The 144,179-nt window shown below is 42.7% G+C and overlaps 2 protein-coding genes across 4 annotated transcripts; one reads left to right on the top strand and one right to left on the bottom strand.

Moving 5' to 3' along the window:
• Positions 1-48,757: 48,757 nt before the first annotated feature.
• On the bottom strand, positions 48,758-88,942 carry CYTH4 (cytohesin 4). Of its 3 annotated transcripts, XM_074226863.1 has the most exons (13): positions 88,699-88,942; positions 78,089-78,171; positions 76,397-76,461; positions 75,447-75,513; positions 73,078-73,196; positions 72,089-72,169; positions 70,101-70,213; positions 69,152-69,300; positions 61,061-61,172; positions 57,964-58,040; positions 56,237-56,308; positions 54,572-54,726; positions 48,758-53,697 (listed from the first exon to the last, which is right to left on the bottom strand). In XM_074226863.1, exons 1-13 carry the CDS (start codon positions 88,715-88,717, stop codon positions 53,625-53,627), a joined length of 1,185 nt encoding a protein of 394 aa, XP_074082964.1. In that variant the 5' UTR covers positions 88,718-88,942; the 3' UTR covers positions 48,758-53,624. The 3 variants fall into 3 exon arrangements, with proteins under 3 accessions (XP_074082964.1, XP_074082965.1, XP_074082966.1); XM_074226864.1 differs by lacking the exon at positions 88,699-88,942 and having other exon boundaries at positions 73,078-73,150; positions 78,089-78,170; XM_074226865.1 differs by lacking the exons at positions 72,089-72,169; positions 73,078-73,196; positions 75,447-75,513; ... (1 more) ...; positions 78,089-78,171; positions 88,699-88,942 and adding an exon at positions 70,540-70,789.
• A 15,939-nt stretch (positions 88,943-104,881) lies between these two features.
• Positions 104,882-140,658, top strand: RAC2 (Rac family small GTPase 2). The gene is made up of 7 exons (XM_074226862.1): positions 104,882-105,010; positions 107,704-107,775; positions 126,182-126,299; positions 128,116-128,178; positions 128,396-128,555; positions 136,880-137,012; positions 138,277-140,658. Exons 1-6 carry the CDS (start codon positions 104,976-104,978, stop codon positions 137,008-137,010), a joined length of 579 nt encoding a protein of 192 aa, XP_074082963.1. The 5' UTR covers positions 104,882-104,975; the 3' UTR covers positions 137,011-137,012; positions 138,277-140,658.
• Positions 140,659-144,179: the final 3,521 nt, after the last annotated feature.

Raw genomic sequence — 144,179 nt, 5'->3', positions numbered from 1 at the left:
AAATAAAGGAGAAAAGAGGAAGAGGAAAAAGTAAAAAAAGGGGAGAAATAGAATAGAAAAAAGAATAGGAGAGATGATGAGAATGGCAGATGGGGAAATTGCCTTCTATGGGGGGTGGGGGGAGGGAAGTAAGATTAAGGGGAAAATTGTAAAACTCAAAATAAATAAAATCTTTAAGTACAAAAAAGAGAAAGATCTGAAAAGCCAGAGAAATCCAATGGCAGGACTAATGACCAAAAATGGTCCACCTCTTGATAGGGAATTGTTGGGTTCAGGGTGAAAAATTATTTGTAAATTTTCATCAGTCACTGCGGGGCTGTTAATGTATAACTATGATTATTAGATTCATGGGCTTGGTCCTTTAGTTTGGATGTTGGGGAGCGGCCTAGATATAAGGCTATCAAAATGAAAAATAAAAGGAAAGAAGGGAAAGAGGGTCACTGAAGCATTCAGACATGCTCAGAAAAAAAAAACGGAACAGAAGGATATAGACAAGAAAGATAACTGAAAAAATAACATATTCCATTTATTATATACTTTAAGAGAAAAGCAAGCTTTATGTAATAAAGACTCAAACTTCCATGCACAACTATTTGTTTCTTCTGGTTTGTAACTTAAAATGCTCACTGTCTTAGAAGTTTGTTAAGTTTATACAAAATGAGACAAGGGAAGAGGAAAGGACACACAGGCATAGGGGAGAGAGGCAGAGACACACAGACAGACACAGATACAGAGAAAAACAGAGACAGAGAGACAGAAAATAGAGGTGAGAAGAGAGGTTTGGGGGAGAGACAAAAATAGAGAGGGGATAGGCAGAGAGAGAGGAAGAGAGGCATGGTGGAGAGGAAGGGAGGGAGACAGAGGAAGAGAGAGAAGAGAGAAGTAGATGAAGAACTCACAGAGAGAGAGAAGGGAGATTACAGTTGAGAGAGAGAGGTGGGGGATAGAGAGAAAGGGAGAGAAAAACAAAGGGGGAGAGTCACACACACAGGAGTGGGGGGGAGAGAGAGAGAGAGAGAGAGAGAGAGAGAGAGAGAGAGAGAGAGAGAGAGAGACAGAGAGACAGAGAGACAGAGAGACAGAGAGACAGAGAGACAGAGAAACAGAGAGACAGAGAGACAGAGACAGAGAGAGAAGCAGGCAGGCAGAGACAGGCCGAAAGGATTTCTGACAGTGGTGTGACTGGGGAGCTTTTTGGCATATGATGCTTTGACTGTCTTTTACTTAATTTCCCGGCTCAGCTCTGTGAGGTCTCCACTGAGATCTGCCTGTTCTTTCCACCCTAACTAAGTGATTCAGCTAACAGCAGGCATCCCTGGAATCTCAGACCCTTTCTAGGGAGTTCCAGTCATGACCAATTGGCTTTAAGTGGTCTTGGACCCTTAGCATAACGCGTTGGCCGCTGCTTCCCTTCCTGGGCTGCTGCAAACCAAATGGGCTGAATGTCCTGCTCTTGAAGGCCAAGGGCTGGCCCTGGGGATGGGCAGCAGCCAGTGACTCTTCTTGCTCTGGGACCTGTGTTTGAGAGGACTTGTCAACCTAGGATTCCAAGATCAAATGTTTCCTGGAACCAGGGCAGGAGTCTTTCCTGATTCGTTGGTCATAGACCCCTCTGGCAATCATTCTGATAAAGCCTCTGGATGGACACCTCAAAAGCATGTTTTTAAATGAATAAAATGTCTTATATTACAAAGGCAATGGATTCTTTTGAAATATAATTATCTAAAAGAAAATTCCATGGTCCTCAGGTTGAGTCCCTAGAGAGGGCCAAGTTTTTATTAAGAGACTTGAGCATGAAAGGTATTTAGATGGAAAGAACACCAGTCTTGGAGTCAGAAGGACTTGAGATCAAGTTCAGCCTCAGCCACTTGATACTTAATAGTTAGCTGTGTGACCTTGGGCAAGTCATTTAACCCCACTGCCTTGGCAAAAAACCCAAACAAACTGAGAGAGAGAGAGAGAGAGAGAGAGAGAGAGAGAGAGAGAGAGAGAGAGAAACATTCATCATTTATTTCCTATGTACTAAGGATACAAAGAAAGTAAAAAACATGGTTCCTGCCCTCCTCAAGGAGTTCCCAGTTTAATGGGGAAACAAATGTGCAAACAAGATGAGGGAAGGTAAGAAGGGGGGTGAAGAAAGGTTTCCCATAGAAAGGGGGGGTTTCTGATGAGACTTAAAAGAAATTAGTGAGGCCAGGAGGGGAAGTTCGGTGGCAGAGAACAAGGGCCATGGAGGAGGCTGGTGACAATGGAGAGAAGTAAATGTTGGGGAAGTAAGGCTGGAAGAAGACTGGAAAGGGAGGGGCCTGCTTTAAAGGGCTCTTCTACTAACTTGGGAGGCTCGATTTCCTTCCTTATAATATAGGGGTTTCCAGTTTTTTCACAGACATACTAACAGTTCTAGGATCCCTCCCAGCCCTGACATCCCCTGTTCTAAGACCCTCCAGCCCTGACATCCCCTGTTCTAAGACCCTCCAGCCCTGACATCCCCTGTTCTAAGACCCTCCAGCCCTGACATCCCCTGTTCTAAGACCCTCCAGCCCTGACTCCCCTGTTCCCTCCAGCCCTGACATCCCCTGTTCTAAGACCCTCCAGCCCTGTTCTAAGACCCTTCCAGCCCTCTGACATCCCCTGTTCTAAGACCCTCCAGCCCTGACATCCCCTGTTCTAAGACCCTCCAGCCCTGACATCCCCTGTTCTAAGACCCTCCAGCCCTGACTCCCCCTGTTCTAAGACCCTCCCAGCCCTGACTCCCCCTGTTCTAAGACCCTCCAGCCCTGACATCCCCTGTTCTAAGACCCTCCAGCCCTGACATCCCCTGTTCTAAGACCCTCCAGCCCTGACTCCCCCTATTGCTCAGGCTCTTGCAGTTTTTATTCTCCACACTCAAAGTGACCTACAAAAGCCCCCTCCTCCCCCATGCCCTGGGTAATGTGATGAAGCATTTCCCCTCACAGCAGCCCCATGAGGTCGATTGCTCAGGCACTATTCTCCCCACTTTACAGAGGAGGAAAGCGCAGCTCGGCACAGTTCGGTGCTTTTCCTATAATCACTCAGTTCGTAGGAATTTCAAGGAGAACTTGAACGCGAGATCGGTGGGCCCTTACACAAAACCCACATAGAGGTAGAGCGTTAGGGAAAACCTCAGCCCACCTGAAACTGAGGGATGTGACTGGCCCAAGGTCATATGGTGATGGGGGGGGGCAATAGAACCCAGATCTCCTAAATGCTGTCCCTCCTCCCCCCACACTATTCCAGGGGCGAACAGTCTGCCCTCTGCTTCTCCCTCCCTTTCCTAGCCGCCAGCATCATGCCTAGCTTCCCCCTGCCATCGCCCCCCTCCCCCCAGCCAGCCACTCTCCAACCCAGTCACGGCTGGGCCCACGTCAGTGAGCCACTGTCTGGCTGCCCAGGAAGGGAGGGAGCACCTGTCTGAGAGACAGAGAAATCCTATTCTTCCCCCACCAGCGGGGCTCCTGAGCTGGCCATTCCTTGCTGGTTGCAGGGTGATTGGGGGGGGGGCTCTGTGGGAGCTAAGGGGGTGGGAGGCCCGGGGTGGGCTCCACGCTCTCCAGCTTGGCTTCTCCCTAGTTGAGCCCCTCCCTGCCCTAGGCTCCCTCTTCCCGTCTCCCCATCTGTTCTCTGCCTATGGGGCTGCAGTGGTACCGGTAATGAAGGCTCACACAGCGCAGTTAATGAGCTTCTCCTGTCACTTGGACCCAGGCCTGGGGCCAGCCTCCCAGAGGCCTCCTCAGCCTGCAGATCCAGAGACTGTAGAGGGAGGCGGGGAGCTGAGACCAGTCGGAATTAGAGAATCAGAGTCTGGAGCCAGGAGGGACCTGGAAGCTCAGCAAGACTACCTCATTCCCAAGCAAGAAGCCCCTCTAGGAGGGGCTTGGTGTCCAGAACCTTCAGCTTTCCCCACAATACTATCATTTCTCCCTGTGGTTCTGCTCTTCATCCCCCCACCCCAGATTTCTGCCTTCCTCTCTCCTTTCCAATGCCTGCCTCTCCTTCAGAGTCCAACCCGTTGACCACCTCCAGGAAACCTTCTAGGACTACTAAATGGAAGCAAATAGACTCTGCCGCTCACCTGCTGGGTGACTTTAGACAAGTCACTTCTCATCTTGGCCCCAGTTTTTGCAATTGCTGGACTAGGCTGCCTCTATGATTCCCTCCAGCTCCCTTTCATTCTGTGATTCCGAGAAGGGTAGCTACCATCTGTTCTATTCATTTAGCTCTAAGTGGGTCCTTAATTAGTAACACTATCACCATATCCAGAGCCCACTAGAAAAAACCAATAGGCATCAGAACCGAGCACTGAGATTTATGTGCAGAGGGGACCGTCTCCACCAAGGGATGCACCAAGGGTAGTGTCTCGAAGGGAAAGATGTGGGTCTTGTCAGGGAAAACTCCTCCCCTCCTCTCTTGCCCCCCTCTCCTTCCCTCTCCTCTCCTCTCCTCTCTTTCTTTTCTCCTCTTCTCTTCTTCTCTTTTCCTTCTTCTTTTGTGGGGTAAGTGGGGTTAAGTGACTTGCCCAAGGTCACATAGCCACTATCAAAGGTCTGAGGCTAGATTCGAATTCAAATCCTCCTGACTTCACCCTACCACCCAGCTGCCCCCATCACCACCACTCTTTTCTTGCTAGATAGGATTGGTCTGTAGTCCTGTAGACATGACAGGATGAACAGTGTTGGTTGGGGGAAGACACACCATGGAGGAGGTGAGATGTAGTTACTGAATTCTAAGGAGTCCCAGTCAGTCTCTTGACATCAAACTGAAGCCGAGGGTTTACTCTGCCATGACGTCAAGATCTTATTCTTGGTTCTGTCCTGTGGCTACTTGGGGAGGCTCCATACGATCAGAGGCTGCATTTGAACCCAGGTCTCCTGCCTCCTAGTAGTGCAGTGGATAGAGCACTAGCCTTGAAGTCAGGAGGATGGGAGTTGGAGTCCAGCCTTAGAAACAGGACAGTTACTAGCTGTGTGACCTTGGACAAGTCACTTAACCCTGATTGCCTCACCTCCGGTCATTCTGATCCATATCTGGCCACTGGACCCAGTTAGTTCTGGAAGAGAACTCGAGGCTGGGGACTTTGCGCAGTGGCCTCCCCCCCACCCAGTCCAATTCATGTGCCTGTAATAGCATCACCTCCCTGATGTCCTGGTCTTCTTTGAGAATGAAGGACAACCATCATTATTACAGTGATCTCTGCTCAATGCCTCCATCAAGCCCTCTGTCTAGGCTGTTGCTAATGACATGTCCAGTCCAGCCCAGCAGATTGGAGCCTCCAGCTTTGGACCTAAGAAAAGAAGTCTTGAAGACCTCTAGGCTAGCCTCTCCTTCTGATCCTTTGGAAAAAAAAATCCCTTTCATGAATCTGAAGGTCAGCTATCTCTTTGGGCTTCCATCAGGGGAATGGAGAGCAGAGACAGGCCTATCGCTAAGCTCAGGGAGCATTTCTCAGCTAGGCTTCAAAGATGATCTTTGGACAATAAGACTGTTACCCTCTAGTGGGAAATCTGACAAGTCAGGAAGGAGATAACCCAGTCAAGGGAAGCCAGCATGATGAGACCACTGGAAGGAGGAGTCCAGGGGAGGGGGTTGAGGAATCTGGTCTTTAAGAATTTCAAAGGCTGCTCTGGGGGTGGGGGATTAGCTTTGTTCTATTTGTCCCCCCCCATCTGCCCAGACAGAACTGGGAGGGGGGAGTTATACATAGAAGGCAGATTTTGGGTCACTACAAGGAAGGACTACCTAGAATTTGGAGGTACCTAACCATGGACCTGGAGGCTCCCTGAAGTAGTGAGCTCCCTGTGTCAGATGCTACAATCTATAATGAATCAATGAAATCATAGATTAATCCTGATCATGAATTGAACTCCTGTTAAGTGTTCCATATTATACTAAGGGTTGCAAAGAGCAAAATGAAACAGATCCTGCCTAAAAGGAGCTAGAGGATAGACTACTGGCCGCACCTTGCACACTTGCTAGCTGTGACCCCCTGCCTCAGTTTTCTCATCTGTAAAATAGGGAGTCATTGTTTGGTCCATTGCAAATGGAAGCTATTACATAAATCTCTGATGGGCTCCTTCTCATTCAAAGATTCTAAAATTCTTTAACCACAGAGCCTGGTGGCTGGAGAGCCCGGGGTCTGGAGGGGAGGAGGGTGAAAACAGGGCAGCAACTTTCATTTAGATAGCATTATTGGGGTTTTCAGAGTGTTCAACTTATTACCACTACTACTCCCATTTTACAGATAAGGAAACAGATTCAAAGAAGTCATAATAAAATGAGCTAGCCAACCTCTAGGTTGACATAGTGCTTTATAAATGTGATTTCATTTTATTCTCACAACTCTTGGTAGAAACTGTTTTATTATCCCTATTTTACAGAAGAGGAAACTGAGGCAAAGGTTAAACGACTAGCCCAGGGCTATATCATTAGTATGGGAGGCAGGATGTGAACTCAGGTATTCTTGACTGCTGTGGGCCACCAAATTGCCTTTAAGTTTATAAGAATTGTTGGCACTTGACTATGGTCACAGAACTAATGAGCAGCAGAACTGAGCCGGAAGGTCTGCTTTTCTAGTCCCGAATCCCCCATCCCATTTCAGTAAGTAGGGGGAGGGAAGGAGATAATTAATAATGAACAAGTCTCCAGAATGGGAAACTCTGGGAGTCTGGCTCTGAGCTTCCTGGGCTTATTCATATTTTGGAATTGTAAGTAGTAGGAGATACCAAGGTATCTCTCAAGAGGGTTTCCCTCTGGAGTTAGCTGGGGCTTCTTCCTTCAGTGACTGCCCTGGGTTCCTGTGATTTATTGCTGTCCTTCATGGGGCCTGGGCCTCATCGATCTCAAGTTTGTAGTAAGTAGTTTTTGTAACAGACTATTAGCTGTCTCAGCCAAGGGTTGCTGTTGCAAACTTCTCTTTGGAGGCAGGCTGGTAAGTAAAACTCATTCCCAGAAGGAACCTTCCCCTCTATTCCCAAGGACAGAGACCAAGGAAAGAATCTCTGACTGCTCGGGGGGTAGCCGCCAATCTAGATTTGAAGTCAGAAAATAGGATTTCCTAAATTTCAGGTCTCCTTGGCAACCTTCACTGCTGCCCCCACCTGTTTTGGAAAAATGATGGGGAGGGAGGGAAGGAAGGGGGAAGGGGGAGAAGAATGGGACAAGGGAAGAAGATGAGGAGAGATATGGGGAAGGAGAAAGATGGAGAATGAGAGATGGAGAGCTAGAGAGATGGACAAAGACTGGAAAACTGACACAGAAGCAGAGACAGAGATAGAGAGAAATAAAGACAGAGACCAAGAAATATAGAGGGAAACAGGGAGAGAGAAAGAGAGAGGAACACAGAGAAAATGACAGAGGCAGAGACAAACAGAGATAGAGCCAGAGAAAAAAAAAGAGAAAGACAGAAAGAAGGAAAGACAGAATCAGAGACCTGCAGAGATCAGAGACAGAGAAAGAAGCAGAGAAAATGACAAGAGATTGAGATGGAAAGACAGAGAAAAAGATGAGAAGAGATAGAGACAAAAAAAGAAAGAGAGACAAATGATAGACACACCCATATACACATACAGGTAGAGACAGAGACAGAGACAGAGACAGACAGAGACAGACAGAGAGGTCCTGGAAGGTTTCTGGGTTCTTTGTTAGTCTCTGTCCTGTTGCAGATGGGTGTATGCAGATGGGACCATGTCTTGCTCATGAAGGACACCTAGAAGACATTAAACTCCATGATCTGTGCAGGGCTACCTAACTCAATAATGATAACCCCTATTTCTCTATGGGTGCATTCCCTTCCATTTAGGTAAGATGAGGCTCATCTGCCCTTCAAAGTGCCTCTGGTAATACCTCCTCCATGAAGTCTTCCAGGAATAACCTCCCCACTCCCTCCAACCTTCCCCCACACCTCTCTGTGAAAACCATCTTTCCCAATTCATTTATTCTTTTGAGGGGGAGGATGGTAGACATTCTTGGAGAATTATCTCCCTCTACTTTATTTTATAGTTCTCCTGCCCCCTTTCTCCATTATGATGTCCTGGAGAAGAAGGACTTTTGCCCTCTGTATTTTTCTAGTCTAGGTATCTAACCTCAGATCCTCATCTGAAAAAGGAGGGCTTTCTAGAAAAAGAAATAGCAAACCTCTCGAGGATCTTTGCTAAGAAAATCTCATGGACAAAGTTCATAGGGCAACATAGAATTGGACGTGACTGAGCAACAGCACAGACTGACCCGGAGGTCTTCTGACTGAGACCCCTCCAACTTGGAGATGCTATGATTGTGTGCAATGCTAAATCTCTTTCCCCTCTGTAGGCCTCAGTTTCCCTTATCCATAAAATTGTAAAGATTGTACTAGCGTTGAGGCTCCCTCCAGCTTCATTCCTGTGCTGGATGTTGCTTGGTCATTTCAGTCTTGTCTGACTCTTTGAGGTTTTCTTGACAGAGTGGTTTGCCGTTTCCTTTAGCTCATTTTACAGATGAGGAAACCAAGGTAATTATGGTGAAGTGACTGGTCCAGGGTTACACAGCTAATAACATCTGGGGTCAGATTTGAACTTATGCACTCTACTCCCCACTGAGCTGCCCCACAATATCCTTTACAAAGGGTTCTCTATCTATCTCCCCTCTCTCTCCTGCCCTCCTCTCCTCTCCCTCTTTCTGTATGCCGCCTCTATTTACCTTTTTGTCTCTGTCTCTGTCTGTATCTCTTTCTGTTTCTCTCTCCATCTCCATCTTTCTGAATCTTTCTGTCCTTGTCTATTTTCCTCAGTAGGCTCCTCTCTCAGTCTCTCTGTTCTCCATGCCCCCCCATTTCTGTCTCCCTATCTCTATCCCTCTCTGTAAGCCTGCCAGTCTCTGCTCCTCCTCCCTTCCTCCCCCTCCCCCCACTGGGTACCCAAGCCCCTGGGTCCCAGTTCCCGGCTCTGCCACCAGGGGCAGCGTTTTACAGAGAATTTGATGGAGATTTATTAGCACATTTTTAGTAGGTTGCATGTTTTTTTAAGCCCCCTAATTGACAGCGAATGGCAGCAATTTGCGCCTAATAATAGAAATTATAAAGTAATGGGATTGTTTAAAATCTATTAGGTTTGCCCCACACCGGCTGGTCGAGCTGATTACGGGGCTCCGGGAGGGCTGGAAAGCGGGGGAGGGACCCTGGGTGCCCCCTTCCCCTCCCCCCCAGGCTGGAGAGGGAATTTATGGAACCAATTTGTGTTGTGGTGGCGGGGAGAGGGAGAGAGAGAAATATGATAAGAGCTGTAATCAAGAAGCACAGGCTTAATTGGGAGCCCTGAGTCTTATCTGCCTCCTTTCAATCATGCTGCCAGCCTGGACGGGCAAGGCAGAGGTGGGTGGTGGAGGAGGAGAGGGAGAAGGAGGCGCCAGGAGGGAGGAGAGGGAGAGGGGCGAGAAGAAAGGGAGAGCCAGCCAGAGAAAGGGACAGGACAGAGAGCCAGAATGGGCCAGAGAGAGTGAGAGAGTGACCAAGAGAGAGAACCAGAGACCGAGAAGGAGACAGCAACAGAGACAGAGATAAAGGTAGAGACAGAATGGGTCAGAGAGAAAGAGTGGAAAAAGAGAGGGAGAGAGAAACAGAGAGAGAGAGAGAGAGAAAAACATATAAGGACAAAGAATGAAGAAACATACAGAGAGAAGAGAGGAAAACAGGGAAGAGAGAAAAAGAAATGGGGGAGAGACAGAGAGAAAAGAGCTATCAGAATGATTCAGCCATTCTCACTCCTGCCCTTCTTCCTTTCAAGTGGAGCTAGTCCTACCATCATTGGTCAATAAAGAGAATCTTAGACCCTCAGAATTACAGAATGATATTGTTACTGAATTGTAAAATGTTAGAATTGGAAGGGTCTTGGAACGTGGAATGTCAGGTCTGAGAGGGGTTTTAGAACAGGGAATGTCAGAGCTAGGGGTTGCGATGGTGATGAGATTGAGACTGTTCTAGTCTAATTCTCTCACTTAAGATTTGGAGAAAATGAGGCTCTGGTCCAACTTGCAGATCCCTTTGCAGCTGAAAAGGTGAGATAGGGGATGGAGTCAGTGGTGGTCTCTCAGCATTTGCATAGCCTTCTATCAGTCTTAGACTCATCTTTATCATCTAGAATTCCAAAATCTCAGAGATGGATAGCACGCCTGCAGGTATCTCATGCAACCCTAATCTGAACTGCCATCTCTTATCAAATGACCATCAAGTCCTCATTAAGCCTCTACTGAAGGCCCTCCAGTGATGGGAAAATCATTCCCTATCAAATGCTCATTTTTCTTTTTTGGACAACTCTATTTTTTTCTTCCCTGAACCCTAATTGATCTCTCTACAACGTCTGACCTAGGTTCTGCCCTCTGGAGCCAAGGAGAATCAGTCTGTTATCCTTTTCACATGACAGCCCACTTATGTACTTGAAGGCAGATATCACACCCCTCTCTCCCTTCAGTTCTCTTCTTGAGGCTAAGCACGGCACCCCTCCCCGACAATTCTTTCCAAGAATTTTTGTAATTTAAAGTTTTTAATTTTCTCACCATCCTCCTTTTCTTTTTTTAGTTTTTGCAAGGCAATGGGGTTAAGTGGCTTGCCCAAGGCCACATGGCTAGGTAATTACGAAATGTCTGAGGTCAGATTTGAACTCAGGTACTCCTGACTCCAAGGCTGGTGCTCCATCCACTGCGCCACCTAGCTGCCCCATCTCACCATCTTTCTTTAGATACACTGCAACCTTTCTAAAAACTTAATTCTTTGCTTGTGTGGTCTGAAAAGGGAAGAAGATAATGGAAATGATAACATTTTCATTCTTGAACCTTGCTTCTATTAATATCACGTAAGAAACCAACAGGTTATTTTTATTATATTCTTGAGTCACTTTAAGCTTGAAACCCATGAAATACCCAGGTCTTTTTGACAAGAACTTTTGATGAGCCAACCTTCCATGTCACAATACTATATTTTCAAGGTTGGATTTTTGAATCCTAGTGGGGAACTTTACATTTATTCCCATTGCAATCCATTTTGTTAGACTTGGTCCATTGTTGCAACCTTTCAAGATTATTTTAGACCCTGAATCCATCATCCAACATTTCAGCTCTCTTTGCAATACCTTGTAGAAAATTGATAATCATCCTAACACTACCTTCATCAGGCTGATGAAAATGTTGAATAGCACAGACCTACAACCACCCTCTCTAGTTGTTATCAAGCTATTAATGGATACTTTTGGGAAGAATTGTACCTAGAGAAGAGTAGTCAAGGCTCTACCATACGATGGGTGACTTAGAGAAAGGAGAGAATACCTTTCTTTGGGATTGTAAAGACGGAGAAATTTATGAGAAATGTAAATATTAGATGGGTTGGGTTGTTAAGCTAACTTCTTCATTTTTTATATGCAGAACCAGGAAGATTAAGTCATTTGCCCAAGGTCCCATAGGTGGGAAGGAACAAGCAGGGGATTTCTCTTCCTGCCTCATCATTAGTGGTGGTGGCTATCACTGGCCTTATCCGTCATTTATTCCTTTTCTTGCCATTCCCTCCATAGTTCTGGTCACGCTGCTCATCTTCTCTTCTGGTAGCAACATCATGCTTCTTCCCCTCAGAGACCATACTCTCATCAGGGTAGCAGTCTCTCGATATCTGAGGTTATATGTCTATTTTCCTCTACCTCAGGCAGCAAGCTAGATGACTACCCTCCCTCCCATTCCCTCCATGCTGCTACTTGCTCCAGGTGACATTTTTACTAGTTATGAATGTGCTCCTTGGGTCCAGTCATTCAATCCTTTCTTAATACTCCTAGTTGTATCATTTTCTGGCCCACTTTTCTTTATCTTGACCCAAGTATAGGATGAATGCTTTACTGGAGTCCAGATATATTCTGTCCAAGGCTTTCCTCTATTCTATTAGTTTGGTAACCCTGTCAAAAAAGGGAAATGAAGTTAGTCTAGCATGACCTGTTCTGGATGAGGCTATATTGGCTTTTTCCAATCTTTTATTCCTTTTCTAAATGCTTACAAACCACCTCTTTCATAATGGCTTCTAGAATTTCTGCCAGGAATCAAAGTCAGCATCACTGACCTAGAGTTTGAAGAATCCATCCTCTTTTTTTATTTTTTAAAAATTGGGATGTGCCCATTTACAATTCTGCAGCACCTCTCCCATTCTCCCACGATTTTACAAAATCTCAGTGACAGCAGCTGCCAGCTCTTTGAATACTCTGGGAGGAACTGTGTCTGGAACCAAGTATCTCAAACTAACTGAGCAAAGGTAGATGCTCTCTTTCCATCTTTTTACATATCTTGAGTTTCAGCTTTTAACTCCCAGCTAATGTTTGTTTTATCTTTACCTCTTCTAGAGATCAAACCTTTTGATAGAGAAAACAAGCAAAAAGAAGACTTGAATCATTCTTTCTTTCTTCTGTCATTCGTTATCATTTTCCTATCCGAGCTGACAGATGGTCCCATTATTTCTCCGATTGTCCTCTTGCCCCTCAGAGTGAGACAGAGATTGAGTTTCTACATGAAATAAGAACACAGGCTAACAGTTTTTGTTTGCTGTGTTTGCTAACAGATATACTAATAAAGTCAGCAATGTATTAGGATGACAGAGAGATGACCTTGACTTCTTTTACTTAACTTTGATTCTTGTTCAATACAACATGGTTGCCAATTGGACAGTGTCTTGGGAGCGAGGTAGGTTTATTCCATCCTCCTAGGATTCTGATGGGTTTATTTCTTTATTTTTTGCTTTGTTTTGACAGGATTTCTTAAAGTGGGCAACGTGGATCCCAAGACTTTTATCAGGTATAAAAAGGAATTTTCCTAACTCTTAGTGATGGCTGCTTGGGACTGTAGACCTCTAATCAGCACAGGACATGGGAGTAACAGCTTAAGATATTCTGAATAGCTTTTTATTGGCTGGCTAAATGTTGTGTTGATACACTAAATTCTCTTGTCAGGGAGAGGCTTTCTGACCATTGCAGCTTTATAGTGGCTGAAATATGAATTAACCTGGCCATAAGTGTTCCTTGGTCTCCCATATTCATTACATATGTTTCCTAGTTAAATATATCCTTTTCATATGTACTTTCCACTTAGTAGTATGTTTATTTATTTATTTATTTTTTACCACTGGTGTGATAATCTATGGGTCACCATACTCCATGGCCACTATGCTTTCCACTTAGTAGTATTTTTTTTACCACTGATATAATGACCTATGGGTCACTATACTCTATGGATGCCTAGGGGAGGGGAAGGAAGTTTGTTTTTCTAAAAAATCTTTTACAAAGGGATATTTACTAATAACATTTATTAAGGCCAGAAGTGCTAAGAACCCCCTCTCAATCAAGAGGAACCCACTTTCCTAAAATAAATATAATTGGTGGGGAGAGGAAGAATGCATTTAATCTCAATGAATTTGCTGCAAAGCATTCACCCCACAAGTGGAAGTCTGAATGTTGCATGGGTGATATAAGTCGCTGTCCTTTCTTCTTGGCTGCCTTTGATCCAGATCCATTGTTATGCTGAGCAAGCAGGGTGCTCAGCATTTCCCTCTTCACTGGGTTCAATTGTCCAGAAAATCTGGCTTGGACTCCAATTCTAAGACCTCTCATGTCTAACTTGTCTGACCTTTCAAAGAACATAAGGTTGTAACCTAGTATTATATGCCCTCACCTAAGAATAGGATAAATAAGATGCAAAGGGGCAAAGAACCGAGGATCATAAGTATGGCTGGCATGTCAACGAGGAGAGGGCGAAGAAGTGTAGCTGATAACAAGAAGGCATTGCTACTACTCAGACTTTTTTAGCGACAGCAGAGCCTTACTCTCTCAGTTGCATTGTGGCTTCAGATTAGAGAGGATCAGGGACCCTTATCCCCGTAGAGGAAGTCAACAACAGCTTACATGCATTATTCGCTGCCAGAAAAAGGAAAAGGGAGACAAGATCTTTTCTTTTCAGTTTACTTATTACCTATTTGATTAAATATCTTTTGTTTCAAAATAATTTATTCTCTGGTTGATTTATAAAAGGAAACATACCAATGGGGGCTTATGGGTTTTGACTTTCATTCAATACTGACTCATAGAGTTTCTTGAATTTGGGGAGGATTTTCTGGGATCCTAAGTATGAGGGGGTGGTCCCAGGTATTATATTCTACGACACTAACAATCTCTTTTGTTGAGCATCACCAGTCACAATTCATTCTGAGCTTTATATCTCTTGACATTTTTCACAGGATTGTGCATTGCTTTTGTAATTCCCCAGCCCCCTCCACAGTAGCACAGTGGAAAGAGAACTAGATTTGGAGTTAAAACACCTGGTTTCATCTCCTAACTTTGATGATTACAACATGTATGACCTTGGACAAATCATTTAATTTTCCCAAGTTTCAATTTCCTCATTCATAAAATGAGGAGGTTGGATGAGGTGATCTTTGACACTCCATCCAGTTCTGCATTTGTGATTCTATGATCCTTAGTAACCCAGTGTTTTCTCCATAATCTCCATTTCCTCTATCCAGAGCTACCCCAGTAACAAAGAATAAAAAAAAAAATGGAAATATGCAGTTCAACAAGACTAATCAATCAAATATGATAGAATGTTTATCCAATGTTCTACATCTCTGGACCTCCATCTTTGAACAGTAGGAAGGTAGGTTCATTTTCTCATTGACGCCAAACTTGGATATTGTTACTACAGTTATTGTAACTACTCAGTCTTGGGATTGGGTTCTTTCCATTTATATTTTTATAATCCGTATGAAAATTATTTTTCCTGGTTCGGCATACTTCATTGTGATTCAAGTTTTTTCCCAGTGTTTCTCTGAAATATTCATATCCAGCATTTATGCTATGATAACCACAATGTTTTAATTGACAATCAGATAAACTTAATTTGTTTCCAGTTCTTTGCTACTATAAAAATGTCAGTATGTATATTTTGATTTATTTTGTCCTTGACTTCCTTGGAATTTTTATTAGCAGTGAGATTTTGGGGTCAAAGTTCCTCTCCCTAATTTTAAAATCTAAGTTGGGGGGGTAGCTAGGGAGCACAGTGGATAGAACACCAGTCTTGGAGTCAGGAGGACCTGAGTTCAAATTTGACCTCGGATACTTCTAACTGTGTGATCTTGGGCAAGTCACTTTAACTCCATTGCCTTGTAAAAAGAAACAAAAAAACCCCCAAATCTAAGTTGGTTGAAATGGTTCTGATATATGGGAAAAATCCCAGAAACATCAATAAATCTTATTTTTAAAAAATTTAGATTTGTCAGTGAGTTTCTTCTATATTTTTAAGGTAATCCCTCATTTTCTATTTCATTAAAATAATGTGGTATTATTTTTTGGTACCAGAATTTTCCTCTTGGAGTCTTCCTATTTCTTTTTCTACTGGTCTTGACTGTAAAAATATAGCTTATTTTAATCCCACCCATCCTTTCTCCACATTCTTTGAAATTTACTTTTATCTTTCCCTTATCTACCCTGTACTCAAAGATGAATTATTCCCTTTCCCTAGTTTCTTCTCACTTCTCCTTTTATCAGCTAGTTACTTCCTTCATCTATGCTCAGAGTTTGGTCAAAAGGAGCATATTTTCATTGTGACTTCCTCTCCTCTTTGAAGAATTAAGTTATCATTAAGTCTAGTCCAGAATTTGTCAGCTACTTAGTTTTTGGCAGAGATAGGAGGTGCCACAGCAGATGTCAGAATTACTGAATTCCCTCATACTACTATGACATAAATTGTACGCCAAGTCTGTGATCAATATTCTGAAGTCATCATCTATTTTCTCCCTCTGGCCAAGTATTCTTTACTATGGCTCCCCCTGCAATAAGGCTTATTTTGCTTTCCATTTATTCTCACCTAAATGCTGACATGAGAATATCTTAATATGCAATGCTACCCTTCTGCCTCTTTAATCTTTTTTGTTGCTTCCATAGCTTTATTCCAGGCTCATGTCCAACTCTGCCTAATCTCTGTGTTGCTTAGGGATAGCAATAAGAATTGGACTTGTGATGTCACTGAGACAGGGAACTTCCAGATATTAAAAAAAAAACCACTCCTATCAATGCAAATTGGTCCCTTTTTACAACTCTCATTTTTCAACATTCCCATACTTTAAGTACTGAGAAAAATTGTGTCCAAGACCATCCCACCAGAATATGGCAGAAGGGAGATCTCAGACTGCGTGCTCCTCATCTCTGATTATGATATACATAAATTAGAATTTGCCTCTTTATTTATTGTTCATCCTTTTTGAATATGTCTAGACTTCCAAAGCTATGGGTCTGTTGCTTCTCTTCTATATTGTCTCCTATGAATTACTGGATGCCTTCACTGGTGTTCTCTTCCTGTGTTGCATCTGTAATTCTGCCATCTGACCCAGTGAAGTGAAATCAAATATCATCTAGTCCAACCTCCTTCTTTCTATTTTTTTAGCAGATGCAGAAATTGAGGCCTGGAGAAGTTAAAGACCTTTTTTTAAATTTGTTTTCAAGGCAATGGGGTTAAGTGGCTTGCCCAAGGCTACATAGCTAGGTAATTATTAAGTGTCCGAGGCTGGATGTGAACTCAGGTCCTCCTGACTCCGAGGCCAGTGCTCTATCCACTATGCCATCTAGCCTCCCAGAAGTTAAAGATCTTATCCAAAGTTATGCCACTTCCCAAATAGATGCCTCTAGAAGACATTATTTTTCACTGCTGTTCATATCAGGTTGATATAAAGCCACAATTTGGTCCCACTTAAGTCCCCTCTTCACCATCATTCCTTGGAGGCTGAGAAATGGCTTCCTCCTCCTAGGTTCAGTTTCTAACTGTCACAACTCAGACTTCCTCTGAATCCAGGGAAGATCTCAGTGCCAGCCTCTCTACACCCTGCAGAGTGACAACTGATAACTAGATAAATGAAGCTACAGTGAAGTGCTAATAGGAGGAGACCAGAGGGAAGCCCATAAACACATAGCACAGGGGCCTTCTGGAGATTTTGACTCCATCTAAATTGTTGCTTCAGGGACCCGAGGATTTCCATCCAAATTGGGAGAGGAAAGCAACAACCCAGATAAAAAGGGGGTAGAAGAGATTCGAAGACAAGTTTTTTCCCTACAGTCTGGGATGTGGGGCAGGAATCTCACCGGCCAGTTGTCGTCCACCTTTTTTCTATGCCCTTCTTAAATCCACCAAGGACCCCAAGGAAGGTCTGAAAACTATACCTCTTGGTTCAATCATCAGTCTAGCCCATTGATTTTTTCTGTGACCCCAGAACCAGCCTGGGTCAAGAGGATGTTAAGTCAAAGAGGCTTTTTCTCCAGTAGGGATGAATTCCAGGTCCTTCCCATATCAGATATTATGATATGAAAAAAGGCACAGGGATTGGGGGATGATGGTCTGGTCCTGTGGGAGTATCAGACCCACACAATTAACCCTTTCTTATGGCTCCTTTTATGTTCCCAGTAGCCTTCAATATGCATTATTTTGGAAAGGTAATGCGGAGGTTGATGGGCTCTAAGATATAGGAACAGGGGAAAGGGAAACATGCCTGGGGTGGGGTGGAAAACCCAAGTATTGTGGGTGGTTGTCTGCTCAGACATTTTCAGCCTTGGCTCTCTCCCCCTCCCCTTTCAAAACGTGGACAGCTCCTGAACATCCAGTTAAGTTTTTTCAAAAGGGCAGGAACTCAAGTTATAAACACGTCCCCAGTACCTTCCAGCAACCTAGGGACTGACAGCTGCCAAGATAGAAACCATGACAGATGTCAAACTTTACCTAGAACAACCTGAAGGGTGGGTTATGGTTGGTCCTTTTCAGCCTCAAAGAGAACCTTGAGACAAGCCCAAGGCCAGAGGACAGTGTGCCCTCTTCTTTGTCCACGCCTCCCCCCATTTTTCCCTCTTCCTCTTCCCTCTTCCCTTTTCCCTCCTCATTCTCCCCCTTTCCTGATATGTCTCCTCTCCTTCCTGAATCGTGCTCTCCTTCCCTTGTAGTCTCTTCTCCTTACCCCTCTTCTCTTTTGGCTCCTTCTCCCCTTTCATTCCTCTTCCCTTCCTTCTCATCCCCCTACAGAGACTTCACCTCTTCTCTTTCACATTCTTTCCTCTCCCTCATCACATCCCTTTGTCACCTTTTCTCTTCCCATTCTTTCCTTTCCTTCCTCCATGCCTTCTCACTCTGTCACTCCTCCAGTTCTCCTGTTTTACGCTCTCCTCTCTTCTACGCCATTCTTCTTTTCCTCCTTTCTTCTCCTCCATCTGCCTCCATATAGTTTCCTCTTTGATTATTTCTTCCCCTTCTCAACTTCCCTTGTCCCACCTACTTCATTTTTTTTACCTCCTCCCTCCCCTTTCTCCACACTCTTTGCCAGGTGCCAATTAGCCACTTGGTCGATTCCCTTCAGTAATTCCTTCTCCCTCTCTCCTCCACCTGGCACTCCCCTCAGCCCCTCCTGCCTCGAGCCTGCTGCCACCACTGCTGGGTCTACTTTGGGAAATACAGATTGTTTTCATGTCAGCGGAAGAAAAACATCCTCTGGAAGGCAGATTTGCAGGGGAAACATAAGCAAATGGGCCATGAACCTCCCCCATCCAGGGAAAATGATGGGCTCTGACATCCACAGTCCAGGATTATCTGCATCTGATTTTGGGGGTTGTTTGTTTTAATTATTTCAATGTCTGTAAGTTTAACTATTCTCATTGCCTGAGTTCATCTCAGCAGGTAATCTGACCCATCCTTAGTGAGAGGAGCCCAGAATTGCTTTTGCTAAGGGCTATTTCCTTCCTTCCTTTCTTCCTTCCTTCCTTCCTTCCTTCCTTCCTTCCTTCCTTCCTTCCTTCCTTCCTTCCTTCTCATAATCCCTCATGGGCAGCTAGATGGCACAGTAAATAGAACACTGACCTGGGAGTCGAGGGGATGGGAGTTTGAATCCCACTTCAAGCATTTAACACTTACTAGCTGTGTGACCTTGGACAAGTCATTTCACCCTGACTGCCTTGCATCCAGGGCCATCTCCAGTCATCCTACTTCCTATCTGGCCATTGGATCCAGAGGACTTTGGAGGAGAAAGTGAAGCTGGTGACTTAACACCCCCCACACACACCACTCTGTCTCTCTCTCTCTCTCTCTCTCTCTCTCTCTCTCTCTCACACACACACACAAACTCAAATTCAATTCATGTGGTATCACCTCCCCTGTTGTCATAGTCTTCTTCAAGAATCAATCAGGGTTAAGTGACTTGCTCAAGGTCACATATGTCTGAAACTGGATTTTGAACTCCTATCCTCCTGACTCCAAGGCCAGTACTCTATCCACTATACCACCTAGCTACTCTCTCAAAATGATTAGTGAAGTTTTTTAAACTGTTAAAGCTATTAAAACATAAGCTCCCAGGGTTGGCTAGGTGGCACAGTGGATAGAGCACTAGCCCTGGAGTCAGGAGTACCTGAGTTCAAATCTGGCCTCAGACACTTAATAATTATCTAGCTGTGTGGCCTTGGGCAAGCCACTTAATCCCATTTGCCTCGAAAAAACCTACCCCCCCCCCCAAATAAGCTCCCTGTGTATATATATGTATATTCATAAATATATACACACATATTATATACTGCTTAAAACTACTCAAAGATTTTTGGGACACGGTGTCTGTATCCATGCATACATACACCTACACATACAAACATATACATCCACAAATATCCATGCATACACACACACCTGACAGCACTAGAGAAGTTCAGCATATTTTACTTTAGAGTCTGGGGATACATGCACTTCCAGGAAGTAGCAGTTCCTGACCTGGGTCCTGAAGGATGGGGAGGACTTTAATAGGCATAGAGGAAAAGGAGAGGGGAATATTCCAGAATGGGTTAGGGGGGACACTGTGAACCAAGGGTCAGAGGTAAGAAACACCAGTCATATTTTAGGAAAGGGCCATTTTCCGAGGCCAGGATTTGTGAAGGGAGATAGTGGGACATATTGATAGAGAGGTAAATGAGGACCAGAATGGGGAGGTCTTTGGAAGCTAGGCTAAAGATCTTGTTCAGTCAGTGGGAATCACTGAGGGTGTTTAAACATGGATCCAAGTTGAGATAGCACCTCTGAAGCACGTGACACGTTATACTTTCCCAAATGCTCTCATAGCACTTTCTCACCATATGTTCTCACACCACACCTCGGAGGTAGGCAAGGTGATCAGTTGGCTCCAATCCGACAGATGGTGAAATGCTGGTAACTCCCATGTCTCAAGCATTTTCAAGTTTTCAGATTATTTTCCTCACAAAAACCCCATGAAGTAGGCAGTGCATATTTTACTAACTCCATTTCCCATTTGAGAAAACAGACTGAGAAGTTAAGTGACTGTCCATGGTCACACATCTAGAAAAATGCTGTCATGGAAACCCCATTCAGTTGACCTGCTTCCAAATTCAGAGCTCTTTTCACAAAACCATGATGTCTTATCCCTTTGAGGCAGGTAGTATAATCATCAGTGTCTACATTTTGACAGATAAGTAAACTGAGGAACAGAAAGGGGATGCACTGATCAGTGAGGCTCAAACCTAACTCTCTAGTATTCAGGATAAATGGAGAAACCAATTACCCAAAGTTTGACAGAGTTGACCGTGGCGGGGGGCTAAGGTTGCACCCTGACTCCCCTGGGTGGAAGACTGCAGCTACTGCAGCCACACTTCCTTGGAGAATCTGGGATGCTTGAGCAGTCAGGGGAGAATGGATCTCATCTAATTCTCCCCCTGCAGGACTGTTGCACTAATGGACATTAAAAGTGTCAGCTTCAAGATGGATGGAGACAGTCCACCTCTCCAGTGCCAAGTGATACTGGAGCTCCCAGCCCTGAGCTCTGAGCCAGCCTCTCTGCCTGACTCCTGCAGCCTCCCACTTTGCTTTCAGCTTCTCAGATGAAGGGAACAGGAATCACCTTCCTTCCATCTGCCCATAGGTCAGAGAGGAGGTGATGGCTGGCAAAGGTAAGGAGAAATACAGGTGGAAGTTGATTGGATGCTTCTTTCATGTCTGGAGTGGAGGGATGCCCTGAAGGAGCATTGGAGGGACTTTGAAGTAGCCTCTGCCTTCCGGGAGATCAGAATCAAAAGGAAAGAACCAGAAGAACAAGGAAGAATTTCCTAAAGATGAAAAGATGGAGTAGAATCCAGGCCTTGGCTCTTCTGGCTTTAGGAAGTGCAAAGGAAGAAAGATTATTGAGTTTGGAATCAAGGGACTGGACAGTCTTCCAGACATGGCTATGAGTTTGTCCATGTGACTTGGAGCAATTTAATCACATTCAAGTCAATTCAACTCAATGACACTTCCCAGCTGTGTGACCTTGAGGAGATCTATACTCTCTCAGATTTCCCCATTTATAAAAGGACACCATTGGGTTAGATAATCATCATGCTCCCTCCAAACTCTAAAAGTCTTAGACTCCTATTATAAATATGAGCTATTGTTAGTTCCATTCCAATTTTATTTCCTCTATGCAAATGACTTCCAAATCTTTATAACCAGCCCTGATCTCTCTCTCCTGAGTTCTAGACTGTTCTATGTTCATCAGAACATAGTTTTAGACTTATTTCTCCTCATTGAAATCTTTCATTTTCAAATGATGGTCTGAGGTCCATGGAGAGTAAGTGACTGGTTCAAGACCTTGTAGGCTTTAAGCAGAAGATTTAAGCTCCAAACCCAGGTCCTCTGATATCACATCCACTCTACCTTGTTTCCACTCTGTCTTGATGGATTTCCCAATATCTTCATCTCCATCATCATCATCATCTCAATTTATCTCAACAAAGTGAGAGTGAAGCATTGAGAAAAGGACCAGAATAAGGAGCCTGGAGCCTGGAGGAACCTGACTTGCCAACCCCCAGTTTTATGATATTGAGCACATAATTGAATTTTTCTGCCCCTCAGTTTTCTCAACTGCAAAATGAAGGGGTGGCAAGATTGTTTCTGCTCTAGATACTCTCAGGCCATAAGCATCCAATGTAGGCATGATGTTGTACGTGGTATAAATGTGACTGATGTTCTCTCCTCTCCAGGGACTTAGGTCAGAATAGAGGGGAAAGTTGAAGTTCAACAGTAATACAATAAATGATAGAGGGAGGAAGGAGGTTAGGGAGAGAGAGACAGAGACAGAGAGACAGAGGGAGAGACAGAGACAGACAGAGACAGACAGAGAGACAGAGGGAGAGAGAAAATGAGAGAGAGAGTTCTGTAATTTCATGAGCTCCCACTAGGTGACACAGAGCAAGGAGTAGATAGAGCTCTGGTCTTGGAGTCAGGAAGACCAAATCTCAGCTCAGCTCAGATTCTTAGGAGCTGCATGGTCTTGGGCAAATCACTTAGCCTCTCCACCTCAGTAGTTTCATTTGTAAAATGGACATAATAACATCTACTTTACAGTCCAGTCCACAAGTGCTTATTAAGTGAGATTCTAGGGATACAAAGAAAGGCAAAACCTTATGCAGGTTAGACTTCCAGGGTTGTGAGGATCGACTGATGGGCTATGCGAAAACTTAAGTGTTCTATAAAGAATGTTGTTGTTAATGATCAGAAGCCAAAGCTGTCTGGGAAGACTTCATGGAATAGCTGATACTTGAGCTTTTAAGAATGGAGATTTGATTCCTCTCAAAGAAAAGTCTCTTTTGACTTGGTTTCCAGGGCTCCTGGCCCACTTCTCTCCACCCCCACTTTTTCCTTCTCATCATGCCTGGAAATTGCTTTGTTTCTCCCAGACCCTCCCTGGGGATCAGAATTGCCTACAGCTGGTCATCCACAGATATTGGGAGTCAGAGATTGTCTCTAGGGCTCTTTGTCCCCCATGAATGCAAATGAGACTTGGTGATGGAGGTGGGGGTCATATTTCCTTTCTGCTCTTGGCAAGATAGTGATCACAAATATCCTAGGACCATGATAACATATTGAGTCAAGTTACAGAAAATTAGTGTCTGCTCCCCTGGGAGGGGGGAAGGTTGCTCTGTTGACTATGGGTCTTTCTAACATTTTCCAAGCAACTGATTATAGGCAGAAAACTAAATTAAAGAGAAGTTTGAACCTATTGGCTCTATTCTGAAAAATACTGAAAGTCTTGGTTTCAGAGAATCCTCTTAATTCCACAATCAGAACTGCCCCCCCCATCTCTCTGTTTCTTTCTGTCTCTGTCTCTCTCTGTCTCTCTCTGTCTCTTTTTCTCTCCTCTCCCTCCCCCAATCATGGAATGATAGTGTCAGAAGAGATGTTAAAGATCTTTTGTTTAGTCCCTCACTTTATTTTAGAGATGGGAAAACTGAGATCTAGAGAGGGGCAGTTTCTCTAGATAATTGACTTCTAACCAAATGGAACTGCTGAATATTCCGCAGACTCATCTCCTGCCTAGTGCATTTGTACAAGCCCACCTGAGCCTGGAATACACTCAATTTGTCAATCAAGAATTATCAGCAAGAATTTGTTAAGTGCTATATTGTTCTAAGTGTTAGGATACAAAGAGTAAAAACAGTCCTGACATGCCTTACATTTTCACTTGGAGCCAAAATAAAATATGTGAAGGTATATTTGTGTATAGAATGAATAAAAGATAATATTGGGAGGGAGGGTACCAAGAGCTGGGGGAGAAAAGATGAGTCATTGGGAAAGGCTTCATGTCCAAGTTTCTTGGTGGGAGTCTTTGAGAAAAATAGAAATTCCAAGAGACTCAAGTAAGAAAGAAGGATTTTTTTCAGGCATGAGGGATGGTATAGTGATGGGAGATGGGGTGTCATACATGTGGAAGAGTGAGCAGGCCAACGTGTCTAGATTCTAGAGACTGGGGAAGGACATGATTTATTAAAAGACTGAAAAGGTTGGAAGGGACTAGATTACAGATAGATTTTTAGTATTAGAAAAGCTTACAGTTAGTTGATCTTAGAGGCTAGCCTGAAGCAGCTAGGCAACTCAATGGATGGACAACTGGGCCTGAGTTCAAATCCAGCCTTAGACATTGGGCAAGTCATTAAACTTCTGTTCACTTTAATTCACTGGGAAAGGAGAGGGAAAACTACTCCATTAGCTTTGCCAAGAAAAGCCTATGGACAGCGCTGATATCCTTTAGTCCATGGGGTCGATAAGAGTTGTCCTGAACAATGACATGAGGCAACCATTAACTCTGCCTTCTGGAATTCTCTTTCTTCAGGTTTCAGTTCAATTAGTCAATCAGCAAACATTAATTAAATACTTCCAGACTGGGATAAAAATGAAGGCCTTTAAGGGACTTAAACGTTAATGGGGCAGAAAACAAAATATATGAGTATGCAGACATACATAGATGTGTAATATACACATACATATTTATATGGTGATATTGATATGTCATCTGAGACACCTTCTTTCAACTTGAAGTTCTATGATTCTATTGGAGATCCTGGGCTCAGAGTTGCTGGCCAAATGAAGTAGGTGAGCCAGCTAAAGCTGAGGTCCTCTCTTCCTATGAGGGGATGGAGGAAGTGGAAGCCAATGTGCTGCTAATTGGGCCAGAAAAAATTGAACAGACTTGATGGGAATTTTATGGGAAAAGATGTGATCAGAATAGATAAATAGTTCAGAAAGACAACTGATGAAAATACTGGTCATGGACTAAGTCTGAGGATGAAGAGGTTCAAGGGCATTGGGGCTACCCAAACCAGAGAGTCAAAGGCAGAAAGGCAACAGCTGCTGTCATGAGCCCCTAAGGAGGGTTCCCGTTTCTCCTCTTAAATCTTGCAGGCAACAGGAAAAAAAGTAAGGTTAGATCAGTGTTACCCCATTGTACTGCAGTGGTAGAACCATCTACATGGGAAGGAGGGAAAACATAAGAGCCTTGTGAGGCAGGGCATTCAGTTCATCTGGATGGCTTCCCCTTTGTATCCATGACCCCAGGGACATCCTTGTGCATGGGCTGGACTCTAAGCTATTTGAGATTCTAAGCACTGATGATCCCGAGGAATTTGATAATGAGCATTTGCTCTCATAGAGTCAGTCTTGGTTCAAACTTTGATACCTTCTGAGAATTTTCCTATTCTCATTAGGGTGTCTGTGTCAGAGGTCAAGAAACACTGAGGGTGGAGTAGGGATGGAGTTACGGGGGATGATTTTCACACTCCACATACTATGATGGGAAATGGCACAGAAATGGGAATCAGGAAGCAACAGAAATTCAAGGAACATAATGTAAACCTCAGATCTGGTGTGGTAGTGGCTGGCTAGCTATGACCCCATCTTCCTCAGTTGTAGTCTGGCAGTTAGAGGTCTAGCTCTCAGTAATAAGAAATTATTTGTAATTTAACAACAACAACAAACTGGATATTGAACCATAAAACAAGATGATTGTGTTTGTCCTTCGTTCTCCGAGAAGGTCATGCCATCAGGGAGGTAATACTGTGAACTGGATATGAGTGAGGGAAGGCTGTGCTAAATCACTAGCCTCACTTTCTCCTCCAGGTTCATCTGGGTCCATATATGAATCAGAGTGGCTGGAGATGGCCCTGGGTTCGAGGCAATCAGAGTTAAGTGATTTGCCCAAGGTCATACACTAAGTGTCTGAGACTGAATTTTAACTCGGGTCCTCTTGACTTCAAGGCCACACTCTACCCATCATACCATCTAATAAATGATACTAACACTGACATATCTCAGTAAAAGTAATTCACAGAGTACATAGGGTACTTTGTTCTGGGGTTTGTGATATACCAAAGGGTGAAGGTGGGGAAGATAGGAGGGTGATGATCCAGAGTCTAATCAATTTTGTTCAATAATATACATGCCAGTCTTAGCATGAAAAGGATGATGAAGTCAGTCTGCTAGAGGAGAAAGGCCATGAACCCTGATATCAGGAAAGACATGAGTTCAAATCATATCCCAGTTATCTGTGGCCATGATCAAGTAAGTTAACCTCTCTGAGTCTCACTTTACTCGTCTTTGGAATGGGTGAATAATATAAATAATACCTGTGTCCCTCCGTTGTTGTGAAGTAAATCAAAGTAAACTTTGAATGTCAGATGAAATTGGTATTAAAATATTTACCTTTGGCTAATGGAAACCCTGCTGGGGAATTCCTAGGGCGTACTGATCGATAGAGTAGATCTAGCTGAGCCAAGTTTGGGGTGGGGGTATGGGAGACACTAGGCACTGGACCATCCCTATGGAGCCCTGTTCTTCTCCCACAGAGCAGCTCCTGGGGCTCTGCCAAGAACTGGATGGTCCGTGATTGGAGGGCTGGTTGCTATAGCAACCAGCAGATTGCAGGGACTCAAGGGAAGTCAGCAGTGTGAAACTCTGGGGGCACAAGTGAGAAAACAGAAGTGGGTGAAAGGTCATTACTGAGCCCCTGGATCTTTAAGGCAAGCTTGGGTGACATCGGTCCCAAGGCTTTCCTTCCCTTTGGGGGGGGGGTCTTATTTGCCTTCGGTCTCTCAGCTCCTTTATTCAGCTTATCCCCATGGAATGGTGAAACTTCAAATTAGACCCAAGTCTTTATCAATCTTTCTGGACTCTATGGGGACAAAATCTGCCCTTACTCTTGGGCTGCCACTTAGTAGCTGTGTGTAACTCTGACTGTGTGTCCATTCTTCTCTCAGCCTCAGCTTCCCCATCTGGGAAATGGGTGTCCTTATAATGGTGCTGCATACCTTATGGGATTTACTTTTAGACAAAATGCTTTGCAAACCTTAAAAGCACTTACAGAAACACTGGGAATTTTGCTGGTGGGGTGCCTGTCCATCACTTCCAAAGACATCCCATCCCACTTTTTGCTAAGAAGATGTTTGCTTATTATAAATCTAAATCCTTTCTTTTGAACCTTCTCTTTGCTCCTAATGGTATCCTTAGAGGTCAAGGAGAACAAAATACCCCCTCCAGTACTTACACTTGTATAATCTTGGACAAGAGCTCTGTATCCTTATCTATAAATGAGGGACTGGCTAAGGATTGAACTAAATGGCATGTGAAGTCTATATAAAGCAATATTCTGTTGAATGCTCCCTTAGATCAAATGAAATATCTCTTCCTTTGACAAATCTTGAAATATTCAAAATTACTTAAAATACTTAAAATACTCACATTCCCTTCAGTTTTCTTTTCCTCAGTCTAAACATTTCCAGTTTCCTTAACTGACCCTTCATCTAGCTTGTTACCCAGTCTTTTTGCCATTTGGGCCACTCTCTTCTTTTTTTTTTTAGAAAGATTTTATTTATTTTGAGCTTTACAATTTCCCCCCCATCTCAATTCCCTCCCCCACACCCCACAGAAGGCAGTCTGTTAGTCTTTACATTGTTTCCATGGTATACATTGATCTCAGCTGACTATGATGAGAAAGAAATCATATCCTTAAGGATGAAAAATAAAGCATAAGAGATAGCAAAATTACATAATAAGATAATGGTTTTTTTCCCTAGATTTAAGGTCTTTGGTCTTTGTTCAAACTCCGCAGTTCTTTCTCTGGATACAGATGGTATTCTCCACTGAAGACAGCCCCAAATTGTCCCTGAATGTTGCACTGATGGAATGAGCAAGTCCATCAAGGTTGATCATCGCTCCCATGTTGCTGTTAGGGTGTACAATGATTTTCTGCTTCTGCTCATCTCACTCAGCATCAGTTCATGCAAATCCCTCCAGGCTTCCCTGAATTCCCATCCCTCTTGGTTTCTAATAGAACCATAGTGTTCCATGACATACATATACCACAGTTTGCTAAGCCATTCCCCAGTTGAAGGTCTTCCACTTAATTTCCAATTCTTTGCCACCACAAACAGGGCTGCTAGGAATATTTTTGTACAAGTGATGTTTTTACCCCTTTTCATGATCTCTTCAGGGTATAGACCCAGTAGTGGTATTGCTGGATCAAAGGGGATGCCCATTTTTGTTGCCCTTTGGGTGTAATTCCAAATTGCTCTCCAGAAAGGTTGGATGAGTTCATGGTTCCATCAACAATGTATTTGGGCCACTCTCTTCTTGACACCATTCAGCTTGTCAATATATCCTTACTAAAATGTGGCACCAAACTGAACACAATTCTCCTGATATGATATGGCTAGGGCAGAGGACAGTGGTGCTATCATCTCCTGGGTTCTAGAAATTCTGCAGTCTAAACTCATATGAGGTGTTTGGAAGCCATGTTTCCAACATGGACTTCTATTGAGTTTCTTGTTTACTAAAACTTCTAGACCCTAGAAAAAGCCCTAGCCCTTGTCTAGCCTTATCTTTCCTATCTTGTACCTCTAAAATTGATTGTTTTTGTTTTTTTCAAGATAATGGGGGTTAAATGACTTGCCCAAAGTCACACAGCTAGGCAATTATTAAATGTCTGAGGTCAGGTCCTCCTGACTCCAGGGCCAGTGCTCTATCCACTGTAGCACCTACTTGCCCCTGAAATTGATTTTTTGAATCCAAGTAGAGGACTTTACATTTATTTATTTTGTTGTTCAAACTCCACTTCTTAGATTTGGCCCAATGTTCTAGATTGTTTAGATCTTTTTTTTTTTTGTCTTGGCTCTGTTACCCATGTTTACTTCCTCTTCCAATTCATGTCATCTGAAAATTTGATAAGTATATTTTTACCTATATAATGAGTAATAATAATTGATGAATAAAGGACCAAGAAGAGATCTCTGTTGCATTCTGCTAGAGACCTTCCTCCATGTTAACATTGGCATTTCTACTTTTTATATCCAATCAGTGGCCAAAACAACAACAAAAAAAGTTAACTGCACTATCAGAGAGTAGAGAGTTAGTTTTTGAGGTTGGAGACTGTCTCATTTTTGTCTTTTATTCCCAGTGCTTAGCACATGATAAGTGCTTAATAGATGCTACTTCAATTAAAATATGTCATCTGTAAATGCTCTGTGGTTTCCATATATTAAGGCACAGTGTTTTTTCATCAAGAAAAAAACTGGTTGGGCATGTATGGGTTGTGCTGAAAACTCCTTCCCAGAAGGAAGCAACCTAGTTTAGTAGATTTGGCATTGAACTGGGACACAGAGAACCTGGGATTTTATCCTTGTTCAGATACCATCTCTGATGCAGTGGGTGGGTAGTGGAAAGAATATGAAGGCTTGGTTTCAAATCCTGGCTGTCACTTTGCATCATGATCAAGTCTCTCCCCCTTTCTGGGTTTCAGTTACTCCACTGGAAAATGAGAAGCTTGAATTACATGGCTTCTAGGTACACTTTTAGCACTGGTACTATAATTCTATGAACTTAAGAATGACCTTGGGCAGGATCCTTTGTTGACCATACATAAGAGAGAGGAAAATTTGGCTTCCAAGGAGCGAACAACCCTGTGTTGAAAATAGGGAACCTGGAAGTGTTAAGTATTATTATTCTCAGATTGACTTTTTTTAGAGGTCATTTTCCTAAAATTATGATTTTGGGAGGAGAATTCTGAGTCTTTTCAAGGGGTTACCCTTGTTGTCTGGCCAACGTCCTTGCAGTGGGGGTGCCCTTGGCCTGTGGGATCATTTGACTAGAATTGTAATTTCTCCTTAGGTAGACAGTCCTGTTTTCCCCAGTGATTCACCTTTCAATGTTAAGTCATAGCTATTTAAGATCATGAGGATTCATCATAATTACCCACAAAATGCTCACCTGGGACATCTGGGATTGGTTATCAAGGTAAGGTCAGGGTGCATGACATCTTTTCAGCCAAGCCTTCTCCTCTCCCTTTTCTTGGCCCCAGGAGAGGATGAGGCAATGAGGGCTGAGAGAAGACTCGGGAGAGGAGAGAGGGAAGGCACGCTGGCTTAATCAGAATAAATATTCACTTGTCTGATTAGACTTAATTACAGTAGAGCTTTCCCTTTTCTCAACTGAAGTTGGGGGGGAGGAAAGTTTAAAGGGGGACCCAGAGGTGAGGGAGGCCAGGAGAATCATAAGCTTACAGATCTTGAAAAAAATCTCAAAAGCCATCTAGTCCAATCTCTTCTCATCAGGAAACTCGTCTCAAGCAGGTAAAGCCCAAGGTCATATAGGTGTAAATTATAGAAACATAGATCTAGAGAGGAAATGGACCTCAGAAGTCAGCAAGTCTTATCCCTCTATTTTACAAATGAAGAAATTGAGATCTGGGAAGGACTTGCCTAGGTCATGTAGAGAAGAAATATCACATGAAGGCTTTTAAGCCACTTTCTCTGATTCCCTTGTGATTTGCTATGTCCTCATGTGAGAAGAGCATCTAAATGCATCCTTGTTCTCCAAGATCCTCCCTCAGTCCTCATGAACTCAAAGCAAGACATCTCTATTTCATAGACAGATATCTCTATTTCAGAAGGTTTTAGGAGAGCTGCCCTCAGGGAAAATTGCTTAGGCTGGATGTTTTGCTAGCCATTTGCTAGTCTTCCTGGACTCTTGCTCTGGATACGTCTTCCCCCATCAAATGTCATCCTGATGCTATCCTTCTCCCGTCTATTCCCCTCACAACACCCAGAAAATTCCTTGTGTCCATCCAAAGTCCTTCTCACTGAGTCAAGTTCTCCATCAGTGTGACAACTGTGGGATCAGATCAACTAATCTGTTCAAATGAGAGAGGGCTCAAAGACATATATAACTAAGATATGCTCCTCCCTAGACAGGTGGCATAAAATACCTGGAGGATTGATGGATTGGGAATCAGAGGCCCTGAGTTTGAATTCCAACTCTGACACTGACTAGCTCTAAGACCTTGGATAAGTTTTTCATCTCCCTGGTATTTGGCCAAGATGGTCTCTGAGGTGGGACAGCTAGATGGCTAGAGCACTGGCCCTGAAGTCAGGAGGACCTGAGTTCAAATTTGACTTCAAGACATTTAATACATAGTTAACTGTTTGGCCTTGGGCAAGTCATTTAACCCATTGGCTTGCAAAAAAAAAACCAAAAAAAAAAGTTGATAGTTTCAGAAGTCCTTTAAGCTCTAGCTTTTTGAGCCTATGAAATCATACTCCTGGAGACAATGCCTGTTTTAAAACCTGCCCTTTCCAATCTTTCATATCTTCAATCAACTGCAATACTCTGGATGTGATCTGAAGATGGCAGAGTATAGTGTGACTACTACCTTCTTATTCCTGGCACTGTGCCTCTCTTAAGACTGTCCAAGTTTCTATTAATTTTTTTTTGATTGCCACATTAATGTGCTGACTCATACTGAGCTTGTAGTCTGCTACAACTTCCAAATCTTTGTCAGTCAGCAAGACAACCATCTATTAGGCACTTACTGTATTCCAGTCACTATTTTCTGGAGATACAAAAAAGGTAAAAAAGAAAACGTGGTCCCTTTCCTTCAGGAGTTCACATTATAGTGGTCAGAAAAAGGACTCCCTCATTTTGGATTTATGAAGTTGACTTTTTGAACCCTTGGTTAATCTTTACATTTATGCTGATTGAATTTCAGCTCATCAGATCTAGTTCATGACTTAAAGCTATCTAGATTCATCAATTTCCCTTTCCAGAATTTTACCATCTGCAAATTTGACAAGAATTCTATTTATACATTTATCCAAATCATTAATAAGCAGTTTAAACAGCATTGAACCAACCACAGATCCCTGAGGCACTTCACTGGAGACATGCCAAATTGATTTGGAATTATTAATGCCTATTTTCGGGATGAAGCTATTTAAAATAATGCTGAATCCATTAATGTACTGTCATCTAGTTAGATATCTCCATAATTTTTATAATAATATGAGATATAGGTAAACTATATCTGTAGCAGTCTCCTGATTTAACAGTTTAAAACTGGTAGAAAGGAGATAAAGAAAAAAAAATTAAAAAAAGAAAGGAGATAAAGTTAATTTGGGAAGATTTTATCTTGCTTAGCCATGTTGGTTACTTATAATTACCTCCTTCTTTTCCAGATGTTCACTTGACACCTCTTTTATGATTAGGACTAGAATTCAGAATTTCAGATCAAACTCCCTAAGCTAGTATCAGTTCTAATTTTTGGCCTCTCTCTTCCATCTAAAGCCATCCCCATCCCTAACTCCTGACCCTACAAGTCCTCATTCTCCATGATCCTTCAGATATCACTGACATTGATTTGATCATCCCAGTGAGCACTTCTTTTCTCAGTCCTCATCCTATATTTTTTGGCAAGGCAATGGAGTTAAGTGACTTGCCCAAGTTCACACAGCTAAGTAATTAGTAAGTATCTGGTATCTGTGGCTGGATTTGAACTCAGTCTCTCTCTATCTCTATCTCTCCTGCATCACCAATTTCTTATTGAACTTTTCAAAATGGATGTGTGAGAGTCTTATTAGATCCCAAACTGAACTTATTATTTCCTGTACCAATCCTAATCCTGTCCTCTTTCAAACTTCCCTATTTTTCACATAGGAATCACTATCCTTTGGGTTTCCTAGCTTTCCAACCTAGGTACTTTCTCTTTCATCTCTCTCTCTCTCTCTCTCTCTCTCTCTCTCTCTCCCACTCAACTCCTCCTCTTCACTCACATGGCCACCACTTCAGTTCATGCCCTCATTGCTCCTGCCCTAAATTATTGCAGTAGCCTCCTATTTGATGTCCTGCCTCAGTTTTCTTTCCTTTGTGCTGTAAGCACAGTGTTTTTCCGTTAAGAGTAGATCTTACCATGTCACTCCCCTACTCAATCAACACCAGTAGATCTCTATTACCTCTAGTATGAAACATAAACTCCTCTGTTTAGCTTTGAAAGCCCTTCACAGCCTGGCCCCAACCCACATGTCCAGCCTCGTTGGAAATGATTTTCCCACCCCCACTCTTCAATCTAACCTAATTGATTTTCTGTCAGTTCCTCATTCATGATACTCCATCTACCATCTATGTGGTTTTTCTTGACTATCTCTGATGCCTGCACGACTTCCCCTCCCTCCCCTACCTTAGTGAATCCCTTTCTTCCTTCAAAATATAGCTCAAATCTCATTTTCTATCTACCTGAAACCTTCCTTGATCCCCGTGACTGCTACTCACCCAAAATGTCTTGTATCTTGTATACTTTGTATTTATATATATCCATAAATTTATGTAAATGTCCGTAATTTTATGTATACACCTAGACATCTATAGTAAGTAAAGACAAGATAGTTTGAGAGGAAGGCATTAGTTGTCACAAAGATCAGGAAAGGTTTCCGGTAGCTAGAAGGTGATGCTTGAGCTGTGTGTTTATTTATGTATGTATTGTATTTATTCTCTTTTTATTTATTCTATCTGTGCTTATAAATATACTTGTCTTCCCTTTAAAATGTAAGATCCTAGCAAATAAGAAATCTTTCATTCTTTGTCTTTGTAGTCTCAGAACTTAGCATGGAACCTAGAATATACCAGACCCTTCATAAATGCTTGCTAATGGATTAATTGGCTACTTTCACTACTGGAGTTTGTACTTAATTTGTTACCAGTGTCTTAAATTCATACTGGATAACTAAGGGAATTATTACCTTTTCAGAGGTATCCCAAGTCTGTTGGTAATTTTTGTTCTGAGTAGCTGTGTGGTGCAGTGGATAGAGTGCTGGTACTGGAGTCAGGAGGACTCAACCTGGAGTTCAAATTGCTCTCAGACTCTTAATTTTTAGCTATGTGTCCCTGGGCAAGTCAAATAACTCTTCTGTCTCAGTTTCCTCATCTGGAAAATGAGCTGGAGAAGGAAATGGTAAACCACTTCAGTATCTTTGCCAAGAAAACCTCAAATAGGAACATGAAGAGTCAGACATGACTCAACAACAATTTTTATTCAGTACACTAGTCATTCTCCTTGGACGAAGATAAAATAAACAAAATAAAAACTAAATGTCTCCAAGCAGTGGTTCTCCTTTTTTTTTGAATCAAGTCTCTCTCAATATAACTAAAACAAACAAAAAAAACCCCAAGTCCAAACCTCTCTTTGTTGGCTGTAACTATCTTTCCTTGCCAATCTTAGCTCATTGTGAGCTTTAAGAATTCCTCTTAGTGGTTTTCTAGGGCTCTTCCATATTTTTTATATTCCTCTTTTGTTACTTGTCCTTAATTCTATCTTCTGAACTTAGATTAAAATAAAACCCCACCTCAAGTGATGAGTATCCTGTGTATCCACATCTGTCTCTGGACAGCTTGATTCTCCTCATTGAAATTGAAATTGTTTCTTTTGGGGTCTTTAGAATTTCATTCTTGAAAGTTTTCCTAGTGAGGGAACAAACTCAAAGTGCAATTTGAGATCTCTTCATTAGGACATGGTTGACATGGTGACTTGCTTTCCTTGCTTGTGCATATTTAATATAAGATTTTTTTCTTTCTGTTTAGTGGTAGAGGGAGAATTAAGAGAGAAAGGGTAGTAGGTGATAGGCTTACCAAAATGAAAAAGAGAAGGAAAAAAGCAAGTCGAGAAGGTCATTGAAGCACTATAAAAATAGACAGAAGGGAACCAGAGGAACATCAGTAGGAAATAGACAAACAGAGCCACTTTGAAATGATGTTAAATTTGTTGTATTTCTTGGAAATAGAAACAAGTTCCATATGAGGTACAGATTTGAGTTGTGTATTCAATCTTCTCTTTATGTTCTGCCTTTTACATGGAAAATTCATATTATTTGATGTTTGCTAAGTTTGGAATAAAAAATTAAAAACAAAGTTTCCCATCATTCCTGGAACTGACTTACCCTGTGTAATTTTAGACCAAGATATCCTATGTATTCTTTCTCTTCACACTTTGAAATCTGCTCTCCTCACATCTAGGGTGCATACGATTCCATACCCAGTTTTTCTCTCCTCTACCACAATCTCTAAGGGGAGTGGTCACTTCCTTTTGTAATTAGTATCATTTACTCCCCAGTCTCTATTTCTCCCCAGTATCCAGTCCAGTAGAGTCAGATCCAGAATAGAATTTCCCATTAGTCTTTCCGTTTTTGAAGGTTCAGATGATCACTCAGGCAAATCACAAAGCAATTTGAGGTTCTGTTTTGGAACAGGATTGCTTCCAGGAGAAATGCAGATTACCATATCACTGTAATATCATGCTTCTTTCCCCAACTCTTCCAGCTTTTCTTTCTGTCCAGGTGATCTGTACTGTGCTCTGAAAACAAAACTGCTTTTGTTTCTCCCTCTATTGATTTTCCTTCACATGTTCTATGCCAGGTTTCTCTCCCTTGGTTCCTGGATGTACCTACATGAGTTGGCCTGTTTTCCAAATTTGAAGATAAAGCAAGGCTGGGAGGAAGAACAAACACACTGAATGGCAGAATCGAGATCCAGAAAGATCCTTACAGGATAGAACATTGTATTGAATCTGATGAGGATGAAACTCAATAGGGACTAATATAAAGTCTTACTCTTGGGTCCAAAAAATCAACATCACAAGTTTGAGATGCATTTAAACAGTTTAATTTTACAAGAGCTTTATGGCATTGTCTCATACCCATTATAAAATGAACAGCTACTTTTATGTCTTCCTAAGAAAAGCTGCCTATGATAAGACTATCATTCTATTGATTAAATACTAAGATAAATGTTTTATAAACTCATTATGTTACATAGAAAATGAGATAAATGCTTTATAAACCTATTATATTACTTAGATAATAAGATAAATGCTTTATAAACCCATTATATTGCATAGATAATAAGATACATATTTTATAAACCCATTATATCACATAGATAATAAGATAAATGCTTTATAAACCCAAAGTCCCACATAAAAGAGTTCTTGTGAATTGATGATAGAATATTTATCAAGAAACTGAATAGTTAACAAGGGTTACCTTTCCCTATTCCTCATGCTAAACTAAAATAACAGATATTAGAACCAGAAGGGCACTTAGTTGACTCCCCTCATTTGATAGAAAGGATAAACAGATCCAGAGAAGGGAAATGGATTTCTCAGAGTTCAATGAAATGAAACTGGGCCTTTATCCCAGGTCTCCTGACTCTTGATCTAGTGTTTTTCCTTTGAATTACCAGCAACGGTCACCTTCCCCTCCCATCCCCAACCATTCTCCCACCCCTTGATGTCCTTTGAGAGTTTGATTTAGGGAACAGAGAAAGAAGGTGCAAATGAGAAAGTCTGTGGAGGGCTCATTGATGTCTGCCATAGCTTCCCTTCCTCCCCAGCGATGAACAGAACAGTTTCCATTCATTTCCTGCAGTGGGAAAGGCATGAATTGAAATTTGCAGGATCAGATCAGATTGCAGCATATTTCTGTCAGACTGCATGATGGTCCCATCAAAGGGTGGCTGCTCATTGATGACTCACACTGGGAGGTATGGCCCTGCAATGCTGTGGACTGGCCAGTCTATCACCTCAGTCTGTGGTTTCCAATCAGAGAATGGACTAAGGCTGTAGACCCTGCTTTGCAAGAGGATGAGACCCCCTTGAGGGGTTACTCAGCTTCATCCAATAAGGTTACTTGATGTGTAAAGATACCGCTTCTCCATCTTTTCGTCCCCCTCTTTGAGTTCTCTCCCTGTCTCTCTGTCTGTCTCTCTGTCTCTGTGTCTGTGTCCATCTCCCAGTCTCTCCGTTTCCGTTTCTCTGTCTCTCTTTGTCTCTGTCTCTGTCTGTCTCTCTGTCCCCTCCCCAGTATTTTTGTTTCTTTTTTCTTTTTCAAGCATCGACAATCTCTGTGCCCGACTTCTCGACATTTCAGTGTTTGTCTCTATTTCAAACCCTCAAACCTGTTCTCAGTCTCTTGGATTCAGGGCAGCACAGTTGAAGGGGACCTTTTCCAGGCCTTTCCTTAACTAGCACTGTGTTCACTTCTCCTCTCTGGACCTCGGTTTCCTCATCTGGAATAAGAATATTGTAATCTTTACACTTCCTACTCCATAGCAATGTTGCAAAGAAAGAACAAGGCTCTACACAAAAATGAACTCTGTTCTTTAGCCTTCCTCACCTTCCTCTTTTCTCTTTTCCCTCTGCCTTGTGGCTCTGTTTCTTGCTCGTTTTCCCACTGTCTCTCTTCTTTGCTTTTTCTCTGTCTCCTTCTGTTTGCCAGTCTGTGCCTCCCTGCCTACTCCTTCTTCCCCAAATGGATCCGGGGCCTGGCCCCTCTCTCAGCTCCATCTTCTTCCATCACAACGGATTTCTCAGAAGCCTTTATGTTCTCCAGGAGAGGCCTCTGGGGTGGCAGGAGAAGCTTGGGCGGAAAAAGGGAGGGAGGTTAGGGGAGAGGAGGAAGAAAACACAAGGAGGGAACAAGGGACCGAAGCGTGGCCAGGGGAGGGGAAAGAAGGGGATGGAAAGGAAAGGGGAAAGGATGGAGGAAAGAGATGGCAGGGAGAAAGAATGAGAGCGAGGGCAAGGCTGGAGAGGAGGCAAAAAGGGAAGGCTACAAGGGAAGAAAGGATGGGGAGGAGGGGCGAGAAACAGGGTTGGAGCTCGAGGAGGGCTTAGCAGAGGGGAGAGGGAGGAAGGGCGGGAGGGGGATCTGGAGTGAAGACAGGGGAGGGAGGGGAAGGCGGGCTGCGGCAGGGAGCGAGCGCTGCAGGCTTCCCGGGGCGGGCAGGCAGCCGCGGCTGCTCCCCCTGCCCTCTTTATGAAGATATATGGCTGTTTATTATGGAGATCAGTCCCCTGTGGTGCGCAGGAGTCCTTGATGGGAGGGATGGGGTGGGGGGGGAGAGACTCGGGAGCCTCCTCCAGTCCTTGGCCTGGCTGCATTTGGGGCCCACGCTGCTGCCCTTGCTGTGTGTGTGTGTGTGTGTGTGTGTGTGTGTGATGTGTGTGGTGTGTGTACGTGCATGTGTATGTGTGTGTGGTGTGTGTGAAGTGTGTGGGTTTGTATGTGTGTGGTTTGTGGATGTGATGTGTGTGTGGTGTATGGTGTGTGGTGGGTAGGTGTGTATGTGGGGGGTATGTATGCGTGTGTGTGTGTGTGTGTGTTGGGGAGGGCGCAGTGTTTGGGTGCAGGGGCGCCCTGGCACGGCGCCCGCCGACGGCTCATCAGTCACGCCCGAGTTCTGAGACTGGGTGCGTCCCCAATGCCTCGGAGCCAGGAGCCTGGAGCCAGCAGCTGGGGGAGTCCAAGCGTCCCCTCTTCCCTCCCCTCTCCGCCCCTCGCCTCACCCCGTCCCCCAACTTCTTGGCCGAGAGTCAGGGGCCCCGGGAGAGGAGGAAGCTGGGTGGGAGGGGGCAGGCAGAGCAGGAGCCCAGGAGTGGGAGAACACCTTGGGGTGGGGAGCTGCATCCGGAAGGATTAGAGTCAGCCTCCTGGAAGCCTCTCAGGGACAGGCGCATTGGGGAGTCTGGAGGATGGAATGGCTTAGAGCTGGCAGTGAGGGCTCATTCTCCACCATTCAGGATTTTCAAGATAAAGGGTGGGCATTGGGCATTGCCAGGTGGCCAACTGTGCCTGACTTGGGACCTAAGAGATCTGATTTGGTCTCTGCTTGGTCTCTATAGGGCCATAGGCCAATTCCTTCTTCCTCTAAGTCTCAGATTATTTACTTCCATATTGGGAACAATAATGATCGGTTTTTTGATTTTGTTCTCGACGGGACCTTGGAAGATTTCTTTCTTATTGACCCAGGCTTTGACCTAGAACATATAGGTAGTTCCAGAGGCAAGACTGAAACTCAAGCATCTAGAGCTGAAAGGGCCGAGTGAGGACCTAGCTAGAGAATTTTCAGGAAAAACCCTAAACTCCCAGGCCCAGGGAGCAGCTGAGCCACTTGCAATTTAGCAGGTAGGTCCCCTGGGTCTCAATCCAACACGGTCTCTCCCACTTCTGAGCCTTCTGTGAGATAATGGATGTGAAAACCTTGTGCAACACAAATGTCAACAGCTATTCTTCACTCTGATGGAGTGGAAAGAATTGTCTTATTGGAGTCAGGGGACTTGGGTTCCAAACTGCTCTGCCCACCTACTAGCTGGGGCATTCCCCAACTCCAGGCTTCAGCACCTTCCTCCACAACAACAAAAAACCTGACATTTGGATAACACTTTGTGGTCTACAAAGAGCCAGATATATTTTAGCCCATTAGGTTTCCATAACAATTTAAGTTATCTAAAAGTATTGTTTTAGAGGCAGCTAGGTGGCACCATAGTGGATGGAGCACTGGGCTTGGAGTCAGGTAGACTCATCTTCCTGAGTTCAAATTTGGCCTCAGATACTTCTGAGCTGGGTGACCCTGGGCAAGTCATGTCCTGGATTTCTTCATATGTAAAAATGAGATGGAGAAGGAAATGGTAAAACCACTTCAGTATCTTTGCCAAGAAAACGCCAAATGGAGTCACGAAGAGTTGGACACGATTGACAACGGGTATTATTTATCTCTGTTTTACAGATACAGACCCAGAGCCTTAGGCAATATCATGGCAAGCCCCAATTCAGATATCAAGGAAGAGATGATGCCCAGCATCAAACTTAGATCTTGTTTCTCTAAATTTAGTACATTTCCCACAGCACTAGAGATACCTACTAAGCTAGATCTCTGGTCTTCCGAGAGAGAGAGAATCAAGTTAAAAATGAAGACTATTTGAAAGTTCGGGACCTGAAACCCTGGTCTGATTCCAAGTCTGGTTTTCTTCTGTGTCCAGTTCTAGAAGGGACCTTAGAGATCACATTTTCTTAGGATCATGTGATCACAGATTAGAGGGAGAAGAAATCTCAAAAAGTTCAACTTTCTCATTTTAGAGAGAAGGAAACTGAGGCTGAGTAATGCTGACGAGCTAAGAATCACAGGTTTAAACCTGAAAGGAACTTCAGGGACCCTCCAGTCTAACCCAAAGCTGAAAAGGAAACCTCAGTAGAATATACTGGAGAAGTAGTCATTCAGTTCTGCCCTCAGAGACCAAGCAACAGTAGACTAATGTCTCTCTGCATGTGAAAGTGCTCCAAATATTAAAGATAATTGTCTTCTGTGCTGAGGATTAAAAATGGCCAATTCTTGATCTCCAAAGGCATGGACTCAAAGTCCTTCACATCATCCTATAGGCCGTCTTGAGTTAATCAATGTCTTTTAAAAATTGGGGTGCTGGGGCAGCTAGGTGATGCAGTGGATAGAGCACCAGCCCTGGAAGTCAGGAGTACTCAAATTCAAATCCAGCCTCAGACACTTAATAATTATTTAGCTGTGTGGCCTTAGGCAAGCCACTTAGCCCCATTGCCTTGCACAAAAACTGGGGTGCTTAGAACTGAACACAATGCTCTGGTTATCATATATTTGATATCATATATCATATATGCCCCTCATGAGCAGACCGAGGCCCAATTAGCTCTCTCTGTCTCTTCTCTTTCTTTGTCTCTGTTTCTTTCTCTGTCTCTCTTTGCCATACCAGGTTGCTGAAATCTTGAACCTACAGTCCACTAAAACCCCAAGGTCTTTTTTTTTTTCAGACAAATTACTGTCTTAGTAAGGTCTCCTCTCTCACCTTTACCTCCCTCTACCTTTCTACTGAGGTTGACTTTTTGAATCCCAACTGAAGACTTTACATTTATCCCTATTGAGTTTCACTTTATTACCTTTGTCCCAATGTTCTGACGTGTTGAGATCTTTAAAAATCCTGACTCTGTCCTTCATTCTGTGATAATCCCTCTCAGTTTTGTGGCATCTTCATATCTGATAAGTATGCTATCTAGCCCTTTGTCCAAGTCAGAGATAAAAATATTGGCAGTCCAGGGCTAAGCTCAGGTCCCTGGGGTGCTCTATTGGAAACCTCCTTTGAAACCCACATCAAACCATTGACAAGTACTCTTTGGGTCTAGCCAATTAAGCAGGTCTGAATTCACTTGCGTGTACATTCTTTTAGACCAAATCTTTCTACCTTTTACAAAAAAAAATAGCACAGAGATGAAGGAATGGAAGCTAAGAAAGGGGAAGGAACATGCCAGCAGGCACATTTTGAATTACTGGCAGAGCTGGTATTCAAGTCCTGTACTCTGGGCCAAAACTGGAGCCAGGAATTTTTAATCAAATCAAACATTTATTACATATTTTATTAAGTATCTTCTATGTGACAGACATCGGGCTATATGCTGGGGATACGGAGACAAAAAAGGAACACTCTCTGTCCTCCATTCTAGGAGGGAGATAACAGGATACTTAAATAGCTGCATCTTGACAAGCTCATTTGGAGGGTGGGCAGCTGGGGGTGGGGGGAGGGTGTGGTCAGGAAAGGTGGCACTTGACCTGAGCTTTAAATAGAGCTAGGGATTCCAAGAGGTAAAGGTGAGAATGGTGTCCCTTCTAGGGATGGGGAGCAAAGGTGTGGAGACCAGCGACAGAGTTTGGGGTTTGGAGGAATAGCAAGGTCAAATTTGCTGGGCTGCAGAGTGTGAAGAGGGGAAGCAGACATAAGAACGGAAAGGTGGGTTGAGACCAGACTGAGAAGAGATTTAAATGCCAAACAGGAGACCTGCTGTACCTGCTCAGAGCATGATGCCCTTCCCAGGTTAAGCTCATCATCTCCAGACTCACCACCAGGTTGCAGCTCACTCCAGTCTGGATGGATCCGCCTCTCCCTTCTGATTGGAGGGCTGTAGGGCAGAGGACCAAACTCCTCCCAATGCCTTCCTTGATAGGGCCAGGCCGGGAGCTGTCCTCACTTCAATCGACTTCAGCAGCTCAGCCCGGGGAGCCCCTGTGGTCCTGGGGCTGGCTCCGCCCTCTACTGCCTGCTGGTCTATGTTGTCTCCCCCTTTAGGTAGAAAGTCTGTTAAGAGCAGGGACTGTCTCCCTGATTTGGGGTGCTTAGGGCAGGGCCTAGCACAGAGTAGGCACTTCATAAATATTTATTGGATTAAATTGGATTGCAAACAGATGAGTTTGTGTTTGATCCTGAGAGACAATGGAGAACCGAGGGAGCTTCTAGGAGATGGGGTGAGGGAAGACATGGGCAGATGTGTGCAGCACATCTGAGACAGAGAGAGAGACAGACAGATAACAGACACATGCCCACACCCATAAACACACCCACATACAGAGACACAGAGAGACAAACAGAGATAAAGACAGAGACAGACATAGAGGAAAAACAGAGAGACTGAGACACAGAAGATAGACACACCCACACACATAGACATTCACACATAGAAAGACACAGAGACAGAAAGACAGAGATAGACAGATATAGAGAAAACAGACCTAGAGACAGACAGAAACACATACATAGACATACAGAAGCAGGGAAATAGTCAGACATTGAGAAAGATGTAATACACACACACACACACACACACACACACACAGAGAGAGAGAGAGAGAGAGAGAGAGAGAGAGAGACTGCAGTGCATTGTCCATCCCTCTGACCCTACCCTTAAATCTGAATGAGTCATTGGCATCCCAAGTTTTTCAGAAATGAGCCTCTGGACACTTAGCTGATTTCACAATGAGCAAACCTGCCCTCAGAATGAAACAGTGATCCCGAGATGGGGCATTCCATCTAGGAGTCACTTCATTCAAGAGGCCCTAGCTGTGTTTCTCCCTGCCTCCGTTAAAGAGCTTCTTGAAGAAGACGACCACTGCCAAGAAGATGAACCAGCATTATTCTCTGACTTTCCAGAAGAGAAACATTGAGGGAGTTGCTTGGACAGAGCATAGACAGTGTGAACTTCAAATGAGCTGTTAAGCAGCCCAACAAAGCAACAAAGCCCAACAAAATGTTCCCTCTTTTGATGTTGTAAGTATCAACTTCTTGGTAGAGAATAATTGGTGTGATAAGTTACTGCTTCATGCTCAAATCTTTGTTAATTAATCTTTTACATTTTAATCATTTCTTTTGTGAGGAAGAAATAAATAGCTTCCCTGCCCAATCTATATTGTACAATGAGCCTACTAGAAAACAGTCACGAATTTGGGGTTATTGCTTCCAATCTCAACTCTGCCACACCTTTGCGGCTGAGGTCAAGTCACTTTCCTTTTCTTGGCTCATTTCCTCTACTGTAACTATAGGGAGTGTGAGTCTCTCAGGTCTCTTCCAGCTCGAAATCTATATTTTTTGGTGCTTTAGGGGATACCCTAGACATGAGTCAAACCCAAGCTTTGTTTGATTTTCTTCATGCTCAGAAAGTAAAGAGCCAGGCTCAATGAGAGAAAACTTTACTAGTCTCTGACAGCTCTAAAACCCAACACCTGGAGGAGCCCACAGATAAGGGACCTCATAGTGGGAGAAGAGAGCCACAGCTCCATGGGTCAGCAAGTCTTTTCTATAAATGGTCTAATAGCCTGTGTGGGATGAATTGAAACTAGAGAGAAGGAAAACTGTTTCAATAACCATGGGGAGGGGGTCTGGAGGATTCCTCTTTAAAATGACTTTCCTAGTGACTAGGGGGGATATTTATATGGAATGGCGGAATGGATAGAGTCATGGATTAGAATCATTATTTGGATCTGAATCCTGGACTGAGATTTATAAGGTGTGTGACCCTAAGCAAATCATTTTGCTTCTCTGGTGCCTCAGTTTCTCCATTTGTAAAGTAAAGAGGTCAAAGGCAATGTTCTCTAAGGTTCTTTCCTTCTCTATAACCATTTTATGTGGGGTAACTGGGTTGTCTATCCATTAAGTTAAGAAAAGAGAAGAAGGGAACCCTGGCTTCTCAATTCTCTCCTAGGTGCAAAACCCATGTCCTAATCTATGTTTAATTTCTTAGAAACAAGTGGGAAACAAAGAGAGTCCCCAGCTATGGGCCTTTCTTCCATTTTTAGGGGAAAAACATTCAGGCTCACTTTGGGAAGCTGAGAGCAAGAAGGTCCATCCATTTTCTCCTTGTAGATTTTCTCCCTCACTCCTGAGCCAAATCACATGCTTTTAGCTTCTTTACTTCCCCCTAATAAATCAATTTCTCTAAGCCTTCTTCCTTATTCCTTTGATTTTTCCCTACTGTGAATCATCAATCTGTGTGTGTATAGAGCCTCTCTGTGATCCTAGGCCTGAGTCATGCCAGACTCAATCCAGAGAGGGTGAGAGGTCCAGCCACTTCTGCCCCTCAGTCCTCTTGGTTGAGATCTCTTAACTTCCCCTGTTCTACCTCTGTCTGTTCCCACCCCAAGGATCATGTTTCAAAATATTCATAGTTAATCTTCATGGCCATATATTTCTCTTCTTTGGGAAAGAGCTCCAAACTGAACTCAGAACACCTGAGTTCAAATCCCAGTTCTGAGAATTTCCCCAGTTAGGCAAATTACTTAACCTTTCTGGGCCACAATTTCTTCATCTGTAAAGTGGGTATATTTTTTAGGGGAAAGGTTAAAACCTATGACTTTTTTTGATTTAGAGAACTATGGAGGAATGTGGGTCCAACTTATAGTTTTGGAGGAACAAGGGGATTAGTGACAAACCCAGGGTCACACAGCCAACAGTTGCCGATCCATTAGGCCAAGTTGTTTCTCCCAATATGGTACTTTGAGGCTTCCAAAGGCCCTTTTTATACACTGTCTCATTTGAACTTCATAACTATCTTGTGGAGTAGGTATATGCTGCTTTCATCATTTGATGCTCTTAGATGCATCTTCTGCTTTCAGTCACATTTGGTGCCAAGCACATCCCTTCTGCCTTTCTATGTCCTATTCAGTGATCCTGGAAAGGATGATTCCTATTCAAAGGAATGAATCTCTAATGGTGAGTTTTTAGATCACAGTGCTAACAGTGGACTTTTTCATTCCTATTGGCATGATATGAAATCCATCGATATAGGCGGAGGTTGACTAAGCACTTAATAAAAGTGCCTCTCACATACAGAAGAACATCACCCGTTATTGTGAATTGATTCCCCAAAAGGTAACCATGAAAGAAAAAATATTATATTAACATTTACTGTGATAGGAACACAGTTTATGCTCACTCCAAAAAAGGCAGAGTGGTACAGTAGGATTTCCTTGTACTTGAAATCATAGCACTCCGGTGGCGCTGTGGAGGACCAGCCGTAGTTGAAGCAGAAATCACCACTATAGTATCCCTTAGAAGGGGTTGCCCAGGCTTCACTTTAAGATCTCTCTCAAGGAGGAAGCCACCACCTTCCGAAAGAGTATAACCTCACTTTGGCGCACATCTTGTTTTGGGGACAATTTTCTTGATATTGATTTAAACTAGGCCTTCCTGCACTTCTCCTCCCCACCCCCTTCTAATTCTTTTCTCCAGGCGGGCAGAATGAATCTAATCCCTTTTCCACACGACAGATTGTAGCAGACCATCTGATTTGCTTCTCTGGGAATTGGATGAATTATTTTATAGCTAGGTTGGTGTTGGATTTGCTTATAATGTATTAATGACCAGATTGCAAAACACAGCAATGACCAGGGTCCATAGGGATATGCAGCCCAGTCCTAGAAAGCCAGAGAGCCAAAAGAGACAGACCATGGCAGCCCAGCCTGGAGCAGCAAACAAATTGGGAGTGGGGATGGGACCCAGAGTACCTGTGACTTGAATCCTGATAAGAGTTGTGGTACTCCAGAGTCAGAAGAGCCTTCAGAATAAAGTGTTAGATCACAGGATGAGAGATTTAGAAGAGAAGGGACATTACAGGCCATTTGGTTTAACCCTTTTGTTTTACAGAGGAAGAGGCTGGCTTAGAGATGGAGTGACATGTCATTGGCCATACAGCTAGTCAGTGGCAGGTGGGATTTGAACCTTGGTCTCTGGGAAGCCAAGTCCAGCATTGTTCACTGCACTAAGCTGCTCCCCCCCCCCCCCCATGCTGGAAGAAATTTTAGAACACAGAATGTTTGAACCAGAAGGGACTAGAGCATGTCGAAGTTGGGAGAGACCTTAGACATACAATGCTAGAACTTTCCAAAGACTTTACAAATAATCTAGTTCAGCCCCTTGATTTTACAGATGGGAAGATTCAACCTCAAGAGGTTAAGCGACTTTCCTGAAAAGCTTGTAAGTGTTGGACTGTGACTCTCAGGTCTCCGTTTTCCAGGACCAGTGCTTCTTCCATCATACCAAACTGCCTCCCAAAACATGGGGTTATAAAGTATCACAGGCCAGGAGATCCCCGGCGAGATAATAAGAGTCAGCCAACAACCATCAATGAGTAAGTCCATCTCTGGATCCATAAAAAACTTGATAGCATTGCTGAATTTCTTTTTAGTAACCTTTGATAGACCCTAGAGAACAAAAGAGGATGGGTGAGGTCAGCAAAAGAGCAGTGAGCCTAATTTCTATCTGGCAAATTTCTTAAATAAATTAGGAAACAATCAATAGATAGTTGCAAACGCAAATGGTGATCACCAGGTGTCAACAGCAAGTCATTATGATGAGCCATTAATCCAAAAAGCATTTATCAAATGTCTTTCAGGGCAGCTAGCTGTTGCCTGATCTGAAGTCAGGAAGGCTTCACTTCCTGTGTTCAAATCTGACCTCAGACACTAACTAGTTCGGGACTCTGGGCAAGTCACTCAAGTCTGTTTCCTCAACTGTCAAATGAGCTAGAGGAGGAAATGGAAAAATACCAGTATCTCTGTCAAAAGAAAAAAAACCCCAAATGGGGTCACAAAAGATCAGATAAAATGAAATGACTAAATAATAACAATAAAGGACTGTTATGTGCCAGGAGATGAGGATATAAAGATTAAAAAAAGAAAAAATACCTTTAATGGCAGGTCAGTTATGTCATGGAATCTTACATTTACAGCTAGAAGGGATCTTAGAAGCTATGTAGTCAGACTCTCTTATCCTAAAGAACTTAGATTCTATCAGTGGAGATAGTATGTATGCATATGAGTATATTCAAAATAAATACAAAATAAACATACGCTGGACAAAGGTAGTTTGGAAAGGAGAATACTAGCAGTTGGGCTTCCCATAGAAGCTAACTATATGCTGAGTCTTGAAGGAACATAGAGGAGAAGGAGGAGAGAGAAGGGGAGAGGAAGAGGGAAAGAGAGAGTGAGTGAGTGCTGGATGGATGGACAGGCAGACAGAGAAGTAACTGGTGCAAGGTCTCGACCAGACCAACATCACTTGATATAGACACAGTACGCTCACATTTTGGTAAGGGATTTGACAAAGACTTCCATACTAGCTTCATGGACAAAATGGAAGGATAGGCATGTGATGACAGGACAGTTATGTCATAACCAGAAGGGATCTTACAGGTCATCTAGTCAAATCTTTTCATTGTTCAGATAAGGATAGTAGGGCCTAGAAAGATTAAGCTGGAGGCTATTCTTTTAAAGATTATCTAATACTGTCCTTTTATTTTACAATGAGAAAATTGAAATTTGAAGAGATTAAGTGACTTGCACAGGGTCATACAGATAATAAGTGCCAAAACCTAGATTTGAATCAGATCTCTTTGACTTAAAATCCAGTTTTTTTCCATGTCATCATTACACCCAGAGGAGGCACAGTAATATGATAGAAAAAACACTGGTTTTACTATAGTTAACATTCCTGTATAGCACCAACTCTGTTCTGAGCACTATGTAAGCACTTTATATTTATTATCTCATTTGAGATAACAAGGAGAAAGTATTATTTACAGATGAGGGAACTGAGATTAAGAGACTTGCCTAGGGTCACACAGTTAGTATCTGTTTGGATTTGGACTCAGGTCTTCCTGAATCTAGGCAGAATGTTCTGAGAGTGAATCCTACTGCTGGTATTTATTAGTTGGGCAACTCATATCACCTCTCTATGCCTCAGTTTCCTCATCTGTAAAATGAAAGTATAAACTCGGACTTCTAGTTCTAGAGCTATTATTCTATGATCCTCAGCCATCTAACTTCTTGGCAATTTATTCCATCTATAAAATGAAGGAATTGAATCAGATGACCTCTGGATCCCTTTCCAGTTCCAAGTACATGAGTCCATGATCCCAAATCACTCTGTAACACAGGGCATCTTTTCCCTCAATTACAAAATGAGGGGATTGGGTCAAATGGCCTGAGTCCCTTTTGCCTCAATTTCTATCCTACTACTACTACTAATAACAAGCTAAAAATGCATGTATTACTTTAATATATTCATTAAATACCTTATAAATATTGACTTGTGATCTCCATGACAGATGGGAATGGTTATCATTATTATTATTATCATTATCATTCCAATTTCTAGATTAGGAAACTGAGGCTGGAAAAGGGTTAAATGACTTGCCCAGAGATGCACAACTAGTAAGTGTCTGAGGAAGTATTTAAGCCCAGGACCAGTATCTGAATTTCAGTCCTAGTGTCCTATCCTTATACTAATAAGTATATGAAATGAAGTTTGAACCCAGGCCTACCTGGCTCCAAGCCAGCTGTCTAACTCGATCATTTCTTATACCAAGCTTCTTTCTACTATATCTCTCAGGCCTCGGTTTCCTCATTTATAAAAATGAAGAGGGTTATAGGATTTCTAAGAGAATCTCTCCCAGCTCTAAATTTTGACGAAACTGTAATCTGAAGTAGAGGTCCCTAGGGGGATCCCCTCCATGGACCTGTCCGTGGTCCTGATCTGTTTAATGTCTTTATCAGAGAGTTGGATGCAGACCTAGTTATCAAATTTGCAGCTGACACAAAGCAGAGAAAGATGAGCTGACATGTCGGATGACAGAATCAGAATGCAGAAAGGTCTAGCAAGCTGTAAAGATGGGCCAAGTCTAACAAGGTCTAATTCAATAGTGAGAAACATAAAGTCTTGCACTTTTGTGACTCCACAAAAACCACGGTGGACCTAGAAAGGGGGAGTGGAGATGGATTGAGCATCCCTTCACATGCCAAAGACCTGAGTGGTTTAATGGACTTCAGGCTCATTGCTAATGTGATCTTAGACTAAATGAAGAGAATAGGGAGGTCACACTCCTGCCATCTTTTATCCAGGTCAGACCATGTCTAGATGACTGTGGTACATTTTGGGAGCTGCATTGTAGCTAGAACTTTGACAGAGTGGAGACAGCTCAGAGGAAGGTTATGAATATGGTGAAGGCAAGGGAGACTAAACCCTTTGAAAGAAATGGGGATGTCTGATTAAAAAAGAAGAGAAAGCTGAGAGCTATCTTCAAGTACCACAAGGGCTGTTACATAAAAGGGTGAAAAGGGATAGGAATTTATATGGTATGAATTGTATATCATCTCATTTGATCCTTATAACAATTCTGTAAGGTAGGTGTTGTCATTAAACCCATTTTCAGTTAAGGCTGAGGCAAATTGCCCAGAGGCATGTGGCTAGGTAGTGTCTGAGGCTGGATTTGAACTCAGGTCTTTCTGACTCCTGGCCAGTGCCATGGTCTACCCTTTCGCCCAGCCCAAGAAGAGGGATTATAATCATTCAGCTGAGATGAGTGGGGTTTAATTTGTTTTTGTTATTTTTTTGTTTAGGTTTTGCAAGGCAATGGGGTTAAGTGGCTTGCCCAAGGCCACACAGCTAGGTCATTATTAAATGTCTGAGACCAAATTTATACTCCTGACTCCAAGGCCAGTACTCTATCCACTGTGCCACCTAGCCACCCCATGAGTGGGGTTTAGAATGGGGAAAAGTTTGACTTGATGAGGATGTCAAACTCTGCATTTGGGTTCTAAAGTAGTCTGCGTTCAAAGTGTCTGTCACTTTTCTATATGATCTGAGGAGGGCTAAGGAAAAAAAAAATCCCCCCTCCACTCAATAAATAAGAGAGTGAGCTCCCTGGTTCTAGTAATGTTCAAGTGGACTACCCCAAGTCCCTGCTCCTATCAGATATGTTACAGAGGTTACACCCTCTAGCTGGGTAGTTGGGGTCCATTATAAGAGTCCTTCCAGCTCCAATAATTTTCGTTTTCTCAGTCTTGTGGTGGTGGAAACCTTCATGGGCCATGTAGACCAACTCCTTCATTTTAGACTGAAGGAAGTTGAGGGCCAGAGAGGGAAAGAAACTTGTCCAAAGTCTCATAGGCACCAAGTAACAGGGTCAGGATTTGAACTCGGGTCTTTTGATCTCCTATCTAGCATTTCCCCATATACTATTCTGTCTTTCTGGCATCTCTCAGTGTTTGTTTTTTTCTTAGGTATTTTCTTGACTTCTTTCCACATGGGCAAGTTTTATCTTCCCCATTATACCTGGACTTTCCAGGGTAGAATTCGTGCTTGGGCAACTCTGATCCTTATATTTGCTTGTGGTTGGAGCCCCCTGCAGGCCAGAGAGAGGATTGTAGGGAAACAGTCAAGGGTTGGGGTAGTCCTGCCTCAGAGAGGTGGTGGAGGGAGGTCAGGGGGAGCCAGCAAAGAAGGATGAGGCCTGGGGGAAGCTCCTTAGCTCCCTGGCTCCTGATGTCCCCAAATCTCAGTCTATCACACCTGTAGGATTCTCCCTGGAGAGGCTGGGGCTTTGGGACCAAGTCTACCAGAAAGAATTGTCAGGGATGATACTTCCAGATGGGAGTGACCTTTGAGCTGAATCCGGTAAACAAAGCCAGACCTGGATCTTTGGAGGACCACCTGCTCGAGACTCCCCCTTCTTCTATGGGCATCAGTTTCTTTGTTGATAAAATATGGCATACAGGATATATCTGCTGATTCAAAGTCAGTGGTGAGCCTAGGGACAGGCAAATCTGGAAAGGCCATGAGATACAGCAAAGGCAGGACAAGAGGCCTTCACCAACCTAGGGCAAGTAGTAAAAGTGTGTCTTCACACCAGAGTACAAACCACCCTCTTCATCTCTCCTGAGAACTGCTGCCCTATACTGAAGTTGTCTCAGAAGGAATAGAACTCTGTAGTCACATTAGCAGCCTGGAGACAGACTTTGTCCCCAACAGAGAAAGGAAGAAGTAGATAATAATATAGACAGATTTGGGAGTCAGGAAGTTCTGGATTCAAATCTCATTCCTGATGAATACTGACTCAATGACTCTGGGTTAGTCACTTAAACCTCTTAATGTCCCAGGAAATTTGAGTAGCATATGAGGGAGGGAGTTTCCTCATCTGGAGCTGCTTTTATAGATGAAGTCACCAATCTAGTTAATTTACTTTCACTCCTTCTCTGCCCTCAATGTATAAAACTGTTAAGTGAGGATGTTTTCAACTTGAGGAAGCCATGGAAGACCTTTTGAGGAGCTGTCATCTGGGTTGGATTTTAGGACTTAAACAGAGGTATAACAAAGATATGGTGATTCGGGCTTTGTCCTAGGGTCTCAGATTTAGAAGGTGCTATTGATACTTGCTGGAGTATATTCCTTCCATGACCCATTTTGATCCCCAAATTTTCTCTACTCCATTAATTCTTTACCAACAGTCCAGTGTTTTGCTTCTGTATTGTCTTTGCTCTACAACCAATCTATGATATGTGTTTCCTGCTGTTTTCTACTGGGGTAATTTCTACTGTAATTCAAAAGGAAAAGAGTGGAAGAGAGGACACCCCAGGGCTAGGGAACCACCTGGGCAAAGACATGGTGCCAGGAGAGTAAATAAGTAAAGGCTAAGTAAGATTTTTTTCCCCTCACTGACGGTGTGACTTTACTTGAGTCACTGCACCAAATGGGTGTTGGTTTTATCATCTATACATGGGAGATATGATACCTTTCCCATTTCATAGTGGATCAAAGAAGACAATTTTTATTTATTTAAAACAATTGATAAATAGCATGTTCTTCCTTTTAATGCTCACCAGTATAAGTAAATGGCAATGATAATACCTTCCTCCACCTGTGGAAGAGGCCCTTGTCATCTTTCTTGAGTTCAGCTGATCTCCTGAAGCAATTTCCTAAAGAGAAGGAGGTCCCAGTCTCCTTTCTTTGGAAAAGTCTCCCAGGAGCTGCCTCCATAAGCTGACTCCCCTGGGAGGGGAGGAAACATTCTTTTGATTACCTTTTGGGGATTTTTATTTTCTCAGATGTCCCTTTTTTATGCTTTGAAAGACCTCGCTATTCCTCTGTGGAATTCCTATTCATCCTTTTTGCCATCTCCTCTGGAACGCCTTCAGCATCACCTGCCCATCTCCACCTGCTACCCACCCCCACCCCCAGGTACATAATGGTCTTTCCCACCTTGACCCTCACATAGCACCTCTTTTAGGGGCTTAGTGAGCATCATATATGATCCTATAAGCACACTTATAGAATCATATTTTTAAAGTTAAAAGGGATCAGAGACCATCTAGTCCAACTCCCTCATTTTTCTCAGGGGGAAACTGAAGGTTCAAGGGGGTTAAGTGATTTTTCAAAGATCACATTGTTAGTACAGCAGTAGTTTCATATGAACCCATATAGGATTTTGGTATCTGTGCATATAGTCCCTTCCATTAGAATGTGAATTATTTGAGTGCAGGGAGGATTGCCAATTTTGCCTTTGTCTCCTCTAGTGCCTGGCTCTGAGCAGGAGTTACTAAATCCTTGGTCAGCTTTAGGCAGTGTTCTCCAATAGTATGAAAACCACCTTGAGAAGAAGAAGAAGAGTTCTATTTCTAACTTTGTACCCACAGAGCCTAACGCATTATTGCCTGGCTAAGAGTAGGTGATTGATTCCAACCTGGGGACTTTGACTCAATCCATGGCTTTTTGCCCTGTGCAATGTTGCCTTTTAAATAGTAATGTAATACTGTGTATTATGGGTTCCTCCCCCCAACACTCCCCCCTCCCAACCTGCCCAATCTCACACTAGACTCTAGACTTCATGAGGATAGGGCCATGTTGTTCTTCCATATCTTCTCCCAACAATTAGTCAACGGCTCCACAGAAGTTAACCCTTTAATCAATGTTAGTTGAACTGAATTATTAGTTGGGCCGACATTTCTGCACTGATTTATAGTTTACAGCTTACAGTTTCCAAAGTGCTTTCTTCATCTACCTCTATGAGGCAGAGGGTGGAGTGTGATTAGTCCTTTTAAAAAATCCCCATTCTGCAAACACTCAGAGGTGGTATATTTTGTCTTCAGTTGATTTTAGTTATGCTGGTTGGAGGTTGGTTGCTCAATTTTTTGTCAGTTTTGGGGGATGAGGGGTTCAGCACCCTATCCTTCATCGTTTTCTTGAGTCTCAGATACACAGGGTAGAACATGAGTATCTGTGCTTACTTCTTGACCTTGATTGCAAGGCCCCCCAAATGGAGGGGAGCCTATAATTTGTGTCCTCAGTCTTTCCATGGCCCCTTCAGTTGCAATGGCAATGGCAATGGCAATGTAGAAATGTTGACACTGATGGGCCTTCAAGATCAAGCCCTGACTTTATGCAGAAGGTTGTGGTCAGAGCCCTACATAGGATTATAGACCTTAAGCTAAAAGAGGCCTCAGAGGGCACTAAGACCATTAACTCATCCGAAGTTACGTGGATAGTAAATATCAGAAATGGAGTTGTAGAAGTCTTCTAACAGCACTGGCTGCCCAATGAGGTGCACCACCTTGGATGCTCTGTCCCAGGTGCCATATCTTTTGGACTCAGAGTCCTGTGGTCATTCCTGGTTGCCCCCAAGAACTCTTGGGGTTTTCAGCCCCTTGCTTGCCCAGCCACACTCCCCTTGTTGCAATAGACTCCCAAAGAAAGGATGGCCTAGAGAATGGGTAGCCTTTCCAATCTCTGCAGGCCAATGTGGATAAGCACTGCTAGGCCAAGATTCTATCATGGTCTTCTTGGTCAATCTCAAAGGAGGTTCAAGGAAGGGAAGACTGACTTGCATCACACTGTAGCATCTTTCCTTGATTCCCCATTCATATCTCCATTTCTGGATTTACTCTTTGCATCTCCAGTGGAGCCTGTGGGAAGGTGGGATGGAGAAGACTGAGATAGGAGAGGGCACTGCACATGATCGGGATGAGGCAGGTAGTTGTTTCCAGGGACTGCTGGAGTCACAAACTTGCAAGCCAATGGTTGCTCATTGCTTGCTGGCAATTTTCTTTTTTCTAGCAGACAGTAGGTCATAAAATGGAACTCGGGTGATGCTGGCACTGGGAAGTGAGAAGAAGAATTAAAAGAGGCACAGAAAATTTAAGTGATTTTCCCAAAGTCTTAAGTGGCAATCAGGTTTCAAACCCATATCTTCTAATTCCAAACTCAGTGCTCCTTCCATTGAACCATATTGTCATTATTTACTTGCTACAGTCATGGCTAACTGTGACTTTATTTGAAGTTTTCTTGGTGGTTTGCCATTTCCTTCTCCAGCTCAATTTACCGTTGAGGAAGCTGAGGCAAACAGGTTCATATAACTAGTAAAAGTGAGGTCAGATTAGAACTCAGGAAGATGAGTCTTCCTGACTTCAGGCCTGGCTCTCCATCCACTTCCCATTGTACCATACTGCCTCCCTAAGTATGACTTTTTTTTTTGGTTTTGTTTTTTGCAAGGCAATGGGGTTAAGTGGCTTGCCCAAGGCCACACAGCTAGGCAATTATTAAGTGCCTGAGGCCAGATTTGATCTCAGGTCCTCCTGACTCCAGGGTGGGTGCTCTATCCACTGAGTTACCTAGTTGTTAAGAATCTGTTGTGGGGACAGCTAGGTGGCAGAGCACAGACTCTGGAGTCAGGAGGACCTGAATTCAAATCCGGCCTCAGACACTTAATAATTTCCTAGCTGTGTGACCTTGGGCAAATCACTTAACCCAATTGCCTTGCAAAAACAAAAACAAAGCAAAAAAAAAAAAGAATTTGTTGTGCTTGAAGGCAGGAAAAGGGCTAGAATGTATCTGTATGGTCTCCCAATTTTAAGGAGGATCTGTAAAGATTGGGCAAATGGAGAGAGGTCAACCTCTGAAGACCCAAGTAGGAGAAACCTGCTCTAGGATCATTTCCTCCACAACCTCAACCCTTCTATCCTCTGACCATACCTGATGGCCTTAATCCACTCATCCCTTTCTTCAGGGCTTGAGGCAGAGATCTTGTAGGATTGATGTTTCCCTTCTACAACCTTCCCATCCCCATCTGTCTTGCAAGCTTTGATCTTCTGGCCTTTGCAGTTGGGATTATAGAGTTCCAGGCAATACTGAAAGGAGAAGGAGAAAAGGTGAGGCCAAGAGAAACCAGGTGGAGATCTTTATCATAGACATTTAGGTTTTTGGCAAGGCAAATGGGGTTAAGTGGCTTGCCCAAGGCCACAAGTGTCTGAGACCGGATTTGAACCCAGGTACTCCTGACTCCAAGGTTGGTGCTTTATCCACTACGCCACCTAGCCGCCCCAATCATAGACATTTAAGATCAGCAAAATTGGAGCATCTCAAGTCTAGGACTGGTTGAACCCTCAGGTCCATTTACACTTGGAGATCTTTAAGAGGAAGCTGGTTAGTCAACCAAAATGGACATGTTTGGCCACTGATGGATTCAATTTAACAAGCATTTATTAGCATCACATCTCTAGAGCTGGAGGAACCCACAGAGGCCAACCTGGAAAACTCCCTCAGTTTACAAAGAAGTCAGTGGAAGTTTAGGGAACTGAAGTGGTTGCTCAAGGTCACCCAAATAGTTAAATATCAGATGCAGAATTTGCTTCTGATCATCATCATCAATCAGGTCATCTGGTTCCAGAATCAGTGATTTTTCACAAGATCTTGTAAATAGTATGTCTGGGGAAAGTACCATGGAAAGGTGGGAAAATCACTGACTAGGGGGTCAGTCACATAAAAGGTACCAACTATTTTTGAAAAGGAGCTAGGGATTCTCAACTTTCCAAGCATTGAAGCCATGGGAAGATATGGAAAATGGAAGTGGAGGGCAATAGTCTAGTTTGAATAAGACTATTCTACCCATCCTCTGGCATTGGGGCCAGCATCCCAACCATGACACTACCAAATCAGATTGCAGAGAATGATATATAAATGATTTTGAATCCTAGGCTGATGCTATTTTCTCTGAGGTCAGGGATTCTTAACCTCTTCAGTGTCATGGATCCTATGGGCAGTCAATGTGATGAAGTCTAGGGACCCTATCAGAATCGTGCTTTTTAAATGCACAAAATAAAATACAAATGAGTACAAAGGAAACCAATTCTACTGAAATACAGTTGTCTTTTTATTTTTTATTCTTACAGCCCAGGCTAAGATGCTCTGGGCTAGATGACCTTTACATTCAAGATTTTCCAGCAAGATTCTAAGAGGAAGTAGAGGCTTTAAGTTTAAACAACTTTTTCAGAAGTTTAGCAGTAAAGCTGGTTGGGGGAGGGATGGGAGGGACAGAAATATTGTTTTTAATAGGTTATTGCAATATTTGTAGAAATATGGGAAAAGAATCATTGGAGAGGGAGGGAGGAACAGAAGAGGGAGAGAGAGGGAGAGGGAGAAAGATTAGAGAAAAATGAGACAGAGGGGATAGCAAGGTCCTGGAGGAAGCTGGAGGCAAGGTTTTGAAGATCAAATTAAAACCAAACCCACAAAATGAAAGAAATAAAGATCAAATGAGAAAGTGAATTTGGGAACGTTTTTAGAAAATTAGAAAAGAATTTATTAAATTATTCGGGTAAATAACCTCTGAGGTTCCTCTTTCAGCACTCCCAAACCTACCGGCTTCTTGGGGTCATCGACCTTTTGGACACAGAGATTCTCGAGTGGGATGATGCCTCGGGGTTCCTTGTCCTGGAAAAGAAAGCAAGAAGTTTTTGCTCAGATTGTGGTACCAGTAATACCAGGGAGGGAAGGAAAGGGTGAGTAGACAGGACCTTGATATTATCCTAAGACATGGTGAAAGGATGGAGGAAACCTGGTCAGGGAGTTTGTGAGCTGAAACGATAGGAGATTCAATCTTTCCCCAACTTCCCTCCCCCCTTCTTTATATAGTGAGTACTGAAAGATTAGTAGGAGGATCATAACCAGAGTTAGAAGGCCTACTTTAGAGGCTATCAAACCCAACCCCATTATTTTACAGATGAAGAAACTGAGACAGAAGTGAAGTGACTTGCCCATGGTCACATAGCTAGTAAGAGAGGTAGGATTTGAATGCAGGTTTTCCTGATGCCAAGTCCAATGCCTTATTCATGTTGCCTCTTAGATGAACAGTAATCATATAAATAGTCCCATGGTTATTGGAAAGGTATGGAATTCTTCTGCTTTATGGTTCCTATTCTCCTTCCTTAGTCCCCATATAGACCCTCATAGATGGGTCTATAGAAGTAGTCTCCCATGATAGCACGGCAACTCATGGAGGGAAGGGACTGTCTAATCTTCTTATCTATATTGTCGAGACCTTGTCTAGAATACAGTAGGTCTTTAATATATGCATTTTAAATATATTGACTGATTTCTTAATTAATTCACTAAAAGACGAGCATGAAAGGGACTTCACATAAACTCTTTAACCCCAATGGAACTCAGTTGAGAGGCATAGTGGAGGTAGTATGCTGACCCTGGAATCATTGAGACTGAGGGTCAATCACACCTATGACATTTACTAGCTGTGTGACCTTGGTCAGGTAATTTCTCCTCTGGTCCTCAGTTTACTTATCTATAAAATGAAGATAATAGGATCTAATACCTACTTAGCAGGACTGTTATGAGAATTAAAAAGAGATAATGTAGTTGAAATACTTTGGAAACTTAAAATATCAGCTAATTTACATCTTCGCTGGCCACGCCATGGGGGTACTAGTGAGTCAGATACACAGTGATGTAAGCTGTAGTTCCCCATCCTTTTGCCTATCTCCTCCATCTTCTAGTCTCTCCTGTATCTTCTATCTGTCTAACTGCTCCTCCATTTTCTTTGTTATATTCACTATCTGTGGATATCCTTCAAGGCTCTGTTCCAGTCTTCCTTTTCTTATTTTTCATTGATTTCATCAGTTTCTATAGGTTCAATTACTATCATCTTATACAGATGATTCTCCGTATCCAGTCTTATCTGGCGATCTTTTGAACCTCTAACTACATATCTCCCCATTTCAATCCATCCTCCACCCAGCTGCCAAAATGATTTTTAAAAAGAATTAAGTCTGACCCAATTTTCACCTCTCTTCCTTCCTCAATGAGCTCCTTCAGGATCAAGCCTAATGCCTTCCATTTGGCATTGAAAGCCTTTCACACTCTGACTCCTTCCTGCCTTTACTTCCTTCTGTGAACTCTGTGTTCCAACCATTTAGACCTCCTTGTAGTGTTTGGATGCCAACATTCCATCTCCCATTTCTAACTGTGCTTCCTCCCCTCTGCCTCTGACTAGAGCGAGGATGCAACTGCCAGTTGCCATCTTGGTCTCGGAAGAGAAGTCTGGGTATGGATTTCATCATTGAGGAAAGGCTTACTGTGGTGAACTCAAAGTAGTAGAGGCAGTTATCCGTCAGGATGAACCAACGGCGTTTCCAAGTCTTTACTCTTCCACCTGAAAGGGAACAAAAGGTAGATGAGATGGTTGGGCAGGCCTGAAGCCTCCTGCTAGGAAGGGAGCCAAGGAACTGCTTTTTTGATAACACTGTCCCCTGACAAAAGACCAAGATCTGAGCATTTGGCATTTGTTTCTGGATTCCAACCCCTACCCAGCAGAAGGGGATGGTTTCCCATCCTCTCGGCACTTTCTGAAAACCCTTATCCATCCCAACACTGAGAAGCGAGGCCCATGACCAATTCTTACTACAAATAGTAGTATTGAAGATGGGCAGCTTGGAGAGACAGGAGAAAGTATCAGAGCAGGGGGAGAGACTGGAGCCTTGTACTAAATACTTGCAGAACACCAGCTATCAGCCTTAATCTGTAGCAGCAGCAGCAGCAACAGCAGCAGCTAAGAGGAGCTTAGGGCCATTTCCAACCTGAGATGGGAGGCTTCTGCAATCTTAGATCTTCCATCTCTTTCCTTTCTCTTCCTTCTTCCTCATCCCTTCCTCTTTTTCCTCAAAGAACTTCCCTTTCCTTTTTTCTTTCCTTTCCTTTTCCCCTTTCTCCATCTCTTTTTACATCTTCCTTCCTTTTCTAATAGCTTGTTTTCCCTCTTTCTCCCTTCCTTGATTTCTCCCATTCCTAGGTTTCAGTTTCCTTTCTCTATCTCTCCTCTCTCTCCTTCTTCCTCCCCCCCCTTGTCCTTTTTATTCTGCCCCAGGGTTCCTTCTTTAACCCCTCTCCCCCTTCTCTCTCTCTCTTCCTCCCCTTCTCTTTCTTCTCCCCTTTTTTCTTCTACTTACTCTCTCCCTCTTGCATCTTTATCTTTTTACTCCTATTCTACCTTTTCCTTTTCTCTTTCATCTTTTTCTCTTTTCTTTATTGTCTATTTCCTATTTCTTTTCTCCTTTTTCTCTCCTTTACTCTTTCTTTCCTCCTCTGCCTCTCCTTTTCTCTCTCTTCTTTTCCCCCTCTCCTCTCTTTTCTTCTTTTTCTCTTCCCATTTTATTTTCTTTCTCCTCTCTCTTTTTCATCTTTGTCTCTCCTGTTTTCTTTTTTCTTCCTCTTTCCCCTCTGTTATCTCATTCCCCTTTTCTTTCTCCTTCCTCTTTTCCCTCTTCCCTTTCCAAACTCTCTTCTTTCTTTCTCCCCTCTTTTCCTCTTCCCCTCTCTTTTCTCACCTTGTCTCCTTCTCCTCTCTCTTCCTTTCTCTTTTCCCTCTTTCATTCCTTTCCTTTTTATTTCTTTTCTCTTTACCACTCCCCCCACCACCTACAGAACTAGCAAAAACAAAACCACATCCCACCTACACAAATAACAGACTGTACCCTCAGCTGCACCATTGTGCATTAGTCTGAAGCTGAGCTCTAGCTTCCCTCCCCCCACCCCATCTCTCTTTTCTTCCCCAGACTTCAGGGCTCTCCTGCTCCAGCCTTCCCTCTCCACCTTCTTCTGAATTCAGAGCATTGCCCAGGGACTATTAAGGAATGAGGTTTGGAGAGACAGCCCACATGGAGCTTCATAAAGTTGGGGTCACCTCTCTGGCCACTGAGGTCAAGGAAGACAGCTCCTTCCCACGCTGTAATGTAACAGCATTAATCTTTTGTAAAGAGCAGCCTTGGTTTCATAAACAAGACCTCAAGTCAACTTTTAAATACAGATTCAAGAGAGATGTCAGTTATAGATCCTAATATATCATGAACCTACTCCTAGGGTTGGGGAATGAAGTCAGGAGCAGGGTGAAGAGTGCTCGAGAGAAGCTCAAGGCAGGGGTAGGGGGGTTGAGGAGAAAAGAGAGGGAGAGTTTCTAAATTTCAATGCCCTGGACCAAAGCTCTAATAGCACCTTATTTATGACTCTACCCGTAGATTCGTAAGGAAACCTTATTTCTTTTCAATTCAACTTTATTCTTTATGAAAATCCTTTCAAACCAGTCAATCACACCTGGGTGAGAATTTAATAAGGCAACTAAGTGGTACCAGGCCTGGAGTCAGGAAGACTTGTGTTCTTATCTGACTTCAGACACTTTCGAGTTGTGTGATCCTGGGTAAGTCACTTAATCTGTATTTACTTTAATTTTCTCAACTCTAAAATGAGCTAGAGAAGGAAATGGAAAATCATTCTAGTATCTCTGCCAAGAAAAGCCTGAGGGGGGGAGGGAGTCATGAAGAGTCAGACACAACTGAAAAATGACTCAATAGCAACAAGAATCAGATTTTTCCACCTTCATCTGTACCACTTCCTTCAGGAGACTTTACTGATTCTTCAGGGCAGCAGTGACTTCAACCTTCAGACCCCAGACAGAATATTCTGTCCCATGATCCCATGTGTCCATTAGCTACTAAGAGTTATTTGCACTGGGATCTTATCCCCTCATCCAAGGCCATCCGTAGGACCACAGATTTTTGGACCTTAGAGATCATTTAGTCCATTCATCACATTTTAGAGATAGGGAAGATTTAGAGATCAGAGAAGCAAGTGATTTGTCCAGGGTCCTAGGGAGAGCAAAAGGGAGGTCAGGCAGGATGGAAACTGAGTCATTAGATTCAGAATAATTACTCTTTCAGCTGTGGTGCCATCTCCTCCATTCCAACCTTGTACCTTCTCCAGGCAGAACACAGAATGCTGGACCCAGCAGATTTGAATTGAGAGCAATTGGAAAACTCCCTCTGACTGTCCCTAGACCAGAGAACCCATCTAGCCTCTTAATTCTAGAGCTGGCAGAATTTTCAGAAGCTAGTTAGGCCAATCTAGTCATTTTATAAGGGAGGAAACTGAAACCCAGAGAGGTAAAGTAAATTGCCTAAGGTCACACAGCAGGTAAGTGTCAGAGGTGGGATTTGAACCCAGGCTTTGAACACCAAAAGTCTTTCCCTTCGAATCACACTGTTTTGGGGTCAGACTTGGGGAGAGGAATCTGTTTCCAGGTATTTTTAGGGTAAAGGGAGGTTCTAAGGTGCCAAGGTCTTTGGAGGAAAGCAACAGGGAGACCCAAAGCAGGGTGGGGTGGGAGGAGGACATTGCTCTCACCCAGTTTGAGGAGCCAGCCTTCCCGGTCTGGATTGAAGAAGGTGTGAGTAAGGTCGTTCCCATCATCCTCGGGGATGGAGAAAGGCTCACTCTTAATGCTGTCAAAGAGATTCTGCTCCGGGAAGACAAGAGAAAGGTAGAGGCTTGATAGGGTTTCAGCTCTAACTGGAGGAGACTAGAAAGAGGACTTGGGCCGCTCTGGAGGGCATGCAGAGATCCCTTGGAAACTTTTGGTTTGCCTACACTTTCAGATACAGACAGCTGAAGGGAATCCTGGATTGGCAGAGCTGGGAGGGGGCCTTAGAACAGGGACGAAGCTTAGAACAAGGGGTGTCAGCTGGGAGGGGTCTTAGAATAAGGAAGGTCAGTCTGGGAGGGACCTTGGGATAGAGATGCCAGAGTTGGGAGAAACATTAGAACAGGGAAGGTCAGCTGAGAGGAGTCTTAGAACAAGAAATGCCAGAGCTGGGAGAGGCATTAGAACAGGGAAGATCAGAACTGGGAAGAAGCTTAGACCAAGGATGTCAGCTGGGAGGGGTCTTAGAACAAGGAAGGCCATTCTGGGAGGGACCTTAGAACAGAGATGTCAGAGCTGGGAGAGATATTAGAACAGGGAAGGTCAGAAGTGGGAGGGACATTAGAATAGGGAATGCTAGAACTGGGAGAGACATTAGAACAGAGAAAGTCAGAAGTGGGTGGAACATTAGGACAGGGAAGGTCAGGTCTCAGAGGGGTCTGAGAGATAGTGTAGCCTAACCTCCCCTTACCCTATCATTTCACACGTGAGGAAACAGACCCGGAGACATGAAGGTCACAATCTGCGGGAAGAGCTGCCATGGAACCCCAGTCTAGACCCCATTCCCCAGTCTCTACACCTCTATTTCCAAGTCTTCCCCTGCCTGGGTTTGTGTAGACAGAAAAGCAATAAAGGACGGGTGTTTTTCTGCTGTTCTCCTGGAGAGATCGATGGTTTTCCAGCTAAGGTGGGTATCGGGGCAGGTGGGGTTCTCCAAGAGGATGAGCTCCCTCAGCTCAGCCCTGATGGGGAGGTGTTGAAAATGAAATCTGGCTTCTGTTTGCAGGATTTCTGACCTTCTCTCAACCCCCCCCCCCCCTTCCTCCCCGACTAGCTAGCTGGAAGCTGCCCTCCCAGAAACAAGTGGGGCCATCCATGCCCAGGTGACTGGCTGCCTGTTTGTCCATGGCTCGGCCTGGGGAAAGCCTGCTCAGTATCTCTAATGTTACATAAATATTTGAAAGGTACCTAACCCTCAGGCTTGCAGGGGTTTTTCCAGAAAGCCACGGGAATACACCAATGCTTCTGTGATCGGTTTATCATGCTTTCCCTTGAACAACAAAAGCCACCTACCTGAGCCTCCAATTTCCTGCATCCCACAAGCAACCTCCTATCTCTCCCCCACCAAAAAAACCTTCTGCCTCCCAGCTCACCTGCCCCAGTTGCCCACCCACTGGCCTTCTGGGCTGTGAGCTTCTCAGTCAGAACATAGACACAGGTGGAGCTGGTGGGCAGGGGCAGAGACTTTTTGGTAAGAAAGAGTTATGGCTTGGGAGGACAGAACCTGGGCACCAGGGAATATCTGCAAATTTAGTGGGAGACCATGGGCTAGTTGGTCTTCTCTGACTCTTGATTCAGAAGCTGCATGAAGGCACTGGTTCCTTATAGCTCTGTCATCCCCTGTTCTAAGGCCCCTCTCAATTCTGAAATCCCCTGATTTAAGGTCCCTCCCAGCTCTGACATCTCTGTTCTAAGGCCCCTCCTATCTCTGAAATTCTATTTTCTGAGCTTTCTACAATAGGTCTGAAATTCAATGATTCTATGATGGGAAATATGGGGGACAGACATTGATATGTCAGGAATCTTCTGGTTCTTCCCCTGACCTCTCATCCCCCCCCCATCTCCCTTTCTATTTAAGAACAAAATTTTTTTTCTTATATTAAGAACTAGATGCAAATTCTTCCGGTGCCCCCTGTAAGTAGTGGAAAGGTCATGAGGAGGAAAAAGGGGAGGATGAAGAGTCATAATGAGTTTCTTGACCAACTTGCTTTCAGTTCCCCATGGAGATGGAAGTGGGTGGGGTATCAGTAAAGGTAGGAGGCAAAAGAGTCCATAGAATGGAAATTCACCAGTGAAGAAGTCAAGAAAGATGAAGAGGAACTATGAGTCCAAGGCTTCTTCAGGTGGCCCATGGAGTCTGGAGACCTGGGTTCTAGGTTTGGTACCACCACCAACTGGCCCTTCCCCTCTTGGGCCATCCATTGCTCTATCTATAAACTTAGAAGAAATAATTTAGATAGCTTCCAGAAGTCCTTGAGTTGTGACATCCCCTATTCTAAGCCCCCTCCCAGCTCTGACATCTCCTGTTCTAAGCCCCCTCCCAGCTCTGATATACCCTGCTCTAAGTCCCCTTGCCATCTTTAACATTCCCTGTTCCAAACCCCCTCCTAGTTCTGATATCCTCTGTTCTAAGTCCTCTCTGAGCTCTGACATTCCCTGATCTAAGGGCCCTTCCGGCTTTGACATCCCCTGTTCTAAGCTCCCTTCTAATTCAAAATCTCAGAATTCTCTAAGTTGCGTCCCTTTTTTCCCTAACACAAAAGGTCACAACTGCAGTGACAACATGGACACGATCCATTCCCTTTCCCTTTACTAACAATTTCCTATGCACCGTCTCACTGGATCTTCTCAATAACTGGTGCTGGCCAGGCAGAGAAGCCATGGCTCAGAAAGGGCTGACAATGCAGAGTTCACTTATAATGATTGGGGGCAGAGGCCATCGTCCAAATTTCCTGACTTCAAGCCTGGAACCTTCAACTACTTTCCCCACAGGGATCCTGAAAACCAGAATATCATCTAATCCTTTCTGGGGCATCGTGGGCTAAGGAGGACAGGGACAAAAGGAACGATACTAGTTACTGTAATTACTCAAGCTAATTAAGTCTATTGGAAGGATTATGCAGGAGAGCTTTGCTTCTCAGTTCTTTCAGTCCGTCCCCCCCCCCCCCACTCTTGGGCAGTCATCCACACCTCTTCCTGCTGCCACAGAATTCTAGAACCTATGGCTTCGATTTATCTGGCTTCTCCCAGGTCTGAAATAATCAGAAATAATCAATCCTCTTCCCACATAAATAGAAGTACAGCTTCTGCTCATACTGTTAGTGACAGAAAGTTCACTACCTCCCAATAGCTCATTCTACTTTGGGATACTTCTGATTGCAAGGAAGTTTTCCTTATAAACAAGCCCAAATTCATGTCTCTGAAGTGTCCCCTGCCTTCTTCTTTGCTCTCATCTGGGACTGTGCAGAATAGATCCAATCCCTTTAATGTGGGATGGGACATCCTATTAAATAATTGGAGGTGTTTATCAGGTCCCTTCCTAAACTTTTGGTTCTATAGGCTAAACACCCTCCAGTTACTCTAACTGAATTGCCTGGAATCTCTTCTGCACTTCCTTTACCATCTTGGACATCATTTTAAACCCCAGGGATCAGAACCTTTTTTTGAGTTGAGCTCCCCTTTGATGGGTTGGTGAATCATATGTAACATCCCAGAATCATGTTATTAAAAGCATAAAAATACACAAAATTATAAGGGAAGCCATTTATATGGAAGTAGACATTAAAATATTGTTTTTAAAAGAAGTTCACTGGGGTGGCTAGGTGGTTCAGTGGATAAAGCACCGGCCCTGGAGTCAGGAATATCTGGGTTCAAATCTGGCCTCAGACACTTAATAATGACCTAGCTGTGTGGCCTTGGGCAAGCCACTTAACCCCATTTGCCTTGCAAAAACCTAAAAAAAAATAAAAATAAAATAAAAGAAGTTTACTGACTTATTTCCAGATGACTGAAACTGGAATTCCTTTGTATTAGTAGTGGGGAGAGGCCTGGTGAGGATAGGGCAGAAGAAGGTTGGAAGAAGTTTGAGCAATGGAAAGGGCTAGTGAGGCTCAATTTGGAATCACAGGACCTTTGAAGATCAGTTCTACCACTGTGTGACCTTAGCCAAGTCATTTGATTTCTGCTGATCTCAATTTCTTCATCTGTAAAAGGAGGGGAAGCAGGGGGGCTAGATTGGCAGTTCTCTCAGTTCTAAAGTAATCATCTTTTCTTCCATTTAATATATTTTATTTTCCCCCAATACATGTTAAAACAATTTTTAAATATTTTAAAAAATGTTGAATTCCAAATTCTATCTCTTTCACTACCCTCCCCCCTCCCTGAGATGGTAAGCTATTGAAGGTTATATACATAGGTGGTGTACAAGTTATCCATAGAGTAGGTCCTTTTTGGTGGCCTTAAGTAAATTAACTTAAGCTAGGTTAAATTTGCTATCTGGAGCCCTGGAATCTCAGGCATATAGACTTCACAGCCTATTAAGTCCAACCTGCACCTGAACAAGAATCATATCTCTGGTGTTCTGAAAAATGACCATCCAGGCTTAGCTCAGAGACCTCTGGGGAAGATCATCTCTCTGCTTCTCCTGGCAGCTCATTCTACTGTTGCATAGCTCGGAGTTAAAAGCTATTTCTTTTGCTAAGTTGAAATCTGTCTTCTGGAAACCTCCACCTATTTTTCTTCTAGTTCAACCCTATGGTGCCAAGCTGCAATTGGTGGGAAGTGAGAAGGGGTCTAAGGAATGCAGTCCTGATCCAGGCTTAAAGAACCCAAAGAAATTGTGTACTCCTTCCCAGATCTGCCCCCTACTGATCCTCAGGCCCCTTTCTCTCCTCAAATCCACAGATTTTTTCTTCCTCTTAGGAAGTTGGAGTTGTATCCAAATAGAATTAAGACCAAACCATCTCTCTCTCTCTGTCTCTCTCTCTCTCTGTCTCTCTCTCTCTCTGTCTCTCTCTCTCTGTCTCTCTCTCTCTCTCTCTGTCTCTCTCTCTCTCTGTCTCTCTCTGTCTCTCTGTCTCTCTGTCTCTTTCTCTCTTTCTCTCTCTCTCTGTCTCTTTCTCTCTCTCTCTCTCTCTCTCTCTCTCTCTCTCTCTCTCTCTCACACACACACACACACACACACACACACACACACACATACAGACAGACACGTCCCCCCTCTAGGACACAGGAAATACAGATCAGATAAGTCCAGATGTGGACAGAGATACAGGTACAAATACAGACCAGATATAGGCACAGATACAGATACAGATAGAGACATAGATACAAATCAGACACAGATACAGGCCAGAGATGCAGAGATTTAAGACTCCATTACCCTGGCAGTAAAGATGGTAAAATCAGAAGCACATAATTAGAAAAGGCAGCAAAAAGAGGTTAGTCTGGTAAGAGGGAAGGAGCCTGGTCTGGGGAAGTACAGTCAGCCCTGGTCATGAACCTCAACTGAACCACTGGCTAGTTGTGAGTCCCTTTATCTAAGCATCTGTTTGCTCATCTGTACAATGGGGAGAGAGGGAGTTGCCTTAGGTCCCAGAGGGGTTTTTGTAAGCCTCAGGGAAAGCTCTCGGATGTCAAGCCCTTGGCAGACCTTGCATTGCAGCAATTGGAATTGTTGTCATTTCCTCGTCAGTAAAATGGCCTGGGAGGCTGAGGATTCAGGTTCGAGCCCTGGCTGAGGGACTGCTGGCTGTGTGACCTTGGCCAAGTTATTTGCTGAGCCTCCCTAGGTGTGTTCCCCGGTACTGGAGGCGTTGGGGTGAGGTATTCTGAGTTCTTCCATTGCCTATCTGTGTGCTCTTTCCTTTTCTGGACCTCCCTTTTCTCACTTACACAATTGTGGGGGTGGGGTGAGGAAGGTGATGATGTTTGTCCTTCCTTCTCACCGAAGACTTTGTCAGCAGAGAGATGACCTCTTGACAAGCACTTAAATTGGATTGGAGTGAAGGGGCGGCTCTGCTAAGTCACCAGCCTCACTGTCTCCTCCAGAGCTTCTCCAGAGTCATCTGGGCCCAGCAGTCAGATATGGACCAGGATAGTAGGGATGGCCCTGGATGCAAGCCAATCAGGGTTCAATGACTTTCCCAGAGACGCACAGTCAGTCAAGTGTCTGAGGGCTGCATTTGAACTCTAGTCCCCTCGACTCCAAGACCAGGGTTCTATCAACTGTGCAACCTAGCTGCCTGGTGAAGGGGGGAGATACTTTTAAAAATCCTGATTCTGATAGAAAGTATTTTAAGCTTCTTGATGGAGGTAAATATTGTTTCCTTCTTTGTCTCCACAGTGACTGGTACCTAGTAGGTGTTTTACAAATGTTTGTTGCTAGAGTGATTGACTCATCCATAAAATGGGAATGTTACTTCCTGTCCTTTTTCACTAGGGGACCCTCTTGAATCTCCATGAAGACAACAGACATGAAAAAGCACTGAAGATTCTCTAATAATGCAGCAGCTATTTATTATTTACAGAAGGCATGATTCTGGGGAAAGCCAGTAAGCAGAGGCTGAGTAAGGCCTTTGGGGATGAATGCTGCTGTGAGCAGAAAAAGGCTCACAGTCCTATCTTTTGGGGGGTCTCTCCAGATGACAAAGCACTTTCTTTTCTGTGATGCCTCAAGGCAAATTGTGTAGGGATTAATAACCCTATTTGGAAGGTGAGGTAACTCAGGATGGGTAAATCTATGGGTAGGCAACCTGGCTGTTCTCGTTTTTCAATCATTTTCAGTGGTGTTTGGCTCTTTGTGACCCCATTTAGGGTTTTCTTGTTAAAGATACTGGAGTGGTTTTCGATTTCCTTCTCCAGCTCATTTTACGGATGAGGAAACTGAGGTTAAATAGAGTAAAATGACTTGCTCAGTGTCATCCAACTAGTAAATGTTTCCATTTCTTCTCCAGCTCATTTCATAGATGAGGAAACTGAGGCAAACTGGATGAAATAACTTGCCCAAGGTCACACAGTTACTAAGTGTCTGAAGTTGGATTTGAGCTCAGGTCTTCCTGACTCCAGGTTTAGCACTCTATCCATGTGGGGAGACAGGGTAGTGCTGAGAAAAGAGTTCTGCAGCAGTGGTCAGAGGATCTGGCCCTTAAATTGTACATCTTTGACCTTGAGCAAATTATTTTCTTCTCTAGGTCTTAGTTTCCTTTTCTGTAAAAGAAGAGGGTTGGATTCTATTCTTGGGGAGGTTCCTTTTAGCTCCACCCTGGGGATTCTGGGCATCCCATTGCCAGATGGAGGCACGGGATCCATTAACCTTGTGTGGATTGTCCTTTATAAAGTCCACAGCAAGTGGTCAACCCAACCCATGTGAAATCAGGTACAGTGGGAAGACAGAGTATTTGGTCCTGCTTGAAGTCAGGAGGCCAGTGGTCTTAGATTTAGAGAAGGGTGGGTTTAAGAATGCTCTGCTCAATTCTTTCATTTTATAGATGTGGAACAGAGGCCCAAAGAGGCTTTCCTAAGGTCACATCGTAGTGTAGTAGAGGACACAATCCAGCTTAGGCCTGCTGACTTCAAACCCAGTGAACTCTCTGGAACCGAGTTGCCTCCCAGAGCCTATTAGAGCCAAACATTCCCTGTCCTAAGGTCTCTCCTAACTGACATTCCGTTTTCTAAGAGTCCTCCCAGCTCTGACATTCCTTGATCCAAGGTCCCTCCCAGCTCTGACATTCTCTGTTCCAAGGTCCCATTCTAGCTCTAAAGCTCCGCTCAATACTGACATTTCATGTTCTAAGGTTCCTCCAAGCTCTGACAATAGATCAGAAAGCATTAGGAAACTTTAAAGCATAATACAAATCTGAATTGTTATATTAGTCCAGAAGTGAATGCAAGGGGTGCATACTGGTTTGCCTTTGGAAAACAGATCAATGATTTCAGTGACTATCCAATTCTTTCTGAAGCCAAGATCATAGAGGCTGAAATTATTAGAGTAAGGCCCTCAAACCTAGGCTTCTTGCTCCCCTTGTTTATGGGCAGAGGTGGGCCCCAACCCCCCTCCATATAGCATCATACTAAAATGCAATCAGGAAATGACTAACAAAATTAATAATAAATATCATGTAACGAAGCGAATATTAACTTGTGGTTCTCTATGTCGATGGGCATTTGAGTTGGACAGCAGAGATGCCTCAATGACCCCAGAAAGCATAAAGCTGGGGGAGGGGGGCAGCCAGTACCTTCAAGAGTTCTTCTGGCAGATCGCCACCATTGTTGATCCCTCTGTTCATGGATACAAATCGTTCGAAGGGGGGTTTGTCCCGGACATTAGGGTTGTGCAAACTGGTGTTGAGCATGATGACGGAGAAGGACAGGACATAGCAAGTGTCTGAGCATGTGGGATGGGAGAGAAAAAGGGTCACTAGCCAGGGAGTGGGGAGGGTTCCACATCTACCCTTTATATCATTCCCTGGTCTAGATTCTTTGGGGCCGTGACTAGAAAAGCTAATTATCCCTTATGTATCCCTACATATACAATTGGTGAGGTAGCTGTATGACCCCAGACAAGTCATTTCCTTCCTCTGAAAAAAGAGAAAAAGAATAGCGGCACTGTCTATATCTTGAAGGGTTGTTTGGGGGGAAATGCTTTGAAAAATTGGAGCTTTGTAAAAGTAATAGCCAGCATTCTTTAGGTTGGCCAGGCATTTTATGTGAATGATCTCCTCTGAGTCTCATGACAAATAGAGAGAATTTCCACACTGGGAAGCCAATGTAGAATAAATGACAATAATGATGATGATGATGATCATGATGATGTATTAACAACAGCTAGCGTTATATAGTATTTTCAGGTTCTCAAACCTCTTAAAATAATAACTCATTTAATAAAAATAACTAACATTTATGTGTCAGACATGCTCTAAGTATTATAATAATTATTTCATTAGATCCTCCCAACAGTCATAGAGTGGTTATTATCCCTGTTTTACAGATGAGGACACTGAGGCAAACAAAAGTTAAGTGATTTGCTTAGGTTCACTAGGTAGTAAGTATCTGAGACTGAATTTGAACCCATGGCTTCTTGTCTCCATGTGCAGCACTCTATCCACCACCACACTTCAGACTGGTGATTGCATCGGTCCCCCCACCCCCAACCCCCATACCCAATAAAGGACAAAATTCTTTTACCTGTAGACTGAAAGACTCCCGGATTGCAGAGACAATACCGTGCCGCAAAGGCCTCCATCATTCGATCTATCTTCTGGGCCTCCCCAGGAAGCCTGAAGCTCCACAAAAATTGTCTAATAGAAACAGAAAGGATCAGGGGCTGGGAGTTCCCAGGGAGACTGAATTTCTAACCCAAAGGAGCTTCTCATTTAGAAGAACCTCTGAAACCTCTGCCCCCTCTCCCTTGGTCTTCAAGGCTAACCTTAAAATCCATCTCCTCCATAGGCTCAGTTCAGCCTCAGTTTCCTTTTCTGTGAAATGGGAAGCTTGGACTTAGGGATTTCTAAAGTTCCTTCCACCTCTGATGTTCTGACTTTCCCTGTCCTAAGATTTCTCTCCCAGCTCTATTCTAAAGGCTCTCCCAACTCTCATTTATGATTTCAACTCTTTCCTAACTTACCCTAGCTCCCAATGGTTCTTTCCTTCTTCTGAATTCCTCCAGCCCTAAGAATGCATCACCCACACAGTTAAGTAGTTCCAGAGGTCAACAAAGCACTGGACCTGGAGTCAGGAAGAACTGAGTTCAAATCCAACCTCAGACATTTACTTGCTGTGTAACCCTGGGCAAATCACTTATCTTCTATCTACCTCAGTTTCCTCTTTTACAAAACAAGTATATAAAAATAAGCAGCAAATCATAGCACTTCCATCCAAAAGTTGTTGAGATAATAAATTACGGCAATGTTTCCACAATGCTTTGCAAACATTAAAGCAATATATTACATGTAATATAAAAATTATGTATGAGTTATTATATGGATTATATATAATTATATATAATATAAAACATATGTATTATATGTAATATAAGAATTATATATGAGTTATTATCAGTGTCAATAAGTGTAAATATTGTCTCCTGAATAAAGCCAACCTAAAGAACGTTGGCTCTCATTTTTATAATGCTCTAATTTTTCAGAGCATTTTTTCCCAAACAACCCTTTAAGACAGATAGCGCAGCTATTCTTTTTCTCTTTTTTTCAGAGGAAGGAAATGACTTGCCTAGGGTCATACAGCTACCTCACCAATTGTTTGTATATATATATATTTTTTGGGGGGGTAGATAAGGGATAATTAGCCTTTCTAGTCATGGCCCCAAAGAATCCAGACAAGGGGATGATACAAAGGGTGGATGTGGACTTATTATGTGGACATATGTGCTATTGTAATTATTGTCAAAAATTATAAATTTTATTTCTGAATAAAGAAAAATGTACGAGCAAACGGTATTATTGTTGTTATTATTATTAATTTATAATAATTATTATTATGGCGAAAAGCAGAAGTTTTGTCATTATTAATAATTTATTATTATTCTAAAAGTAGAAATTTTCTCTCCTGAACAAAGTCTATTCAGAGCAGAGAGGCAGCGGAAAGAGTCTGGATTCGGAAGCTCTAGTTTCTAACACTGGGTGTATGATCTTTGTAAGTCATTTGACCTTTCAGCCTCAGTTTCCTCATGTGTAAAATGAAGGCAGCTGAACTAGATGGCCTCTGAAGTCCCTTTCAGCTCTAGATTGATGAAGCTTTATTTCTTCTCTCTTGAGTCTTCCTCTAAGGTGTGGAGGGTGGAGGGAACTCCATGACCTTGCCTTCTTTGCCAGTGATGGTTGGATCCCTGTTGTTTTTCCTTTGAAAGACCATTCTTTGTGATCCCTCTGGATTGCACAGGGAGCTCTGGTTCTCTAAATTGTCCTATATCGTTAATAACTATTTTCTCTCTCACTTTCCTGTCCAAAACACAAAGCTCTGACCACCAGTCCCCAATATGGGTGGTCTTTCCCTATTAGAATGCAGTCCCCTTGAGGGTAGAAATGGTTTGCTGCTTAGATCTAGATCTCCAGTGCTTAATGTAAACAATGCATCGATGTTTTTCATTTATTCATTCATTCATTCATTCCTTAATTCTTGCCATTTTGCACTCACTCCCATCATCAGTCCTCACTCACCTCAATGCCTGTACTAGATGGAGGTTGGCAAACTCATGTAAGTCCACAAAGGCTTGCAGGATTTTGAGGTTGAATGGATTCCTAGGGAAAGGGTGGAGAAAGAAAGGAGGGATCAGATTCTGCTCTCATTATTCATTCTTCTGTCAATTTATCATGAGTCTTCATCTTGGAATCTTTCTAGAATTTTCTGTAGATAGTAGATCCTTAAATGTTTGGTCAATTAAATTGAACAGAAGTGGAATAGTGACTAATGTACTGGATTTAGAGGCAGGGAATTCAAATTCTGATTTAGACACGTTAACTGTGTGAACTTAAATAAGTCACTTAACCTCCCTTTGCCTGTTTTTCCATCTATAAAATAAGAGATTTGATATTGGTGACTTTCCTTCTGGCTCCAAATGTGATTCCATTATGTATATTCCAAGAGGATGTGAGTTTCTCTAAGACAGACAGAGGCTTTACCATTTTGGCTTTGCATCCTCAGCACCATCTTCAGTATAATACTAAGCATAAGATAAGGGCTCACTAATGTTTCCTGAATGAATGAATGAATGAATGATGAATAATGAATGAAAGAAGCACATGGTCACTTCCTTTCCTGGAAGAATGCAAGGTACAAGGAAATCACTACTTCCAGAGGAAGTTCATTATACCTTGGAATTCATCTTTCCTTGGACCTTCAAAAGTTTCCAATCAGGGCCAAGAGGCCAAAATATAAAATAATAATAATAAAAAGAACCCAGTGTGTCCTTGATATCACCAGAGATTTTCCATGTGATCTTGACCAAGTCACTGCTCTCTACTCTCAGTCTTTCTATCTATGAAATAAATCTCTCCCTTGGAGGACTGGAGAACATGGGAAGTTTAAATGGTTTAAATGGCTATAGTTTTAAAGGGTTATACAATTACTGAAGGTTACAAGTAGGTTTGGCCGTTGCTTTTCCCATTTGGACTAGGGGATGGCCAGTGGAGAAAAGGGGTGTGCTTACCTGTCCCCCAGGTAGTCTCCGATGGCTGTCTTGTTGAGTCCTTCCCCCTTATATAGGAATTGGGCAATTTCTTCTATATTGGGGGAGAGAAGCTTGTGTTCAGTAAGATACTGAATCCCCTAGGAGTGGCAAAGAGAAGACACAGTGAGGAGGGAGTAGTGACCATCCAGCTGTCCAACAACTCCTGACATGAACCAGGAACTGTACCAGAGAGCTACTGAGGGGATGATATATGCAGAAGATGCCATCCTCATTTTTGCAAAGCTCTCAGCCTGAAAAGGAAAATAATACTTTTTTTTTTACTAGAGTACAAGCTTCCTGAAGGTAAACTCTGGCATTTTTCCTCTTTGAAATTCTAGCATCTAGCAGAGAATGTCCAGCAGAGTTGCTTTGGTTTCAGGAAGAAAAGTTAGTTTCACATTGGAAGTTATTTTAAATCCCAATTCTTGAAGTTTAGTAGTTGCTGACCTAGTTGGAACAAGTCGATTCACTTTTCTGTGACTCAGTTTCCTCTTCTGTAAAAATGGGAATAATGATCATTGTACCATATAGTTGCAGTAGTTGGTAAGACATGAGAGCTATTATTTGTCAGTTATTGGTGAAAATACAGGGAGAGGTAGAGTTACCTAGGAATGGCTCAACGATGTTTTATCAAGTGCCTGTTCTGTGTGCTCCTTCAACACACCCTACACCCCATGCTATTACAGAGAGCACAGCTACTATGGGCTGGCCACATGATGAGAATGCCAAACCTACGCTTGCCAAAACTAGGAATGCAGAGAAGGCTGGCTAGCACCTGGCGACCTTGAGGCAGGGGGACAGAGAAACCACAAAATCTATAGAAAGGGCGGAGATTTTCAGTATTCTAATGCTGCTGTGTTGGCCGCCTTCAGACTTGACAGATGTGGGTTGTGGGCTCTTCTTCTTTCCTGACTTGCCTGTCAGGGCCAGGGGAAGCGAGGCCAGAGAGAGGGTAGTGACAGCCCAAGAGGAAAGGAGGTATCTTTCCATTAGGGTGTGCGGGTGTATGTGGGTGGTGTGTATGTGTGTGTGTGTGTGTGTGTGTGTGTGTGTGTGTGTGTGTGAGAGAGAGAGAGAGAGAGAGAGAGAGAGAGAGAGAGAGAGAGTGAGAGCAAGAGCACCTGCACCATAGGTGCCCTTTGGGTCTTGGGCAAGTTATTTCATCTCTCTGGGCCTCAGTTTCCCCACCATCAAATGGGGAGGTTTGACTAGATGACTTCTAAGGTCCTTTCTAGACTAGAATTCAGAAGGTTAGATTTACTACCTATGTAACCTTAGGCATGTCACCTCTCTGGGTCTCAATTAGATTAGATGACTTCTAAAGTCCCTTTCGGCCCTGAATTTAGAATTTTTGTAAGCTGTGAAATGGAGATAATAAGCCTTCCCCTTTCTATTTCATAGGGCTACTCTGAGGATAGACTACTGGAAGCTTTAGAAAGTTCCAGAGGAATGTTTAATGTCTTTCTTACGCCAATTATTGGGTAAATCATCAATGAGGTACAGATCGCAACCTTCTAGGATCTTAGTGGATGGTTCGGGGAGTCGTCTCCTGCCCCCACTGGGGCCAACATCGGGGAAAAGCTGTGCCAACCTTGACTTTATTACTCAGACATGGAGTCCATCTCCTGCCTCTCTTTGTTGTCTCTCCTACCCCTCAGGAGCCCTCCCGTGATGAGGCCATCAAGAGAGGACTTTGGTGAAGGAATAGAAAAATTGTTATTGTTATTGCTATTATCATTTTGAGCAACTGAGGAATTATGGATAGGAAGCTAATTTTGGCTGCCCCAGGGAATTCTCCATGTCTAAAAATCACAACTGATTTACATAGGGCTTAATATGTGCCAGAGATTTTGCTAGACAGTTCACAAGGAGCTCATTTGATCCTTACAGTCACCCTGGGAGGCTGATGCTATTATTATCACCATCTGATAGATGAGAAAATTGAGGCAAAAAGAGATTAAGTGACTTTCTCAGGGCCCCACAGCTGAGGATAGATTTGAACTCAATTCTTGCTGACTCCAATCCCAGCAGAAACTATCCATTTCTGTACTAGCTATCCCAAGATCTCTATCAGTAGAGGGAATTTCCCCACTTGTCCCATGCTGACAAAATCAAAGGACAACCCCATTTCCCCCCCCCCAAAACAGACCCCCCCCCCAAATTTATTGCTTTTGACCTTTCTTTCTGAGAATTTACCTAATCTATTGTTGGATGCTTTTCAAAACTACCTTCTATATCTACCCAGTATAGAAACTCCAATGGGCCTCTAGATGGTGGAGTCTGAATTCTCTCAGGCTCCAAGAACCCTCCTTCTAGGTAGCCCTCAACTCATCCTCTTTAATGCTTACCTTGTTGGGGTCCATGTTGAATTTCTTCTTGCCGATGAATAGTTCTTTCTCCTTCTGGGCCTGGCGACTGGAAGCAAAGCAGGGAACTGTCAGTCTCCCAGCCCATGCTAGGTATCCTTCTCTTTGTAGAATCCCCCTCTGGACCTTTGCCTGTGAGGATACCCTCTCTGTCTTAATCGGATTTTTCCTCTAAAGATGTCAACTTTTCCTTCCTTCCTTCCTTCTTTCCTTCCTTCCTTCCTTCCTTCCTTCCTTCCTTCCTTCCTTCCTTCCTTCCTTCCTTCCTTCCTTCCCTTCCTTCTTCCTTCCTCCCTTCCTTCCTTCCTTCCTTCCTTCCTTCCTTCCTTCCTTCCTTCCTTCCTTCCTTCCTTCCTTCCTTCCTTCCTTCCTTCCTCCCTCCCTCTCTCCTCCCTCCCTCTCTCCTTCCTTCCTTCCTTCCTTCCTTCCTTCTCTCCCTCCCTCTCTCCTCCCTCCCTCTCTCCTTCCTTCCTTCCTCCCTCCTTCCCTCCCTCCCTTCCTTCCTCCCCTTCCCTTCCTCCTTCCTTCCTTCCTTCCTTCCTTCCTTCCTCCCTCCCTCCCTCCCTCCTCCCTCCCTCCCTTCCTTCCTCCCTTCCTTCCTTCCTTCTTCCTTCTGGACAGACAATTGAGCATTTTCTCCTGCTGGGTATGCTTCCTTCCTGGATCCTGGATTAAGATTCTCTGTTGGTCTGAACTGGACCTTGGGATACCAATTTTGGTATGTACTAACACTGGGTCTGTGGTCCCCCTTGGCCCTCATGGCAAGGTGAAGCCACCTTCTTAGCCTCTGCACTGTCACCAGTCCATTACTCTAAACTACCTTTCCCCAAGGAAAACAAAAACCAACTGAACTCCTAACCTATGTGTGGACTATTTTTATAACACACAAACCTCAAAATTCTCCACTATCCTCCCCACCTTCCCTCCCTCACCTCTCCTCTGCATTCTCGAAGCATTCGATCTGGGCAAACACTTCAGCGATTTCTTCCTTGAGTTTCTGCAGGGGAAAGGCAGAGGCAAAGAGGAAAGAATGAAGTCAGACAGTGGTCAGAGAGACAGCTATATCTCTAACTGGGAGGATCAAAGGGTAGCCTGACATTTAATTAGTCCCTCCCAGGGTCCCCAAGAGGCTCCAGTGGAGCTTTGCCCTTTCTGCTTCTTCAGTTTGATTATACTCCACACAAACTTAGATCCAATCATAGTGGGCTATATAGACCATATCTCATATATATATGAAATATACCATATATAGATCATATAGACCATAGACATACTGTGAACATGATACCTAATTTCCCATCTCCATGCCTTTGCTTAGGCTGTCCCTCCTGCCTGGAGTGCCATCTCTTTTCACCTTTGCCTTTTAAAATTTTGCCTTTAAAACTCAGTTCCAAGGGGCAGTTAAGTGGCACAGTGGATGGAACACCAGCCCTGGAGTTAGGAGGACCTGAGTTCAAATCCAGTCTCAGACACTTAATCATTACCTAGCTGTGTGACCTTGGGCAAGTCACTAAAACACCCATTGCTTTGTAACCCCCCCCAAAAAAAACCTCAGTTCTACCACCATTTATTTGATAGTGAAACAACAATAAATCGGTGATAAACTCCCCAGTTGTTCCTGCCTTCTCCGATGTGATATTGTATTCATTTAATATATTCAGCATATTGTTCTATGTCTTCGCGGTCTCTATCTTCCCCTCCCCCTTAAAATATAAACTCCTTGAAAGTGGGTCATTTTTCTTTTGTATTGGAATCCTCAGAGCTTAATATTGTGTTTGGTTTACAGTAAGCATTTAATAAATGTTTACTCATAGGCTTGATTAATGTTTTCCAGGAGATAACAGATAATGAGTTTCCAGGTTATTTTAGTCTTCATCTCTGCAGCATCCCTAAGTGCATTGCAGCCATGGGGTACAGCCTGACCAAAGGTGTGGAGTTGGAAATGTAGGTCAGAATGGCTAGCACGAGAACGTGAGATAACGCCAACTCAAGCAAGACCCTTTCATCATCAGTCCATCAAAGGTTTGAATCTTGTACTTTTAGGAGGAGTTCAGTGACAAAGGAGATTCTCTCCCATTGAGAAGAGACCTGAATTAGGGACACAAGAGAAGAGATCTGCTCCCAAGTTACTCTCAGAGGCACTGGAAAAGAAGGCAAATAGTCTTTCTCCCAATGGGTTCAAAAAGTGAGACCAGGAATAGTTCTGGCTCATTCAGAAATACAGCTACTCCCTGAGAAACAGGTTCAGTCACAATGTGCTGACTCTATGCTATCTTGGATCTAAGAATGGGAGAAGACCTCAGAGACCTCAATCCACACCTAAACTGGAATGCCTACTTGCACCGTCCCTATCAAAAAGTCATCCAACTTCTGCTTGAAAACCTCCATTGATGGGGAGCTCACTACCACCCAGGGAATCCATTATATGGAGACAGCTCAAATTAATAGGAGGATTTTTACTTACAATGAGCTGAAATTTGCCTCTATGATAGTATGAACTGCATTTTTCTTTCCTAAGGTATGAAGCTAGAAGTCTTGATTAAAGCCTCTGTCTGAGGCGATGGGTCACGTCTGGTTGGGCACCACCCAGCTGCTGGCCTCTGGGTAGGGGCAGGCCCACATACCTGAATGTCTTCCAGAAGCTCTTTCCGATGCCACTGTATTGTCTGGAGCTCTTCAGCTTCAATCTTACTCAGTTCTGGTGGGTCTGAAAATGGAAAAATACTGGTGAGTCTTAGGCAGTGGGAAACTAGAGAGGGCTCATGATCTAGAGAGCTGATTGTGAAATTTCTGTGTAAGCATTTATCTAGAAATTGGCAAATCCCACAAATCAGGGCTTGATGTATTGTTTCCTTGATCATCTCTAGATTTGAGAAAGTGATGGAGAGAAAATGATAATGATAATGATAAAAATGATAATAATGTAGATTTAATCTAAATATGACATAGGAGAGTTTAAATATTTGTTAAATATTTACTCATCCAGCCTTGAGTGGATGGATGGATCATAGAATTATAGATCTAGGCCTGGAAGAAATTTCATAGGCCAAATACTTTAATCCCTCACTTTGCAGATGAGGAAACCAAGACCCAGGGAAGGGAAATGACCCGCCCACAGTAACACAGACAGAATCAGAGGTTGGGTTTGAACTTAAATTATGTTTATCTAGATAGACTCCTCAACTTGGAGTCAGGAAGATGTGTTAAATTCTGATACTTACTGACTGTGCAACCATGGGCAAGTCACTAGACTTCTTTCCAATTGTCTTCCCATCTATATAATGGGAATAATACCTCCCGAGGTTTTTGTGAAGACCAAATGAGTTAATGTCCATAAACCATTTTGCAAATTTGAAGAGCTAGAAAAATGTCTGATACTAGAGATCTTGGATCTTTAGAGTTCCTAAAGACCTTAAAGGTCCATGTCTTAGTAAACATGGGTAAACTGACATCCAGAGAGGAGTGAATTATCTGAGATCGCATTTTGACCTTAGGTCTTTGCTCCCAGTTTACAACTCTCTGCCATTGTTCCGTGTTTCAGAGAATTCCTCCACCCCTAGCTTGGGCCTCCTGTTTCCTATCAATAGTTGTGGGGTGGCACCCTTTGTGAAGAGTGGAATATCTTCTTGGACTCTAAGTAAAGTTCCTCTCAGGTGCTTCCCTTAAGATTCTCAGAAGCTATTGTCAAAGCCTATTCTGGCAGATCCTTCTAAAGGGATAAGGCTCTGAGGGAGGGTAGGCCTTGAGTATGAGTTCTCTTGATTCTGTTTTGGTCTCCTAAGAATCCACCTGACTGAGTTCAACTGGGCTCATCACTGGAGAGCTGGCCACTGGCAGAGAAATTATTTTGACCTTAAGAACAAATGAACACAGCTAACTACCAAATGGTGTTCTACAGCAATTAGACAGAAGACATGCAACATTTGAAATATTAAAATCTCATTTACCTCCAGTCTGATAAGAATAATGACTAGAAATGCCAGAGAGGTAGCTTAATGTAATGAACAGAGAGCTAACCTCAAAAATGGAAAGACTTGAATTCAAGTCTTTGACACAGGCTGATTGTATGGCCCAAGGCAAGTCACTTAACCTCTTAGTTCTCAATTCTGACAATTCTCAAAGGCTATGAATTTCAAAGAAGGTGCCATCTTGCTTTGGTAGGGTAAGTTTCTCACCATATGATTAAAATCACAGACATATTCCCAGTTCCTCTCCTAATAATAAAGAATATTATCATGGTGAGGACAAATGCCCATATAGACCACAAAACAACCTGGAGAACTCAATCAAGGAATTGTTGAACTCAATCAAACTTTAACTCAACCCAAAATAGAACAGTATCATGGATCGAACTATTGCCCACAATAGCCAAAAAGTGACATTGTTCATTAAAATTTAAGAACAAGGTTTTTCATAGATATTACTTTGCCAAACATTCATCATCTCCAGGCTATGCGGAATGAAAAGTTTTTAAAATAGATGGACTTAGGAGGTAGATCAAGATTACATGGGAAAATGATAGAATGCAGTTCTGCTGCCCAGTCTTGCTAGGGAAGCTGTCTAGAGGATGCTTTTGGTTACTCAACCTACCCAAGATCAAATGACACCCCAATACTTTAATTCAACTACAAAAAGTTTTTACTCACTTGCGTATTCACCTATAGAACATTAAAGATAAAAGAATGATAACTTGTCTCAGGATCATTTCTATTTGAGTTGTATTTAAAAAACAACAAAAGATTTTAGGATTATAGGATCACAGTTCATGATTGGGAAATGTCCTCCCAGGATCTCTAGTCCGATTCCCTCATTTTAATAAATGATGAAACTGAGACGCTGGTGGTTTAATACATGCCCAAGGTTTTTCATGCAGTAAATTCGAACCCTTACTAAGCTGATTCCAAAGTTAGCGATTCTTCTACCAGAATAAGAAAATAATAACAAAAACACAAATAAATTGACATTTATATGTTATTTTAAGGTTTGCAAAATGCTTCACCTTTATTTTATTTATTTACACCATTAAGAGGTAGGAGTTACTATGTTTTCCCAGAGTCTCAGGGGAAGCATCTGACTGATTGTGGCTCACACTATTGCTAGCAGATTTTTAAAGATGTAATTTTTCCCATTCATGGGAGAGAAGACAATCATGGTAGGACTTTAGGTCCTAACCACCCATCTTTACCCAGAAGAGAGGAAGCTGTCTTCTTGCTGGCGACAATGAAAAACCTAGTTTCAAGACCCATCTCTGACACAGGCTGGCCATGTGACCCTGGAAAGGTTTTGGTAGAGGGATTTTTCTCATAAGAGAATTCTAAGAAATCACAAAGCCAGGCTATAAATCTCATTGTCACCGAGACTTAGTGGAACGTGGCTCATGATAGCCAATAGAAAGAGGTCTTTTATTCAAAAGGGGGGGGGCATATTGGATAAAAGGAGGAGAATATCAAGAAAATATAAACATATAGGGAAATTCATTAGGCATGGGTGGAAGCACTGGAATCATGGGCTCTGAATTCAAGATTTGGAGTTAAGCAATCTGGGTTCAAGTCTTGACTCAACCATCTGTTCCCTGAGGACCTTTGAAAAAGTTAATTCTCTGAGTCTCAATTTCCCCATGTGTAAAACAAGGCAGTTTAAATTGTGTAGCCTCTAAGGTCTCTTTCAGCTCTGGATCTAGGGTCTAATGATCGATCCCATGAGAGGTAGGTGAAACTCCTAGAGGGAAGACCATAACCCATCTTGTGATGAGCATGCTGTAGACCACTTGATCAAAAGGAAAAAATGAAGGATAAGTCTTAGAAGAATGTCAGCTTGGCATGGTGGTATGATAGGGGGTTGATGGAGACTTCAAATCTCCAGGCATTTGTTGGATCTTTCTCCCTATGAACATTAAAGTTCCTTGGTTAGCCTTGATGCTAATTTCATTGTTTAGAAGGTTAAGGAAGTAACAAGTTCAATTATTTTTATAGGCCTTATTTAACCACAGATAGGAACTGGTTGCCTGGGTAGAAATAACAGGAAACTTGCTAGGGAGTGACTTCTCCATTTTGGAGCCTGGTCAGGTAATAAAGGGGAATCTGGGTATGATGTGATACTCGATTTTGGGAAAACAGATTTCCAAGAGTTCAGAGAATGCTGTGGCTTAAAATTTGATGGGGGAAGCTGACCCAAGAGGCTTGGAATGTTCCCAAAGAACAAAATCCTGATGACAAACAGAAATGATCTCAAGGAAGGGAAGGGGGAGCTGTTCAATGAAATGGATGTGGCTACAAAAGGAACTCATCCATCTAACACTATAAAACACACACACACACACACACTCAGAGTTGGTAGTCACTAGGGTAGATTACTGAGGAAAAATACAAAAGAAAGTGACATTTTCCTGGAAAAATAGTTTCTTGAATGGTAACTCTCAGCATCACCTGAAGCTACTGTTGGTGTTTTCCTTGTTAGAATGTAAGCCTCCTGAAGGAAGCACTATCTTCATTTCTATCCCCATGCCTTGCAAAGGATAAGTGATTGTTGAATTGAATGGAATGATGAATGATTATGCAAGAGAAAGGGCATTTTTAAAGCTCTGTGGAGCATAAATAGAAAATCAAAGGAGAAATAGACCTGCTTGAGGGTACACTAGATAATGACAATGTATAACCATGGGGAGAAGATAAAACTACTCAATTCTCAATTTTCTTCTATTGTATCTACCAAAGGGAACAATTTTCAAACTGGTAAAGATAGAGCAAAGATAAATAAAGAGGAAATGAAATTCAAGAAAAGTGAGTTATACTTAGGGAGTTTAAATGCAGACAGACTGATAGTTTAAAGCAGACTTAGAAAACTATAAATTACCATTATCTGTGTTGTATTGAATTTTTATAAAAAATTCTCATAGGTGATTGCTAAACTGCTTTTCATGGCCTTAAAATGTAAGTGATAAATAATAGAGGTGGCCTGTAAACAGGTAAATGTTAGAGTTCTTATCTTAAACGATTGATTATGATAAAGGCAAGTGAGTTTGACTCTAATTCCTGAAAAAATTTAGACACATAATGAAAATAGTGGTGGTGATCACTGAGAGCCAGCACAGATGACAGGTCATGTCAGACTAATCTCATTTCCTTCTATGATCGGAAGGAAGGCAGATGGTACAACTGGACCAATATGAAACTTTTGCTAGGCTACCCTCATGGGCAAGATAGAAAGATGGGAACTAGCAGTGCAGGCAACATGATGCAGTGGGAGAGATACTAATCCTAGGGTCAGGGAAGCCCAATTCAAATTTGAGTTCCAACATCTCCTAGTTGTGTGACCAGGGCTACACTTCAGAGCCTCAGGGTTCTTATACATAATCTCAGTGGGAGTTCCCAATATGAGATGGGTACTATTATCATTCCCCTGTTTTTGTTTTTTTTTTTGCTTTGACCAGACTTGTCATTTCATCCAACTAGGGAGCTTCTGGTTGGGAACTTTCTCTATCAACAATGAGGAGAGGATTAGCACCTTCTTGAAATTTAGATTTTTTTTTTAACTAAAAAAATTTTTTTTAAGGCATTGGGATTGTGACTTGCCCAAGGTCACACAGCTAGGTAATTATTAGGTGTCTGAGGTTGGATTTGAACTCAGGTCCTCCTGACTACAGGGCCAGTGCTCTATCCACTACTCCATCTAGCTGCCCCCAAACTTAGACTTTTAAAGCATTGTTCAGAACTTGAGGGAATTGATGGTTTTACCCAAGGTCACACAGGCATATAGACCCTAAGTGGGTCTTCTGCAGAAGCGTCCAATACCCCCTGAAAAATGACCCAAACCAGATTGAAATGGAACTGGGAAACATTTAGCAAAAAAAAAATACAATACAGCAATAATAATATTAATTTATGGTTGTCTAAGTCAATATGCCCCACAGAGATCTGTTTCTAGATGTCTGACTTCATTGTTTCCATATTTATCCACTCTGACACCATTCCTCTACCTTGAGTGAGAAAACCGAGACTTAGAGGATCATTGACTTCTCCAGGGTCACATAGATTGGGATTTAAACCCCATTCTTCCCAGCTTCAGAACCGGTGATCTCCCTGCAGTGCCACTGATCCTCTTAAAGAATAAAGGGTTATCCAAATTTGGACACATTTGTCTCCTGAGAGACAGTTCAACTTGCTGGAAAGAGCCCTGAGTCTGGTGGGATACAGGCTGGGAAACTCCTGCCTGTGACACTTTATAAAGAGCCCTAGACAGGCTCTTTACCCTGAGCTCTTTTCCTCCTCTGCTAAAGGGAGATGATAATTCCTGCCCAATATGCTTTATGGGGTTCAAGTGAAGGTATAATACCTAGAAGCTCTCTCTATAAATTTGCTATTATTCCACGTAAGAAATCATCACTCAAAATCTAAAAAAAAAATTCAAAACAAGCCTGGGCTTCACTTAGCTCTGAGAAAGGGGAAGAGAGAGAAATCAGAGGGAAAAGGGCGTTATTAGAACTCCTCAAGTTTATATAGTGTTTAACCAGATCCTGGTGACCAGCCAGCCTTGGGAGTTCCTGGATTATTGGCCCTATTTTACAGATAGGAATCTGAGACTCAGAGAAAGCTGCCCAGCCGGTAAATCTCAGTAATATTAGTGGCAATGTTTGACTGGGAACTCCATGGGCTATGCCTAGTGCTTGGTCAATTAGTAGAAATGCTTATTTTGGGGATTTTTTTTACAAGCAATGGGGTTAAGTGACTTGCCCAAGGTCACACAGCTAGGTAATTATTAAGTGTCTGAGGTCGGATTTGAACTCAGGTCCTCCTGACTCCAGGACCAGTGCTCTATTCACTGCACTACCAGCTGCCCCTAGAAATACTTATGACTTGAATGTGATGGTGGATAGAAGTTGGACTTGGGGAGAGGGAGACCTGGGCTTCAAATCTATCTTCTGATGCTTCTCATCTGAACAATTGTAGTCAAGTAATTTTCTCTCTCTGAGCCTCAGTTTCCTCTCCTGGAAAGTGGGGGTGATTGATGTAGGACTGATCTTATTTGCTAAAGTCTTGATCAAGCTTCATGACTCAGTTTCTGTCGCTGTTCATGTCATTGATCTCCATGGACCGCCCCACCCCAGGGATCCTGGAGCTGCAGGCGTCCAGTCCCTGAACTGGTTCCTTTTTTTCCCTTCCTCTTTCCCATCAGTATTTTTAGAAATCATTTGGTGTGCAAGACCAGTTTTCAGGACAGCTGGAGTCATTTCCCCTTTCCCTGCCAGAGCTGTCCGCAACCTCATGGGCGATACCCCTGGGGGGGGGGGGCAGATGTTTCCAGGGTGGGGAGATGCTTTTGCATGAGGGTAGATTGGAAAGTGAAGCAGCTTCTCAGCAAGCAGAGGCAGCTGCTATCTGTGTAGGCCTGACTGGTTTGTGGCTGAACACCACCGGCTCACATCTACCAGTGGCTTCCTCTGCTCCCCTGAGCTGGGTTGCTCAGTGAAGTTCTTTTTCATCAACCACAGCACTGGCCCCCTTCCCAACCAGCACCAGGCTCCTTTTAGGTCATTTCTATACAAATCTCTGTGGTTGGGCTATCTCACTCTGCGGATCCCCTTACCTTCCTGTTGGTGGGGGGAGGGAAACTGAGCCCCCAAAATTCTTGAGAGATGATAAGAAGATCATCCACTGAGACAAATGGAAATAGTGATGGATTTAGAATCCAGACACCTATGCATGAATTCCTTGTCTGGGATTCTCTACCTGTGAGACCTTGGGCAAATCAAATAACCTCTTTGGACCTCAGTTTCCTTGCCATGAAATCAGTATCTGCTCAACATAAGGGGATGAAGACATCCTCAGGCCTCTACTTTAAGAATTATTATAGGATCATAGATTTGGAAGTAGGAGAAATTTTAGAGACCATGTAGTTCAACCCTGATATTTGACAGATGAGGAAACAGAGTCCTGATACCTTGAAGTCCTGGGAAGAAAATGGAAATCTTTATTACAATGTAGAAATTCTATTTCTTCCCTGAAATCTTCTTCCATTTGATGTGTTTGTGGCTTGGAGGTGATCCTGACCTCTCAGATAATGTCTCAGTGGACCCCAAACTCTAGCAGGTCTTACATGGCTAGCAAGGACCTACAGTTGGATTAAGTGAACCAAGACCACCATTTCCACCAGGCAGTCCAAGTTTAACTTCCATAATGAAGTTTCTTATCAAGAAAAAGATGGTGGGAGAGACTGTGTCACTTAGGTCAGTGGCCCCATTTTAATTTCTGGGCCATGAACTGAGCCTGGGCCAAAAAGAGTTGGCCATGACTCAGCCCTGTTAGGGGGATTTCAGGGACAATCTATTCCCCTCTCCAAGCTGACCTATTTGTTTATACAAGGAATGCCTTTGGGATGGGTCAAAGATTTTCATAAGATTTCCAGCTGAGAGGGCCCCTAGGAAAATTTCTGAACCAATCTCTTGTGAGACCTATGGGAAAACAGAGGCTCAGCGGTAGAGGGATTGGCCTATGGTTACACAAAAGTCAAACTCTGAGTTAAATCCAGCTATGGACTAGAATTGAAAGAGACCTCAGAAGCCATCAAATGCTTTATCAACCAACAAGTACCTATTCATTGTTTACTATGAACTCGGCATTGAACTAGCTGCTGGGGATACTAAGGCCAAAAGGAAATCATCCCTGCCCTCCAACTGCTTATATTCTAATGGGGGAATAATAGGTTAAAATGGAAATATCTGTATTATTATATAAATATGTATATATGATAAATACAAGATAATTTAGGGGAGAAGAAGGTACTAGTGGTCTAGGTCAACCCTTCATTTTATTTTATTTTTAGGATTTTTTTGCAAGGCAATGGGGTTAAGTGGTTTGCCCAAGGCCACACAGCTCGGTAAATTATTAAGTGTCTGGAGGTCGGATTTGAGCTCAGGTCCTCCTCACTCCAGGGCTGGTGCTCTATCCACTGCACCACCTAGCTGCCCCACCTTCATTTTATAAATGAGAATCAATCTATAAAATGAGGCCTAAAGTTCAAGCGGAATCCAGAACTGAGGAGGAAATAAGTGACCAGTTTAGTTTTTCTAGCTTCTTATCCAGTACCCTTAAACACTGAGCCGGACTTCCTCTTTCTATCCTCAATAAAGAATAAGCCTCATCCTGCTGGGGGGAAAGGAGCACAGTGATTTGTACTAATGCACTAATGCACTAATATCAGAAATTTTGCTACCAGCAAGTGATAAGAGTGGGCCAAAGTCAGTTTGGGGATTAGGAAATCATTTCATATAGGTGGCTCAGTAGGCAGAGCCCTGGACCTGAAGTCAGGAAGATCTGAGTTCAAATGTAACTTCAGAAACTTACTAGCTGTGTGACCCTGGACAAGTCACTTTACCTCTATCTGCTTTAATCTACTGGAGAAGGAAATGGCCAATCCTCCAATATTTTGGCAGAGAAATCCCCATAATGGAGTCATGAAGAAGAGTCAGACATGACTGCATGACTGAACAACAATCTATTTGTCGATGGGTGTATATAAATATAAAGACACCCACACTGTCTCTTGTGAGAGAATATAAACTCCTTGAAGGAACTGTTTCACTTTCATCTTCATACAGTGCTTAGTACATATTAGAGATTTAAGAAATGCTTTTGGATCGCTTGATTTGGGAGTCAGTAAGCATTTATGAAGCTTCTTCTCTATACTAGTCACAACCCTAGGCTCAAAGAAAGGTAAAACCCAGCTCCTATCCTCAGCAAACTCATATTTGATTGAGACTCTCTGGCTGTGATTGTTTCCATTGTATAGATGAAAAAACTGCAACTCAAAAGAGTTAATGGACAAACAGCTTTTGAGAAAATGTACTAAACTCTGGGAATTAAAAAGAAAGGCAAAAATGAGCCCTGCCTCCAAGGAGCTTACATTCTGTTGGGAGAAACAACATGCAAAGACAAGATACACACACATATACACACCCCCTCCACTTCCACAGGCCAGAGGAAGTGCCTTTTTCCTATGCTCAAAAACTCAGAAAAACCTGGTCAATGAAGCTGGCTGGGAGAGGAAAGAGAGGGGCAAACCTGGATATTTATTCCAATCCACAGCTTTAGGGTGGGTCTGCTGCCTTGACCCCTACCAAAGCATCATTTTGTGAAGATCAAAAGATGCTGGGACTGGGAGTCTAGGCAGTTCACAAATAATTCATAACTTGCTTCTTGAAAGTGATAAGATGATTTCCAGACTCTCCCTGTTTCCCAATTCCCTACCACCCTTTCTCCGTAAGACAAAGAGATTCTGGGAAATGCTCAAGGAAAAGAGACAACCTTTGTGATCCAGATCACTCACTGATTTCCTTTTCTAAACCAGATTAAACGATGCCTCCTAGGTCTGATCTTACCTGTTCTAAAAACCCTTCCAACTTTGACATTCCTTGTTCTAAGACTCTTCCCACCTCAGAGATTCCTGGTTCTAAGACCTCTCCCAGTTCTGACATTTGCTGTCCTAGGGTTCCCCTTCCAGCTCTGACATCCCTTGTTCCAAGACCCTTCCCAGTTCTGATATTTCAGGTTCTGGTGTCCCAGCTAATTCTGATATTGTCTGTTCTAACTTCTCTCTAATTCTCACTTCCATGCTATCATGCTTCAAATGAACTGTGACAAGTATCTTACACACATTAAGAACCTAATAAATGTTTTAAAATACATACATGAAAGAATTTCCCTTTTCCCTTTTCCTGCCCTCACAGTGATGACTTCTAGGTAGACTTAAACAGGAATCCCATCTATAATATCCCTCACACATAGTACTTCTGTCTCCCCTTGAACACCCCCAGGAATTGGAAGCTCACTCCATTGCCCTTTGGCACAGTTCTGAATTTTAGGAAGTTTTTTTTCTTACATCAGCCTGCAATCTGCCTCTTTCCTCATTGTTCTCAATTCTTTCTTTTGGGGCCATGCTGATGATGAAATGTCCAAAGATAGAGGAGAGAGAAATAAAATGGACCATTTTTCACAGAGAAAGGCTCCCCTTGTCTACCCAGCTCTAGGGTGGAGTGGCACATTCTTCTCTCTTTTCTAAGATTAAGATTTAGGTATTTTAGTGACAAGGAAACTGAGTCTCAGAGAGAAATGATTTGCCCAAGTCCACAGAGCTCAACTCTCTCCTTTACTTTCTTCCCTCCCTTCAAATTTTCTATTTATCTCTTTTCTAGGATGACTATGCCCACTCTTCAGGACCTGCCCCACCCTAGGAGACTTACCTGGATGATAGAAATTCATGCTGAGCCCCCAGAGAGGAGGACAAAGCCCACTCCTGCCTCTTTCTGCCTCCTCCTGTACCTCTGCTTGTCTTGGCCGTCCCTGTCCGATGTGATAGTAGCCTCTATGCCTCTGACACAGGGGATGTGTCACTCTGGGTGGAACTCTCTTGTCTCCTTGGGGCTCCAACCCCTCCCCTTCACATAGCTAGAGAGGAAGTCCTCAGACTCTGGGCTTTACTGTATAGTTTCTAACTCTGACACTTCCTAAAAACTGGCCCCCAAGAAGCCCCCAAGATCCCTGGAGACTTTGCATTTGGGGCCAATAGAGAGAAAGAAGACAGGAAGGGAGGAGACACACTCAGGAGAAGAAAATCAAAGGCGGCTGCTCTGCCCATGAACGATAACGGCAAAGAAGTCTAAGAGTTAAGAGACTCTAAGTCCACTTTCAGCTCAGACACGCCAGATTCTAGGGGAACTCTCCTAGCTCTGATATACCTTGTCCTGAGGCCCCACCTCATTTCTACATTCGACATTTAAAGGCTTTCTAAGCTGCAGCATTCTATGTCACAATTTCCCTCCTAGGTTTAATATTTGATCATTTTATTGTATGTTATCAGGTCCTCTGAGTTCTGAGAATTTCTGATAAAAAGGAAAAGAAGGGGGCAGCTAGGTGGCACAGTGGGGGTGGCTAGGTGGCACAGTGGATAGAGCACCGACCCTGGAGTGAGGAATAGCTGAGTTCCAATCCAGCCTCAGACACTTAATAATTACCTAGCTGTGTGGTCTTGGGCAAGTCACTTAACCCCATTGCCTTACAACAACTAAAAAAAAAAAGAAGATGGGAAGACAATTAGGGGAAGATGAGGAAAGTGAGAATTTGGGTGGAGAGACAAGCAGACAGGGAACCAAGGAATTACAGATTGGAGGGGAACACCAATCCTGAAGGCTGGTGGTAGGAAGTGTAGTGAAGAATGGAACCAATATAATGGGAGCAAAGGTAGGGTCATGGGGACGGTGCTTATGATGAACATGATGTATGAGTTGTGTGAAGGACAACATGTAATTAGAAAAAAGAAGGGACTCCTAGTCCTGTAGCCACCAAAATAATCTTTACAGAGTGCTGGTCCAACCATGGTCCTATAGCACTCTCACTGGGATTTTCCTATAGCTTAATTAATATTTATGGATTGAGTCCCTAGAGAGTAAACCCTATTAACATTCAGGGTTTTAGAATTACTCTAAGTAGGTGGTTTCATAACTCATAAGCCCCCAGTGGTGTATTTTACATTAATAATCAGCCAGTATATATACTTAGTTCAGGGCAAAAGCATTGTCTAAGATGATGTAAAACCTCCTCTCCTTAATCGTGGGATACACTCTGCTATATACATTTATGTGTGTGTGTGTGTGTGTGTGTGTGTGTGTGTGTGTGTGTGTGTGTGTGTCTGTACCATGTCCATAGGAAGAGAGGATTCAAACTCTGAGTACAATGATAGTAAAACACAACATAAATAGGACATGTGTGCGGCAAAAGCAACTAACAGCCTTTGGTGTTGTGGAATTTGGGAGTTCTTTCTCTCTTAGAGATGCCTTCATATAGCTACACTTGAATAGAATCTCTTCTAGCCTCTTTGTTCCGCTGGGTTACCAAGGTCTGCTCCTCTTCACAGCCAATTGTCCCGTCCTTGAAGTAGCTTCCTCCCTCTAGTGACTGCCGTTCTGTATCTGTATCAGTTCCTGCTCGTCCAATTTGATCTTGAATTCCCTCAAATCGACAACTCTCCAATGGCTAGCAAGATGTTTCTTAATCTATTGCTAAACTTCTTAGTTGGTGGGGGGCGAAGGATATAGCAATTTTCTCCCCCTTTTTTCCCCTCCAGAGCTCTGGACTCGGAGTCAGAAAAATCTGAATTCAAATCCAGTTTCAGATACTTCCAACTATATGATCCTGACAATTCATTTAACCTCTTTTAGATTGTTTTCTTGATTTATTTTTTGTTTTTGTTTATATTTTTTTGCAATGCAATGGGGTTAAGTGACTTGCCCAAGGTCACACAGCCAGGTATTTATTAAGTGTCTAAGGCCAGATTTGAACTCAGGTCCTCCTGACTCCAGGGCCAGTGCTCTATCCACTGCACCACCTAACCACCCCTAGATTGTTTTCTTGAAATTTTATTTTATTTTTCCAGTTACATGCAATGGTAGTTTTTCGACATTCATTCATTTGCAAATTTATGAGTCCCACATCTTTCTACACTTTCTTCCTTCTCCCTTCCTCATGGTAGTGGACATATACTGTTTTCTTATATATAAAATGAGGACAGTAATACCGTCTAGCACCCAAATGAGATAAGGATCAAATGAGAGAATCTACATACATAAAGATTGGGATATAAAAAGAGCTTAGCATAGTATCAAAATATAGTAAGTATTCAACAAATGTGTGTTCCCTTCTCAGAAACATCCCTTGCAAAGTAATCTGTAGTCTAAACTATCTTCAGATCTATTTCTTCCTTTGGACTTAGCCATGCAAAATTTTCCAAGGGTATTTGCTAATTAAAAATTGTTTTTACTAATTCCATCGGGGAAAAGTGCTCATGCATCCTACAAGGGACAGGGTCAAGACACACATTTAACACTAAGTTTTATAATTTGTCATTAAACTCTGGATTTCTGAGTTTGAAGGCTGATCAAAGATCAACTCCCCTACCTCACTCCTTTATCTCAATGGCTCTCCATTGCCTCTAAGTCAAAACACAACTCTTCACCCTTTTGTTTAGGGCTTTCTGCAATTTTTATCCAATTTGACTTTCCATCTTTATTCCACTTCTTCATCCTCTCTATTCTCTGGTCAAACTAGAACACTGGCTGTTCTTGAATCTTGTCCTGCCCTCCTTCATATCTATGTTTGTCCCCAGGCAAATTTTCATTCCCAGAAGGCAAGTTTTTTCCTCTTTGGACATCCCCATGCCTTACACGCTGCCCAAATGTGTTGTTAGAAGGGAAGGGTGAAGCAGAGGGTCTCCTAAAAATACAAGGTTGGTATTCCATCCCCTCTACTCCCATGCCCTCCCTGACTGGCCCTGTCACCCATGACATGCTGCATTCTGTCATCTTTTCCGTGCCAAATGGAACCTTGGATCCCAGATCCTTGCTGGGAGCCAGACTCATTGGGGGAGGTGACCAGCTGGGTGTAAATTGCTTTGAAGTACCAGAGGGAGGAATGCTAAGGGGTCTCTGGGTGAAGTGTCTTTGTTCAGGCTCTAAGATGGAGGGGTTTCACCAGAGAAGGATCATGGATTCTGAGAAAGTCTAGTCTACCCCCTCATTTTTACAGATGAGTACCCTGAAAAGCAGACAAGTCAAATAACTTGTCCAAGGTCATGCAACTAGTAAGGATTTGAAGCCAGGTCTTTTGATTCAAAGTCCACAGAAATCGGTCTTCAGTCTATTGACTTCTCCTCACTACCATCTGGTTTGTCACTGATCAGTTCCCTCTTGTGTTCTGAATTTCCTCTTTCTGCCCCTAAATCTCACTATGTTTGTTCTCTATAAGAAAGACAGTTGGCGAGGGTGGGGCACTCATGCCGCTACTCCTTCAGGGGTCCAAAAAGAAAAAGAGATCTTTGGTGACACTACTGGGTTTCAGTCAGAAAAGGGCCTTCTAACCTAGGCAGAGGCAAGAGGAAAATGGGAAATTAAAGAAAGAAGAGGGAGAGAAGAGGAATTCAGCATCCAGGGGAAATGGAGAAATAGTGAAATGGATTCCTTCCAATCTAATCGGCAAGATACTATGGTAGATACTGAGGGTACAATGACCAAAGGAAAAAAGTCTCCGCCTTCAGGGAGTTTACATTCTTTGTGGACCATTTTGTTGAAAATGTATTAAGTTCCTGTTACGTGCAAGCTTTGGGGCTGTTGTTGAGAAATTATATAGTCTGTGACTTCAAAAAAAAATATGCAATTTGGTAATGGAGGAATATGAAATGGAAACAAATACGTATGATGTGAGGTCACAGGAAGTGATTGAACTTTTAATTTCTGGAAGCTTAAATAAGTGGCTTTCCAGAGGGGTATGATCCTCTATCCAAATCCTCTGGGAGAGTCAGCTTATATCCATCCTAAGGTCTCTTATGATCATAAATAGCAGCTTTTTAGTCACATGGTTCAATCATGTCCCAGAAAATAGCCTAAGAGATCACAGAATCTCCAGATCTGATCTCTTCCCAGCTGAAAATGGAAGAAAATCTCCCTTGTGACATCCAGGAGATGTTTGAACACCTCCCATGATGAGGAGTTCCTCACCTCCTAAGGCAGTCAGAAGGGTTGTTTGGATTTGTCTTTTTTCTTATCATTAGGGATTGCAAGCTTTCAGATGGATGCAGTTTTTCTTTTGAGAATCAATTATGTCCTTTGATCCTCTATCTCCTGGGGAATGCCTTTTATTTTTATATACTTCTAAGAATTATATATTTTTGAATAGCTAATATTTACTCAAGAAATTTGATACATAGATTTTCTCCCAATTAACCACTTCCCTTTTTAATTCAAATGCATTAATTTTGTTTGTGCAAAGCATTTTCGGTTTCATGTAATCAGAATTATCCATTTTATCTTTTGTGATTGTCTCGACACCTTGTTTGATTAGGCATACATCTACCCCAGAGATGTAAGAGGTAGAAAATCTGTTTCTCTTCTAATTTTTTTATGCAAAGATCTTTTCTATTCAGGTCAAGTATGAAGTTTGAATTTATTGTGGAATATGGTGTAAGATGTTGGTCTAAGACTGATTTTTGCCAGGCTGCTTTTCATTTTCTCTAGCAGTACTTATCAAATGGAGATTTTTTCCCTCTCTGTAATTTATGTTTGTGGGTTTATCAAGCACTGGGTTATTGAGTTACATTATTTCTGATTCTCCATTTCTCGTCTTCTCCATTGATTTATTTATCTAATTTTTCACCAGTACCAAGAGGTTTGGATGACTGCTACTTTATAATACAGTTTGAAGTCTGGAAGTGCTATCTTGCCTTCATTATACCACTTTTTCATTATTTCCCTTGGCATTCTAGATTTTTTTTTGGTTTCTCCAGATGAATTTTGTTTTTATTTTATTGAATCTATAAAAGATTCCTCTGATAATTTGATTGGGATAACACTATATCTGAAAATTAACTTTGGAAGTTTTCTCATTTTGTTATTTTGATAAGGCCAAGTCATGCTAGCTCTGACATTTTATGATCAAGTAAAACTCCATTTTGCTTGGAAGTGCAAATAGGTAGACTTCTTCCTTCATTATTCTTCAGTAACTGATGCCTATAAACTGAGGCATCAGGAGTTTCTGAATGTTCTGTTTAAAACACATATAGACATTTTATTTGCATATATAAATACAATTTATGTATCTATATGCATACAAATGCATGGGTATATATTATATATGTATATTCTTTGCAGACATTTATTTGAATATATGTAGACATATAAATAAATGTATATATTACATATTTATCTTGCATGTATAAATATAAGGCATCAGGCACAGCTGTCCATTCACCCATCCATTTAGCTATTCATTTATCTATCTAAAATTGTGCTTTTCCTTTTTCTCTGACCCTCCCCACACCATCTTATGATAAGCAGACTTTCCACATAAATATCAGTGTGCAGTTGAGTTTTGCCCTTTTGTTTCCTTGAGAATGGAGGTGAGAGGCAACAGGTCATCTAGCTCTTCCTAGGATGATCCCACACCTTTACAGCAATAAGATCCTTGGCACTCTAGACCTCCCGCACCAAGGGATATAAAGACATTTTCCTGCAAACCCATCTACTCTAACCAGAGGTCACAGACCTTATTGCAACCATTTATACACTAAGTCACAACCACTTTGCAAAAACTGATTAGGTTTTTCTTTTCTTTTTAATCCCTAGCAGAGGCTTCTCCACTCCCCATTGGGGGAGAAACCCAGTTTTAGAGCCCTGCTCAGTGACTAGATAAAGGAAAGGGCTTTTGAGGTTGTGTCTTAAGACCAGGTATGGGGGAGTAAGAGGGAGGGCCATTATCCTCACAGAATAATCATAGCATAGTACATAATGTGCTGCTTAGAATCAGAGAAAACTTGGCTTGAATCTCACTTTGGAGATTTGCTTAGTCTATACGACTCTGAACAAATCTTTAACTACTTTGAAGCTCTGTTTCCTCATCTGTAAAAGAAGAGGAGACTGCTTGACTTCTATGGTGCCTTATGACTCTGGAACAATTCTCTTCTAATAGTGTTGGTCTGCATTGCATATAGCAAGGAACACAACAACCCCCCCCCCCTATGGGGGTTAACCCTCATTACAAAAGGGTTGTTTCTTAGAAGTTCCTTACACCAGTGATCTCCCTGGTCCAGTATAAAGAAAAACCAGGAAATAAGACACATTGACCACAACATTTTCAAGGAGCAAGTAGTTGTTTATATCAAGAAAAGGATTGTGGGGCAGCTGGGTGGTGCAATGGATAGAGCACTGGCCCTGGAGTCAGGAGGACCTGAGTTCAAATCCAGCTCAGACACTTAATAATTACCTAGCTGTGTGGCCTTGGGCAAGTCACTTAACTTCATTCATTTTCCTTGCACAACAAAAAGAAAAGGATTGACATCCTAAAGTTAAAACTCAATGAGAAGAACCAGTTTAGAGGAATACACATCTTTCTTAAATTATGCTTTTGAAATATAAAAGTGGATGACGATAGATTTAGGAAGTATCTGAACCAACACATTTATCAAATTAACAAAACACAGAGTCCCACCATGCTAAGACAACTAAAGAAAAATGAACACTTCCTTGTTGAAAGGAGGAAGAGAAACAGTTAATATTCTCAAACTGCATGATAAACAGTTAAAAAAATTTACAAAAAATATTTCCTGCCCAGATACCACTTCACAGAACAGTTGTAAAGGCTGATGGTAGATAGATGCTATTTGCTTTTTCAAAAATAACTTAGTACAATATTGGTTTACCATCAGATAGAACCTAGGAAATGGCTGAGATCCAACAGTGAAACCAAAGTGCATTCTATTGTCAACATTCAATGAAAAATGGAGATGCCGTTCACAAATCTGGGTCCTATTTGTGATCCATTTACGGCTGTGCCAGATATAGGTACTGAAGGATGATCTGCCTAGGCTATGACCAACTTAGCTTGGCACATGCTTCTAGTCACTATAACATAATGCAAGGCTATATTTTTTTTCAGAGCATAGAACTCTGTACTATGGTTTATATGGAGTTTACCAAAGGTAGCTCATTCCCCTATTATGAGAGGATATACATTTAAAAATCCAGTAGGGGGAGCTGATGCCATCAGAAAGTGCTACTTCCCTCTTTCTAATCTTACACCAGCTACTATACCCTGTCAGCCTCCAAGTTCACAATTTCTATGTTTATTCGCAAGGGAAAGAATATGCAAATTCAGAAATAAGAATATGAGGTCATTCGAAATGAAACTAAAAGAAATTTGCACTATTCCAGACAAGGCAGATCCTAAACTCTCTGATGGCTTCTATCAAGCTCTGAGTTCCTGGGCTTAGCTTGACTCATTATGACTCCCGAAGGGAACAAGAGCCCTTCAAATACAGAATATCAGAAATCAAAAGGTAAAATGGGAGTAATAATTGTGCCTACCCCTCAGAGTTGTTGTGAGGGTCAAATGAGATGATAATGGTAAAGCACCTATTTCTTTCCTCCAGGCTAAACATATAGTCTCTTCCACTGATTCTCATATGAACACAAGGATCGTACTACACTGGTCACCCTCCCTGGGTGTCTAGCTTATCATTGTCCTTTTTTAAAATTAATTTTTATGAAAGATATTATTTGAGTTTTACTCATTGTCCTTTTTGAAAGCCATTTCCCAGAACAAATCACAGCACTCTAAATGAGGGGATCTTAATGTAGAACCTGTAAACTTAAAAGAATATTACAGGGGTGGCTAGGTGGCACAGCGGATAGACCACTGACCCTGGAATCAGGAGTACCTGAGTTCAAATCCAGCCTCAGACACTTAATAATTACCTAGCTGTGTAGCCTTGGGTAAGTCACTTAACCCCAATTTGCCTTGCAAAATCCTAAAAAAAAGAATATTACAACAGTTTCAATAGAATTGTTTTCATTTGTAGGGAAGGAGAAAGGAATAAGTGTTTATTTGAAATAAGGGCATTGTACTAAGTTCTTTATAATTACTCTCATTTGATCCTTACATCACACCAGAGAGGTAGGTACTATTATTTCTTCCATTTTACAGCTGAAGAAAATGAGGCAAACAGAGGTTAAGTGACTTGTCCAATGTCACACAGCAAGGATGTCTGAGTCATATTTTGTAATACATACTTTATTTTTTGCTTTGTAAAACCTGATTCTGAGAAGAGCTAAAGGGCTCCTTTCCATGCAAAAGGTCAAAACCCTCTTCTCTAAATGGAGTCTAACCCAGATAGATAGTCTAACCAGTAGGACTAGTATCTCTTTAGTCACAGACAGGAGATCCTTTCCATGATGGGATGAGGTGACTGCTGTTCTGCCTAGATCACCACTTAATGAATCAACAGGCTCACTCACAAGATGTCAGCAATAGAAATATATAGAAAAAAAAAGATTCCTGTCCTCAAGGAGTTTATAATCTAATGATAAAGAAAAGAGATATAACTATGGAGATATGGAAACATAAACAGAGTAGATAGAAGGTAACCCTAGAGAGGAAATATGAGCAGTTGGCAGGGCCAGGAAAGGTCTCTTCCAGAAGTTGCCACTGCAGTTGAGTCTTGAAAGAAAGTCAAGGATTAAGAGGTGGAAATAAGGAAGGAGGGTACTGCAGGGCTTGGGGAACAGTCAGTTCAAAGGCCTTGTCATGGGAGATGGGATCGTAAAGAGAATAGAGGGGAGGGATGCATAAGAAGATTGGAAGAGAAGGGTTTAAAAGAGTATACATTTAAGCTCAAGGTCATAAGGAACCAATGGAGTTTATAGTGACATAGTCAGATCTATGCTTAGGAAAATCACTTTGATGAGTAAAGGATGGATTAGAGAGTCAAGGAGAGCAATTAGCAGACCCTGGTGATAGTGTAGGAAAGAGGTAACAGTCTGAACTCCCCATGTTCTGTCCTCTTTGATTATTGATTATGTGGGGTGGTGAGATGGTGGCTATGGAGGTGGCGGTAAGAAGGCAGATTGTGTAGAGATAGAAATGACACTGACAAGAGTTTAGAGATGCGGGGCATGTTTGAGTAAGGAGATGAAGATGATTATAACCATGGGAACTGATGAGATCAACACATGAGGAAGGATAGATTGGAAAAAGGAAAGGGCCTAGGATTGGGCACTGGGGGACATAGAATAGAATTCAGCAGGGGGTGGGGTGCTGCAAAGGATTAGCCTTACAGGTAAGAGGAGATCTTAGGTGTGGTGGGCAAAGAGGAGAAGAGATGGGAAGTCAGAGAGTCAGAGGGACAGAAAGAGGGATGGAGGGGGAAGGAGAGGGGGAGAGAGAGAGAGAGAGAGAGAGAGAGAGAGAAACAGAGACAGAGAGACAGAGACAGATAGAGACAGAGAGCAGAGAGAAAGTGAGGTTGGCAGTGTCATCAAAAGCCAGAGAAAATACATCACCCAAGAGGATAGGGTGATGAACAGTGTCAAAGTTGCAGATAGGTACAGAAGGATGAAGATTGAGAAAAGTCAAAAGGGGGGGGGGGGAAGGTTTGTTTTTTATTTAGGTAGAGCGATCTGAAAGTCTGGGTTCAAGTCTCAACCCTGCTATTTATTGTGTTTGTTGTTCAGTCATTCAATCATGTCCAACACTGGGATAAGTATAAGGATTTGGGGGGAGGTGCAAAAAATCCTGGAATGGTTTGCCATTTCCTTCTCCACTGTATCTCTATTTTATCATTAAAGAACTAAGGTAAATAGGGGTTAAGAACCCAGCTAGTTGGTATCTGAGGCCAGATTTGTTGATGCCAAACTACATGCCCCATGATCCTGGTCGAATGACTTCTTCCTGAGTCTTACCTGTAAATGAAAGGGTTGGAGATGACGGCCTTTCCAGTTCTTATCAAGGATCCGTTTACTTCTCAATCAAAGGTCTCAATAGACAAAGGCCATAACTTTAACACCTAAAATCAGGATGTCATTGATTGCCTTTCAGTTACTTGTCAGTTATGTCTGACTCTTCATGACCCTATCTGGACTTTTCTTAGCAAAGATCCTGGAATGGTTTGCCATTTCCTTCTCCAACTCTTTTTGCAGATAATCAAACTGAGGTAAATAGGGTTAAGTGGTTTGTGCAGGATCACTCAGCTGGTAAATGTCTGAGGCGGAATTTTTTTTTGCAAGACGATGGGGTTAAATGACTTGCCCAAGGCCACACAGCTAGGTAATTATTAAGTGTCTGAGGCCAGTTTTGAACTCAGGTCCTCCTGACTCCAGATCCGGTGCTCTAGCCACCCCTGAAGCTGAATTTGAACTCAGGTCCTTCTGACTCTAGGGCCAGTGTGGTATTCATTGTTCTACCTAGCTGTCCCTGGAAAAATATCAGCATGATTCATCCAGGAACCACACTTTAGATTTTCAAAAGACAGTTTCCTAAGACAACCAAGTGGCTCAGTGGATAGAGCAACATCTCTGGAGTCAGGAGAACCTGGGTTCAAATGTGGTCTCAGACACTTAATAATTATCTAGCTGTGTGACCTTGGGCAAGCCACTTAACCCCACTGCTTTGCAAAAAACCCAAAAAGATATTTCCTTCTAGTCTCATTTCAGGTGCCACCTCTTTCAGTCAGACTCCAATTGCCTAATATTTTCTTATCAGAATCTATACTGTATCTATTCATGCTTTTCTCCATTGTTTCTCCCAAGGCATAGCAGTGTATCTAACCTGAGTAAATGTTTATTGAATGGAATCAAATGTGTTCTTCTTTGGGACTATCTGGGACATCCCAGAGGAGGAGGAGGGATGGGCCCAAAGGAATGTGAGATAATAAGCAAATAAGGAAGTGGGGAAAAAAGAGGGGGCTGCTCTCTAGGGTGGGGTTCTCAAGTGGACATGAGAGAAAGAGTAACAGGAACCCAGCTAGGGTAAGGGAGAAGCAAGAGCCTCCCAGAGTGGTGGTGGAGGGTTCACAGACCCTGAAGGAGATGATTCTAGTCTCTAGAATTTGTCTCTATCACCTGCCTTGGTTTTAACCTCCATCCACAACTAAACCTTGAGGATTATTTAGAGTTATTTAGGGCAATGAAGTTAAGTGACTTGCCCAAGGTCACACAGCTAGTGTCTGAGGCTGGATTTAAACTCTTGATCCCTGTCTACTTTGCCAAGAAGCTCTTCTCCTTAATGGAAACCTAACACAAAAGATACCAGATGAATTGGTGGAGGGAGTTTTCAAAGAAAACTTTGAAGACCCCAACCACCCACTCCCTGCCCATCATCTGAGTCTTGTCTACATCTTTCCAAAGGCAATGAATATAGACTGCCCTCTTGTTTAGCCCTCTTCTTCCCTTCTCAGTCACTCTGCCAAGTCCCTGCAGAGGCAGAAAGAGCCAAACAGGACCCAGGACTGATGCATCTTTTTCTTGTCTCCTAGGTTTCCAGAGCTGATGGATTCATCACCAAGTGGGTACCTGGATGGACCTTGGAAGGCAGACACTGTCCATTGCAGGGATTGGATTTGAATTCTTTCTGACTTGTTAGGACCTTCTAGAGAGTAGTCTCTGTTGCCATGGCCTTTGAGAGCTTAGAGCCACCTATGTCACAAGGAGGCATCAGAGGCAGATTTGTGGAAGAAGTTTATGGTTTTTAAATTTTTTTTATTATTTAAGGCAATGGGGTTAAGTGACTTACCCAAGGTCACACAGCTAGGCAATTATTAAGTGTCTGAGGTTGGATTTGAACTCAGGTCCTCCTGACTCCAGGGCCAGTGCTCTATTCACTATGCCACCTAACTGCCCCCCAAATTTATGGTTTTACAAAGCACCAGTGAGAATAGTCAGATCCTCTTCTTTTATCCATCCCACTCCACATCTGCATCACCTCTCAACTGGACTCTTGTAATAACTTCTTTTGTTTTTAAAGTCAAATCTTTTATTTTTATTTTTAACAGTTCTATATTCTAATTTTTCCCTCCCCCAAGAAAGCAAGTAATCAGATGTAGGTTATATATGTACCATCACGTTACCCATAGTTCCACATTAGTCATATTGTGAAAGAAGAATCAGAACAAAAGGGAACAAAATCATGAAAAAAGAAAAAAAAAATTTTAAAAAGTGAAAAATAGTCTACTTTGGTCTGCATTGATACTCCCTAGTTCTTTCTCTGGATGTGGATAGCATTTTCCATCATAAGTTTTCTGGAATTGTCTTTAGTCTCTGTATTGCTGAGAAGAGTCAAGTTAACCATAGCCGATCATCCCATAATATTACTGGTTTTTGAGTACAATGTTCTATTGGTTCTGATCACTTCATTCAGCATTAGTACATGCAAGTATTTCTAAGTTTTTAGTAAATCTGCTTGCTCCTGATTTCTTACAGAACAGTAGCATTCCATTCCATTACAACTTGTCCAACCATTCCCCAACGGATGGACATCTCCTCAATTTCCAATCTTTTCCTTCCAATTTCTACCCAACTCCAATCCGTCCCTCCTGCACTACCTGTTATTTTCCTAACCATACGTCTGATCCTATCAGTCCTCTGGCCAATAAACCTCCAATGGTTCCCTAGTACTTCTAGGATCAAAGCCACATCCCTTCACTTTGGATTTCAAGCCCAACAGAATCAGGTCCTATCCTGCCTTTTTTATTTATTACATTCTTCACACTTTACCCCTCTTCATGATCAATGCTAAATTGGCTTCATCTCCAAGTTTCTTCCCAGCTTCATTTAGGTCCAGTTCTGTTCCTCATTACCCATGTGACCTTGGACAAGTCATTTAACTTCTATAGGAAATGTTTCAAATCACTTAATAATCATAGGATTTTAATCTATTACCTTGATTTTTTTTTAGGTTTTTTTTTTTTTGCAAGGCAATGGGGTTAAGTGGCTTGCCCAAGGCCACACAGCTAGGTAATTATTAAGTTTCTGAGATCGGATTTGAATCCAGGTCCTCCTGACTCCAAGGCCAGTGCTTTATCCACTACACCACCTAGCTGCCCCTACCTTGATTTTTAAAAGGAGAAAAGTGAGTTCAGAGAGATAACTTGTCCGAGGGCACACAGCTAATAAATAACAAGCCCCAGGGTACCAGTAATTCTTCTTTCACAATATGAGTAACATGGAAATATGGGTAACAAAATTGTGTATGTATATATACGTATATATATGTATATATATACGTATATATACGCATATATATATATATATATATATATATATATATATATACACGTATATATACCAGCAGAGTGGAGTGGAGAGTTAGTTTGCTTGGAGACTCCCAGGAGGTATAACAGCAAGACACAAAGGCTCCTTTGTTTCCCTTATTGGGAAAGTCATCTTATCTCTTCTTTGAGGTCCACAATTGTTATTCAGTGGAAAAAACCAAAGCCTTGGACACAGAATTCCCTAGGAACCTAAAGAGAAAAGCAAAATATTTATATCTAGAAAAGACCTCAGAGGTCACCCCCTCACTTTTCAGATAAGAAATGTGGCCACCTCCTCTAGGAAATCTGCCCTGATTCCCTTTGACAATAATGGCCTTGACTCTCAGACCTCCTCTTTCCATTTCCACCTCTGTACCTTTGCTTCTGCTGGTACCCTCATCCGGAATGCCATCCTATTTACTCTACTTTCCATTCCCAGGTCTTTGAAGAAATGCAATATATCTTATCTAAACTTGATAGTTCTGTTAATGTCCCAATAGCACATAGAATACAACAAATAGAAGTGACTTTGCTAGATTGAGTTGGATTGAGCTATTATACCTTATATCCCTGGACCTATTTCCTCAGCTTTTGAGTCTTAAGATTCTATGAAAATGGCCACAGTCTTCTCTAGACCATGGGCCCAGCCAACACTGCTTGGCTGTTCTTCTCTCTCTCTCTCTCTCTCTCTCTCTCTCTCTCTCTCTCTCTCTCTCTTCCTAGCCCTTCCCATGTCTTGTAACCTTTTTAACAAATTTTTATTTTATTTCCACCAAAAAAATAGATTCTATGAAAACCAGGCAGTCAGGGGAAGGGACTCACATTGGCTACTGCTCCTTCCATTTGTCCCTTGCCTCTGTCATTTATGACACATATGACCCTGAGCAATTGATTTCACCCCCATGGCCTGAATTTCCTCATTTGTAAAATGAGGGAGTTGTACATTCATGATCTCTAGAGTATTTTCAAGCTACAGATCCATGAGCCTGGGACTTGAGTTTGAATCTTGGGTGACTCCCCCAACCTCCCTGAGCCTCAGTTTTCACAGATATAACAGGAGAGGGCTGAACCAGTTGACTTCTGAGGGCTCTAGGTCTGTGGTCTATGATCCAATTTGTCCTCAATGTTTTCATCTGTACAATGAAAAACAAGATGAAAGGGTCTCTGAGATTGTTTCCTGCTCTGCATATAATAAATGCTCATTAAACAAATGAGCCACTCTGGTAGCCCAGGTTCAGAACCGTCGCAAGGAACTCTTACCAAGAGGAAACAGAATAACTGGGAAGGGGACCATGAATGCAAGCTAGCACCAGCTACATCTGCATGGGGTGGGGTAGACTCACCTGAATCCCATAGGAGATCAAGGGTGGCTACCACAGTGATTGGCCCTTGCAGGTGGTCCCTTGAGATCATGCACCAACCAGAATACTCCAAGATGAGGGTGGACACAGCAGTTACCAGGAGAAAGCAGCTTACTCCCCTAGATGTCAGCATCCTGAAGCACAGATCCATTTGCCTTGTACTAGTGATGTCTCTGCTGGGTCTCCCATCACTTTGCTCCATCTGCTTAGGAGAGGTTGCCCTGGTATATTGGAAGGAAGCCTGCATTTGGAGTTTGAGTTCTGTGCCTGTTGACTCATCCCTCGCTCTATCTGGGTTTCATCTCCATCTTCTATAAAATGACAGAGTTGGACCAGTTCTGAATTCTTTGGCTGCAAGCCTGATTTGTCTTTTGGTAGAAGGTTAAGGCCCCATTCAAGGGGGAAGGTACTGAAGTACTTGAACCATTGGTCATGTTGTCATAGTGGCAGGGGGCATACAGATCATCCACTTTTACAGATGAGAAAAACCAAAGAACAAGAAAGAGGAAAGAAACTTTTGATATTTCATAAAAACCTAGAATCTCCCAATTGGAAGGACCCTTAGATCTAGGACATTCAGTTAAAACTGTAGCTAAACAGGAATCTCCTCTATCTATCAATTTACAAATATTTATGAAATACCAACAACAGTGCTTGGTGCTGAGGGGGATGAGGGCAAAGAATGAACAACAAATATATAAATAGAACCATTTTAACTAGGATGTGTGTGGGTAAATATTTAACGATCAGCTCTCTGGGATTTGAGGTGGGGTATATGCAGCCTATACTTTCACTTTTAAGCTGCCATATTAATTTTTTCTCTATTACTTTCCTAAATCTTTTCATTCAGCAAAATAATAAATTAAGACAATGATTTGTATAGTATTTGGGGACTTCCCAGCTGTAAAGGCTGACCCCCAAATTTAACAACCGACTTTCCTTTTGATTGGCTCCAGCCCTTTTCTGAATAGAATAAATGGAAAGCCATTAGATTCAAGGTCATTTGTTCATTTTGTAATTTGGGGTGATCCGGAGGGGCTTCCTGCAGAAGATGGGGTCTTAAAGGAGGAGAGGGATTCTCTACAGTGGAGGTAAAGAGCGACCACCTTTCATGGTTGGCAGGATGCTAAATTAAATGAGGATACAGGAGCTAGATGGGTGCCTGCCCCTATAGGATGGATCAGCAGCAGTTCCACCATTTACCATGCCAGGGTCCCCTTCTTTTAAGGTGCTCTGGGGTGCTGGGGCTCCCAGCCACCCAAAGGGGCCCAAACTTCTCTTTTAACCACATGCCCCGCCTCCTTCAAACGGTGGCTCTGGGGGAGGGGGAGGCAGCAGATTGAGTAAGTCAGTTCCCCTTCCGCTTCTCTGCTTCCAAACGACCTGCCAATCTACCAGTCTGTTAATTATTATTTTTGCTCCTTCTCTCTGTGTTTCTCCTTGGGAGGCCGGCTTCTCTCATTCCTTGGCTACCCCGGAGGAGTCCGCCTTCTCCTCTCTCTCTGCGTCAGCGCCTTCCAGGATCCCCAAGAACATGCAGGCTATCAAATGTGTGGTGGTGGGAGATGGGTAGGTAACTTGGTTTGCTGCTGGACCAGGCGGTGGGAGCATCTTCCTGGTGGAGGGAGGGAGGGCAGGTTACCAATGTTTAATTTTTTCTCTAGTTTGAGTTTCTCCTACTTGTCTTGCCAACTTCTTCACCCCCTCCAAGAACATTCTCTGCCTTCTAGAAGCTAGAATCTGATGGGGAGTAGCAGTAAAGTTATATTCTCAGTGGTGGTTGGAAGTCTTCAGTCTGGGCGGTATAGGGAGACAGGCGATAGTATTATGACTGACCATCCTCATCCTACCCCTACCCTAATCTACTGAAGGGATGGGTGGGGTGGGGTTAAGCTTCAGCCCTTAGACTGAGCTCAGCATCATGGGCGTTGGTGCATCCTCCAAGCAACTCAGTCTGATGGTGGAGTCCAGAGGTGGCTTCCCTTCTGATTCTGGAGAAATCTGGTCAGGGGTATGAAGAGATCTCTCTGCCTGGTCCCATCACCAAACTGAGATCTTGGTCTTTCAGAGGGAATGTGAAAGTGGATGGAGTTGGGAGAGGCTCGAGAGGAGGTTGGAGGTCATGTAGACTGAGTCATGAAATCTAAATTTGACTCCAATCACACATAACATAGGACCTGGGGCAGAAGATGTGGGTTCAACTCTTGTCCCTGACCCTTATTAGCTGTGTGGCTTTGGGCAACTTACTCTGAGCTGCTTCTGCAAAATGAAAAGGGTAGATTCTCTGACCTTTGGGGTCCCTTCCAGTACTAAATTCATGGCCCTCTAATATTTCTAGGCCTTAGTTTCCTCATCTGTAATATAAGGGTTAGGTGAGATGATCTCCACGGTCCCTGGCAGTTTTAAATCTATAAACTGTTTCCCTAGGATCTCTGCTACTTGTGACATCTTCAACCTTGACAGGTTCTTGAAATTCTCTGAGTTTGTTTCTTCCTCTGTGAGATAAGGAAGAGGTGGAGAGCACTAGATGGTTTTCATAATTCCTTCAGATTTTAAATCCTCTGACCTTCCATCATCCTTTTCTTGGGATTCTGGCTCCAACTCTTCCTGGTATGACCTTGAATAAGAGGCCCCTGGGCCTCTATTTTCTTTTCTGCAGCATGCCTCCAGGATCTCTTCTACCTCCAAGAGGACCAGGGTGTGACATTTTATATAGGGAAAAAAAATAGAGAGAGCCAAGGGCCAGAAAGACTCCACTGTAGGACAGAGAATGTGGAATGTCAGAATGGGGAAGGCTCTCAGAGCACAGAAGGTCAGAACTGGGGAAGCTGGGAAAGAACCTGGAAAACGGAATGGTGCAATTTAGAATTTGATATGTCAGAGCTAGGAAGGAAAGCTCTAACCCCTTAGTATTACAGGTGAAGAGTAACGTGTTCAAGGTCACCCACCCATATGAACACACACACAGGTGCACACATACACACACACACACACACACACAAATATATGCACACCCCCATACACACTCACACACCTAGACCTTGACCTTGAAGCAGGTCACCCTAGGGCACTTTCCTGAACTGGTTGGGGAGGGTTATGTCTAGCTGAAGGAGACCCAGCCTGGTCCCTGGTTGGCCCCTGGAGGGTTAGTGGTATCATCTACACTGATCCCTTCCCCCTCTTCTCCTCACTCATCTTTTCTGAACTTGTTATTCAGCGGAAGCTGGTGAGCTAAGCCCTCCTCTTATTCAGAATGGGGAGTGGGGAAGAGGAAAGTGGGCCCCAGAGGAGGAGAAACTGAACCAGACAGGGATGAGAAGAAAAGGAAACTTAAAAGTAAATTATTTCCCAGACAGGAAGTCAAGAGGAGGCTGGTCTTTACAGTCTGCACCTGAGCCAGCTGTGCACCCTACTTCTTATAGCTTTGATTCTAAGCACATCACAGAAGTGGGAGGCTTAGACCAAAGGAGGAAAAAAATGGGAGAAACCGAAGGGGGCTGGGAAAGGTGGGCAAAGAAAGATCCTGGGGGTCAGATACTTACTTAACCCAGTCTTTGAATCATAGACCCTTAGACTGTCAGCCCTTGGAAAACAGAATATCAGTGATGGGAGGGACCTGAGAACAGGAAATGTCAGAACTGGGTGGGGGGGGGACACTGAGATCAGAGAGCCTCGGAGCTGGGAGGGACTTTAGAATAGCTGGGAAAGACCTTAGAATATGGAATGTCAGAGCTGAGAGAGATTATCAGTTCCACATCTCATATTTTACATATGGGGACACTGAGGCCCAGAGAAGGGAGGGGACTTGCACATGATTTTACAGTGAACTTGTGGAAGAAGTAAGGCCAAACCCAATACTCCTAACTCTCAAGTATCTTTTCTTGTTTCATTACTTAGAGAGGGAGGAGGAGGACTACTGGGTCCCTCAGAAAGTATGATGGAGGGGCAGCTAGGTGGCACAGTGGATAGACCACTGGCCCTGGAGTCAGGAGAACCTGAGTTCAAATCCAGCCTTAGATACTTAATAATTATCTAGTTGTGTGACCTTGGACAAATGACTTAACCCCATTACCTTGCAAAAAAAACAAAAAAAAAGTATGGTGAGCTTAGAGTTTGTTCCCATGAATAGTCTGATTGGTTCCAGGGGGTTAAGGAGTAGCTAGTCAACAGGCCCTAAAAGGGAGGGCTGCTTCTTCACTGGGGATGGGAAATTCAAAGAAGGGAGCCACTAAAACTTCTCCCCTGTCTCTTCTTCATTTCAGAGCTGTGGGTAAAACCTGCCTCCTCATCAGCTACACCACCAATGCCTTTCCTGGAGAATATATTCCCACTGTGTGAGTACCAAGAGAGGGAGGGGATGATTTGGGAAGGGGCAAGGGGGCAAACTCAAGAGCTCTTTGGGTGGGAAAGAGAATCTTATTCAATCAAGACTGGGTGGTGAAGGTAAAGATATGGCTGTGGAGTCAGGTTCAGATCCTACCTTGTCTACTTACTAGCTATGCAGCCATCATTTCACCACTTTGGACTCAGTTTCCCATCTGAAAAATGAAAATGGTAGACTAGAAAACCTTTAAATACTCTCCTCACTCTGAATAATTGCAGAATCCAAAGGGGTCAAGTCCAGACTCTCATAAATGGGAATCCCCTTTATAACAATATTCTTTGCAAGTAGCCAAACATTCTTCATCTGAATGCCGCCAGTGATGGAGACTTCATTGCTTGTTTCATTTAGTCATTTTTCAGCTATGTCTAACTCTTCATTTCAGTTATGTCCAACTATTTGGAGTTTTCTTGGCAAAGGTACTAGAGTGGTTTGCCATTTTCTCCTCAAGCTCAATTTACAAGTGAGGAAACTGAAGCAGACAAGACAAATGACTTGTCCAGGATCACCAGCTAGTACGTGTTTGAGGCCAGATTTGAACTCAGGAAGACAAGACTTCCTACTTCAGGCTTGGCACTCTATCTACTGCAGTACCACCCAGCGGTCTGTCATGGGCTATTCTACTTTGGGGCAGATATAATCAGTAGAAAGTTTTTTCATCTGTGTATCTGAAATCTGTCTCTTGGCAGATTCTACTTTTGTCCTCTGGGCCCAACAGAACAAAGTTAATTACTATTCTATGTCTTATGGACACTTGAAGTCATGATTTTAAGCTTTATCTTCTCCAGACTAACCACCAGTTCCTTCCATTAATCCTTGTATTGCATGGCTGCCAATTCCTTTGTCAACATGGTGGTTTTACTTTAGATTGGTTCTCCTTGTTCAAGTCCTGTCTAAAAGGTGACTTTTGGTGTAATCTGGCTAGAATAGAAAATGGAAGACCCATTCCCTCTCTTGTCCTAGCCCTTATGTCCTTTTTAGTTCAGGTTAAGATGCTGTTAGCTTTTTGAAGACTCTATTACATTGTTGGTGCTTTTGGAAGACACTGAAGAACACAGCTAGGGAGTATGTCTGAAGCAGACTTCTTACCCGCGTCTTCCTGAAGAGTCTAGGGTTCCATGGTGTGTATTGTCCCCTTCTGACCTGGGATTGTTTCTTTTCAGGGACAATGATAGCCTTCCATATTGCTTCCTGATATTGTAGACACTCTCACAAAGAGGAGTAGGTCCTTCTAGCTTAAAGAGGTGCCCTCTTTAGGAGAGAGATGATCCTTTGTTCAGACGCGAGTGGCAGCTTCTGTCCAGTAAGGTCTCATATATACATAAATGCAACAAAGATCACCGAATCTCAACATTGGAAGAGACTTCAGATATGATCTGGATGGGAAGCTGCATCCAACCTTTTCTTGAATATCATCACAGAAAGGGAGCTCATCACCTCAATAGACAGCCACTTTGGGACAGCTCTGATTGGATGAAAATTCTCCCTTGCTCCCAAGTCCATCTAGTATGGCTAAACATTAGTCCCTTCCCTCTTTTGATCTTTGGATGTCATGGTTTCTCCTTCCTTCCTAGGTCCAGAGAGACCTCTACCACTAGGCAGATACATTGGATATAGCCAGCACATTAGATGTAAAACCAAAAGTTCAAAATCTTGCCTAAGTGACTTACTAGTCATGTGACCTTGGGCAAATTACTCCCCTTCTCTGAGCTTCAATTCCCCATCTGCCAAATGAGATGGTTGGAATAGATCATCCCAGCTCTAACTGTAGCTAAGATCCTTTGGTCTACCAACCTCATTTCTATTTTCTTTGCCTTATGAATAAAAAGAATGTGCCATGTCAATCGATGCAACTTGGTCTTTTCAAATATTCCTTCTGTTCGGGTCCAGCTTTGACCCTTGCTGAGGGATTAGCCAATGTCACATAAAAAGTTGGAAGCAGATCCACAATTCCAAGATGGTCCCTATTGCCTCTCATGGGATTATAGGCTCATAGGTTTAGAGTTGGAAGGGACCTCAGAGGTCATACTATACAACCCCTTGTTTTACTGATGAGGAAACTGAGGTAGGTTAAATGATTTATTTGTTCAAGGTCACACAGACAGCACCAGAAGCAAAATTTTACCCTCAGGTCCTCTGACCCTGGAGCTAAGGATCTTTCTATTATATCAGACTCTGTCCTCCTTATTCCAGCCTCCCCCAAAGTGCCTCTTGGACCAGGGGAATCACCTTACAATTTATCATGGTTGAGAACCATGAAAATTACAGGCAGGCAGATTTAGAATCACTTGAAGGAACAACTTCCTGCCATTTAGAGTTGCCCAGTGAAATATGTTGCTTTGGGAACTCCTCATTTCTGCAGATATTCAAGAAGTAATTTTTTACCATGTCATTTTACTGCCAGTCTGTCAATATAACCCTTGTCATGGATGCTGCTGAGCACATTCCTGCTTGGGAGGGAAGCTGGATTTTCTGACTCCCCAAATCCAGATCTTAAAAACATAGGATGCTAATTTCCTTACCTCATTCAACAGAAATCAAATATTATGTTTGATTGCAGAATCCCTCCCCCCTCATTTTTTTAGCTGGTATTTGAGGGATAAGAGAAAATGGAAGGGTTGGTGAATTTGCTCTATTAATGGATGATGTAGGGCTACTGTAGACACATAAATGCTGTAGACATTTTTCTTTGTTAGAACAGCTTTCAGATGGGCTTGTCATGTGGCTCTTTCGACTTAGCTGCTCTGATCAAGGAACCATTGGCCATTAGAAGAGAGGGTAGGACATTCCACCACTTACTGGCTTAGGGAAAGACCACTGACCCTAAGTTTAAGAGACTTGAGTTCTATGTTTGGAGCCACCTTTTTTTTTTAAAGATTTTATTTATTTTGAGTTTTACAATTTTCTCCCCAATCTTACTTCCCTCCCCACCCACGGAAGGTAATTTTCCAGTCTTTACACTGTTTCCATGGTATACATTGATCCAAATGGAATGTGATGAGAGAGAAATCAGATCCTTAAGGAAGAAACATAAAGTATAAGAGATAGCAATATCAGACAATAAGATGTCAGTTTTTTTTTCTAAATTAAAGGTAATAGTCCTTGGTCTTTGTTCAAACTCCACAGTTCTTTCTCTGGATACAGATGGCATTCTCCATCGCAGACAGCCCCAAATTGTCCCTGATTGTTGCATTGATGATCATCACCTCCACATTGCTGTTAGGGTATACAATGTTTTTCTGGTTCTGCTCCTCTCACTTGGAGTCACCTTTTAACTGGATTTATGATTTTGGGAAAAATTTTCTCTCTTCCTTTGTTTCCTCAGCTGGGAAATCAAAGAGGAGAAATGCATCAACTGAAAGGGATCTTCAGGTTCTAGCATTCTAGGACCCCTGCTTAGGGGCGGTGGGTAGCACCAAGGAATCCATAAACATTTATGAAGTGTCTACTCTGTGTCAGTCACATAGTAGGGATATAAAGATAAAAGTGAAATAGTTCTTGTTTTTAAGGAGTTTTGATTCTATAGGGGAACTAGCACATGTGATTTAAATCTATGTGTAGTGCAGGTGAGGTATATACAAGGTTAATTGGGGGAAGGACAAGGAGGATCAGAAAAACCTTGTCGGAGGTGATCTTTGAGCAGATCTTTGAAGGTATTTAAGTTTTCTAAGAAGCAGCCATGAGGAGGGAGTGCACAACAGGCATGAAGGACAGCCTGGGCAAACACTTGGAGATGGGAGATGGAATATCATATGTGAGGAAAAGCATGAACAGCAGTGTGTCAAAAAGATTAATGTCTCGACAAGGAAGAGATAGAAGGTCTCCCCACTCTGGCTGTTTCAGAATGAAGATTGTCATGGCTCTATGTCTGAGGCCTTAGGGGCCAATGAGAAAGTTCATTTAGGAGGCTCAGGGTTTGCACATTGATGGTACAAAGAGCAGATTAAATGATGAAGAAGAGAACAAAAACCTCTGTGAGGGGTCTGAGTCTGATGGTCACAGAACTCCAGTTCCTCCCCTGGAAAAAGGCAAGCTTAGAATAGCATGGTGGCCACAGCTTCTCTTAGCTCTACATAGAATCTAGGGTTAAAAACTATGTATGACGACCATTTGGAGATTTTTAGATAAGGAATTACATGATAATTTGGCAATTCTGGGAGTTTCCCTCTATGTGATGTGTGTGTGTGTGGGCCCAGTCCAACCCCAATGTTTACAAGGTCAATAATGGGGTGTTAAACAGTGCTTTGGCACGTTTATTTCCAACCAGTCATATGGCTCCTTCTATTTTAGCTGCTCTGATCAAACCTTAGAGGAACAGTTAGCCACCAAAAGAGGAAGATGTTTGGAGAGGGGAAAAAAACCCACACTTACTGTGTGGGTTTATTTACTGACTTGGGGAAGAGCACTGACCGAGGGAGAGGTCAGAGGTGGAAGGGATGTATATGACCACAGCAGCCATGGGTCCTATGGGAAAATCATTAAGGAAAGCGCCAGAAAACCTGAATCACAAAACTGTGGGAGCCTGAGCAAGCCTTGTGGCCTCTCCGAGTTTGCATTTCCTAGCTAATCCAGTCCCAGTCCAGTCTACAATCCGAAGCAGTGCAATCCAGGTCATCCTAGTCTGGCCCAATCCGATTTAATTCATTTCAGAGCAGTCACACAGTTCAATCCCAAACAATCTAAACCTGGTGATAACCCAGTGCTGAGGAGCCTCAGTGATCTTGGGAAAGGCCTATATCTAAAAAGCCAAGGTCTTCCATTATATCCAGGCTAACACTAGTCGTCCTGGTGCTTTATATGAGACCACTGGGCTCAGATGGTTCTGGAAGAGATAGTGAGAATCATATCTTTGCCTAACACTCTCTCACGGTTCTCCAAATTGCCCGCATGTCAGGACATTATTTCATTGATGTCATGGTCTTCTTGGAGAGTGGCGGATAATTTACTTATTTAGTCCATTGCAGTTTAGTCCAATCCATTCCAATCCAAAACCTTGCCCAGCGTCACACAGCTAGTTAAAAATAAAAGAACAAAATAGCAAATGTAAATGAAAATGGAATAGAACAAACCAATGAATGAATGAATGAATGAGAAAACCTCTATTAATCATTTACTCTAGGCCAAGCTTTGACAGTATAAAAGTATTCCTGAGGTCTCTGTGGTACTTGAAGCCCCACACATTCACCATAACACTGCATCCTCATAACAACACTGTGAGATAGATACTACAATTACTCCCATTTATAGATGAATAAACTGAGACCCAGAGATCAGAAATGATTTCACCAGGGTCTCAAAGTTGTTAGCGGCTGACACAGGATATGAACTATGACTGCAAAGCTAGGATCTTTTGCACTCTCCTACACTCCTTTCCTTGACTGTTAAATGGAGATGATTGTACTAATCCTATCTAAGAGTTGAATGAGAAAGAAATCTCTGTAACACTTAACTGAAAATGAGACCTATTAGTGCTATTTAGGGCAGCCCTGAAAGGGAAAAGAAGTCACAAATGGGTGACTGCAGCCTGAAGCTGGGGGCAGGGTGGACAAGGAAGTGGCACCAGTTCCCTTGGTGACAATTCAAGGGAGTTTCCCATGTCTGTATGTACAAGAACTCTGGGTCTTTTTTTTTAATAATATATTTTTAAAAAGAAGCCACCTCCCTCTTCCTTTTTGGCTGCCTAGCATCACTGCTTAAACGCCAACAAACCAGGGGACCCCAGCACTTGGGAGTCAGGAACATCAAGGCCATGTGGCTGGTTATGTCCATTGGAAGACAAGAGGAGACCCCAAGATGGGCTTTTGGGAGAGGAGGAGACTCAGAAAGGGTTCTTTTGGTCAGTTTTTGGGTGCTAAATTTAATTCAAGAAGTTTTGATTAAGGGTTCTCATGTGCAAGGCAATGAGGTTATGAACCCTGAAGCTGCTTCTGGGATGAAGAACAGAGAAGTGACCGGACAGTATTGCAGAGATAGTTGGACAATGACTGGGAACCTTGGGAGAGTGGTTAGAGAAGAAAGGTCCTGCTGACCTTCCAGATGATAAAAACCTCTTTCTTCAGTCACTTTCAGGTTCAAGGAGACTAAATGATTTGGAGCTGGAAGGGACTATAGAGGACATTAATCAAAGCTCCTTAATTTTACAAATGAGGGAAACTGAGACCCAGAGAAGGGAAGTGACTTGCTTAAGGTCACATGGTAGTTAGGGACATATTCTTTACCTAGACCCTCAATCCACCATAGCATCAAGAATTACAGATTATCAGTTAGAAGGGAATATACTGAGTCCAGGGGTTCTTACCCTGAGATCTATTTATAGATAACATGCATTATATATGATAATATTTATGAAATATAAATTATTTTTCTGGATAACGTAATATATTATAGTTACATAAATATTTATATGAATACATTTACTTATATAATGTATATTGTATATTTATATATCTATATTTATTATTTATTAACATATTTATAAATTACGTATTTTGTTAACCATGCTTCATTAAAATGATTTTCTTCATCATCCTATGCAGCTTATTTTAAGCATTTAGCAATATGATCCTGAAAAACGGGCCAAAGGTTTCATCAGAATATTAATGGGGGGTCTGTCAAGGTTAAGAGCCCCTCATCTAATCCCAACCCCTCAGTTTACAACTGAGGAAACTGAGACTCAATCAGAATTGCTTTGTTCAAGGTCACAGAAATGACTTTAGGGTGGCGTGGTCTAAAGACGGATAGGTTTGGGAGGGAAATTGCTGCTAGAAAGAAGACCAGCTTTGGAGTGTAAAGGTCTGCATTTGGATCCTGCCTTTCTCCTGCTATTTGTGATCCTTGAAAAAGTCACTTGCCTTCTCTCAATTGCCTCATCTATAAAATGAAGGAAGTTGGATTTGTTGATCTCAGAGGTTCTTTACAGTTTAAAAGGGATGAACTTATAATTTCAAAGCCCCCGGTCTCCTCTGGCCCCCATTAAGACTATGCCATATGTGAGAGAAATAGCTCTAATAAATGAGGATGACAATGATTCCACCAAGGGCATGTGTGATGTGAAAAGGAGGCTGCCAGAAAGAATGATGGCCCTAGACTCCAAAGACCCCCATTAGCAAAACAGGTCTGATAATTCCTGTGTGCCCTTGGGCAAGGACAAGAAGTAAGTTATGATGGAGAGATCCCTGGACTGGGAATCACATAGTATTCTTCTGTGTGACCCTGGGGGATTTATTTCCCTCTCTGTGTCTCAGTTTCCCAAATTGCAAAATGAGGGCATTAGACTATAGAGATCCCTTCCTGCTCTAAATTATATTGCAGGTCATTGCTTCTTCATGAGCCACAGATAACCTATTCATAAAATGAGTTTTATTTCCTATCTTGCAGGGTCATTTTGGGGAAGTCTACAGTATATTGTAAACTTCTTGAGGGCAGGGACTGTTTTTTTGCCTCTTTTTGTATCCCCGACACTTAGCACAATCCTGACCCAGAGTAAGGACTTCATAAATGCTTATCGATTGCTATGAACTCCAATTCTAATTCAGAGGCCCAGTCTCCTAAGCCCCTAATATGGCCATATATGAGAGGGAGAGCTCTAATAAACGAGGATGACAATGACTCTATCAAGGGCATGTGTGATGTGAAAAGGAGGCTGCCAGGAAGAATGATGGATCCAGAGTCCAAAGACCCACATTAGCAAAACAGGTCTGATAATTCCTTTAGTGAGAAAGCTAGACTGAAAGGACTAGGCTACCAAATGCTACCTTAGTTTCCCTAAGATATAAGATAAAGGGATGGAAGTTTCTAGAAGGGTGTTTGTTCTATATTAAGATTTGATGGAGAGTTATAGATGAGAACCACACAGGAGGAGAACAGAGACTTGGTTGCAGTCAGTCTTGGTGGGATCAATGCCCAGATACAAAATGCATCAAATAATATGTAAAATCAGGGGGCAGCTAGGTTGCACAGTGGATAGAGTACTTGTCCTGGATTCAGGAGAACCTGAGTTCAAACCTGGCCTCAGACATTTAATAATTACCTAGCTGTGTGACCTTGGGCAAATCACTTAACCCTATTGCCTTGCAAAAAACAAAAAAACAAAAAAAAAAGAAAGAAAAAAATACACAAAATCATCAATAATTGTAATAACTATTCACATTTATGTAGTATTTTATGGTTACAATGTGCCTTTGTTATTATTTAGTCATTTCTGACTCTTCATGACCCCATTTGTTGGCAAGGATATTGGAGTGATTTGTCATTTCCTTCTCCAGTTTTTTAACAGATGAGGAAACTGAGCCAAATAGGTTTAGGTGACTTGCTCAAGGTCATACAGCTAGTAAGTATCTGAGGTTGGATTTGAACACGGGTCCTCCTGACTCCAGGGCTAGCTAGCACTTTCTCCTCTATGCCACCCATTATATGCTTTTGTTTTTCTGATTTGATTCTTATTTCAGTACTATGAGATGAGATTTTTTTTGCAAGGCCGTAGAGTTAAATGACTTGCCCAGGGTCACACAGCTAAGTAAGTATTAAATGTCTGAGACCAGATTTGAACTCAGGTCCTCCTGACTCCAGGGTTGATGCTTTATCCACTGTGACATTTAGCTACCCTGGAAACTCCTTCTGTAAATGAAGATCTGACATCAGAGAGTTGCCTGGAGCAATGGGAAGAAGTGACTTGTCCAGGGTCTCACCCTCTATGTGTCTCACCCACAGATACAGGACAAGAACTCAGATCTTCCTGCCTCTGCAACTAACTCTCTAGCCAGGACTCTAGGGTGGAGATTATTATGCCTGTTTCGCAGGTGAGCAAGCTAAAGGCTAGAGAAGTGATTTGATTGGTCCAAGGTCACTCCAGACTACCTGAGTCTTGAGTGGGGGCAAAAAGGACCAATCAAAATTGTGTCGTACAGTGAAAAAAAGCAAGGTCTATAGGTCTAATAGTTGATAGGAAGCTCAAGTCAGATCTTACATCTTGATTATCATTGCTACTTCCTGAAAATGTTTTCTGTTTGTCAATGATGGGGAAGGATGGAGACAGTAGATAATAAGTGATAGGGAGACCACATGATACAGTGGGAAAACCCCACTGGAAGTGGGGGTCAGAGGCCATGAATTCAGATTCTGGCTCTCCCATTTGTTACGTATCCTTGGTGGGTCACTACACCCTCCCTGAACCACTCAACTTCCTCACCTGTTAATGAGGTGGTGATGGAAGTGAGGAAATCCTAAAGAAGCAGTAGCATAGTATAGAGTTGGTTTTGGAGTCAGAAGTTCTGGATTCAAATGTTTTTTTTTCCATCCACTTCTTACATGATCTTGGACAGGTCATTTATTTTTCTCATCCGCAATTATAATGTTCTTCCTTCATAATCAAAGAGGACCATGTCAACATAAAAATGATGACATGACCTGCACATGTTTATTAGATTGAAGGGAGCAAGTCTCTCATCTATAAAATAAGGAGAATAGATAAATTGATCATTGAGGCCCTTTGATCTGAATCTATAATTCTAAGTAATTTTACCTCTTTGGGACTCAGATTCCTCATTTGTAAAATGAGGCAGTTAGATTAGATGACCTCTAAGGTCCCTTCTAGCTCCAGAATTATGATTCCGTTGTGACAGGATGCTAAGGACTTGATGATCCCTAGCTATCTTTGCGTAGTAGGCCAAATCTGTGTATTGTTGCATTTGTCAGTACCACCAATCTTAGAAGGATGTTCCTAAGCCAAGGAGTCTATAATGGTTTGCCCCCAGAATGATAGTAGCTTTGAAATCACTCCATGGGTGCTAAGTCTATTCAAGAAATGGGATATTTTTGTTAAAGAAAAGAAGACATAGGGGAATGTGATCACTGACTTCAAGCATCTAAAGGGTTCTCATGTAATATTAGCCTCGGTTCACTTGGCCCCAGAGGGCAACCCAATTATAGAGAAATAATGGAAAGGAAAAACCTTCACAATTAATTGAATGGGTTCCTTAGGAGACAGTAAGGGCCTTCCCATTGGACATCTCCAAGCAGTGGGAGGGATGGGTACACCCTGATTGCTTTGTAGCAGGGTTCTTGTTCTGGTAAAGGCCACCCTAGCTCTTCTCTGAGGTCCTTTAGCCCTGAGCATTCCTTATGAAAAATACAGTCCATTACCTATGGCAAGGAGCCCTTCCTGAATGTCACAGGTCAAAGGGAGAGGAGAAGGATAAGACAAGTAGCTGATGACAACTGACCTCCAATGCCTAATTAGGAATTTACCAAGAACTGTTTCATTTATTTCATAAATGAGAATCAATGGATCATAGATCCAGATCTAAAAGAGATTTAAGAAGTCATGGAGTCAAACCCTCTTCATTTTTCATATGGGGTATTAGTAGAGGCAAAGTCCGAAGAACCAAGAAGGAGTCTGTCTTCCTTTGGCTTGATTACCTTACCAGACCCCACTCTGAGGAGTGTTTTCAATCTCAGGTGTTCACAGTATTAATTTTAGACCCTTAGGGGACAGATTGGATAGATCAATAGATGGATGTCCCAAGTTGAATCCTGCCTGTTTGATACTGAACAAATCATTTAACTTCTTTTTATCTCAGTTTCCCTATCTGAAAATTGAAGAAAATAGTAGTACCTATTCATTGTTATGCTGTGAGGGTCAAAAATTTGTTGTCATTTGTTATATACTGATTGTAATTTGTTGTGAAGACCAAAAAAATATTATTATATGTTATTTGTTATATTGGGAGGATCAAACATTTGTAAAGCAATTTATAAACCTTAAAGTGTTGTATAGATGCTAGATATGATGATGATGAATTCCAGATTTTTGGAGAGTTTTCTATGGAAGAGGGATTAGCCTAGAGGGTGGAATTAGGAACCATGGAGAATAAATGAATTTAGGCATGTAGTTAGGAAATGATGTTCTAACAACTATAACCTTGAAAAACTGAATTGGGTTTCCTGGACAGATTCTCCATTCCTGAGGTCTTCTCCCAAAGGCTGTTCCCAGGTGGACAAAAGAGATTCTTGTTCAGATTTGTGTTGAATTGGAAGACTTGATCAACCTTCGTTGATAAGGTTGATCTATTAGAGGATCTGAATTCAAATTTTGCTGGTGGTATTCCCTGTGCAACCTTGGGCAAGTCATATCATTTTCTTAGGACTCAGTTTCCTCATCTGCAAAATTAAGGAGTTTAATTAGATGGTCTCTGAGGTCCTTTCCTATTATAGATATAAGATCTGATAATCCCATGAGATCAGGGCCTCAGTTTCTCCATCTGTAAAATGAGGATGTTGGACCAGATGGTCTCTGAGACACCCCTTCCTATTCTAGGTTCGGGAAGATTTCCTTTAGAAGGTGTGATTTTAGTTGGCTCTTTTTTTTTGCAAGGCAATGGGGTTAAGTGGCTTGCCCAAGGCCACACAGCTAGGTAATTATTAAGTATCTAAGGTCGGATTTGAACCCAGGTAATCCTGACTCCAGGGCCGGTGAGTCTAGGAAGGGGATTTTGCTTTGTCAAGGTCTCCCAGCCTGGACCCAGAGAAGTTCTTCCCTGATATATAGCTGAAAAGGGTAAAAACAGCAGCTGACTCAGTCCAGCCTGAATGCCAGGACACTCAGTCAACAGCAATGAAAGGTCTCTACTTGTCATAGGAGCTTCATATGAGCTAGACTTTCCCAGAGCCTCTGAAAGAGGCCCTGGAACCACTGAGGTGGTCTTTGAATGGACCTTGAAAGAATGAAGGGAGTAAAGAAGGGAGGATCTGAGTCACATGTCCAAACAAATCTAGAAACACATTTTGGATTCCATTTTTATAATGATCCCAGCAGATGGGCTGGGACCTTGGACAGTTAGAGCTCTTCTCTTCATGTTTTTATAACCTTGGAAGATGGGTAGAAAAAGTGCTGATTTTGGAAGTGTTTACTTTTTATGGGCTCCCTGACATAGGGTCTAGGCAAGAGGACCGACTCTCTTTTATTTTGTTCATAGAGAGACAGAGACAGACAGAGAGACAGAGAGAGACAAAGAGAGATAGAGACAGAAACAGAGAGAGACAGACAGACAAACACACACACAGACAGATTGAGATAGAAATGTAGAAAAACAGAAGCAGTGAGACAGTGAAAGAATGTGCAGGGGAAATGGAGATATTGAGTCAGAGAGATACAGACAGACAGAGGCAGAGGCAGAGAGCAGTCATCATGAGTTAGAGGAAGTGAGAGACAAAAGAGGAGACAGACAACCTGGCATAGGCAAAGACAGGTATAAGAAAGGAGGGGGGGAGTCAATGAATTTGGGATTTTTTTCTGTAATGGTTCAAAAAAATACAGGAAGGATAGAGGAGAAGGAGGTAGGATCTCAAATCTCCTTCAGCCTCCTATACCTCCCTCTGTTTACCTAATATTCCTCAGTTCCCTCAACCTCTCTGAGCCTCCCTTAGCCTCCCTAAGCCTATTTCAAACTCCCTCAATCTCTCAACCTTCCTCATTTCCCTCAGCCTCCCTTAGATTTCCTTAGACTCTCAGCCTCTCTCACCTCCCTCAGCTTCCCTAAGATTCCTTCAGTCTTCCTTAGCTTTCCTAAGCCTCCCTCACTTCCTCTCACCTTTCTCATCCTCTCTCAATCTCCTTCTTCTGCTACCAACCACATGTATGACCTTAGGCAAGTCACTTCCCCTTCTCTGGATCTCAGTTTCCTCATCTGTAAAATGTAGATTTCCATTAAATGTCTTCTGAATTCTCTCTCAGTTCAAGATCTATGGTCCTATGACCTTGTGACCCAATTCCATCTTGCTGGTTTTGTAAGGCCCACAAAATACCTTCTTTCTGTGAGTCTGGAAATCCAACGCCATTTCCATCTAATCTAATAAACACGTATTAATGCCTTCCTATGAACTGGGGAAACAAATAAAAAAACCAGACAGTCCTTGCCCTCAAGGAGCTCCATTCAATTGGGGAAAATTCAACATGTAGCTAAATATTGGCATGATAATGTGAGGAGGAAGAGGAAACTATTATCTGATTCCTGTGGACCATTGCCACATTTTGAATTTTACCCATGGAGAAGTATTTACATAGTTTCTTCTTCTAACTACATACCCACACAGCCCTGCCATCCTGTGAATGCCCATTTTACTCTTACTAAGAATTTACTGTACCTTTAAGATTTCACTTCACTATTTTCCTGGAAATAGTGTTAGAGGGAGAATCAGAAACCTGGGCTTAAAATTCTGCTTTTGCCAGTTACAAGACCTTTGACAAGTCACTTTACGAATCTAGTCCTCATCTTAAAAATGAAAGAATTAAATTATATGACCCTTAAAGTCCCTAGTAGCTTTATATCCAGGATTTTCTGGTTCCTATTGGCCTTAATTTCCTCATCTGTAAAATGAGAGGGTGGGACACAATGACCTCTGCTGTCTCTTTTAGCTAGATCTATGGAAATCTGTGTGTGTCTACACAGAAACTTTCTGGGCTGAGCTCTTCATTTTGTTGTTTGAGAAAAAGAAACACACACACAGAGGAGAGAGAGAGAGAGAGAGAGAGAGAGAGAGAGAGAGAGAGAGAGAGAGAGAGAGAGAGAGAGAGAGAGGAGTCAGAGAGAGGCAGAGACAGAGACAGAGAACTAGATAGAGCATCAAGAGACAGAGGAAAACAAAAATAGATAAAAGTAGGAACCAATAAACAGAGAAAGAGAGAGGCAGAGACCACTTTGTCTGGACATGGAAGAAGGTGCTTTGAGACAAGACTTGTAGATAAGGTGGCATCAGGCAGTGGAAGACCTTGAATGTTAAACTTGCCGCTATATATTGTGGAGAAGACAGATCTGGTAAGACACAGTGCTTGCCCACAAGAAGCTTATACTCTAGTTGGAAAGGTAAGTCATACATATAAAAGAACTGCTCATTCCACCAGGCCATCTGTGTGAAGGGATCATAGAATAGAAGTTGATGAGGACTTTTAAAGATCATCTAGTCCCAGTGTCTCATTTTACAGGTGAGGAAACTGAGTCCCAGAGAGATGCAGTGATTTGATCCAAGGTCCCACTGATAGTAAAGCAGAGAGATGAATTCAGGTCTTCTAACTCCAAAATTAGAAGGTTTCTTTTTTTCCCCCCTCTGGATTATGATAGGCCTCCCCATGTGGTAAACAAGGGAGTAGGGAGAGATGCTTTCAAAAGTCTCTGCAAATTTGGCAATATCTTTAAGTTGATGAAAGATAAGGAAGGCACCAAAAGAACATAAGGAAGGCATATACTAGGGACTTAATAAATGTGAACTGAATACAAATGAATCACATTGACTTGCATGGCTTTGCAGTTTGGGGCCTCCAATGTCCAAACAGCACAGCTGCCCATGAAATGTGGTAGAATAGAAAGAATTCTGGGTCTGGGAATTCCAGTTCAAATCCCGGTTCTTCCATTTTCTAGCTAGGTGTCCTTGGACAAGTCACTTCACCCTCTGGACTTCATGTTCCTACTTTGCAAAATGAAGGGATTGAATGAGATGAGCTAGAGGGCCCCTTCTATCTTGAAGGCTATGGTTTTAAGTAGAATGTAGAGAGGAGGCGATGGGACTCGGTGCAGGCTGTGGGGGCCATTCCTTTCCCATCCCTAGGCCCGTGTTCATCTGTATGGTTGAGGAATCCCCAGGGACTCCGGCTATTATGGGGGAAGCACTTTGCAATCTTGAAAGCATCGGAGAAAAGTGCATTATTAACGTTATTGTTATTTCTTTAACTCTAAGATCTCCCTTGGGAGGGGGGTATGAGCAATCTTTGTATATAGCGAAGTGGTTAACTTTAGCACCTAAATGCGGGGAATGGGACACTGTCCCCAATCCTGGTCTGTCAAGATTGTATTCATTTGTGGTTGCGCAGTCTAACAAAGTCTTTGAGAGGAGAGTCCCCGAAGCAGTGAAGGGAATTGAAGGAGCTGGGGATGTTTAGCCTAGAGAAGAGAAACCTTAGGGGAAGCTTTTGAAGGGATATCAGGTGGAGTGAGAATGGGGTCCATAACTACTTGTTAAGCATCTACTCTGTGTCAGATACTTGGGCTCGTACTGGAAAAGATAACTTTTAGTGGAAAGATCAGTGGGCTTGGAGGACCAAGACCTGGCTTCAAATCTCGGCTCTGCTACTATTTATATGACCTTGGACAAATCACAATTTCTCTGTACTTGGGTTTCTTGATCTATAAAAGGAGTAAGCTTGTATTTGATGGTCTCTAGTTCCAAATGTGTGACCTTATGAATGAGGATCAGATTGGCTCTCACTAATTCCCACAGAGCACACTATGGGAAAGTGGGGAAGAGTTTAGAGAAAAAATTTTTGTTCAAGACAAGGAAACATTTCTTTATAACTAGAACCAGGGGTGTTTGGTTAATGTAACCTACCAGCTTTCTGGAACATATTTGTGACATACTTCTAAGTTGAATCTGCATGATTAACATTTCCTCCACCATTTTTTTGTCTGGAAACTAAAGGAATAAGTCAAAGGACAGGTAGGGGATGCAGTGGATAGAGCACTGGCTGTGGAGTGTGGAGGTATTTGAGTTCAGATCTGACCTCAGACATTTATTAGCTGAGTGATCCTGGGCAAGTCACTCATCCACCCAAAAAAATACACCAAGGCCAAATTTATAGAATTTACTGCTTCTTGAAATGCAAACACTCATGGTGAAAATTTACTCTTTGGCTCTCTGTAACCAGTACCAATAGATATCAGCATAGCCCTGAACCTCCCAAAAATGAACAGGGTGGCTCTTGGAAGGTTAGTCTTTGAGTAGGGCTGGATGAACACTTGACAAGAATGTTGGAAAGAGGAATCTTGATCCAAGACATTTAGTAGTTGGTTTCTCATGTTCCTGTTAACTCTGAGAGTCTCTGGTTTTATGATATTTAATATGGATAAGAGAAAACTCATGATGGACCATGATCAATGGGTTTAAGTATTTTAGGACACTAACACAGATGGTGACATGCACAACATCCCATATTGGATTTCAGATGTGGAGCTGGAAGGACTCTTAGGGACCATCTATTCCAACCTGCTAAAGGGCAGTGTGAATTTTATCGACAAGAATATTATTGACCATGGAGATCAGGGAGGGTTTCCTGGCAGAGGACTATTTAATTGGCTTGAAGAAGATGGGTATAATTGGGAAGACCCACCTTGAACATATCTTGGTTGTGCATCTCTGAGCAAGTCACTTCATCTCATAATCTCCTAGCACTTTTTATGAATATAAAGAACACAGAAGGAACCAATGAAGATAGGTAGAGCTTTCTCTAAATGGGAATCTCATTCCACTTATGCAGTGGAATCTCAAGTCTAGTCCCATAAAATTTGAAAAACAGAGGGAGCTTGGAGGGCATCCATCCAATTTGTGTCTGAACAAGAGTTCCCAAATAAAGTTCATTTAGGAAATACTGGAAGACCTCCAGTGATAGGGAGTCACTACCTCTTGGGACAACTCCTTCCATCATGGGCAGCTCAAAGTCTTTCATTACACAGAGATGAAATTTGGCTTCCTGTAACTGCCTGCCCTCTGTGGTCAACCTGAACACATCTAATCTATCTTCCCTGTGACTGTTCTTTAAATAATTAAAGCTATCGATTCTGCTCCAGGTTAAACATCAAAGAATGTAAGTATAGTGAGGTTGCTAGAGGTCACCCCCCAAATGAACAAGCATTTCTTCTATGATACCTGACAAGTGACCAGTTGACCTCTTTTGAAAGATTTACAGCAAAGGGGAACTCACTATCTCCCAAAGCAATCAGTTCAACTTTGGGTTGGTTCTAATGATGTCAGGTTTTCCCTTCAGTGAACAGGAATTTGCTGGTCTGCCACATCCACCCATGGATACCATATTGGTACTACATCTGCCTTGCTTCCTTCTGCCAACTTCATGTGTCAATCTTACACCATGCTGATGATCTGTGCCCTAGTTTGCTGTGACTTGTGCCAGCAAGGCTCCCCAAATATAGTATCCCCAAACTGGAAAATGTTCCTGATGGGGATCTGACCAAGGCTGAGGACAGTGGGAAACTGGCTGTCCTTCCTCTGACTTCGGTCATTCTTGGAATGAAAACTAATGGCAAGTTAACTTTGGGGCATTTGTATAATATCTACTTTTCCAGGGGGAGGGAAAATTCTATCCAGTGACTTGATCTCTTTGGGGTATTGATGAGGTCAAGAGGCTGTGTGAGATCTAGAGGATAAGATCCTTACTGTCCATGGAAATCAAGGGAAGCTTCTTGGAGGAGGTGCCATTTTCGGTAGGCTTCAAAATGTCAATAGAGTTGAAAGATTTCAATTTTGATAAAGCTGCCTTGAAGAGCAGTCTCTTGGGCTCTCCCATCCTCAAACTGGGCTGAGCAGGATTAAAATTTTAGAAGTACATAGGATCTTAGAGGCCACTGTGTTCAACCTCCTCATTTTACAGGGAAGGAAACAGAGGCACAGGTAGGTTAAGTGGGTTGCCCAGAAATGCAGCTAGTAAGTGTCTGAGATGGAATTTGTACACAGATTTATCTAACTCCACACGGTCACTTTACTTTTACACTGTCCCTTGAATATTGATGGAAGACATTCCTTGCTCCCAGGCTTGGCTCCTTCATTGCCCTTTCTTAGTGATATCACAAAATATTTATAATTTCCCTGTGCCTCACTATCCTCATCTGTCTGGAGGGTAGAGCTATGGGCCATGCCTGCCTGGGTCTAAGATGAATGGGAGAGGGACTCCCATTTTGACCAAACCAGGAAACAATTTGGAGTAGTGCTAACTACATTGGATTTAGAGTAGAGGAATGTCAGTTTGAATCTCAGCTCTATTTAGGGTCATAGTTCTAAAGCTGGAAAGAGTTTTCAAGATCATTGAGTCCAACCTCCTTTTTTTACATAGGAGGAAACTGAGTCACAAAATGATCATAGGTTTAGAGTTGGAAGGGAAAGATAACTCATAAGTGATCTAGTTGAATGGTAAACTGAAGTCCCAAGAAGTTAGGTGACTTAGTATCCATGTGAATAGAGATCGAAGGGCCCTTATGAGCTTCTAGTTCAATACACTCAATTTCTGAAGTGGGGAAACTGAGGTCCAGGGAAAAATCATTTGCAATCCCAAGTTTTGAATTCATGTTTCTTGACTGTGGAGCTGCTGTTCTTTCCATTGTACCACACTAACTTCCCTTTGCTGTGTGCTCTCAACTAAGTCACTTCTCTTTGGGAAGGTCACTTCCTTTATTAAATGAGGGAGTTAATCTATTCTAGTCTTTGATCCTTCAATCACTTTTCCATTCCCTTCAACATTGACATTTTCAGTGCTCAACGGCCATTGTGTACCTATTTCTTCATTTCCTCCTCTGCTTGAATTGCAGGTTTGATAACTATTCAGCCAATGTGATGGTTGACAGCAAACCAGTGAACTTGGGGCTGTGGGATACAGCTGGGCAGGAGGACTATGACCGTCTTCGGCCTCTTTCCTATCCCCAAACAGTAAGTTCTATCTTCTTCTCTTCCCACCTCTAGATATTTCTTCCTGTCTTGTCTCTCTCACTTTTGCTCATCACTGGAATAGAGAAGGTGAGTCAACAGCAAGGGGTCTCTTCTTCCTTCCCTTGTCTCAAGGATGTCTGGCAGGGTTGCCTTTTACGTGAATTCTTCAGCTTCTTCCCAAAAGGTTAGATATTTACAAGGGTGCTGATGAGAAATTTGAGAATCTAGGTTTAGACTACTGAGTCCCTTACAACCACAGGAGACCCCCAGTGAATGGCTTGGAAGTGAGTGACTCTGGAGTGAGAAGGCATGAAATGTGATGGTATCAGTCTGGCTTCCTACCTAAGACTGAATTCCTTGGACTAGCAGGTCTTTATGAAATAGTGTAGTCTCTGGACACTAAATTACCTTTTGACCTTCAGAGTTCCCCTCCAAGTCAACAATGGGGGATGGTGGGTGAATAAAACACTGACTATGTGGTGAAAAATGGATATTAGGTGAAGAGTAGACGATTGTTAAGAGGTAAAGGATGGTGGTTGAAAGATGAACTGTGAATGGTGATTGCTAGGTGAAAGATGGATGAATGGTAGTTGAAGAGTAGATAGTAGGTGACAGATGAGGGGAAATCAGTAGTTGAATAGCAAATCATTGGTAAAGGTTGAATGATAAATGATTGCTTGTAATGGTAAAATGGCAAAGGGTGGATAGTGGAGGAATGGAGGCTTATGGGTAATTGCTGAAGGATATTTGGTGAGTGGATGATAGATGAATGGTAAGTGGTGGCTGATAGGTGAAGAGTGGGATGGGTAGATGATGGTTAATAGCTGAAAGGAGACTGATGAGTGGATGATGGCTTATGGGTGAAGGGTATAAGCTGGCTGATGGGTGAAGGAAGCTTTATGTGTTGATGGATAATAAGGGAAGATGGTGAGTGAGTGGTGGATGGTGGCGAAGAGTGATTGATGGGTAAAGGGCAGATAATAGATGAATGGTAAAGGATAGGTGAGTGGCAACTGGTAAGTAAAGAATGGACCATGGATGAAAGGTGGATAGGCAAGAGATAGAAAGTGAATAAATGGTAAATGGTGGTTAATGCATGCATTACAAGTGATAGGTGAAGGCAGGATAGTGGATAATGGATAAATGGAACATGGTGGATGAGTAGTGAATGGTGGGACATAGGTGAAGAGTGGATGAGGAATAAATGATGACACATATGGACCAGTCAGACTGTTTTATCAGCTGTTCTCTATACAAGACATTCATCTCCCACTTCTGGACTCTTAAACAGGCTGCTCTCCTATCCCTGGAGTATCCTTTTCCTCCTGAGTTTAACCAATTGGAATCTAGATTTCCCAGGTGTCAAAACTTTTTTCTGCTGCCCCTTTCAATAGTTCATATGTATTGGTTCTATATCTTCCATTTACTTCTCTGTGAACAAACTGCATTCCCCAGTAGCATGTTTGCTCTTGAAACATAGGAATTTCTCTTTGTAACTTCAGCGTGTGGCACTAGTAGACACTTAATCAATGTTGGTTGATGGGTTGCTTTAAAGTGGGTGACTGGTAGCTGTTTATAATGGATAATGAGTAGGTGGCAAGTAAATGGGGCGTATTAAGTAAAAACTATGTTCAGAGAATTCGCCAGTCAGCATCATCACATTCTTCTCTGGTAGAGATTCAGATGCCCTCAGCTCTCCCCTGAGTTGGTTGATCCATCCATGAGAGTCATGGAGTATATTACCTGAGGAAATGAGCCCTTTCTTAGTTTGGCTTCCCACTTTGCTGATCTGTACCCCTTTCTCCTCTCTTCTCAGGATGTTTTCTTGATCTGCTTCTCCCTTGTGAGCCCAGCTTCATACGAGAATGTCCGTGCAAAGGTGAGTGATTCTCTGAGACGCCCAGAGAAAAGGGAATAGTATCTTTGGAGCAGGGGCACAGGACAGTTCTATCAACCACCTCCATAAGGGCAGCTTTGACTAGTGGTGGTTGTGATTGATGGGGGACGAGTACCCCAGGAGGGATATTTTGGTTGCTTGATCTGACCTTCCACCTTTGGGGCTCTTCTCCCTCTCTGCTGGCTCTTTCCCTGCTCAGTGGTATCCTGAGGTTCGGCATCATTGCCCCAGCACCCCCATCATCCTGGTGGGGACCAAGTTGGATCTTCGTGATGACAAGGACACCATTGAAAAATTGAAGGAGAAGAAGCTGACACCCATCACATATCCACAGGGCCTCGCCCTGGCCAAGGAAATAGGTAAGAGTTCCATGACCTGGCAGTGGATATCTGAAGGCAGAGACTAGAGACATATCTACAGTGCTACTACTTAGTGTGTGACCCTGGACAAGTCATTTCCCTATCTGAGCCTCAGAATCTTCTATTGTAAATTGTGGTAGCTAAACTTGAAGACTCCTAAGGAACCTCCCTCCTCTAAATTCTATGAGGATGGGAGACTCTCTAAAGGTTGGGGCAATTTGTTTAATGACTGGGGGGGAGGGTATTCTTAAGAGTTTACCTCTTAGGGATAGCTAGATGACACAGTAGATAGAGCACTGGCCCTGGAGTCAGGAGGACCAGAGTTCAAATCTGGATCAGACACTTAATAATTATCTAGCCGTGTGACCTTGGGCAAGTCACTTAACCCCATTGCCTTGCAAAAAAAAATAAGTTAAAAAAAAGGAATTTGCCTCTTTAGACCCAGAAGTGTGGGGGGGGAGGGTGAGAGCAGACAGGTCTTGAATTTCTGCCACCTTTGTTCAGTGTGACCTTATGGTTTTATCCATGCTGTGGATGATTATCAATCTCTTGGGCAAAGACATAGATGGCACCCATCCTTTGATTAATGACCCAAAGTTTGGAGGGAAGACTAACTTCTTGGAAAGCAGACTTGGGAAACTGAAAGGCTCTGGCACAAACCTAAGAAGACCACTTTTTTTGGGTGGATCTTGGATTTCACATTCTTATTCTTCTGTGAAGAATTCTCTCTGACAATGGGGATCAGCCTGTAATCTGTAACATTGATTGTGATGAAATCTGTTGGAGTTCAATGAAAAGTCTGACAGATTTAAAAAAAAATGGGGGGGCAGCTTGGTGGCACAGTGGATAGAGCACCGGCCCTGGAGTCAGGAGGACCTGAGTTCAAATCCAGCCTCAAACACTTAATACTGACCTAGCTGTGTGGCTTTGGGCAAGTCACTTAACCCCATTGCCTTGCAAAAAAAAACAAAACTAAAAACATTTTTTTTACAAGAATAAGATGGTGGAGACAAGGCTAGTCAACAGGTGATCTAAAAAACCAGCTGGAGGTATTCTTGAACTACAAGTTTAATCAACAGATCCAGAAATGTCTATTAAGCACCTTCTCTATTGTGCTTAGGATACAAAGACCAAAAATACAAAACAAAATTCCCTACCCAGACCCTGAACTCTATGTTTGTAACCCCTGAGGGGAACTCCTATTTGTTAATTGGTACAGTATAATAAAATATAGTATCATATTATAGCCATATAATTCCAAACTGAGCTAATATTATAAAATAAAACATAATGGACAAAACATATAAGATTACATAGACTGTAAGCCACAGAATTACATAGAGTACAAGATAATATAATTAATGTAATACAAGATGAAATAAGATAATACAAGATAAAACAAAGTAGAATATATGCTAGACCTGGAGAGAATACAATAGAAGGTAGACTATTGTTCTAGAATACAATATGATAGAATACGTGATGCAACAGAGCACAGAGAACACCGTAACAGCAGAACACGACACAACACAATGCAGCATAGCATAACACACCCAAGTTGAGCAGACTGCGCTGTGACACGGCAGCTTCCAACATTAACACAGGCTCACGTTGCCCCAGCAGAGGCCTAGGAAAATGAGTCATGGCTTGGTAGTCATATCTAGAACACTGAACTCCTATTCTAGGAATAATATGAACAAGCTAGGAGAGGTGGGTGTCCAAGGAGGGCCAGGAGAGCGTGCCATCTGAGCATTAGGTGAAAGGGTTGCCGATGGTTATCCTGGAGAAGAGAACATTCAGGGAGACAGAACTGCTCTGGATTCAAATGACCACAGGGCTGGCATGTCGGAGAGCAATGAAACTTGTCCTTCTTGCTCCCCGAGGACAGAACTGGGAGCTGCAGAAAGGAACAGTTCATCTGGAGGCAAGAACCCCCCCCCCCCCCCAGGAAAATATTCCTAATAAAAACCATCCCAATGTTGAACGGGAGGCAGCGTGCCAACCCTCGGGGCTCACTTCCATGGGAGGTTCACAAATTGGATGATCCTGGAGGCCTCTTCATTTCTAAGATGCAGTGAAAGTGGTGACTGACTGAACAGCCTACTCATACCACTGCCACCACCGCCGCCACCGCCACCGCCATCTTCTGCTGCTGCTATTGCCGCTACTACTACCACTATTGCTGTGACTGCTGCTACTGCTACAACTGCAGCTGCTGTGATGTCATTTCTGCTTCTACTGCTACTACTACTACTATTACTGCTACTGCTGCTGCTGCTACGACTACCACTACCACTACTGCCACTACTACTACTTCCACTACTACTACTACCACTACTACTACCACTGCTACTACTACCACTACCATCACTACCACTACCACTACTACTACTACTATTACCGCTACTGCTATGACTACCACTACCACTGCCACTACTACTATTTCTACTACCACCACTACCACTACCACCACTACTACTACTACTACTACCACTACCACCACTGCTACTACTACTACTACCACTACCACCACTGCTACTACCACTACCACCACCACCACTACCACCACCACCACCACCACTACTACTACTACTACTACCACCACTACTACTACTACCACTACCACCACTACTACTACTACCACTACCACTACTACCACTACTACCACCACCACTACTACTACTACTACCACTACCACCACTGCTACTACTACCACTACCACCACTACCACTACCACCACTACTACTACCACTACTACTACTACTACTACTACTACTGCTGCTGCTGCTGCTGCTGCTGCTGCTGCTACCACCACTGATACTTCTATTACTCCTGCTGCTGCTGCTTCAGTTACTTCTACTATTACTAGTAGTAGCTGAGGCACCGTATGGCCTTGGAGCCAGCAGGAGCTGGGTGCAAGTGTTGCCTCTGCTACAAACCTTGGCACGCCGTCTTAATGCCCCATGTCATTCTCTAAGACTATGTTGGAGCAGGTGCTACACTGGTTAGTGAAGACACATTTCTTAGTGGGAGCTCCCTGCTCAGTTCCAACCCCAAACCTTCAAAGCCGCCCTCCATCAGTTGCTCTAAGAGCTGTACAGCCCTTCCAGCACTGGAGTCTCATCAGTAACCTGTGAGGTACATATGCCAGATCTTATCTATCAGCTCCTTTTTCTAGGCCAAGAAACTGAGGCTCAGAATATCTAAGTGAATTAGTTAAGTCGAGGAGTCTGATTTGGACTCAGAGTTTTCCCCCAAACCCAGCAGGGTCCTTAATCTCTCAAAGGCAGATTCAAAAGAAAGTTTGACGGTGCTTTTAAGTGCCCTGGCTCTCTGTTGCACCCTGCCTGTTGACATTTTACACCCTTGTGGCCACCCAGAATCTGTGACTACCCTACCCCCAATCTTCTTTTTCTGGCCGGAACTGGGAGGTCCTTCAGAGGGGGGAGGCCTCCACATCTCTTCTCTCTTTAACAGGAAAAGAGACCGCAACTTCCTGTTGTCTTCCCCTCATGACTAACTTAATCTGGGGGCTCAGTCCCAGCCCATCTATCACTGGGCCTTGTTCTGGGGGGCAATCCCTTTCCTCTTCCCCCTGCTAGTATGATACAGTGCTCACTGCCCAGGATTCTGCCTGGTCACTACCCATTCTCCTGCCTTGGTTTCTCACCAGCCCATTTGACTGACGGCTATCTCAGGGAAATGGCAGAGGTGGAAGGATGAAAGGGAGAATCAGGGGTTTAAGGATTGGGGAGAATGGGTACAAACAGAAACCAGGAGGGATTTCCAGGTGATCTGAGAGGGAGATGGTGAATATTCTCCTATATGCTCTGGGCTTGTGGAATAAGGACATTCTCCCTGGTCAGCTTAGGTTGATGATGGACAGAATCCTAGGTCTTATAATCTCCTCATTGTGCAGATGGGGAAACTGATACTCAGAGAGAAGAGTATATTTATCTGCGATCTCAAAGGAATCAAAGAGCAGGTTTTGTATTGGAAACTGAATTTTTTTTAGAGTGATGCTTGGGATTCACCTAAATGAAAACATATTTATTGTTTTTCCGTCTCTCATAGGTTCATCAAATCTTGAGATATGAAGAAATTCAAGAGGTAGAATGTCAGAGCTAGGAAGGTCCTTGGAACAGGATACGTCAGAGCCGGGAGGGGCCTTGGAACAGAGAATGACAGAGTTGGTGGGGATGGTTTATAACAGGATGTCAGAGCCTTAAAAAAGGAGATGTCAGAGCTGGGGGTGGGAGGATCATAGAATGGAGAATGTCAGAGCTGGGAGGGGCTTTAGAACAGAGAATGGCAGGGATGGCAGGGAATGTTCAACTCTTTGATCCTACAGATGAATAAACTTATGTCTAGGAAAGAGAAATGACTTATCAGAATTCAAATCGTTGGAGAATTAGCAAGCTGAACTTCACACTCTGCCTCTCCCACTTCATCCTGGGGATGAATATCATCAGTGGAGCTGAAGTTTCTTCTCTCACCTCCTCCAGAGGCTCCATGACTTTACCTCAGTTGAGCTCCCCAGGTCTCATTTGGATTCACAGAACATGCTTTCTCCCTGCCCCCAAGGACCAGTGAGACTGGTCAGATAATGCCAATGTCTTTACTTCACAAAGGAGGAAACTGAGCCTAGAGCATTAAAGTGACTTGTCCAGGGAGCCCATGGTTGGTAAATGACACATCAGAGATCCACAATATGGATTCGAGTCCAGATCTCCTGATGTCAAGCCCAGTATTGTTTCTACAGAGTGGATGGAGAAGCAGGGGTGTGGTGATGAATATTTAACAACCAGCTTTCCAGGAAAAAGAATTTCACACAACTCTTACAAGTTTAATCTCAATTACTAACATTTTTGCTATCACTTTCCCAAGTCTAGACCATCAACAAAATAGGAAATCAAGCCTTGATTTGCAACATTTGCTGGTTTCCAAATTGTAAAAGCTCACACTTAAAGTGTAGTCAGCACTGTAAAAGCTGGTTAGAACTCATTGCAGCACATCTCTGTGAGAGCCGAACTGGCAATCAAGAACATAAGTTCAAATTCAGCCTCAGATAGTTATTATCTGTGTGAACTTAAGCAAGCCATCCCACTTTGATGAGCATCAGTTTTCCCATCTGTTAAGTGAGAATAATTTAGCATTTATCTATTGATGATACTTGGCCTTTTGGGCTAGGCAGAGGTGCATAAGCCTTCAATTGATTTGATCCTCAATGGGATTCTAGAAGTTTCATTTTACTGATGAGGAAACTGAGACTCAGGAAGGTGAATTTCCAAATTCTGACACCAAATCCCTCTTTGGGGTAGGGATTAGATCCTCTCTCCAGTTTTCCATTATCTAGAACAGTCAAAATAAAATAAAAATGAGGGCAGCTAAGTTATACTTAAGGATCCTTGTATTCCATTTACTGACCAGGAAAACACATGTTTATATATATTTCTTTTTTAAAAAATACATAATCAAATAAAAATCACATAATCACATAAAGACCAATTGGCAAAATCATTTGAATCTTGCTTTGGGCCAAGCCAGATTGACTACATGTAGCTGGTACACCTTGGGTTTGATACCTCTGGTCTAGACAAACCCAAAAGGGCAGATTCCCAAGTGCTTTTCAAATCTTTGAGCTCTCTGCAAATGACAACTCTTATTACCGTTGTTTAATTATATTTTGCAGCTTCTCCCAGTCAGGTGGTCTGGGTAAGCATCATACCCATTGAATAGATGGCAAAATTTAAGCAGAGAAAAAGCTATCCAAGGTCACCTAATAGAGTTGATTCAAGGGGTCATAGTCACAGGAGAGTATGTCGACTCTCTGAAAAAGACTTTGTTATACTGAAGGGTCCAGGAAAGGAGGGAGTTGCTAGGAGGCACGGAAAACACGTCTATAGCTTCCATGTTCTGATCACAGGGCAAAAAGGGGAAGGGATGGACCTTGCAGAATTTAAGCTGGGAGTAGGAGTATGCTGGAACCCATTCTAGCTTCTCTAGAGCTGATGGTTAAATCTCCATTGGGAGCATTTATACCTCAGAAGATGGTAGATTCTCCAAATAGAGATTTGATTTCTTGTTTTACTGTCTGGATTTATAAAAATAATAGAGAACATTTTAGTAATAATAATTAAACTCAAATGTATTCTGTCATATTCTTTCCCTCTCCCCCAAGAGCTGGTTGTTAAACATTTAACCAACAGATCTCTGCCTGGGAGCCTAAAATTCAAGCTTGATCAAAATGCAGCAAATGTATTAAATTCAACTAAAAGGTTTCATGGTAGAGGAGAGTTCTAGATTTTAGGGTAGAAATAAATTTTTAGGTGAAAAAAGAATAGATGTTTTTCTAGGAAAGGTAAAAAGATGAAGTCAGGAAGTGTGGGAATCAATTATTTTTAAGGATTCAGTTGAAAGATGGTGAGGGCTTTCAAAATTGGATTTTATGAGAGATGGTTGAAGGACTCTGGTGCTTAAAATGGAGGAGACTCAGGACAGACTCGTTGAATTTGTGAGCAGGAGGAGAAAATATGGGGAAAATCTTGATAATTGAAAAAAATCATGAAGACCACAGAAAAGACAAAAAAAAATCCCAGCCCAGTAGTATCACTTTGGAAGTTATTAAATTTATTATATACTTAGAAGAAAAACAAATGGTTCGCAATAGAGTTTCAAGTATTAGCATCTTCCTTTACTATTATATAAAAGAAAAAATGTCCATCTTCTTTGTTGTTTATTAGGTTTAGAATAAGTATTTTAAAAAGAAACAGTGAAAATTAAAAAAAGTTCACATAGATTCAGTGGATCAACTCTTTGTGGTCTCAAAAGGGCAGAACTAAGAACAATAGATTGCAGAGAGACAATTTCAGCTCAACAGAAGGAAAGATTTCCTAACAATCAGAGCATTTTTTATTATTTATTATTTTTTATCAGAACATTTAGATAGTAGAATGGAGTGCTTTGTGAGGTAGTAAGTTTTTCATCATTGGAGGTATTCAAGTGAATGCCATATGAATACTTCCTAGGGATATTGAAGGGGGGATTTCTTCTCAGATCCAGCTTATGCTCCCTGACCACTAATTAATGTTCCTCTAACCTCCAAAGTTCTCTATTTCTAAATCAATTCAACTGGTATTTATTATATGGTGTTTGTATGAATGGGACATTGTGCTCAGATTCTGACAATGAAAGGAAGCATTTCCTAATAATTAAAATTGCCCCAAAGTTGGAAGGGCTACTTTGATAGTGAGTTCCTTATCATTGGAGGTGTTTTAGTGGAGGATGGCTGGATGGCCTATTATCAGAAATATTGACTTGGAAATGTATGCATCAGAAAAAGGCTTGGTTCTGTTATGCGACACTTTTTTGATTTGGAAATTCTGCAGTTCGATGACCTCTCCCTCTGGATTGTTTACTGCCATCATTATGGATTATTGGTATGTTGAACCCTGAAAATCAATTGACCTTCTTTTTACCAATCCTTAGGGGAGCAGGTGCAGCTGAATTCATATCCAACCTCAGAAACTTACAAGCTACATGACCCTGGCAAGTTACTTAAACTATGTGCCTCGGTATCCTCATCTGGAAAACAGGTGCTAATATAAATCTTTATCTCCTAAAGTTGTGGGGATAAAATGAAATCATATTTACAAGGTGTTTTGCAAACCTTACTGCAATATATAAATGCTAGCTATAATTATTATTACTTCTAAGATTAAAATTTTATTGACATCTTTATGTCCCTTAAATTTCCCTCTATGTCTTCCTCCCTCCCTTTTTTTCCAGAGACTCATCCCATATAACAAAGAATATTTTTTTTTAGGTTTTTGCAAGGCAATGGGGTTAAGTGGCTTGCCCAAGGCCACACAGCTAGGTCATTATTAAGTGTCTGAGGCTGGATTTGAATTTAGGTCCTCCTGACTCCATCTACTGCACCACCTAGATGCCCCAACAAAGAATATTTTTAAAGAGAAAAAATGAAAAGGGAAAAATAGTAAAATTGATCAATACTTTGAAAAAAATCTGAAAATACATAGAATATTCCATATTCATGGACTCTTCTTTTATCTCTTCTTGTGACTAGGCTGAGTGACTTTTACTTTTTTGAACCTCAGTTTCTTCATCTGTAAAGTATGGAAGTTGGTCTAGACAGCTTCTGAGGTTCCTTCCAGCTCACAATCTAGGATCCTGTGATTGACTTTTCCTTCATCTATCTTCGACCCAAATTGATGGTTATGGGCTACTGAGACCCTGACTGACAGGTTTCCTCCCATTCTCTTTCTCCCTCTCTCCCTCTTCCTCTCCTTTTTCTCTCTTACTAGACTCTGTGAAGTATCTGGAGTGTTCTGCTCTCACTCAACGTGGACTGAAAACTGTCTTTGATGAGGCCATCCGGGCAGTCCTTTGCCCCCAGCCCACCCGACAGCAGAAACGCCCCTGCAGCCTACTCTAGGGGTAAGTTACTAAGATAGTTTCCTTGTCCCACAAGGCTGACTTATCACTGCCCATCAAGGCATAATCCTAGTAAGCATTTATTAGGCACCTATGGTTTACCTGGTACTGTGCTTATAATTCCAGTCCTGAATGGAACCTCTCAGAAAATAAAGTGTCTTTCTTGGGTCCCACTGGGTGGGTTCCAAGTATGAAAACTCTGCTGGTTGATGTCACTTATCTGAGGAGTTAAAGACTGGGTAGAGTGGGAGATTCCCCAGAATGGAGCATGGCCCATTTTATCAGTTATAGAAGGCTAGACCAAGAATTGGATAGACCCCCCGGAAGTCATTTAGTTCAACTTTCTCCTTTTATAGATGAGGAAATTGAGGGCCAGAGGTAGTAAGTGACTTAGAAGATCACAGTCCTAGAGCTGGAAGGGACCCCAGAGGTCACCAAGTTCAACTTTCTCCTTTTACAGATGAGGAAATTGTGGTCCAAGGGAGTTAAGTGGCTTATCCAAGGTTACATAAGTAGTAAAGGTCAGAGATGAGGTTTGAATCCATGAGCACAGTGGAAAGAGTACCTGAAGTCCTAAGATATGGATTCTAGCTTCAATACCATAGGCCTGGCTTTCCTTAAGACCCTATTTAGCATGGAAACCCTAAGCCAAGGCTTTGAACTACTAACCCCAGAGAACAATGAATTCTTCAGTCCCACCCACTTACATTGGAGATGGATGACGTCCACTGTCCTCCACAACTCTCTCTTGCTCAATCATAACCAATCAGATTTCAGGCTGGGTTTGTGGATCATAAAATGAGAATTCTAGTCAAAAAGCTGATCTTTTTTCTCCTCATCAGAATTATTTCTGCTTATGTCTTCAGACAAAGAGAATGTTTGTTCATTGTAAAAATAATTGCTCAAAAAATTGTTGTTATAAGATGAGGTTGGGGTTTGGAGATATGATTAGGCATACTGCAAGGGGGGGGGGGTCTGCCCAGCTAGAGCCTGCTGGAGAGTCATGAAAGACAATGGAAAATAGGTTGAATTTGGAGAATAAAGACCTGAGTTGAAATCTGACATTGTCTCCTTACTATCTGAGTGATCTTGAGCAAGTCAATTTAAACCTCTCCTCACCTGAAAATGGAGTTGGGGGAGGGACAGGCAGTTTAATGTGTATTTGTTGACCTCAAAAGTCCAACCTAGCTCTCAGCCCATGATCCTATGGAACAAGTGATGATGAAGGGATCCCCTAATTTTCATCATTTGTTTCTTTCCTATCTAGGTATACCCTTGGTGCCTATTTGTTCCTCAGTGCTGTGTCGCTCTCCTCCCCAGTTTTCTGATTTCGAGATCTAGGGGCTTGTCAGTCAGACATCCTTCTCCCCTTGGTGTTCCTTAAAAGATGGATGGAGTTCTTGGTCACTGATCTCCTGCCTCCCAAAGACATTTCCAGGACAATATCGTGTGAGCACATGCAAAGCTGTTCCCCACTCTCTGCTTGGACCTTCTACCACAGCCAGGGGCTTCTGGGGGAGATGGCCAATAAAACAGACCTATTTTATTGCAGTGGAAACTCTTGTGTGGGATCTCACAGGATCTCAACAGGGGGTATCTATTGGGCACCAAGAACCTCTTTGAGGGTCCTTCACAATACCTTGAAGTCATTGCTACCCAACTCTTTCCCCCTCTAGAACCCAAGTTATTCCCAACACTGTAATCATATCATCCTTTCTGACACTGAGTATTGGGTAATAGTAATGATCATTTACCTTGGTGTAGAGGTCTAGGCCATATCCCCTGGATTTTTTCACCCCTTTCTCCCCAGTAAGGAGGTTGGGGGTCAATATTACAGTTGTCATTTGACTGAAGTCCAGTGAGGCCAGTTGCCTTGCCTGCAGTGTCACAGTGTAAAGGTTTCCCAGATTTCTGACTTCCAGGATCCCACACAGAATAGGAAAAGGGTTTAGAAGACATTGTAAATACTGGAAGGGACCTTAGAAGTCACCTGCCCAAACAATGAAATAATTAAAGATCTTAGTTTTGAAGTGGGAGGTGACTTCAGAAGCCATCATCTTCCATCTCTCAATTCATGGTTAAACAAATAAGCTCAGAAAATGAATGACTTTTCTGACATCATACATAGGGTTGAACCCATTCTTTCTCCAGTCCCATGAAACATCCTCAGGTGACCTCAATGCCCTTTGGGCTTCCAACACAGGGAAACACAGAGACATGGAAGGAAAGTCCCAGGAACAAAAGCCCTTCCCCAGCCCACCCACTGCTCTGTTTTTCCACTCCTAATGAACTGTGACTGCAGTACAAGAGTCCCACTTTAAGAAGCATCAGCTCACAAGTGTGGTTCCTTCCTCTTGTTATTTGGGACTCTTGCAGCCCCCAGATAGTAGGGGTGTTGGTGCCCTTGTCAGGAATTTCATCTGGTACAGCCTGACTGTCCCTATAATTAAAAGGATAACTCATTTCTGTGGTTATTTTTAGTTTCATGAACAACCTACAGCAGGTAAGGAGTGCATTGGGGCTGAGGTCCATGATTCCCCTTAAGATGTCCCAGAGAGATGCACTAAGATGACCACTAGGAGGAGGCCCATCTTGCCCTAGCCTCACTCTCTGTGAAAAGGATGTTCACAATTAACTGGGAAGAAATAGGACCTGGGTTCCTAGTGGGAGCTTCTGGACTCTGCCCCTTATGCTTTGTGTGGTTGTGATTGTCCCTTTCCCCCTCTGAGGCCTTATTTTTTCATTAAAAATGGGGATATGAATTCTTATCCTCACTTGCTCATAAGATTGTTGGAAGAAAAATGACGCGCACACCTACAAAACCCTCACACAGAAATGTGAAACATCATCACTCTTGAGAATAGCTCAAGTCCCAGGAGAAGTGCTGGTCTCATGGGAAGGCAAAATAGGTGGCCATCTACAAGTGATTTGAGGGCCCTACTTGGGAACAGATCTTTCCCCCACCCACACAGACAGGCCATGGTACTTGTGTTCTTGACGTCTACAGGATGCTTTCACATTTACTAGTTTGTTTGCTGTTCCCATCAGACCCTCTGGGTAGGAAGTAGAGATATTTTTACACCATTTACAAATGAAAACCTGAGGTCCAGAGTGGGATTGTTCCAGATCACACAACTTGTCATTGGCAGCCAGGGCTCCCACTCAAATCCTCTGACTGGATGTCCAGGGAAGACTCCATCAAGAGCAGAAAACTCCTAAAATTCTACCCAAGCATTGGGAAAGTGGAGGAGAGAAGAGAAAGGCTGTCTTACCTTTGGGCCAAAACTTTGTCATCTTCAAGAACTCTACAGATTGGAAATTAAGTCTCAGAATAATAAAGTGACCAGTTCCAGGTCATTCCATTCCATTCCTGTATGAAACCATCTTTTCTTAATTAGTTTTGGAATCAGAAGGGATGGATTCTAATCAACTTAATACTAATACTCTATCAAACCCATATACTCTTTTTATTGTGTCCCCTCCTTCCCAACCCACCCAAAGCAAGAACAGATCTTGGGGCAGTGTCCCTTAGGGAGCTGAAGGTCTGAATATGGGCTCATGTGCGCCCATGAAGATGAGAATCTGAACTGAACCTGTGTCTTTTCTCCAGAGAAAGGAGGAAACCAAGATGGGCTGAGATGCAGGATGTGTGTGTGTGTGTGTGTGTGTGTGTGTGTGTGTGTGTGTGTGTGTGTGTATGAGAGAGAGAGTGAGTGTGTGTGTATCTTGCGTGAGTGTGTGTATGTGTGTGAGAGAGTATGTGTCAGTGTGTGTGCGTGTGTGTGTGTGTGTGTCTGTCTGCACTTGCCTAGGCTGAGGCTCAGGGAGCCACCAGAGCATGAGTCACCCAGGGAGGCCCAGGGATGGAGGCAGAGCCCCCTGTGAGGGGAAGAGATGAAGAGCAGTGCAGTGGGATAGAGCCCATGACATCCTACCGAGATGTACACAGCAGCCAGTCCAGCTCTGGGTCCCTAGGGATGGCTATTTTTATATAGCCCTGCATCCTTCCCGCCATGCACACACATTTCTCCTTCTCTCTTTGTCTCTGTTTCTGCCTCTCTGTCTCTCTGTCTCTCTCTCTCTCTGTCTTTCTCCATCTGTCTCTCTCTATCTCTGTTTCTATCTCTGTCTCTCCCTATCTCTGTCTCTGTCTGTCTTTCTCCATCTGTCTCTCTCTATCTCTGTTTCTATCTCTCTCTGTCTCTGTCTCTGTTTCTCTGACTCTATCACTCTCTGTCTCTTCCTCTCTTTCTCTTCATGTGTGTGTATGTGTGTGTCCTTCCCTCTGTCTCTTTCTCTCACTGTCTGTCTCTCTTTTTTCTGTTTCTGTCTTTCTTTGTCTGTCTGTCTACCTGTCTGTCTGTCTCTCCCCCTCCAATTTTGATGAAGACTCTTTTCCTCTTCTCAAGGAAACCAGTAATTGGGTGCCCTCTTTGAGGAAAGGCCTGTGAAGAAAAAAAGCCAAAAGGCAAACATTCTGTCCTTGCCCCCACAGAGCTCTCAGTCTAGTAGGGAGATGGTTATTGACTCAGGGGGATGTCCTAATCTGATGGAAGACACACGATTCTTCATGCTTGGGGAGCCCTTGATATGAAGTGGGTAGACAAGGCTTCTCTCCTCAAGAAACCACTAGGCATAGGACTCTGGGCTCATGGTTCTAAGGCAGGAAGGGACCTCAGAAGCCATCAGGTCCAACTCCCTCATTTTACAGGTAAAGAAACTGAGACCCAGAGAAGGGTAATGGCTTTCTGAAGATCACATAGCTATTAAGCATTAGATGGGGACTTAAACCCAGGCCCTCTGAGTATAGTGGAGACTGAGCTCCTGCCTTTTGGCAGTTCTCAGTCTGATGTGGGAAACAAGTCTTTTGTCCTGGAGGAACATCCATTCATATGGGGGAGATACCTTTCCCACTCCCAACCTACCCTCAGCTCAATGGAAGAGACCCAGTTCCTGATTTGGGGAGGTGACCCTAGTCTAAGGCGAACAAATGCATCCTCCATCCTGGGAGGAGGGACATGACAAGAAGAGAGTCCAAGTTGAATGGAGGCTGCAGCCCCTTATTCTGAGAACCTCCCATCCTTTAAAAGAACATATCTCAGGTGGTTACTGATCTGAAGGAGGAGGTTAAACCTCTGCCTTCAGGAAGCTTTTGGTCTACTGTGGATCAGATCAGATCCCTTGGCAATTCTCATGAGAAGATGGATGCAAAGACTTGGATAGGTAAACTGACCCCAATATAATAAAAGCTGTCTGGGGTTATGGAGATGAAAAGAGGAGAGCAAGGAACCTTGAAGTCCCTTTCCTTTTTTGACTCTCCACAATCAGCTCCATAGGAGAGGACTTGAACATCGTCTAGCCCAACTGCTTCATGTTACAAAGCAGAAAAGTGAGACCCCCAAAGAGAAAGTGAATTGCCCATGATCACACAAGAAAACGGAAAATCAGAGGACTACAGATGAAGGAAGGGACTTGCCCAAGGTCATCCTGCAAGATAGTTTGAAATCAAGGATAATATCTCATCCTCACACTTTCTAGTTAGGTTTGCTTTCCTCTAGGTCACCCTGGAATCGAACCAGTCTTTGGATTACCTGTGGACTCTGGTCCTGCCAAACGACAACCTATAGTCAGATGGGGAGACTTCAGAGACTTGGACCAAATGGTCCAAATCATGGAGCATACTATTCCGCATCTCAACCCTAGAGGGTGCTATTAATAAAGAGATCTTTGGAAGGACAGGAAAAAGGAAGCTGTTTCAAAGAAGACGATACTGTGGAGTAGTGAGCTAGCCTAAGGAAACTGTTAAAGAAGGTATTTTGAACCTTTCTTGGAGTGTGGAGGTGTGGGGTAATGCACCGCTGGCAATCCTCTGAAATGCATAAAATAAAATGCTTACTATTAAATGAAATGAAACCAATTCTTAATCAATTAATCAATAATCAGTGTTTATTAAGTGCTCATTATGCACAAGCACTGTGCTAAGCCCTGAAGATACAAAAAGAGGCAAAAGACATCCCTGCCCTCAAGGAGACTCCAATTTAATTCAATTTGTGGAGATAGTTATCAAAATTTATTTTTTTTTCCTTCAGGAGCTCATTTATGACTTGTGAAAATTTCTTTTTTAAGATACTACTGTTTAAACATTTGATTTACTCTTCTGTATTCTGAGTAGTTTATATTTTTGAAAATATTCATCTATCAAAATATGTTTTTTTAAAGTAGTTCACAGAACAGCTGGAATATCTCTACCGACGCCTTCGGAGTTTGTGAACCCCTGGTTAAGATTGAATAACAATTTCTCAGGATCTAAGAATTATAAATCTAGAATTGGAAGGGGCATCAGAAATCTGTTATGGATCCTCTTATTTTATAAATGAGATATCAGCTGTGGGCCAAAGAGGTCATGGGAACTGTCCATGGTCAAAGAAACAGTAACAATCAGAAGTCATTTGGCCTAGAAGTCACAGGCTTATATCTTTAGTGGTCATCTAGTCTGAGCCCTCATTTTGAAGATTTGGAAACTGAGGCCAAGAAAGGTCAGAGTGTCATTAATCCTGAGCTAGGGGTCAGAAGGGGGACTTAAAGACCATCCAGACCAACACCCTCATTTTATACCCAAGAATGAAAAGTAATTTACTCAAGACTAAGCATCAGAGGTATGATGTGATTCCAGACCCTTTGATTCTAGAGCCCCTGAATGTGATCCCTTGCTCTCAGAGGCAAAGAGCTCAGGGACCAGCAGGGTACACACTGAAATTTTTATAATAATCATCCTCTTTATTTATAAAGGACTCAGGATACTTTAAACTCTTTCAGAGTTTAAAAAAAAACCCAAAACATCACACACCCCCTATGAATGCAGCAGAGCAGAAAATCAGGTGATATAATTCCCATTCCACAGATGAGAAAGTAGAGGCACCCCAGGTCAAGTGCCTTTCTGGTAAACCCCACGGCTTTGTCCTCCATGTTCTGTGGGTTCTACACTGGAGTCCTTGTGCAATGACTCATCGGTCTGTGCAGGTAACCCTGCAGCCTTGAAGGCTGGGCCAACTGTGCCAGGGCCCACCAATCTGGGAAGGCTCAGAAATGAGAGCCGGATGACGCACAGTGTGCTCGTCATCCAAGGACTAGCCTAACTCTGCTCAGAGAGGCTCATTACCATAGGATTGA

Source organism: Macrotis lagotis, chromosome 2 (assembly GCF_037893015.1).
Source record: "Macrotis lagotis isolate mMagLag1 chromosome 2, bilby.v1.9.chrom.fasta, whole genome shotgun sequence".
In the NCBI taxonomy this organism is placed as follows: Eukaryota; Metazoa; Chordata; class Mammalia; order Peramelemorphia; family Peramelidae; genus Macrotis; species Macrotis lagotis.
Note: the sequence above shows the minus strand (reverse complement) of the source record. Positions and strands in the feature narration are given on the sequence as shown.

Excerpts from the sequence above, each read along its gene's own strand:
- CYTH4 (XM_074226863.1), bottom strand. Across the intron at positions 73,197-75,446 it reads TCAACATGGACCCCAACAAG|GGGATTCAGTATCTTACTGA; the intron begins GTAAGCATTAAA and ends TGCCACTCCTAG. Across the intron at positions 61,173-69,151 it reads TGCCAGAAGAACTCTTGAAG|AATCTCTTTGACAGCATTAA; the intron begins GTACTGGCTGCC and ends TTCCCGGAGCAG.
- RAC2 (XM_074226862.1), top strand. The coding sequence starts at position 104,976 with ATGCAGGCTATCAAATGTGTGGTGGTGGGAGATGG. Across the intron at positions 105,011-107,703 it reads TGTGTGGTGGTGGGAGATGG|AGCTGTGGGTAAAACCTGCC; the intron begins GTAGGTAACTTG and ends TCTTCATTTCAG. Across the intron at positions 128,179-128,395 it reads ACGAGAATGTCCGTGCAAAG|TGGTATCCTGAGGTTCGGCA; the intron begins GTGAGTGATTCT and ends TTCCCTGCTCAG.